At 42.9% G+C, this 144,179-nt stretch overlaps 2 protein-coding genes across 6 annotated transcripts in view; one reads left to right on the top strand and one right to left on the bottom strand.

Annotated features, from left to right (window-relative positions):
* CDK1 (cyclin dependent kinase 1) overlaps positions 1-2,456 on the top strand; it is a 21,706-nt gene extending 19,250 nt beyond the window's left edge. For both annotated transcript variants that reach the window (XM_038744024.1, XM_038744023.1), the window contains exon 8: positions 2,333-2,456. In XM_038744024.1, the coding sequence (XP_038599952.1) occupies positions 2,333-2,449 (117 nt within the window). In that variant the 3' untranslated portion in view covers positions 2,450-2,456. The remainder of the gene's footprint in view (positions 1-2,332) is intronic.
* A 40,764-nt stretch (positions 2,457-43,220) lies between these two features.
* On the bottom strand, positions 43,221-138,164 carry RHOBTB1 (Rho related BTB domain containing 1). 4 transcript variants are annotated; one of them, XM_038744027.1, is made up of 11 exons: positions 138,072-138,164; positions 134,763-134,862; positions 83,020-83,221; positions 82,552-82,655; positions 64,622-64,807; positions 61,630-62,570; positions 60,914-61,032; positions 53,289-53,439; positions 48,995-49,083; positions 46,674-46,779; positions 43,221-45,357 (listed from the first exon to the last, which is right to left on the bottom strand). In XM_038744027.1, the coding sequence occupies exons 3-11, from the start codon at positions 83,209-83,211 to the stop codon at positions 45,188-45,190; spliced, it is 2,058 nt and encodes a 685-aa protein (XP_038599955.1). In that variant the 5' UTR covers positions 83,212-83,221; positions 134,763-134,862; positions 138,072-138,164; the 3' UTR covers positions 43,221-45,187. The 4 variants fall into 4 exon arrangements, with proteins under 4 accessions (XP_038599955.1, XP_038599956.1, XP_038599958.1 ...); XM_038744028.1 differs by lacking the exon at positions 134,763-134,862; XM_038744030.1 differs by lacking the exons at positions 134,763-134,862; positions 138,072-138,164 and adding an exon at positions 95,115-95,192.
* Positions 138,165-144,179: the final 6,015 nt, after the last annotated feature.

Genomic DNA, 144,179 nt, shown 5'->3' with positions numbered 1-144,179 from the left:
CTTGCCCAAGGTCACACAACAGAGAAGTGGCAGAGCTGGGATTAGAACCCAGGTCCTTCTGACTCCCAGGGCTGTGCTCTATCCACTAGGCCATGCTGTGTCACTTATTTTCTATTGTTTTCTTTACAAATGTGAAGACCTTACGATGACTGCCATTTCAGCTTATACAGATGCCTATTGATGGCCATTACTTCCTATTCATTTTATAATAAAAAACAACAACCAAATACATCAAAACTGAAATTTTCTTGAAACCTGGGCAAAACAGAAGCAAATATGTTGATCTTTGCAAGCTTCTTGAGGGCAGACATCTGCATCTATCAACTGAATTGTACCCTCCCGAGTGCTCAGTACAGTGCTCTTCACACACTAAGCACTCAGTAAATACCTATGATTGAAGTTCTAATAAAAGCAAAATCTAATTTGAACAATATGTGTAATCTTTATATTATTTCATTGTCATATTGAGCACTTACTGTGTGCAAAGCACTGTACTAAATGCTTGATACCAAAATGGGTGTCCACCTCTTGTTTAAGGTTCAAGTTGCCAGGTGATAGTAAGTGGGGGAGTCAGCAGAAAGGGTACCTTAGTTTCCCTGCACCATGCCATCCTACAAACACTGTCAGAATGGGCTGATCTGGGGTAAGAGTTAGATGGAACTTGAAAATAAGGGAATCTCAGATGAGACTTGGTTTATAGTGCAATATGGTTCTGCACAGGAATATTTAATACTTTTTAGAGGTTGCTTCAATCAGATAAACAGCATTAGGTAGGAACACCCTACTACTATACACTGTGGCTCATTAGCATCAAAGGGAACAAAATCACAACTGTTTACAGTTCACTCTGGTTTCCTTGAAATGGTTTGAAATTGGTCCCCTATATGATGCCAATGAAGATCAGATAGCGTAGGTTAACTTTTTCTTTTTCTGCAACCTTCTTGAATTTCACCTGATATGGCAGAAGTTGTGCTACTTCTATTGCTTTCAAACCATCTTTGCTTGAGCTCCCGTCTTCTGGTGAAACAGTGGTTGATGCAACTCTTTGACACTTCAGAGGGCTTGCAGGAGCATAGCTTCGGTTTAGGACTGCTTGTATAAGGATACTTTTTTCTAATTAATTTTTCTTTAAACAGTCTGACATCTATCAATAGAATTTACTTCGTGCCTGTTGTGCAGATCGCTGAAGTTGGGCTAGTACAATAGAGTTAATAGACCATCCCCAACTTTGAGGTTTTGGTCTAGCAGGGGAGGTAGACTCTAAACTAATTTACAGGTTGGAGGAAGAAGAGAAATGGATATGTGAGTGCTTAAGTAATTGATCAATCACATTTATAGAGTTTAGTGTTTCATAATACAGTTTGCTGTGAGTCCGTAGTTGATGATGATGGTAGTCAGTGCAGAAGTGTTGAGGTAGTAAGGAGATTTGATAAATAGACTGAATATGGCCTAGTGGATAGAGCACACACCTGGGAGTCAGAAGGACCCGGGTTCTATTTCCGGCTCCACCACTTGTCTGCTGTGTGACCTTGGGCAAGTCACTTTACTTCTCTTTGCCTCAGTTATCTCATCTGTAAAATGGGGTTTAAGAATGTGAGCCTCAAGTGGGACATGGATTGTGTCCAACCTGATTAGCTTGCATCTACCCCAGCACTTAGAACAGTGCCTGTCCCAAAGTAAGCCCTTAACAAATATGATTAAAAAAAAAATGAGAGTTTAATGAGAGGTTGGAGTCACCACATTGCCTTCTTCCTTGAAGGGGCAAGTCCTCTGCTAGGACCTTGCCTTCCCCGTCTCCTTCCTTTTCTTTTTCCCACAATAATTAGAATAAAAAGTTGGCAGCCCATGGGTCAGTGAAAATAATGACCCATTGCTAGAAGTCTAGCATAGCATGGGAATGAAGGGTTTAGGGTCCAGGAAGAGGTAAATAGGAGGAGCATTTAAAATTCTGATGAAACCAGATTGTGTTCTAGTTTACATTTTCTAGTTTTGATCTCCAAGCAAAATAAAATGCTATGACAAAACGAAGGCCCCTGCCCCTAGTAGTTTTTTTGTTGTTCTTGTTGCTATAGAGCACTTTTAGTGAGGGGAGAGAATGAGACATTAAATTTCTTCAAATACAAATTTAGGGCATTTGGTGTTAGAGCATAAATGATTAGCCATTTCTCTTTCCAAAGATTAAACTAACTTAATGATGGTTTGATAGAAATAAATTTGACACTTGACAGGTATAAACATGCGATTGGATAGGTGTGTAAAATTTCATGGTGCATTTCTTAATTTTATTGCTAGATTTTGTGAGTAACCACAAATTTCCTTTTTTCTCTTCCAGAAAATGTTAGTTTATGATCCTGCAAAGCGAATTACTGGCAAAATGGCATTGAATCATCCGTACTTTAACGATTTGGACAAATTTAACCTTCCATCCAGTCAAATAAAGAAGTTCTAGCGCTCTCCCACAATGTTTAAGTATGTTTATCAAGAATGAACAGTCACATTTTACTATTAACTCTGTTGTGTGTTTTTTTGTATATGTCTCTTCTCTGTTGTAAAATGGAATCTGTACTTTGTCTTCTGATTTCAAATGTGTCCTTTAACATGTAAATATAATAGATTTAAATACAATGACGTTGTATATGTAGAACTCACTATTACTGCTGTTTTTGTTTCTTTAAAAAAATACTTTAAATCCAGTTTTCTAAATGTTTAACTTTAAAATCCAGCATTGATGTGCAGGGTGAAGGGAAAACTGAGCCAATTTATGTAATCAACACTCTTCTGGAATCTTGCATATTTGAGCTGTTACAAATTAAGGGCTGCAAATCAAATTCAACTTTCATGTCATTAATTTCTTTATAACCCACTAGTGGGTATTATGTGTTTGGAAGTTTATTGCCACTTCCTGCAACAGTGTCAGATTTAAAATATTACTTTCTGAATCATTAACCGTAGCAGGTGGAAGGGGGCCCATGGAAGAACTTATTAATGTTACTGCAAAAATAAAAATGTATAAGTTCCAATTGTGGGTTGAGATTGTATTTGAGTACTTAAATACCACTAAAAAAAGTGTGCAAAAGAGCAAAAAGATTGTCAGCAACTGTAACCCAAAACATCCGCAATATTGCTGCCCAACTGGACTTTTCCATTGCCTATCTGGCAGCTTTCGTTATAAAATAATTAATATTGATAATGGTATTTAAGCACTTACTCTGTCAAGCACTGTTCTAAGCACTGGGACAGATACAAGATAATCAGGTCCCACATGGGACTCACAGTCTAAGTTGGAGAGAGAACGGATATTGAATTTCCATTTTGCAAATGTGGGAACTGAGGCACAGAGAAATGAAGTGACTTGCCCAAGGTCACACAGCAGACTAGTGGTAGAACTTGGATTAGAATGCAAATCCTCTGACTCTCAGGTCTGTGCTCTGTCCACTAGGTTATGCCAAAGATAAAAACGCCTTTGTCAAATACATTAATAATACAAAAGTGAGGATGTGTTTAAGTTCTCAGATTGCATTTTAGCATAATTTTGGTGCCTTTTAATGGAACAGCATGGCCTATACTGTGAGCCCCATGTGAGTCATGGGCTATGTCCAACCTGATTAGTTTCTATCTACCCCAGCACTTAGTACAGTGCCTGGCATGTAGTAAGTCCTTAACATATATAATTTTAAAAAATGTAGCAAGTATGATTGGTTTTCAGAAACCCTGCCTGGTGCAGAAGTTTGATCAGTTCCTGTCCTTTTTGCCCCAAGACCGGAGAGGGCTAGTAGCAACAGAGAGCCAGGATGCTACTTGGCTATCTCTGGCCCTCTGAAGGACACCTCCCAACTTTGTCAACTGTTCAGGCCTAGGGTGACTTCAAACGTAGCCTTGGGGCTCAGTGGAGGCCCATGAAGAGAGAACTGTGTTTTGTTTTTTGTTTGTTTTTTTTACTTTTTGGTAGTAAAGTGGTATTTAATGGATGCAGCGTGCTGTACCAAGTGCCTAGGAGATTACAATTTAATAGGTTTAGAAGATTCCTGCCCATAAGCAGCTCACAGTCTAGAAGGATGAGGCCATAGTGGTTACCTCGACTTGTGTTTTCTATTTATCTGTTCATTGTCAAATAGTTCATTGCCTCTCTAGCGAAAATTGGTGGCAAGATTGTTATCTTGCCGGTAAAAATATTTGGTATTGGCTGGTATGTAAAACTGTTTTTTGTTTTTTGTTTTTTCAGTCAGCCCAGAATGCTGTGGTGATTCCATAAAATAGTTCATTATTGTCTACATGTTTACTGTCTACAGCCCATTAACAAACAGTACTTCTCAATTGTTTCAGTACTTAAATAGTGCTTGACACATATTAAGCTCTTAACAAATACTAATTATTATTAATAATTGTTTCATGCTCTAGATGGTGCTGTTATACTCTCCCAAGTGCTTGGTGCAGTACTCTGTCCACAGTAAGCACTCAATGGGATTGATCAATTCATTACTATTATTTATTGAGCACCTTTGAGAGTGCAGAGTGCTTAGGGGAGAGTACAGTAGAGTCGGTAAATGTGGTAATGATAAATACTGCAATTATTATTAAGTGCTTACTATCTGGCAGGTAGTTTACTAAGCACTGGGGTGGATACAAATAAAGCGAGTTGGACAAAGTCCCTGTCCCACTCGAGGCTCACAGGTTCAATCCTATTTTAACATGAGGTAACTGAGGCACAAGGAAAGTGAAGTGACTTGCCCAAGGTCACACAGCAGACACATGGCAGAGCCGGGACTAAAACTCATAAACTTCTGACTCCCAAGTCTGTGCTCTATCCACTGTGCCATGCTCAAGGATCATACAAAGAAGTTATGTTGCCTGAAAAGCGGCTAACATGGAATATGTCGACTAGGACAGGTCTTGCTTTATTTTACTGGTGTGGAGAAAAAGGTCAGATGAATTCCCCTGAACTCATAATAATAATAATAGTAGTGTTTTAAACACTTACTATTGGCCAGGCACTGTTCTAAGTGCTAGGGTAGTTACAAGATAATGAGGTTAGACACAGTCCCTTTCACACATAGGTCTCACAGTCTTAATCCCCATTTTACAGATGAGGGAACTGAGGCACAGAGAAGTGAAGTGGCTTGCCCAAGGTCACACAGCAGACAGTAGCAGAGTCAATATTAGAACCCAGGTCCTTCTGAGTCCCAAGTCAATGTTCTGTCCCCTCAGAGACACTGCTTCTCTTGATTTGATTCAACCATCCATTCCTTAGGGATTCTGCTGAACTTTAAATGGGAAGGGAACATATCTACCAACTTTGTTGTGTACTTTCCCAAAGGCTTAGTAAACTGTTCTGTACACAGTAAGCATTCAGTAAATACCATTGATTGATTGATTGATACAAATCGCAATAGAGGGTCACTACAGGGTTTTGAGGCTTGGACTGGTTTGAGTTCCTTATGTCATTAGTGTTTCACAGATTATATTTGCAGTCTTCATTCACTAGAGGCTTGAAATTAAGTTTCTTTATGGTTTTGGTGCTGCTGGGTTTTTTTTTTGTGGTTTTTTTTTTTTTTTTAATCAGTACTTGTTAAGCACTTATGTGTCCCAAACACTGTTCTAAGCGGTGAAGTAGATACAAGTTCATCAGGTTGAACACAGTCCCTGTCCCACATGGGGCTGTCTTAATCCCCATTTTACAGATGAGGTAACTGAGGCACAGAGAAGTTTTGACTTGCCCAAGGTAACACAGCAAGCAAAGGGCAGAGCTGAGATTAGAACCCAATTCATTCATTCAGTTGTATTTATTGAGTGCTTACTGTGTGCAGAGCACTGTACTAACTGCTTGGAAAGTACAGTTCAACAACAAATAGAGGCAGTCCCTGCCCACAGTGGCCTAACAGTCTAGAAGTGGGGAGACAGGCATCAGAACAAACAGGCATCAATATAAATAAATAGAATTATAAATATGTGCACATATACACAAGTACTGTACATGGGGCTCACAGTCTCAATACCCATTTGACAGATGAAGTAACTGAGGCCCAGAGAAGTTATGACCTGCCCAAGGTCACACAGACAAGCAGCAAGGTCGGGATTAGAACTCACATCCTCTGACTCCCAAGCCCATGCTCTTTCCAGTAGGCCACGCTACTTTGTTCCTGGGGCAGGCAGTTCTTCTGACTCCCAGGGCTGTGCTCTTTCCATTAGGCCATGCTGCTTATTCAATATAATTATTGTATTACTGGTGCAGGATTGTAGATTTATCATATTAGGGTTAGTTGTCCTCTGCAACTAGTGTGGCTCTAGTGATCTTCCAAGTCTTGTGGGTATAATGATAAAATCCACGAGCTGCAGTTAGTTTAGACTTCAAGTGCATTATATAAAATTGTTTCAAATCATGCCTTATTTGTGCTACACATGAACAAAAACACAAGTTTAGTTTTTTCCCAGGATTTAATTAGATAACGGCTATCAGGATTTTGCATTCTGGGGTATTATATATGCATGGATAAGGATGCTGATATTAAAAGCCCTTTATATTTGCAAAGTGCTTTCTAATTTTTATCGATAACCACCATTTTTTGCAGATGAAAAGTTTCAGTACTAAAATCATTATTATACTGTAAACCTTCGAGAATAACTACCCTGTGATATTTTCCATTGAAACTGAGAAAAGAGCAACATATCCAATATATTATTTATCTCAGTATTCAGGTGCTTTGAGGGCACGGGAAAATTGATCTGCATATAAGAATCAATCTTTACAATGTTATTATCACATCTCTAAATGGAAATTAGATGCTGTGCACCATTCAGATGAAGTTACAGGATTGTGGTTAATTGTAAACAAGTGTGTTAAAAATCCCGTGGCTGGACCATCCTGTTTTTATCGTCCCTTCTTTGAGACCACGAGCCTTATATAGGCAGTTGTTCAACATTAAGCCCAAGAAGTGCAAGTTGCTGTGTTCGTTGTCATCTTAACAATTGATACGGAAACACTTGTATATGTTTTATTCTTTCCTATGAATTATTTTTTTAAAGCATTGGCTTCTTCAAAAATAAACTTTCATCAGGAAGGGTCTTTTATGGGATTTGTTTTGCGCTTACTATGGGCTGGGCACTGTACTAAGTGCTGGGGTAGATATGAGATAATCAGGTTGTATATAGTCCCGGGTCCCCATTTTACAGATAAGGTAACTGAGGCACAGAGATGTTAAGGTCACACAACAGACAAGTGGTGGAGCTGGGATTAGAACCTAGGTCCTCTTGATTCCCATGCCTTATTCTATCTACTATGCCATAATATGTTTGATTGATTTTTATGTCATTCATTAAATCCATCAATGGTGTATAAAAAAAGGCTCAGGTGGCTCTATTAATAAACCTGGAGAAACACATGATTCTTTAGAATTTATTAATAGAAGAGTAATATTTAGGCTACATAATTTCCCTACACTGTAGCAATACTTGTTCTGCATTTTTAAGAAGCTTCCAAGCGTGAACATGGCTTGCAGCTGAATTCTATTTTTAAAGTAAACTGACAACAACAGTTCAGAAAGTTTCATACAAAGAATCAATGTGAAACAAGGTAGAGCCCTCAGCACATAGATGATCAATCACATTTTTTGATGATGAGGATGATAATGATGTCAGTCTGGAGATGCAAGTGTTACAGAGAAATGGGTCTTTTTTAAATCAAACCTTGTGTGTTTGTTTTGGCATTTGTTAAGCATTTACATTGTACAGGGAACTGTACTAAGTGTAGTGGGAAAAGGTACTAGGATATTGATTTAGAGATGGTTCCTGATTCTCAACAGTTAGAATTATTATTGTATTTAAGTGCTTATTGTGTACCAAGCACTGTTCTAGGACCTGGTGTAGATACAAGTTAATCAGGTCAGGCACAGTCCCTGTCCCACACGGGTTGATAGTCAAGACCCATTCTATACGCTCTGCTCCTCTAACACCAGTCAACTCTGTACCTCAATTTCATCCATCTCATCACCGACCCCCTTGCCCGTTATCTCTCGTGGTCCTGGAACTCACTCTCCCACTTTTTTTTTTTAAGATGTAATTAGTTAAGTGCTTAGTATGTGCCAGGAAATGTACTAAGCATGGCATAGTGGATAGAACACGGGCCTGAGAGTCAGAAGGACCTGGGTTCTAATTTTAACTTCACCACTTGTCTGCTGCGTACCTTGGGCATGTCATTTCATTTCTTTGTGCCTCAGCTTTGTCATCTGGAAAGTGGGGATTGAGATTGTGAGCCCCACATAGGACAGGAACTGTGTCCAACCCGATTTCCTTGTAAACTACCCAGTGCTTATTACAGTGCCTGGCACACAGTAAGTACTAGACAAATACCATTATTGTTATTATAATTATATACAAGCTAATTTGGTTGACCTGTCCCACATAGGGAGAATACAATATAACAGACACATTCCCTGCCCAAAATGAGCTTACAGTCTACTGTCCCAAGAAATTAGCACAGTGCTTAGCACAGAGTAAGCACTCAAATACCACTTATTGATCAATTGGTATAGCATTCTTGGAAAAACAACAGTGCTTTTTATGTGGGCACATTGGAAGAGACTGTTTAGGCAGCATGCTACTTCTCTGGGGTCAGGATTATGAAGTGGAAGAAAATAATAATAATGGTATTTGTTAAGCACTTACTATATGCCAGGCACTGTACTAAGCACTGGGGAGGATACAAGCAAATTGAGCTGAACAAAGTCCCTGTCCCACATGGGGCTCACAGTCTGGGGCTCACAGTCTCAATCCCCATTTTACAGATGAGGTAACTGAGGCACAGAGAAGTGAAGTGACTTGTCCAAGGTCACAAAGCAGACAAGTGTTGGAGAACTGGGATTAGAACCTAAGACCTTCTGACTCCCATACCTGTGCTCTTTCCACTAGGCCACACTCTTCTCTTGAATGGCTGGAAAGGCTTACTCACTGACCCCATTCATTCATTCATTCAATCGTATTTATTGAGCACTTACTGTTTGCACAGCACTGCACTAAGCGCTTGGAAAGTACAATTCAGCAACAGGTAGAGACAATCCCTACCCAACAACAGTCTCACAGTCTAGAAGAGGGGAGACACAACAAAACAACATGTAGACGCGCATCAATAGAAAAATATGGAACGCTTCACAAATTTATGTGTCATTCATATCAGCATTCCCTCCTCCTCCCTAATCAATCAATGGTATTTACTGAGTGCTTACTGTGTGTAGAGTGTGGTACTATGCGCTTGGAAGAATACAGTAGAGTGGGTAATCACAATCGATTCCTGCCCTCAAGGAGTTCGCAGCTTTGGCCTTAATGTAGGGGTAGGGAGAGGTTAGATGGTCATGGCATGGTTTTACAATCAATGCAGGAAACTAGTGGGTGGCCCATCTCTTCACATGACACTACAGTCAGGCAGAGAGCTGGAAATCACCTGCAAACAGATGAACTTTTTGTTTTTATAGTATTTGTTAAGCACTTTGTGCCAGGAACCATACTAAACGCTTGGCTAGAAAGATGCTAATCTGGCTGGACACAGTTCATTCATTCCCCACATGGGGCTCACAGTCTTAATCTCCATTTTAGATATGAGGTAACTGGGGCACAGAGAAGTGAAGTGGCTTGCCAAGGGTACACAGCAGACAAGTGGCGGAGCTGGAATTAGAACCCAGGTCCTTCTCGCTCCCACTTTATTTCCTATCCACTAGTCCACACTGCTTCCTGGGAAACCCTCAGGATCTGGGGAGAACTGGAGAAGGAGGAAGAAAATTTGAAATGTCCTAGTCCTGGATACACAGGGAGATGGTAGGCAATCCAATCAAGGGGATCCAGAAATAAAAAATTAAGAAACAGTACAACTTGTTTTGCCTGCTGTGGGACCTACCAGCATTGCGATGCTAGCCATCAGAGGGAGAACAATTCTCAAGACATCCTCCAAATTACAATCAAATGGTTGCTCTCCGACACTCTATTGTCTTAGTTCCATTCTGAAACACCCTCAATCTACAAGTGCCATAAAAATGCCTTAGGCAACTAATAATCAGGGTATTTAATAATTATGGTGTTTGTTAAGTGCTTACACTATACTAAGTGCTGGGGTGAATACAAGCAAATTGGGTTGGACACTGTTCCTGTCCCACGTGGGGCTCACAGTCTCAATCCCCATTTTAGAGATGAGGTAACTGAGGAAAGGAGAAGTGAAGTGACCCGCTTCAGGCCACACAGCAGGCAAGTGGTGGAGGCGGGATTAGAACCCATGATCTTCTGGCTCCCAGGCCTGTGTTCTATCCACTTCGCCATTCTGATTCCCACATCTAAGGGGTACCAAATTTTAGTCCCTATTACATATTTGTTACATTAGTATCTAGACTGAAAGCTCGCTGCAGTCGGGGAATGTGTTTATGGTTATATTGTACTCTCCCAAGTGCTTAGTACAGTTCTTTGCACACGGGAAATGCCCTTCTTTCCTTCTACAGCCCAGCCCGCACCCTCCGCTCCTCTGCCACTAACCTCACTGTGCCTCGTTCTCGCCTGTCCCTCGACCCCTGGCCCACATCCTCCCCCTGGTCTAGACATACATCCGCCAAGCTAGCTCTCTTCCTCCCTTCAAAGCCCTACTGAGAGCTCACCTCCTCTAGGAGGCTTTCCCAGACTGAGCCACCTCCTTCCTCTCCCCCTCCTCCCCCTCCCCATCCCCCCCGCCCTACCTCCTTCCCCTCCTCACAGCACCTGTATATATGTTTGTACATATTTATTGCTCTATTTATTTTACTTGTACATATTTACTATTCTATTTATTTTATTTTGTGAATATGTTTTGTTGTCTGTCTCCCCCTTCTAGACTGTGAGCCCGCTGTTGGTTAGGGACCGTCTCCATATGTTGCCAACTTGTACTTCCCAAGCGCTTAGTACAGTGCTCTGCACACAGTAAGCGCTCAATAAATACGATTGAATGAATGAATGCAGTGTTCATTAATGATTGTAGAGGAAAAAGGGGATGAGATGCTTTGTTTCCTTTATCCTTTCCTCAAGGTAAATCTCCCTTTTGGAATCTAAGCCAGCAGAGAACAGGGACTGGATGTACAATAATTGAATATGCCTCATGGCAGCAAATGAAAAGATTACTCAGGGGACTAACTCTGGACTTTCTGAGCAGATGTTTATTTAAACACAAGTAACAACTCCTTTTCCTCTTCCTGTTATCTCCAATTACATGAGGCAACGTTTTCACCAGAAGAAGAGATTTTAAAAACAGCCTTCGAGGGGCACGTAAACAATAGCTATATTTGGCTAACAGCTGCTTGTTGGAAAATGAGATGTCAGCAAAGCAGGTTGTTTATAGAAACCCAATTATTCAGCCACCTTTGAACTTAGATCATGGTACATTAGGCATTGGGTTATTTGCACTGAAGTGATCAGACAGGTTTTAAGTGTTATAGGTTGACCACCTTGTGCCAGGTGGATTAAATTGGATTTTTATGGGGTAATTTCAAGATGCCTGGGGCTAGAATGTGGTATTGCCCCTTGGCTCCTGTCAGTGTTCTTCCACATATCATGGATGGAAGCAGAACAAAATGAACTTTAAGGATCGAAAATGAAGGTTGTGGATACATTTTCGTGCTCCAGAAAGATAAGACACAGCATAGCCAAGTAGAGAGAGCACAGGCCTGGGAGTCAGAAGACCTGGGTTCTAATCCTGGCCCCACCACTTGTCTGCTCTGTGACCTCAGACAAGTCACTTCACTTCTCTGGGCCTCGTTACCGCATATCTAAAATGGGGATTAAGACTGTGAGCCCCATGTGGGACGTGGACTGTGTCCAACCTGATGAGCTTGCATTTACCCCAGTGTTTAGTGTGGTGCCTGGCACATAATAAGCACTTAACAAATACCTTAAAAAAAGAAAGATGCCAAATTGAGGTGCAGGAAAAATGAAAGCATCATTATTTTCACCAGTATCTGGGGGCCATGATACTGGGGGCTCCTATTAGAATCAAATAATGTGGATCCTAAAGACAATAAAAGTTCATCTTCATTACCAACCAAGTACCCAGAAAAATGCCCTGTACTTAGGGATAAGGCCGGGAGTCATGTGGAAACGGGTATGGAATACTACAGGGCTTGTACTGGTGAGGTCTGGAATGTATTCTTCAATCCTTTCCCTTGTTTATCCTTCACTGGACGAGACAACTATTATAGAATTTATTCCATTACTGATTTTACTTCTGACTCCTGACTCTTCTTTTGCTGTCTCAGCAGTAATTCAAAGAACGATAGTGTGTTTCTACACAGTGAGCTGTTGGGACAGTTAGTGGTTTCAGGAGATTCTCCTCAGGCTGACACCAGATTTGATGAAACCCAAACCATCCTGCTTCAACCAGTACAACGACACATCTAATAATAATAATTAATAATAATAATAATGGCATTTGTTAAGCGCTTACTATGTGCAAAGCACTGTTCTAAGCATATAGCTTCTAGCAAGGTGTTTTAAGAAATGTTGCAGTGATTGGCTGTAGTGGTGGCTATTCAGCAAGCTTAAAAGATGAACCTTTCTAAAGTTATTTGTAAAGTGCTCATATGTGCCAGGCATTGTACTAAGCACTGGGGTAGATGCAAGACAGGCTGGACACAATCCATGTCCCACATAGGGCTCACAGTCAATCCCCATTTTACAAATGAGGTAACTGGGGCACAGAGAAGTGAAGTGACTTGCCCAAGGTCACACAGCAGACCAGTGGCCGAGCCGGGATTAGAACCCAGGCCCTTCTGACTGCCAGGCCTGTGCTCTATCTATCCACGTTGCTTCTCTAACGTCTCAAATGCTTATGGCTCTTACTTAAACCCCAAACTGGGTTAGGTCAGATGGACCATTGGAGAAAGGGTGGAGTGGGGAGAGTGGGAGATTCATTCATTCATTCAATCAATTGTATTTATTGAGCGCTTACTGTGTGCAGAGCACTGTACTGAGCACTTGGGAAGTACAAGTCAGCAACATATAGAGATGGAGAGCTCACCTCCTCCAGGAGGCCTTCCCAGAGTGAGCCCCCTTTTTTCTCTCCTACCTTCCCCATCCCTTCTGCCCTACCTCCTTACCCCTCCCCACAGCCCTTGTATATATTTGTACATATTTATTACTCTATTTTACTTGTACATATTTACTACTCTGTTAATGATGTGCATATAGCTATAATTCTATTTGTGTGTGGCTCAGTGGAAAAGAGCACGGGCTTTGGAGTCAGAGGTCATGGGCTCAAATCCCTGCTCTGCCAATTGTCAGCTGTGTGACTTTGGGCAAGTCATTTAACTTCTCTGGGCCTCAGTTACCTCATCTGTAAAATGGGGATTGACGGTGAGCTCCCCGTGGGATAACCTGATCACCTTGCAACCTCCCCAGTGCTTAGAACAGTGTTTTGCACATAGTAAGCGCTTAATAAAATGCCATCATTAAGATTATTATTTGACATCTGTCTACTCATTTTGTTTTGTTGTCTGTCTCCCCCTTCTAGACTGTGAGCCCATTGTTGGGTCAGGGCTGGGTCAGAAAGATTTAGGAGAGGGAGGGAGGTTGGAGATTCTGGGTCTGCTTCCCATCTCCACCGAGAGGCCTTCCCTGATTAATTCCCCCTTTCCTCTACTCCGTCTGTCTTCCGGGTGGCCTATGTACTTGGATCTGTACCCTTTAAGCCTTTGCTATTCACCCCACCCTCAGCACCCCCAGCACTTGCGTATGGATCCATAATCTATTTTAATGTCCGTCTCCCCCTCTCGACTGTAAGCTACTGGTGGGCAGGACACATATCTGTCATTCATTCAATCGTATTTATTGAGCGCTTACTGTGTGCAGAGCACTGTACTAAGCACTTGAGAAGTACAAGTTGGCAACATATAGAGACAGTCCCTACCCAACAACGGGCTCACAGTCTAGAAGGGGGAGACAGACAACAAAACATGTAGACGGTGTAAAAATCGTCAGGACAAATAGAATTATAGCTGTATGCACATCATTAACAAAATAAATAGAATAGTAAATATGTACAAGTAAAATAAATAGAGTAATAAATCTGTACAAACATATATGCAGGTGCTGTGGGGAGGGGAAGGAGGTAGGGCGGGGGGATGGGGAGAAGGAGAGGAAAAAGGGGGCTCAGTCTGGGAAGGCCTCCTGGAGGAGGTGAGCTGTCAGTAGGGCTTTTAAGGGAGGAAGAGATCTAGCTTGGCAGTTGTGTGGAGTGAGGGCATTCCAGGCCAGGGGAAGGACGTGGGCTGGGGGGATCGACAGCAGGACAGACGAGAACGAGGCACAGTGAGGAGGTTAGCAGCAGAGGAGTGGAGAGTGCGGGCTGGGCTGCAGAAGGAGAGAAGGGAGGTGAGGTAGGAGGGGGCAAGGTGATGGAAAGCCTTGAAGCCGAGTGAGGAGTTTTTGCTTGATTCAATAAATATGATTGAATGAATGAATATCTATCAATTCTTTTCTACTCTCCCAATTGCTTAGTACAATGGTCTGCACATAGTAAGTGTTCAAGAAGCACCACTGATTGATCGAGGTGCTAGACAGGATGGGCCGGCATGCTAGTCTCTGTGGCCCGAGAATTATACGCGGAATACCAGTCAGTTCTTAAAATAATAACGGTGTTCATTTTAATTAGGACATTTATTTAACATTTACTCTATTCTAAGATTTGGGAATAGATATACAGTTAGGAGTGGGCCAGTCAATTTGTAAAATAATAATGGCATTCATTATAATTAGGACATTTATTAAACATTTACTATATTTCTAGGATCCTGGCCCCACATGGAGATCACAATCACAGAGAAGCAGCATGGCCGAATGAATAGAGCACAGGTTTGGAAGTTCTGGGTTCCAGTGCTTAGAGCAGTGCTCTGCACATAGTAAGCGCTTAATAAATACCATCATTATAATCCCAGCTCTGCACTTGTCCGCTGTGTGACACTGGGCAGGTAATGTAGAAGCAGCATGGCATAGTGGATAGATCATTGCCCTGGGGGTCAGCACGTCACGGGTTCTAATCCTGAATCCGCCACTTGTCTGCTGTGTGACTTTGGACAAGTCCCTTCATTTCTCTGGGCCTCAGTGACCTCATCTCTAAAATGGGGATTGAGACTGTGCGCCCATATGGGACAGGGACTGTGTCTAACCCGATTTGCCTTTAACCACCCCAGCACTTAGTACAGTGTCTGGCACATAGTAAGTGCTTAACAAACACTATTATTATTCTTTGTGCCTCAGTTCCCTCATCTGTAAAATGGGGATTAAAACTGTGAGCCCCCCCTGGGACAGTCTGATCATTTTATAAACTCCCCAGTGCTTAGAACAGTGCTTTGCACATAGTAAGTGCTTAATAAATACCATTATTATTATTATTATTATTATTATTATTATTATTCGCTGTGCTTTTACCTTGGTCTCACGCTCATCAGTAAGGCACTCGAAAGGAGTTTAACCGGGGTCTATTTTATTTTTCGGACCATTGCCGGGCTAAGGGCCTAATGGACCACGCACTGAGATCACTGACTGAGGGCTGGCCATGTCTAGCTCTCTGACCCCCGGTGTCCGTTAGCTGTTTTTTGAGCCAGGGCAAATGTTGAAGTGTTCCAGGGCCCTCGGTTTAAGGCTTGGTAAGGTAGGCATGACCTCTTACCCTCTCAGTGGCTGAAATATGGCCCATTAAAAAATGGATGCCTGGCCACTGGGATCATAGGAATTGAACTCTGCACTGGTCTCTGGTATCCAACCTAGCCCTGGAAACTCGTGGAGAAGTGGGACATCTTGGTTAAGCCACTACAGAGACTTTCCAAAACTAACCCAGCTCTGCCATTTGTCTGCTGTGTGACCTTGGGCAAGTCACTTTGTTTCTCTGTGCCTCAGTTACCTCATTTATAAAATGGGGGTTGAGACTGTGAGCCCCACATGGGACAAGGACTGTGTCTAACCCTATTTGCTTGTATCCACCCCAGTGTTTAGTACAGTGCCTGGCATATGGTAAGCGCTTAAGAAAACCAGAATTATTATTGTTAATATTATTGCTAAGGCTGGGTTAGAAAGAAGCTTATCAGGGTGGACACAGTTCATGCCTCTATGGGGATCACAGTCTTAGTCCCCATTTTATATATGAGGTAACTGAGGCAGAGAGAAGTGAAGTGGCTTGCCATGAGCACACAGCAGACAAGTGGCGGAGCCGCGATTAGAACCCAGGTCCTTCTGACTCCCAGCCCTGTGTTCTATCCACTAGGATATGCTGCTTCTCACCCAATCCCCCACTGGGGTATAATTTGCCAAAGTGACAGTTCCTGATGTTGAAAGTAACTTAAAACTTAAGAAGGACTGGCTATTTCACTTTCTCAAAAGTTTGTTAGATATTAGGTGCTTTCTATTTGCTAAGTGCTAGTCCATATAAAGTTATTAGATCAGGCGCAGTCCCTGTCCCACAATGGGGCTCCGAATCTATCACCCCATTTTACAGATGAGTAAACTGAGACAAAAGAGTCACTTGTCCAACATCACACAGCGGGCCTGTCCCGGTCCCAGGCCTGGGCTCCTTCCATTAGGTCACTCTGTCTCCCCAGCCAACTGATGGCTAATTCAGTCTTAGGTCACTTACTTATAAGCTTCCCGCTATATGGATGATCATGAATTTGCCAAGGGAGCGGAAGCCCAATCAATTGATCAATCAATGGCATTTATTGAGGGTTTACTGTGCGCAGAGCAGTCAATCATATTTATTCAGCGCTTACTGTGTGCTCTGAACTTGGGAGAGTACAGTAGAACAATATAACAGACACATTCCCTGCCCACAACAAATACTAATAAGCGCTTGGGAAAGTACAATATAACCAAGTTGGTAGACATGTTTCCTGTCCACAAGGAGAAGTTTTTCAGAATGTGTGTCCCCTGACTGAATCTCTGCATCCTGAGGGTGACCTGGGCTGAGAAATATTCAGTATTTAAGTAAAGATTGTCAAATTATTAGTAAATGGGACACTTTGAGAGCCAGCAAAGGAGACTTTGTCCCCGATGGGAACTACAAGAGCCTTGTGTCTCCTGAGTCCTAAACTCTGATCGCTCTTGATAAAAGAAAACCAACAACAACCCAACCCTCACCGACAAGTACACATGCACAGACAATCCCCTAACTCTTAAAGAGATTAGAGAATTATTGTCTTAGCTTTCTAAATCCGGCATCCCATCCAAGTATAGCTTTCTTAATTATCAAGACAGGTTCAGTGTGGTCCCTTAACTAAGAAAGCCTCCCTTAGCTGTTACAGAACAAGGCACAAACAGTCCCCTTAATAATAGGGAGACTTTTATTTGAATCTTTTCTGGGAAGAGAAGGCATAGGTGTATCAGCAAAGTATCCATTTGCGTGCAAGAGAAGCCACAGTGATAAAGGAGGCTGTTTTCCCTGGACCTTCAATTACATAACACACACATGACTTGGAACTTTTTTCTACAGAGCTCCTTATTGTGAGCTCCTTCTGGCAGAATTTCAGGGACCGGCTGACCACCCAATCATTTCCCAACATGCCAATGGCAGAGAAGTACTATTGGACAGGGTGTTTTCATCGAGGCTGTGATTTGCAACCCAGTTTTGAACAGCTTGATGAGACTCTGTTTTCCCTCTCATTTTTGACCACTCTGTTCACGAAGAGATAGGGGGCCATGGTGACATTGCCCTCAAAATAGACCAGGTTGGTAGAAACTGGCTCTGGGCCAGGGCAGGTGAATTAACCACCCTATTCTCAGTTGGCGGACATCCAAGGATGTTGGAAGGACAAATGAGTTAGGGCTTCTGCCTAATGGATGCCTAATGGGAAATGGTTACTGTTTCAATCCAGTGGATGCTATCTTGAGTTGGCCTTAAATCGAATGAGGAAATTAGGGGGATTCCAACTATTTCATTTCATGGAAAAAGTACTTCTCTTCCCTAGCCTCCATTTGCTACTGGTGTCATTTGTGGCTTAGTGGACAGAGCACGGGCCTGGGAGTCTAGAAGGACTTGGGTTCTAATCCCGGCTCTGCCACATGTCAGCTGTGTGACCTTGAGAAAGTCACTTCTCTGGGCCTCAGTTACCTCATCTGTAAAATGGGGATTAAAAGTGAGAGCCCCATGTGGGACAGGGACTGTGTCCAACCTGATTGACGTGTATGCATGGCACATAGTAAGTGATTAACTTACTTACTAACAACACTAAAGCCCGGGCTTTGGAGTCAGTGGTCGTGGGTTCAAATCCCGGCTCTGCCAATTGTCAGCTGTGTGACCTTGGGCAAGTCACTTCACTTCTCTGGGCCTCAGTTCCCTCATCTGTAAAATGGGGGTTGACTGTGAGCCCCCCGTGGGACAACCTGATCACCTTGTATCCCCCCAGCGCTTAGAACAGTGCTTTGCATATAGTAAGTGCTTAATAAATACCATCATTATTATTATTATTATTAACAAGCTCCGTAGTTATTACTATTTCTTGGAATTGGAAGTCACAGACTGCATGGATATAAAGACTAGACATGAGCCCGTTGTTGGGTAGGGACTGTCTCTATATGTTGCTGAATTGTACTTTCCAGGCACTTAGTATAGTGCTCTGCATACAGTAAGCGCTCAATAAATACAATTGAATGAATAAATGAACAAAAAGGCCATTCTTGAAACAAAGCTAACCTGGCCCCGAAGTTTCTTCCTTCCCCATTGTACTAAAGTACATATTTTTATACTCTATTATTACTGCTTCCCCCTAACTGTAATGTAGCTTTGTGTCTGGATCTCCTACTAGATTGTAATCATTCATTCAATTGCATTTATCGAGTGCTTACTATGTGCACAGCACTGTACTAAACACTTGGGAGAGTACAATATAACAATAAACAGACACGACACGTGCCCTGTAAGGTCCTTGAGGGCAGGGATCATGGACACTAACTCTATTGTCATCTTTCATGCACTTGGTACATTGCTCTGACCGAATAAGCACTCAGTAAGTACTACTGACTGATTGATTAATTAGTACACAAGCCACAGATTTATCAACTCACATGCAGTGATAGACAACACGTAACTCCCAAGGGATTACAGGAGTAGGCTTAATCCGGGAAGTCTTCCTGGAGAAGGTGAGATCACTATTTCACAGCAGTACTACTTCTACCTCAAACAATTGTTGATTATTTACCTTCTAATCCAGTTGCTTTTTAAAAACTTTAGAGTTGGAGAGGTGACTGGTTGAGTTTAAAATGATTGATTAGTTTTCACTTCAGAGACCATGTGTCTCTGTTTCCTTAAATGTTGGGAAAGTGCTGTCTATGTTATGTAAAGACGGTGGTTTCAGTGGAGAGAAAAATGAAATAGTTCAAATTATGTTCAATATTTCCTTTCTAATCATAAATCTTGTTTATAATTTCAGTGGGGCTGTTTAATTTTCCTAAAGCCAAACAACAGTAAAGCCCAAAGCTATTTTGACTAAACTGATAAATAAAAAGACATAAAGTAAACTCTGGAATTCTTGTGGGATCAAAAACCATATACTTTAAGGCTTTTTTTTTTTAGTTCTGTTTTGTTTCTTGGTTATTGTCCCAGATTTCTGTCCTTCCTGTGCTACCTGTAGCTGGCCACCAGATGTCACTATGGTATCTTCAATACTAAGGATCCCCTGGATGTCTGGAGGGGGAAAAAAACCATAATTCCTTGGTTCTGTGCAAAACAGAATGGTATTTTTTTCTGGCAGACAGCCAGGCTAATATAAAAACTAACAAATCTTCTATGAATTGGAAAGCTTTTCAAGAAACATCTGCACAATTAAACTGTTAACTCCAAAGAGGCCCGAGCTTGCATTTACATACTGTTTAACTTGGAAGCAAGAAGACATTTCGGTTCACTTGCAAAATGATTCCAAGCTAGAGAAAATACTTAAGAACTCAAAATTCACTACCAGGATGATGGCGTAAGGTGAGGTGACTATGTGATCGGATTCAGCTGCAGGATTTAGACTCCCTATCCCAGACCCACCTACCAGCTGCAACTCAGAAGGTGTGGTGAATTTGGGAGTTTAATAACTCTGCCTTCGGGATTGTCGCTATCATGGTCTCTTTTGGGCACTGCAGCCAAAGTATCAACACAAAAGCTACCAGGCCATAATCCCCAGGAGACCTCGTTGTGGGCAGGGGATGTGTCTGTTTATTGTTATATTGTAATTATTAATATCAACACTATTAATTAGTATTATTATATCATTAATATTAATAATAATAATAATGGTCTTTTGTTAAGTGCTTACTATATGCTAAGCACTGTTCAAAGCGCTGGGGGAGATACAAGGTAATTGGATTGACCCACGTGGGGCTCACAGTCTTAAGCCTCATTTTACATATGAGGTAACTGAGGCACAGAGAAGTCAAGTGACTTCCCCAAAGTCACACAGTTGATTAGTGGTGGAGCTGGGATTAGAACCCATGATCTTCAACTCCCAAGCCCATGCTGTTTCCACTAAGCCATGCTGCTTCTCTAATAATAATGCTGGTATTTGGTAAGTGCTTACTATCTGCCAAGCACTGTTCTAAGCGCTGGGGTAGATACAAGGTAATTAGGTTGTCCCACAAGGAGCTCACAGTCTTAATCCCCATTTTATAGATGAGGTAACTGAGGCACGGAGAAGTTAAGCGACTTGCCCAAAGTCACACAGCTGAAAAGTGGCAGAGCTGGGATTAGACCCCATGACCTCTGACTCCCAAGCCCTTGCTGTTTCCGTTAAGCCACACCACTTTGAACAGTACTGTGCACACGGTAAACACTCAATAAATACGATTAAATGAATGAACCGGCAGTGAGGAAGTGAATGGATAGGGCAGGATGGCCAACAACCAAGATTGGCCCCTGAGTAAAGTCACCACTGATGGAACTCCAAAATATTGGACCTAGAAGCACAAGTGATGTCACAAGCATCCAGAAGGACACAGCTTACTGTGATGATGTCAGATGGGCTGTTTGGTGGAATGTTAATAATAGTGCTATTTATTAAGGGCTTACTATGAGCCAAACACTGTGCTAAATGGTGGGGTAAATATAAGTTAATCAGGTTGGACACCCCAGGGCCTCTCATTTGAAGTAGGCGGGAGAACAGTTATTGAATCATGATTTTGCAGATGAGGAAACTGAGGCAAAGAGTTCAGTGACTTGCCCAAGGTGACACAGCAGGCAAGTGGCAGAGCTGGGATTAGAACTCAGTTCCTCTAGCTCCTATCCCACACTCTCTCCACTGTGCCCACTGCTTATCAAGTCAGCTGATTTCCGCTTCTCAGGTAGAAGTATAGCAATTTTGCTTGAACCTAGCCAGGGCTCTGGAGCTAGAAAGGGGTCACAAAATGACTAGAAGTGAACTTTCTTAGCTTAAGTGAAACAGAAGGAGGGGCCTACATCGTATGTTTTTATACCCCCATGGTATCCTTGTCTACATGGGTCTCAGGAATGAATTCTTGACCTGGCTTTGCCACTATCCTGCTTAGTGACTTCAGGCACATCACAAGACCACTCTGAACTCTAGTTTTCTTCTCTTTAAAATGGCTAGAGTACTTCTTGTCTCTTCCTACTACACAGGACTGATTGATTTGAAAGTGTTTTGGAAAAATTAAAGCATTATATGAATTTAAGGAATTAGTGATCAGACATAATTGGCTTTAACTACCTAGAAAACTAATAGCTAATAAAAATAGAGGGCAAGTAATCCTAGGAGGTTCTGTTTCCATTTTTCAATTTCTTAGCAGTCAGCAAATCAGAATCCATGAATATCGAGACTAGGGAAATGGACCAGAGTCACTGATCCAATCTCTCTTGTGGTGATTTTTTAAAACATCCACTTGACTTTGAGAAGTTGATTGCACCATTACACATTCCCAGCTGACTTTTCTCCCATTAGCCATAACTCTGGCTCTCTTAGAAGTGATTTTGTTTCTATGGTATTTGTTAAGTACTTGCTATTGGTTCAATCATATTTATTAAGCACTTACTGTGTGCAGAGCACTGTACTAAGCGCTTGGAAAGTACAATTCAGGAATAGAGACAATCCCTGCCCACAGTGGATTTACAGTCTCAGGCACTGTATTAAGCGCTGAGGTAGGTTCAGGAAAATCAGATTGGACAAAGTCCGTGTCCCACATGGTGCTTGCAGTCTTAATCACCATTTTAGAGATGAGGTAACTGAGGCACAGAGAAGTTAAATGACTTGCCCAAGGTCATACAGCAGACAAGTGGGGGAGCCACTATTTGAACTTAGGTCCTCTGACTTCCAGGTCTGTGCTCTTTCTACTAGGCCGCACTGCTTTTCATTTAAAATTATCATTTAATTCTCATTTAGGGGATTTAAAAATCTCAGAAGCTTAATTTAAATGGAGATTCAGTGCCTTCTTATTTGTGGGGAAACAATGTTGGAGGTGAAGAAAAGAATAAAAGAAGAGAAAACATCAATGCCAATGGTGTCATTTTAGCCAGATGGAGAACAAAGTCACCGACTGTAGCTAACAATAAAATAAAGATGAAAAAATGTCTCCTCTTTAATGCTTTCAGCCCACTCTTCCCCTGCTGTGAGTTACCCTGAGGAGTGTGAATGGGAAATGGATGGAAAGCCTAGTTTATGGCAGGGGATGGTGGCACCCGGGCCTGGAATCTCACGTTCATAAATTCAGAGGTTTTTCCTTTCTGAGTTCTCAAAAGAGATGTGGCTCAAGCACTATTTTTACAATCTGGAAAAATCCCATCCACTTTATCAAGCGTTCAGCCCCCTCCAAGGCAGGAAGGGCTAGGTAACCACCTATAGAGACTGCTCTCAACACCAGGCTGAATCCCCACCTAAGAGCCTGGAGCCAAGCACTGGGAACCCTCCCAAACAAGCCCATGCTTGTGAGTGCAAGATGAACGGAGTTTATTCAATGTTAATGTTGTCACGGGTTGCACAGGCCAGAAACAGCATGGCTTAGTGGAAAGAGCACAGGCCTGGGAGTCAAGGGACCTAGGTTCTAATCCTGGCTCTACCACTTGTCAGCTGTGTGACCTTGGGCAAGTCACTTCACTTCTTTGGGCCTCAGTTCCCTCATCTATAAAATGGGGATTAAGAGTGTGAGCCCCAGGTGGGAGAGGGACTGTGTTCAACCTGATTAACTTGTATCTACCCCAGTGCTTAGAACATTGCTTGGCACATAGTAAGCATTTAAAAAGTACCATAACTATTATTATTGTTATTAATATTAATTATTTGAAACAGCATGGCCTAGAAGTCAGAGAACCTGGGTTATAATCCTGGCTTTGCCACTTGTCTACTGTATGATCTTGGGCAATTTGCTTAATGTCTCGGTACCCTTAACAAATACCACAATTATTTTCAATCCTCCAGACAAACTCAGAACAGGTAGTGCAGTTCCCCAGTAAAATACCCAGATGAGGAGATTCTAGTTCTTTATAAATCCAGATAAATTTAGAAGTTCAGAGAAACATTGTGGCCAAGTGGAAAGACCACAGACCTGGGAGTGGAGAGATCTGGATTCTAATTCTACTTTGCACTTGCTTACTGAAGGAACCTGGGCAAGCCACCTAACTTATCTGTGCCTTCGTTTCCTCATCTGAACCAGAGGGGATGCCTGTTTGCCCTTCCCTTTGGACTGTAAGCCTCATATGACACATGGACCATGTCAGATATGATTACCTTGTTTCTAGCCCAGTGCGTAGCCCTTAGAAGGCGCTCTATATAAGCTCGTTGTGGGCAGGGAATGTATCCATTATACTGTACTCTTCCAAGAGCTTATTACACTGCTCTGCACACAGTAAGCACTCAATAAATACAATTGACTGACTGACATAATCATCATCATCACCATTTTCCCCAACAGTGCAAGAAGTTTTGAGTACTGACCTCAGTGGTAGCAGGAGCCCTCTGTCACAGAGTGAGGTCCCGAGCCAATCATTCATCTCTGAATCAGGAGCAGGTCTACTCCCATAGGTTCTGGTTTGAGGTCACTGTTAAAGAGAACTTTCCAGAGGTGTTGCTATTCCTGAGTCTGTAATGACAACTGTTTTTTTGTGCTAGGGCTACAGGTGAGCCTAAAGCTCTTGCCTGTGCTGGCATTTCAGATGGACCATCTAGCTAGCCCTAGTTCACTTGGGGTGAAATGTATTTTCCAACTTATCTTCCCTTCAACCTCTCTCTACAGGCTAATCCTCTGGGGTAGGAGACTCCTCCCTGAACTTGCCCATTTATGTCACTTCATGGTAATCAGATGGCTCTGACTTCCTTACCCAGAAGGCCTAGTTAAGAGAGGGTATGAAAATTAGAGGCTTATCTGGAACAATCAGATAGATAGTAGCAAGGTTTGGTCCCAGAATGGCAATAAAACCTACTGGGCAAGAACTAGTTCATTCATTCATTCAATTGTATTTATTGAGTGCTTATTGTGTGCACAGCACTGTACTAAGCGTTAGGGAAGTATGTCGGCAACATATAGAGACGGTCCCTGCCCACTAGTTGCTGGGGAGAGTACAATATAATAGAGTTGTTAGGCACATTTGTTGCTCACAATGAGTTCACAGTATAGAAGGAGAGACAGACACAAGTGTGTGAAAATAAATAAATAGATAAATAAATAGATAAATAAATAGATAAATAAATAGATAAATAAATTAATTAATTAAAAAATAATTCTGTATATGTACATAAGTTCTCTGGGGCTGAGGGAAAGCTGAATGAATAATGCAAATCCAAGTGCAAGGGAGATGCAGAAGGGAGTCGGGGAAGAGGAAATGCAGCAAGCAAAAACTCCTCATTCTCGACTTCAAGGCTCTCCACCACCTCGCGCCCTCCTACCTCACCTCCCTTCTCTCCTTCTACAGCCCAGCCCGCACCCTCCACTATTCTGCCACTAACCTCCTCACTGTACCTCGTTCTCGCCTATCCCGCCATCGACCCCCGGCCCATGTCCTTTCCCTGGCCTGGAATGCCCTCCCTCTGCACATCTGCCAAGCTAGCTCTCTTCCTCCCTTCAAAGCCCTACTGAGAGCTCACCTCCTCCAGGAGACCTTCCCAGACTGAGCCCCCTTTTTCCTCTCCTCCTCCCTATCCCCCCTGACCTGCCCCCTTCCCCTCCCCACAGCACCTGTACATTTGTACAGATTTATTACTCTATTTTACTTGTACATATTTACTATTCTATTTATTTTGTTAATGATGTGCACATAGCTTTAATTCTATTTGTTCTGACGATTTTGACACCTGTCTCCATGTTTTGTTTTGTTGTCTGTCTCCCCCTTCTAGACTGTGAGCCTGTTATTGGGTAGGGACCGTCTCTATATGTTGCCAACTTGTACTTCCCAAGCGCTTAGTACAGTGCTCTGCACACAGTAAGCACTCAATAAATATGATTGAATGAATGAATGAATGAGAGCCTAGTCAGGGAAGGCTTCTTGGAGGAAATGTGCCTTCAATAAGGCTTTGAAGCGGGGGAGAGTGATCATCTGTCGGATATGAAGAGAGAGGGAGCTTGAGGCCAGAGGCAGGATGTGGGCCAGAGTTTGGTGGCAAGATAGACGAGATGGCGGTAAAGTGAATAGGTCGGCATTAGTGAATAGGGGGAGTGGTAGTGAAACATTGGGAGGTAAGTTAGGAGGGGGCAAGGTGACTGAGTGCTTTAAAGCCAATGGTAAGGAGTTTCTGTTTGATGTGGAGGTAGATGGGCAACCACTGGTGGCTCTTGAGGTTCTTTTGGATTTTTCTTTAGAAAAATAATCTGGGAGGGGTAGGATAAGCACTTGCATTAACAAGTGCTGCTCTCGGAAGGATCCTCTCCTCAGAGCGCCAGAGAGGCCCGCCATAGACGCCCGAGACTCCATTCCCGAGAGGCCCGCCCGCCCGCCATCACACCGCGTGGACCCCACTGCTCCCGGAAGGCTCTTCTCCTCCGAGCGCCGCCATAGATGCCCCCTGCTTCCACCCCCACCCACTTAAGCGACCTTCCTTATAGTGCCCCCCAACCCCCCTTCCCGGTCCAGTACTGACTGACTCCACCCCGGGAAAAGGGCCCTTGTTATCACCAAGTTACATTAACGACAACCTCATTCGCACCTACTCAGCCTTCCTGTCCCGCCATCGACCCCCGGCCCACGTCCTCCCACGGGCCTGGAATGCCCTCCCTCTGCCCATCCGCCAAGCTAGCTCTCTTCCTCCCTTCAAGGCCCTACTGAGAGCTCATCTCCTCCAGAAGGCCTTCCCAAACTGAGCCCCTTCCTTCCTCTCCCCCTCGTCCCCCTCTCCATCCCCCGCATCTTACCTCCTTCCCTTCCCCACAGCACCTGTATATATGTATATATGTTTGTACATATTTATTACCCTATTTATTTATATATTTTACTTGTACCTATCTATTCTATTTATTTTATTTTGTTAGTCTGTTTGGTTTTGTTCTCTGTCTCCCCCTTCTAGACTGTGAGCCCACTGTTGGGTAGGGACTGTCTCTATATGTTGCCAGCTTGTACTTCCCAAGCGCTTAGTACAGTGCTCTGCACACAGTAAGCGTTCAATAAATACGATTGATTGATTAACATGGTAATAATAATGATGGCATTTATTAAGCACTTACTATATGCAAAGCACTGTTCTAAGCGCCGGGGAGTTTACAAGTTGATCAGGTTTTCACAGTCTTCATCCCCATTTTACAGATGAGGTCACTGAGGCACAGAGAAGTTATAATAATAATAATAATGGTGGCATTTATTAAGCGCTTACTATGTGCAAAGCACTGTTCTAAGCACTAGGGAAATTACAAGGTGATCAGGTTGTCCCACGAGGGGCTCACAGTCTTCATCCCCATTTTACAGATGAGGTAACTGAGGCCCAGAGAAGTTAAGTGACCTACCCAAAGTCACACAGCTGACAAGTGACGGAGCCAGGATTTGAACCCATGACCTCTGACTCCAAATCCCGTGCTCTTTCCACTGAGCCACGCTGCTTCTCATGGTAGCAGTTTGGATGGAAACTGCTACCTTCTCTCCTGTGCACAAGCCTCAGAGCACTGCTGGCAGAAGTCCAGATATCAGGCCAACCTTGTCCACCTCAAATTAATTCTTCCCTGCTCTAACTCCGCCCTCCCCTCTGCCTTTATTTCTCCATTCTTATTGAATCCCATGCCCATTGCCCTCACCAGTTGTTTCGGACATTCAACTCCCTCCTCAAAACCTGTCCCCTTGCCTAGAAGGTAGAAACATGGTAGCAGTTTGGATGGAGAAGATAGGGCAGATTTTAGTAATATTGTGAAGGTTAACCTGAAAGGTTTTGTTGACAGATTGATAAGATGCTTTGATAAAGTGTGAAGGAATGGGGTCAGATAAGCAGATGGAGGGGGTAGATTTTGAGAGAAGGCAGGAGCTTTCTTGAGATACTGCTGGGGAAAATGAGAGAGTTGAAGAAGGGCCAGGGCCAGGAGGAGGGATTGGGGAGGAGCAGGGGAGATTTTAGGAAGATCACATCTGAGAGTTTGAATTTTCTCAATAAAGTACATGGCCAGGCATTGGGGGCAAGATATGGAAGAGGCAAGGGGACAGGGTTTGAGGAGGGAGTTAAATGTCTGAAACAACTGGTGAGGGCAATGGGCATGGGATTCAATAAAAATGGAGAAATAAAGGCAGAGGGGTGGGCAGAGTTAGAGCAGGGAAGAATGAATTTGAGGTGGACAAGGTTGGCCTGATATCTGGACTTCTGCCCGCAGTGTTCTGAAGCTTGTGCACAGGAGAGAAGGATAGGGGATAGGGGAGCGAGTGAGTTGAGCACTTATTGAGTATTCAGTGCATAGCACTCTACTAAACTCTACCTGGGAAAATACAATAGTAGCCGAAGAAATAGGTCTTTGTCCTTGAAGAGTTTCCATTCCATCTGGGGAGATAGGTACTCATCAAATGCAGATACACAATAAGTAAGAGAACATGGCAAAAAATCATAAAAACAAAAGGAAATAATTAAAGAGATTTTTCTCAATGTTTTCTTTTTCCCTTCCACATGCTTAAAAATAAAATCTCCTTTTTGGTCTGTGGTTAAAATTGTGCTTCTGATGGTTTAACTTTCTTGAATCCACCAAAGTCCTTCCTTACTGGATTCAGAAGAGCCCAAATCAAAATAATCTTGCCAAAATATTTTTCCTTTAGCTAAATCCAAAATTACCACTAATAAATGTGTTTGCCTATTCACATCCCTCAAAAATAAAAGAAATATGTCTCAACTGAAAGATGCATATAAAAGGCACATTAATCATAATTATGACATTTATTGAGCTCATGTGCTAAGGTCCTGGGGCAGATACAAGATAATCAGAGTAAACATCTTCCTCATTACTTACAAAAATGTTCATGTATCCCCTATCCTAAAAAAACTTCCCTTAACCCTACAGCTCTTTCCAGTTCTCCCTCCTTCCATTCCTCTGCAAACTCCTTGAGCAAGTTGTCTACACCTGCTGCCTCCCCTTCCTATCCTCCAATTCTCTCCTTGATGCCCTCCAATATGGCTTCCATCCCCTTCACTCCCTGGAAACTGCCCTCTCAAAGATCACCAATGATCTCCTTGCCAAATCCAATGGCCTCTACTCCATCCTACTCCTCCTTGATCTCTTAGCTGCCTTCGACACTGTAGATCACTCCCTTCTCCTGGAAACTTTACCTAACCTTGACTTCACTGACACTGTCCTCTCCTAGTTCTCCTACCTCTCTGGACACTGTCTAAGTTTTTTTCATGAGCTCATCTTCTGCTTTTCACCTCCAACTGTAGAAGTCTCAGTTGTAGAAGTCTTCATCTCCAGCCCTCATCTCACTCTGTAACTGCAATTTCATATTTCCTCCTGCCTTCAAGTCATCATTACTTGGATTTCCCACCAACAACTCAAACTTAACACATTCAAAACAGAACTTCTCATATTCCCATCCAAACCCTGTCCTCCCTCTGACTTTCCCATCACTGTAGACAGAACCACCATCCTCCCTGTCTAAAAAGCTTATACCGTTGGACTTACCCTTGACTCATCTCTTTCATTCGACCCACAGATTCAATCTATCACCAATCCTGTTAGTTTAACCTTCACAACATCACTAAAATCCACCCTTTCCTCTCCATCCAAACTGTTACCATGTTAATCCAAAAACTTATCCTATCTTGCCTTGATTACTGCATCAGCCTCCCTGCTGACCTTCCTGACTCCTGTCTCTCCCCACTCCAGTCCAAACTTCAGTTTTCTGCTCAAATCATTTTTCTAGAAAAATGTTCTGTCCATGCTTCCCCACTCCTCAAGAAACTCCAGGGTTTGCCCATCCACCTCCACATCAAACAGAAACTCCTTACTATTGGCTTTAAGATACTCAATCCCCTTTTCCCTGTCTGTCTTGCTTCAGTGATTTCCTAATACAATCCAGCACACTCTCTTAGCTCCCCTAATGCCAACCCACTCACTATACCTCTATCTCGTGTATCTTGACCACAACTTGCCTCTTGCTTGGATCACCCTTCCTCTTCATATCAATCAAATTTATTGAGTACTTACTGTGTGTGCAGGTCACTGTAGTTAAACCCTTGGGAGAGTACAATATAACAGAGTTGATATACATGTTCCTGCCCACGAGTTTGCAGTCTAGATAGATCACCACTCCTCCTACCTTCTAAGTCTAATTAAAATCACACCTCCTCCAAGAAGCTTCTCCAGATTAGCCCTCATTACCCTTGCACCTGGATTTTGTCTCTATTTGTTACTGAATTGTACTTTCCAAGTGCATAGTACAGTGCTCTGCACACAGTAAGCGCTCAATAAATACAATTGAATGAATGAATTTGTATCCTTTACTCATCCCACCCTCAGTCCCACAACACTTTGTATATCTTTAATTTAATGACTGTCTCCCTTTCTAAACTGTAAACTAGAGGGCATGATTCATCTCTTCTTTTATAAATAAGGGAACTGAGGTATAGAAAGTTCTAGTGACCTTTCCAAGGTCACATAACAGGCCAGTGACAGAGTTTGGACTAGAACCCAGCATTTTGACTCTCAGTCTCATGGTCTGTCTGATCAATTAATGAATGAATCAATCATATGTATTGACTAAGCTCTTACTATATACAGAGCATTGCACTAACCACTTGAGAAAGAGTACAGTAGAATGGAAAGGGTGATTTTAGCAATGTTGTGAAGGTAGAACCAACAGGATTTGGTGACAGATTGAATATGTGGGTTGAATGAGAAAGAGGAGTCGAGGATAATGCTAAAGTTACAGCCTTGTGAGACAGAGAGGATGGTGATGCTGTCTACAGTGCCGGAAAAGTTAGGGGGAGGACAGGGTTTGGGTGGGAAGAGGAGGAGTTCTCTTTTTTAGATATGTTATATTTGAGGTGTTGGCCAGACATCTAAGTAGAGATGTCCTGAAAGCAGGACACTCATTCCTTCCAAAAGACTATTCTATTCATCCTCTGTACAACAGTACTTTGTGTCTGACTGGAAAATATTATCCCTCCTGTCTGGATGTTTTGTTGAAACCAGGTCACATTGTCTTAGAGGGGAGATCTCAAAGTGCAGCTATTTCACCTCTATTTTTTTTTGGGGGGGGGGGGTTGTCGTGTTTGTTTAGTGTTTACTATTGCCAGGTACTGTATTAAATGTTGGAGTATATACTAATTACTCATGTTGGACACAGCCCATATCACACATGGGGTTCATAGTCATAATCCCCATTTTACAGATGAGGTAACTGAGGCACGGAGTTAAGTGATCTGCCAAAGATCACACTGCAAATGGCAGGGGCAGGATTAGAACTCAGGTCTTTCTAACTTCCGGGACTGTGATCTTTCCACTAGACCACAGTGCTTCTCAGCTTGGCCTAATTCACCTGAAATCAGTTCTCTTTGCCCATATGTTGTCATGAGCCCCGCCTGGGGATCACTCTCCCTACAATATCAGGAGCTCGACCTACGAGCCCTTCACCAGGGATTTGACTCCTTTATTAATTCGGGAGCTCAAATGACATGTCAAAAAAGTAAAACCAAACACCACTATTACAGAGGAAAGTTTTATTTTACTAAAACAGGGGTTAGGTGCATACACACACACACACACACACACACACACACACACACACACACACACACACACACACACACACACACACACACACACACACACCCCCCCCCCCCCCCCCCCCCCCCCCCGCCAACACCTATATAGTTACCAATCCAACTGATTTGGCCCAAGTCCTGGTGAAGATGATAGATTCAAGGAGTCGGACTGCCCGCAGCTTGCCATTGTTCTGGTTTTCCCCAAGTCTTGGTGAAGACAATCCCACTTTGGAGGAGTTTCAAGGAGTCAGACTGCCTGCAGCTCGTCATCATCCTGGTTTATGTCTTAGGTGCTGGGCAGCCATAGGTGTCTTAGTGCATGGCTTAGGTGGTTCCACACCAAGCAAACCAGGCAAAGAGAGCCAGTTCTTTCCCCCTTTTATCCATTGTTCTTGGGGGGGAATGCAGCCAGGTGGGCATCTCAGGGTTGCCTGCTGTCTTCTGCTCCTTAGCTCGTCACTGCATAAGCCCGAGAGGAAGGCGACCACTCCCTGCCCAATTCCCCGGCAGGCATAGTCCCATCCAGCAGTTCTTTTCCTGCCCAGCAGAGCAATTTAGCCTCCCCTTAAGCCCTCAGCAAAACAATTCAGTTCCTCTCCTCAAAACTCCTCAGAGAGTTAATACAGTTTCTCCTCTAAACTGTCCTTTGTCCTGGTTGCTCCCGGAGTCAAATAATACAAGATGGAGTTGTCCTTTGCCCTTGTTGCTCCCAGGGTCAAATAATACAAGATGGAGTCACTCTCACTCACCACAACTTTCTCTTTCCTGAAGTTCTTACACTTTGACTGGTCATACGGGTCACATTGTCAGGATAGATAAATGGGGGTTGGGCAGAGATGAGGGAGAAAACTCATTGGAAATTAGAATACTCTCTCTCTCCTTATATCTGCTTTTATCAGGTTATGATATTGTCCTTTCCTTTAAAAAAAAAAACCATTTGTCTCATCCAGTCGTCTCCTCTCCAGGAGCATTACTTAAACTGGTTCTCTGCCATGATGGCAGGAAGTAGGAAATATTGCACTTCCTGCACTGAACCTTGTGAAAGTCAAAAGGAAACAAAATTAGTGACCAGAGTTCCTGGGTCCCTTGGCAAATAACCACCCAAGACGGCTTTCCAGGGATGGATATTGGAGTCATTTGAAAAGGAGATTTACCAGCAGCTGAATAATCAAAGCCTGCATGAAGAGGAATTGTTGTGACTAGTGGGCAAAGCCCAGATTCTTAGAAGCTGTATTTCTTCCACATACTGAAAAACATGGTTGAATTCCAGGAATTTGGAGTGAATTCCAAAGTAGGGCAGGAAGTGTTTGCCCCCTCTGCATTATCGTGGAGAGAGAAAAGGGAAGGGAAGAGATGTGAATGGTCTTGCCAAAAGGGCCATTAAGTTGGAATGGGATACAGTGTTGTGTTTTCCAGTTCAGTGCCCTGTAACCTAGTTATGGGAAACAGATTTGCAGCTGAAAAGTATTCCTGGAGTGATTTCAGCTGCATGCAGTTCCCCTATAGTCTGTCGGCCTTCAGCGACTGCCAGGGGTGTCTGTATGAGGGTATGACATCTCCTAGCTTTCCACACTGTTATTGGGAGAGAGACAGAGGGAAATGAGGAGGGAGAAATGAGGTCAGTTGTGGAACACTTCAATCAGCCAACCACCCTGAGTGATGGTGCATGGTATTCAAAGCATTGAGAGGCTTGAAAGAAGTCAAAGGCTCCTTCTCTCAAGGAGCTTATGCTCTATTGGGAAAATAAACAAAGCCAATTAAAGTAAGTAAAATGTGAGCCCTACTGAGCTTCACAGAGACATTCCTAAGGATTGGCAGGGTTGTTGGATTATTACTATTATTACTTTATTAACAACATAATAATAACAATTGTGGTATTTGTTAACTGCTTACCTGTGCCAGGCACTGTTCTAGGCGCTGGGGAAGATCCAAGCTAATTGAATTGGACACAATCTAATATGGTATTTAAGTACCTACTATATGCCAAGCTCTGTACTAAGTGCTGAGGTAAATCCGAGATAATCAGATTGGAAACAGTCTCTGTCCCACATAGGGCTCATAGTCTAGGTAGGAGGGAGTAGGATTTAATTCCCATTTTACAGATGAGGAAATAGATGCAGATAAATTAAGCTACTTGCTCAAGGTCACCCAGCAGGAATGTGTCTGTTTATTGTTGCACTGCATTCTCCCAAGTGCTTAGAACAGTGCTCTCCACACAGAAAGTGTTCAATATATACAATTTAATGGAGTATGACAATGACTGAATGAACTAGTAAAGCTTAGATTAGAACCCGGGTCCTCCGACTCCCAGGCCCCGTCCTGGCTGCTTCACTGGAGTAGTTTATTTACGCTATTTTATTTGATCACCATCATGCTCTAAGTTAGGAGTTCGGAACCTACGACTCGGGAGTTCCATACAGCTCTCCTTAAAAATTCAATTTCGGGCTCTTAAGCACAGGGGCCCACCCACAGACTTGGTACTGTGAGGGAGACACCATGAGTGTCACCCCACCTCAAAAAACCAAGAAAGAAGCTGGACATGAAGTAGCTGGGCTGTCGTGGCCAGCTGGAAAGGGGCTGAGGCGGAGACCACATGACTCTAGGCTGTAAGCTTGTCATGGGCAGGGGACATGCCTACCAACTCTGTTGTATTTTCCTCTCGCCAGCACTTAGTAGAGTGCTCTGTATACAGTAAATACACATTAGATATCACTGATTGAGCTGTGCTTCACCGAAAGGCACAGGGAGCATTGGTCTCTGGCTAGGCCATCTCCACCATGGGTGCCCATCCAAGCAGTAGTGGTGCTGAGGTAAAGCTCCCAAACTGGGCAGGGAAGGAAACAGCTACCGTCTCCCTTGCCTGCGGGGGCCAAGAGCAGCCCCCATGCTGGGCTCCCAGGAGCCAAGGCCACTGAGAGCAGCAGCAGGAGGGCTAAGCGTCAGGCACGGGAGGATCGGGGCAAGGGAGAGTTCTGGCAAGAATGTGATGGACTAGGGCCAGGAGTAGCCCAGCTAAGCACAGCATTGGTGTCAGCAGCTGTGGCAAAGGAGGAGAAGGAGTAAGAAACCAAGAAGATATCAATGTGAGGTCACTTCTCTTTCTCTCCCTCCCCTTGTTTCTTACCCCCTCTAGACTGTAAGCTCCTTGTGGGAGGGGAATGTGTCTATATTGTTGTGTTTAACTCTCCCAAGTGTCCTGCCCACAGTAAGTGCTCAATAAATATGATTGATTGATTGGTTGATTGCCCTTGTCTCCCCCACTCATTGACAAGGAAAGACAAATGCTGCTATTGCCAAAGCTCCCCGTTTGCTCCTTGCTCAGCTTCTTCTGTTGGTGCTAAAGTAGGCTCAGAATTGATCCTGTGGACTGGGTGGGAGCTGGAACAGGGACAGAGACAGGACCAGGGCCTGGAATGCAACCTCTACTTCTTTCCTTCTTCCCCCTGCCTTTTGGAGCTAGAGGTGGGGGTGGGCAGTCAGGGGAAATATGGGCAAGAGCAGGTGGAAGCGCAGGAACAAGTTTCAGCAGAAGTACTTCCCAAACCTGCTGGAGCATCTGCTGATGCTGATCATCTGCTGACTTGGTGGGTGGTGGGGAGGGGCTGGGGGAGTCCCTTCCTGCAGGTTGATGTGAGGGGATTGCCACTCCCTCTCTGGGTGAATTCATTCAATTTGATTCATTCAATCATATTTACTGAGCGCTTACTGTGTGCAGAATACTAAACTAAGTCCTTGGGACAGTACAAGTAGAGAAGCAGCATGGCTCAGTGGAAAGAGCATGTGCTTTGGAGTCAGAGGTCATGGGTTCAAATCCCAGCTCTGCCAATTGTCAACTGTGTGACTTTGGGCAAGTCACAACTTCTCTGTGCCTCAGAGAAGTTAACATTGTGAGCCCCACGTGGGACAACCTGATCACCTTGTATCCCCCAGCACTTAGAACAGTGCTTTGCACATAGTAAGCACTTAACAAATACCATTATTATTACAACAATAAACAGACATATTCCCTGCCCACAACGAGTTTATAGTCTAGATTGGGGTGAGGATTCTGGGTCTAGGTCCCAGGGTCTCCCAGGATCACTCCAGTCACCAATGTGAGTGAGCAGGATTGTGGCCTTCCAGGTTTCATTCACACCCTCACCTCCCCCAATCAGCAGATGTCCCACGATACACTCCAGGGGAAGACGGCATCTTTGGTGGAATTCACGTTGCTGACTCCCTCCTCACACCCTCTCCCTTTTCCCCCACCCTTTTCCTTCCCTCTTCTGTCTTCCCTCTTTACCGTTCTCCCCTTCCTCTTCTCTCCTGTCTCCTTAGTCAGCCTTTTTCCTTCCTTCATTAGTCAATGATGACTCTTTTCACACCAACTGATCTGAGGTTTCATTTGCTTTGACTCCTCTGCCTAGAAAGGTTGCAAAGAGGGAGGCATGGGGAAATTAGTTTTGAGAGAAAAAAAGGGGACCAGTACATAGAATCTTGTACAACTCGAATAAATGCTATAGCCAAAAGGGAACCCAGAGTGCTTTGCAGATGAACAATTGACTCTCTGGATTTGAATTTGATTCTTCTTGAATCAAACGTTCTTCTCTGGGTCTATTACATTTCCCTTCACTGAACTTGGAGGAAGGAATGGATGGGTCTATACGTGTTCTGGATTGATCTATTACAGCAAACTCAGTAAAAAGAGTAATCTGTTTTTAACAGGCCAAATCCTTCCAACAGCTTCTCTGGTTCACAGAGGGATCACCCTAGGTCCTTCGGACAACAGGAATGACCTCATCTGACAAGTCATATCAAGTATTTAGACACTTGGATGTCTAGATTCTGCCCTCCAACACTATCCCCACTGTTAGAATATGTCTATGAGGTGGGCAGAGTGTTCTGCACACAATAAGCAGTCAATAAATATGATTGATTGATTGACTCTTGGCATCTGTCTCCCTGACTGAATATGGTAAGGGGTTAAGCTGCAGACCATTTCCAGATGGGACTTACTGAAGCAGTGCCAAGGGGCAGATTGGCACCATGAAAACACTGAAACCATTTCCAGAATTTCAGCATTTTCTGATTCTTTTGTGTTAGTCTTAGCTAGGGATCAGATTTTTTTGAATTTTTGTTTAATGGTATTTGTTAAGCACTTACTATGTGCCAGGCACTGTGCCAAGCACTGAGGTAGACACAAGTTAATCAGGCTGGGCACAGTCCCTGTCCCACATAGGGCTCACAACCTTAGTCCTCATTTTACAGGTGAAGTATCTGAGGTGCAGAGAAGTTACTTGACCGAGGTCACAAAGATGACAAGCAGTGCAATTCATCATCATCATCATCATCAATCGTATTTATTAAGCGCTTACTATGTGCAGAGCACTGTACTAAGCGCTTGGGAAGTACAAATTGGCAACACATAGAGACAGTCCCTACCCAACAGTGGGCTCACAGTCCAAAAGGGGGAGACAGAGAACAAAACCAAACATACTAACAAAATAAAACAAATAGAATAGCTATGTACAAGTAAAATAAATAAATAGAGTAAAAAATATGCACAAACATATATACATATATACAGGTGCTGTGGGGAAAGGGAAGGAGGTAAGATGGGGGGATGGAGAGGGGGATGAGGGGGAGAGGAAGGAAGGGGCTCAGTCTGGGAAGGCCTCCTGTTTCGCTAGACATAAACTAAACTCAGAGAAAGACTAATTTGGGTAAAGGGCACAAAAAGGGAAATAAAGAATTGGCCAGCTTTTCATCTGGGGCTATAAATGAGCACCTACTGTTGTCTCTCAAGTTGACTGTGCAATTGGAATTAGAATTCAGGTCTTCTGACTCCCAGGCCTGTGCTCTTTCTACTAGGTCACTCTGCTTCTCAACAAGCCAGGATGCTTCTTTTCTGCTTCCATAATGTCCTGGATTCCACATGTCTACCCTACTCTGAGTTTAAATTTTACTTTCAAAGAGCTAGGTTCTCTCACTTGGCTTATAACAGTTTTTCTAAAATATTTAATTATATTCATTAAGAACTTACCATGTGTTAGTCACTGTTCTACACGTTGGGATAGAGACCAGCTAATCAGATTGGACACAGTCCAGTTTAATCGTCCCACATGGGGCTTACAGTCTTAATTCCCATTTTGCAGATGGGGTAAATGAGGCATAGAGAAGTGAAGTGACTTATCCAAGGTCACCAAGCCGCCAAGTGGCAGAGTCAGGATTAGAACCCAAGTCCTCTGACTCCCCGGCCCATGCTCTTTCAACTAGGACATACTGGAGCTCTAAGAAGAAGGGGATAAAGGGCTTCTAGGAGGTGGAACCAATATCCAAGAATGGGTGAAGGAAGAAAAAGGCAGGAATGGGAGGCAAAGAGACAGGCACTCACAGGCAGACCCAAGGGAAGCGTGACTGCCCTGCACAGACAGAAACCCCCACACACTGCCGCACTCAGGCACATAGCCATACACAATTACATACACAGAAGCAGCATGGCTCAGTGGGAAGAGCACGGGCTTTGGAGTCAGAGGTCATGGGTTCAAATCCCAGCTCCGTCAATTGTCAGCTGTGTGACTTTGGGCAAGTCACTTAACTTCTCTGTGCCTCAGTTACCTCATCTGTAAAATGGGGAGTTAGCCTGTGAGCCCCTTGAGGGACAACCTGATCACCTTGTAACCTCCCCAGTGCTTAGAACAGTGCTTTGCACATAGTAAACACTTAAATGCTATTTTTATTATTATTACAGGACCTGTTGTCCCACACCAAGAGTAGACACTGACACCCTCAGAGACACAAAGAGATACAAACCCTCATCTACTGGCACGCTTACCCAAATACCCACCCACCCACAGCCGTCCAGACAAGTTCACTTGGTCTGAAGTCCAGCAGAAGCCATTGAGGCCCTCCACCCCTGTGATCCCCGTAGCCAACCTTCCTCTGGGACAGACAGAGTCAATTTGCTGGAATTACAGTAGCTGCTACTTGAAATAACCATATGAATTACATAATTTTTTAAATTGTGGTATTTGTTAAGCACTTACTATGTGCCAACCACTGTTCTAAGCTCTGGAGCAGATACAAAGTAATCAGGTTGTCCCACATGGGGCTCACAGTCTTAATCCCCATTTTACAGATGAGGTAACTGAGGCATAGAGAAGTTTAGTGGCTTGCTCAAGGTCATGGTGGAATCAGAATTTGAACCCATGTCCTCTGACTCCCAAGCCTGTGCTCTTTCCACTAAGCCACACTGCTTCTCATTTTATATATTAATGTCCGTCTTCCCCTCTGGATTGCAAACTCCCTGTGGGCAGGGAACTTGACTACAAACTCTTTTATACTGTACTCTCCCAAGCGCTTTGCACACCTTACTCACTAAACACTCAATACCATTGATGATAATGCTGATCTCCTTGTGCTGCTGCTGCATTGCTCCCAGTGGGTTTCTGTAACTTTTAACACAATTGCTGCCATCATGGCCATTCTTGCCAGCTTTCTAAAATATGCCAGGGCCAGCAGGCAAAATTAATGACTGCCTAGTCAAAGGTGGGTTATAAGCTCACATTAATATTAACAATCCCATACATAGGAATTCCCATATGAAACGCAAGTATTCTAACATCTAACTAGTTTCTAATCAAGGCTCTTACAAAAGTGTTTGTACATCTTATAAAATCATCTGACAGATCTAGAGGCCTGGATTCTGGAAACAACTAAAAAACACTTTGGCTGCCCAGAAAAGTTGATCATCATCTCAAGATGGTATCAGTGGTGGCATCAAACTGTGGGTACCTTGTTGTTGCTTTCGCCACCACCAGTGGCGAAAACAAGGGCTGAATTCCAGGTCCATTCCAGCTCAACCTAATCTTTTTGGGATTCTGGTGCCAACCGATCAATCAATTGTATTTATTGAGCGCTTACTACTTACAGGGAACTGCCCTTATGATTCCAAGCCTCTGGGATACATTTTCAATTTTACAGCCTGAGAGCATCATCGGAGTCCTTGAAACACTCTTACAGAAGGTCCTTGTACACTGATGTCTGTAATCCGGAAGTATGTGCTTATGAACTGCTTCTCATAATCAGCTCCAAACTTTGAATTAAAAGCTGTAAGAAAACAGAGGCTATGTAGCAGCCCACAACCATACATACAACCAAAGCTACATCTGTACATCACAGGTGCTGAGGACAACAAAGACATAAATACTGTGGGTGGCTATTGAGTTAATGTAACTACAAGTGTTGTGGATAATTCAGCAGAGACGTCTTGAAGAGATGGGACTTTGGCAAAGTCAGTCTGGCCATCGGAAATGGAATATCATGGACAGGGAATGTGTCGGCTAATTCTGTTGTACTCTCCCACAAGCTTAGTAGAATGCTAGGCACATAGGAAGTGCTCGATAAATACCATTGATTGATTAAAGCAGAGGATTCAGAATGATCATGACACCAACTGGGCATTAAGGGGAACATACACAACTCAGCAAGGGGAAAATCTCTAATAATAATTGTGGTATTAAACGCTATGTCAAGCACTTTTCCCTAAGATAATCACGTCAGACACAGTCCCTGTCCTGCACAGGCCTCACAACCTAAGTAATTTTATAAAGAGATCAATCAGTTTTATCTGTTGAGAGCTTACTGAGTGCAGAACATGTGCTTAGTGCTTGGAAGAGTACAAAATAAAGTTCTGATTTGAAGGATTCTCTCCCTGAGAGGTAGTTCTGAGTTCTGGGCTTTGACACTGGCACAAAACCTGCCATGCTCTCTCTCCCTTCCAGGAAAAGATCTATCTTGTGAGTCAAGCTGCCCCCATTTCCTATTGAGCAAACATCAGTTAAGCCCAGACTTGATTGCGAATTTGTGGCTGGCCAAGGAGTAGAATGACGTGCGGGGTGACCTTCACCTTTACCCTGTCTCTGCTTGTTTGCAGTTAGAATGCTCCAGGGACAACAAGAATCATGCAGGGGAGCCCCAGGGGGTTAAGGCTTTTCTCAATTGTTCTGGGAATTGTGTGGGAACCCAGATCCTGGTCAGAGTTGGTATTCGGTCCGTGGAAGCAGCACCTTGTTTGAAAACACCTAGGGTGAGCCTAATTCATACCATTTCCATAGAGAAATAAAATGCTTAGACTGATGAAGTCTCAGCAAAGACTGAGGATGGAGTTGTGCAGTCAGCCCTGAAACAATGTAATCCCTGTTCAAACAATTATTGCTTTGCACATAGTAAGCGCTTAATAAATGCCATTATTAATTATTCCTCAAGAGGAAATGAGGATTGTTTTTCAGTGAGGTGAAGGACAACCCACCAACAATTTAAATCTTCTCTCCTGAGGAACTGACAATCTGATCCTCCTCCCTCTGACTTAGCCTGTGAGCCCCATATGGGGTAGGGACTGTGTCCAATCTGATTAACTTGTATTTCATTCATTCACTGATACTTATTGAGCACTTACTATGTGCTAAGCACTGTACTAAACGCTTGGGAGAGTACAATATAACAAAAGACACATTCCTGCCCACAACAAACTCTGTCTTGTAACTACCCCAGCAGTCTGTACAGTGCCTGACATAACTGAGAATTGAGAAGCAGCGTGGCTCAATGGAAAGAGCATGGGCTTGGGAGTCAGAGGTCATGGGTTCTAATCCCGGCTCCGCCTTATCGGCTGTGTAACTTTGGGCAAGTCACTTCACTTCTCTGTGCCTCAGTTACCTCATCTGTAAAATGGGGATTAAGACTGTGAGCCCCACGTGGGACTACCTGTTCACCTTGTATCCCCTCAGCGCTTAGAACAGTGCTTTGCACATAGTAAGCGCTTAACAAATACCATCATTATTATAACAAATACCAAAAAAAAAAACCCAACATAAAAACAGTGTAACACCAGACTAGTCTTTCCAAGAATGTATATTTTTATTACCTGAAGTCTAGTTGGAAATTCAAGAAAGTCTTGCAACCTAAAATAAATGGAAGCATTAATAAATTCAACAATCTCATAAATTCATGCTTTGGAAAAATACATACATGGCTCCCAATACTAATTTAACTCCCTTGGCCATGCTGAATAACTTTATTTTTTAAACACAAACTTACAGTCTTCACACAGTATCTTGCTCTTTCTCAATTGCATGAAACCTCCCCCCAAAACCTACATAACATTTCAAAAAATTATAAGCTTGACCAGCCCACATAATTTAGCAGAAAAGGCAAATGATTTCAAAACAGAAGAAAATCTTTCTGCCATCTCACAAATTCGAAATTGGGATAGGTGTTCTACGTAAATGATGTCCAATTCCCAAATCCAGAGAGCTCTAGCTGGGCCACAAGCTTCGAGCAAAGTTTTAACTGGACTTCAGTGGACATGATCCAAGAAACCCAGCCTGAAATGGCAGCCTTGCAATTCCATCAAGAATAACCCTTTCCCAAAATAAACCATAAAAACTTCTAGAGTAGGCACATACATACACAGAGCTCTAGTTTACAAAAGAGAATCTAGGGAAGTCAATTTAGGCTGAGAGATATAGTGAAGGTGGAAGAGGCTTCTAGGCAAAACTCTTCAAAATCTGGAGGTGGGTGCCTTTTAAAAGCTACTTGGTAGTGGTAGGTTAGCTCTTTTAACATTAAATACCATCAATTGATTGGTTGCCTCCATCCACTTAACTCTGCCAAGCCTGGTTGTTGTCTTTGGTAGTTGATTGATTGAGCAACCACAATTTCACCTCACCCTTACCTGGTTTTCACTGCATTCCTAAAGAAAACCAGCCCAAGGTGAGAATACAAACATACCAATGGTTGTGTCCATTTTCCCATCACCATCATAGTAAATGTGTGGGAGGTCCAGTCTTGTTTAATCAATCACTGAGTGCTTACTATGTGCACAGCACTATACTAAGCACTTGGGAGAGTACACCTATTAGGAGACTCGATCCCTGTCCATAACAAGCTTACAGTCTAGAGCACTGTTTAACTCCCTTTATGCTGCTAGAGGTTAGAGGTCACAAGGCGCCCTGAAGCTGGTGCCAGAATATTATTCTGAACCACCAAGAAGCAGTCTCAATCTAAAAAAGAGACACACTGGAAGCCCTTAGGTGAGTTATTCAGGGCTGCACAAATCATTTCTCATCGCTTAGTACAGTGCTCTGCACACAGTAGGTGCTCAATAAATACGATTGAATCAATGAATGAGTGAATCAGAGTAAATTCCTACCCGGAGACAGATAGGTTTGGGGGCCAGCACTCCACTCACGGGGATAATGGCACTGGAGAATCTTAATCCTCATCCAGGCAGAAGGGTATAGCATTGGATGTCATGGTTTTACTAAACACAACCTTCTTCCGATGCTTTTCTTGTGTGCATTATCCACCTCCCACAAGCTGTTTCCCAATCAATAAATTGGTATTTTTTTTAATGGTATTTGTTAAGTGCCAGGCACTGTACAAGATATAAGATAATTCAGGTTGGACACTGTCCATGTTGCACATGGAGCTCACAGGTTGAACCCCCCGTTTACAGATGAGGTAACTGAGGCACAGAAATTAAAGGTCACACAGGAGACAAGTGGCGGAGCCAAGATTAGAACTCAGGTACTTCTGACTCCCAGGCAAACAGGCTGGATAAAGTTCCTGCCCCACACAGGGCTCACAGTCAATCCCCGTTTTACAGATGAGGTAACCGAGGCTCCCGGTCACACAGCAGGTAAGTGGTAGAGCCATGATTAGAACCCAGGTTCTTTGACTCCATGAGAGCTTACTGTGTGTGGAGCACTGTACTGAGTGCTTAGGAGAGTACAATCCAAAAGAGCTGGTAGACATGACCCCTGTCCTTTTCTGCCTGATAGGGTTGACTGGAGAAACAGAAACTGGATACAGATGGCTCCGTCTCTGCTTGTCACAGCATCTAATAGAAAATCAACAACATGAAAACAGCAGCAACAATCCCATCCCAATGCTTTCCTCTTCTGCCAGAGTGATTTAACTGTCAACGCAGCCTTGCGATCACAGCATAAACTGGTATTATCTGAGACCACTTGGCCCGAAATCAGCCATTACAGCCAAGGCAAAAACCACTAAGATAACAGAGGTGGTGTGAGGTAAATGGTTTTAAAAGCAAGCCCAAAGTCGTGACATGTTATAAACAGTTTTATTGGCTTTCTGTGAAATAAAAAACATAAAATAAACCACCTAGATTAAAGGCCATAGACAGCATTAACCAAATGAACCAGCCACTTGGCTATAGTAGCTGAAAACAAATACAAGTGGATATTATTGCATATACCCCAGGTTCTTTTATATATCCATTACATTTTGGCAAGATTACAGTCAAACAGCTTTGGTTGTACAAAACCTACTAGCACTACTTGTTGAAAACATGATCAGCTAATATTTTATGATTGGATAGTTGTGAATTCTTTCCTAGCTTTGTCTTTTATTCTCTTGCTTTCCCACTTTTATTCCCCGTCTGTGATTGATGACGCTACTGATCGAGAATTAATGCGGATACCCTTGCAGGTTGTCATTCTTTTATAGCCCTCCTTTATCACAGAATTGGAAGAAATACTGTAGGCACTAGAGTGTGCCCTCTGGATCTCTTCCCTCGTCCCCTCCAGAAGGGGTGATCCTCATCGCTCCAATGCCGAGGCTCCTGCCACCCTCTCTTCACCCGGGGGTGCCTGCTGCCATCTACAACCCCGAGGTCAAGACCACTGGAAGCCTCTTGTGCACCTGGGGACCGGGTTTGATCGTGCCTCCTCGTGGCCGACCACAGGGCAAAAGGAGGAAAGACATCAAGACCTTGGTGGGTCCGAAGCTAAAACCAGGAGCTACGGCCCACTCACACCCCATACCTTTGTCTCGGTTTCTTCCTCTGGAGGCCGCCAAGCTGACCCGCCCACCAGTCCGTTGTCCCAATTTATTGATGAAAATCCAGCCAGGCACTAGGCCCATGGCGATGAACCAAACACCGCCGAGCTCGGCCGGGGCTCCCGCCTCTCATGGCCTCCAGTTTTGATGCTTTCATGGGCTCCGCCTGCTTTCGGAGAAAAGGCCGAGTAACCTGCTTCATCCTCTGCTGCGGGTTGCCGAGTTCTGTCTGGGAAGAGGCCAGGGACGAGTCAGGATGAAGGAGAGGAGAGACGCAGGAGAAAATTGAGGAAGACTTGCTGGCCTGGGAGACCATGATGGATGAATGCAGCACAACCCTGCCCATTCAAGTCAGTGGAAAATTTGCATGCAAATGCATGAGAAGGAACAATAAGAAACCCGAACTCTCAGACAGTAACCAAATAATAACAATGGAATTGTTTTTGTTTTGGGTTTTTTTCCTGTATTCAGGTCCATCACTGAGTTGCCCTGATAATGCTGGGAGTTAATAAGCCCTTCTAATGATTATAAAGATTATCCTCTAGAATCTAGACATTTTCAACAGAATATTTGGTATCACTATATTTTACATGGCACCCATAACCATATAATTACAAGCACTTACATGGCAAATATTGGAAATACACGTTCTTGTAGATGACTTGGTAATTATACCAATGTTATTCAAAAGAACAAAGATTAAACATTCTCTAACTTGCAGTTTGGGTGACTTCATTATAACTCTTCAGAACACAGAAACAACCATCTAATTATGTAATGATGTCTCAGTATTTATGCATGGACGTGGGCAGATAGTAACAGTTTAATTACAGGGCTTCTCATGGTTAATTTGTGGCCTGTAAAATAAAGTAATACATAGTATTTTCATTTCAACAAAATACACAAAACGATATAAAAATATTTTCCAATTTGGAATTTGAAACACGAATACTGGATTTTTTTGTATAAAAAGAAAGGTAATAATGGCCTAAGTTTATTAAGCTTCCTAACCAAAAATATACATATTACAAGTACTTTAAGGAATGCAGCAAGCATCAGCTTTACTTTTCCAGGCTCATTTGAGGTGAGCTTGTGCTTTGATCCTAACAGAGATAAATGCACACCTGTAGAGGGAAAAGCCAGTGCCTGAAACCTGAACTACATCTTCTCCCTAGCAACCCGACTAGTTTTACAATAGGGGTTTCAGGTTGGTGCACGTTTTGACTCTCGTCTCAGGCAACTGCTGCAGAAGAATTCCAGAAGCACCATTTCCGCCGCGAATGATGTTTATTCAGTGCAAGGTCTTCTTTTTCTCGCTCCTTCTTCACCCGCTGATAGTGATCTTCTTCCTTTAAGTACCACACGGGGGGCCAACGGTGCCTCTCAAAATATTCCTGATTGTCTGAGAAGGAAAAAAATGAGCCGGTATGAAGAGGAGAAAAGAAGGGGTAGAATTTGCTCTACGTAAATTACCCTACACGGCGCCTCGTACAGAGCCCTGCTAACATCTCATTTTTTTCCAGGAGGCATTAGCTTTCTAACTTCCCTTTCTACTCCCTGATAATGCTGTCCCCTTAACAGTCATGAATTTATCTGATTATTTATTCATTTGTGTCTACTAGTGACACCTATGCTCTCTCTCAAATGGTCTAACAGAAAGAATCCGGGCCTGGGAGTCACAGGCCCTGGGTTCTAATCCTAGCTCTGCTATGTGATCTTGAGAAGTCATTTAACTTCTCTGTGCTTCAGTTACCTCATCTATAAAATCAGAATTAAGACTGTGAGCCCCATGTAGGCCATGGACTATATCTACCTTGTATCTACGCCAGTCCTTAGTTCAGAACCTAGCAATTATTAAGAATTTACATGTCATTAAAAAAAAAAACCACACACAACACCAAAGAAAAAAGAATATTTGCCAGTTTAAGTTAACCATTTCTTTCTTTCAGACTATATACCCCTCAAAGTCAAAGACTGTGTCTTTCCATTTTTTTTTTTTCTGGAGGGGAGAAGAGGAAATGAGGACTTAGTGAAGGCCTCTTGGAGGAGATGTGCCTTCAAGGTGGCTTTGAAGGTGGGGAGAGTAACTGTCTGCCTGATGTAATGATAATAATTATATTATTTGTTAAGTACTTACTACGTACCAGGCACTGAACTAAGCGCTGGTGTGGATACAAGCAATTCAGGTTGGACACAGTCCCTGTTCCACAGAGGGCTCACGGCCTTATTTCCCAGTTTACAGATGAGGAAACTGAGGCACAGAGAAGTTAAGTGACTTGCCCAAAGTCACACAGCAGACAAGTGGTGGAGCTGGGATTAGAACCCACAGCCTTCTGACTCCCAGGCTTGCGCTCTATCCACTACACCATGCTATATGAAGTGGAAGGGCCATCCAGGCCAGAGGCAGGACCTGGGCGAGAGGTCTGTGGTGAGACAGAAGAGGTCAAGATACACTGAGTAGGTTGGTACTAGAGGAGCAAAGTGTGTGGGCCAATGACAGAATATGGGTAGACTCTATCTACTACTTCCTCTAGGTTCCAGTGGGCAAGGAGCACAGTCAAAGGGATGGAGAAGGTTACTTAGGTCAGAGCTGTGTTGCTTGCATCAACCTCTGGACCCGAACATTTATCTGGTATGGTGGCTCCCTGCTCCTCTCAGCTACTGCTGCAGTGTCACTCATGCCCACCACTGCCCGGGGTCCTTCAAGGTTGGCCTTACCTGAAGATTTAGATTTGATTTCCTTGCGGAACTTGGAACAAACACTGTTGTAGTTGGTGCAGATGTAGTGTAAACACCAAGCTGCCAACTGATGGGCGTTGTGAAACTGCAAGGAAAAAATGAAAAAAGGAAAAATCCCAGTTAGGTTTTATCAAGGGGCTCCCCCCAAAAAGGAGAACTTCATTCAGAGAAAAGCCTTCCTTCACTCGCAGCTAATTTCGGTCTCTCCTCATGAGCCCCAGGATTAGGATTTGGGAAGATTCTAGATTGAGACACCAGAGCAGGATGTGTCTACTTAGAGGGCCATCTTGGTCACACCTAAAGGGTTAAAAAAAACTAGGAGATGACAGCAGATGCTTCTAATGGGACTGACCCCAGCTTTAGTTACAGTCAGCCTCTGGAAACCATCTCTTGAAGCCACCTCAGAATTTAGAATAATTGCCAGTCTCTAAGGAATACTCAGGTATGAACCCCGAGTTGGGTTTAGTTGCTTGGGTAGAGCTGTATCAAGAAATTTGCACTTAATAATAACAATAAAATAAATAATTATGGCATTTGTTAAGTGGTTACTATGTGTCAAATACTATTGTTCTAAATGCTAGGGTACATACAAGTTAATCAGGTCAGACAGTATCTGTCTCATGTGGGGCTCACCGTTTAAGTATGAGGGAGAACAGGTATTTAACCCCTATTTCACAGATGAGGAAACTGAGGCACAGAGACATTAGGCGACTTGTTCCAGGACACACAGCTGACACACGGTGGAGCTAGGATTAGAACCCTAGGTCCAGTGACTCCCAGCCCCATGCTTTTTTCCACTAGATGAAGCTGCTTCTCTTGTACAGCATTTGTGTGATTGAAAGCTGCCCAATATTATAGGAGAACAAACGTAACCTCTTAGATGGTAATAAAAAGGGAGAGTTATCAGGAACTCGCCTGGTTTCTAAAAAAACTCTTTAAAAATAACCCATAATTCTACTGCATCCAATGTCACTGTGTTCAGATTTCCCAACAGTTCTGCATGAAAATTAAGTAGAGAAATATAAGTGTTGTCCTTGAATAGTTACTGTCAAGGTTTGTACAAACTAGCAGGGCAAGGAGAAGGGCAGGTGGACAATATGGGGTTTTCCCAGCAAATATCCCAAAACACAGAAGCTGACAAAAGTTTACCAGTCTGCCCTCCCCACAAGAGCCCAGAGGAAGAAAATACCATTTTATTGCTTTCTTGGCAAAGACCACTACTCATCCTCAGCCACTGGCCACAGGGAAGGCTGAACTAACACGGGTGACACTGTCTGTCCTTCTCAGATGGGCACTGGAATTTCAAGCTTCAGATGCTGCCCTTCTGCCACCCACCCATGGAAAAGCTTTCATTTTCCTTCTTCCACTTCAGACCAAGCCCTTCTCCATCTCACACTTGAAGCAGCTTCTAATTGTACACCTATTGAAATGGTCTTTGCTTTCTCCTGCAGGACCTGGCCACCACTGCCTCTCTGTGAGAGGAGACATCCTTCAATCAATCATATTTATTGAGCACTTACTGTGTCCAGGGCTCCATACTAAGTGCTTGGGGGAGTACAACACAACAATATAAACAGACACAATCCCTGTGTGCAACAAGCTCACCTTGTGGGAGTCAGAAGGACCTGGGTTCTAACGCCAGCTCTGCCACTTGTCTGCTGTGTGACCTTGAGCAAGTTATTTCACTTCCCTGTGCCTCCTTTACCTCATCTATAAAACTGGGATTAAGACTTTGTGACCCAGGTGGGACATGGACTGTGTTCAACCTGATTAGCTTGGACCTACACCATCACTTAGTTCAGTGCCTGGTATACAGTAGGTGCTTAACAACCATAAAAAACAGACAAACAAAAAAACCACAATTGTGTGGAAAAGGGAGAGTGGGTAGTAGGTGGAAGAGGGCAACTGGACAGACCTCACGGCTTTGTCTCATGAAACCCAGCTACGTTCAAACCTGAAACGCTCTGATCTCTTTGGCAGACCCAGTAGGCTGATGGGAAAAAAACTGTGATGTCTTTAGTTCGCTGATGCAGGAGCAGATGGCTTTAACAACACTGAAGTCTGTTGTGTGACCTTGGGCAAGTCACTTAACCTCTCTAGGTCTCAGTTACGTCATCTGTAAAATGGGGATTAAGACTGTGAGCCCCATGGGGGACGAGGTCTGCGTCCAGCCTGATTAACTTGTATCTACCCCAGCGATTAGTACAATGCTTGGCACATAGTAAGTACTTAAATATTATTATTACGGTAATAAATATTTTCAAAAAAGGTAAAAGATGAAAAATAAAATAGCTGCAAACCTGGGCTAATTCCAAGTAAGAGAGCACTTCCCCATCTATTCCAATTCCACTCATTGATGCTTTTGTCAGCTCCTGCACAGTGTGCTGCTCTGTTGAGGTAGAAAGAAAAAATTCAGTTAAAACTTGGGTTCAGTCAATCAATGGTATTTATTGAGAGATTTCTGTATAAAGAGTACTGTACTAAATCCTTGGGAGAATAACATACAACAGAGTTGGTAGACACATTTCCTGTCCACAGTGAGCTTACAGTCTAGAGGGGGAAACAGATGTTGGTATAAATAACTTAATATATCATTTATGTACATAAGTGCTGAAGGACTAGGGTGATGCCAGGTCACCGGGGCATCTCAGGAAATCTTGAGCTAACATCCCCCGGCCCCATCTAGGCCTTGAGGCAAGTGGTATACATTCCTTTTCCCTCTCCCCAATTGCTGCTCAATTGAGGAAATAAAGCAGCGTGGTCTAGTGGATAAATAATAATAATAATAATAATAATGATGGTATTTGTTAAGCACTTATTACATGCCAAGCACTGTTTTAAGCGCTAAGGTAGACACAAGGTTATCAGGTTGTTCCACGTGGGGCTCACAGTCTTAATCCCCATTTTATAAAGTAACTGAGGTGCAGAGAAGCAAAGTGACTTGCCCAAAGTCACACAGCTGACAGGTGATGGAGCCGATATTAGAACCCATGACCTCTGACTTCCAAGCCTGTGCTCCTTCCACTAAGCCTTGCTACTTCTCACAAGCCTGAGTCAGAAAGACCTGGGTTCCAATCCCAGCTCTGCCAAATATCTGCTGTGTAACTTGGGCAAGCCACTTCACTTCTCTGTGCCTCAGTGACCTCATCTGGAAAATGGGGATTAAGACTGTGCACCCCATATGGGACAGGGACTGCATCCAATCTGAAAACCTTCTATCCCAGTGCTTACAATAGTGCTTGGTACATAGTAAGTGCTTAACAAAGATCATTATTATTAAATAAGCCTAGAAATAAACCCCATGGCAGATGTATCCAGTGGTCTGTATTTGGCACACAAAAGTATGAAGTGTTGAGACAAGCCCACGGCACCCATGTACTGTCAGGACTTTGTTTCGATTTATGGTTTTTGTTGTATAAGGCTTGTGCCTCCTGCACACAGATGGCTCATAATGAGCCCAAATCAGCCACCTACCATAGAAACTACTGATAAAATTTGTCTCCTATTACTGTTCATCAACCCAGGAACAATACAGGAATGTAATAAATATGCTTGGTAAATCTATATCTTTCCCAAATATTGCAAACCCTGGTTAAACAAATACTGCTCCTCTTGCACTGGAGAAATGAAAGATGAAAGCGAGCTCTAGATGAACACCCAATTTCACATTATAGCTAAAGCTTGGTCATCGACCCCTGAGATATTTCAAATGGAATTTTAGCCTCGGGAAGTTGCCCTGCTTGATTCTTCCTCTTCCTCCCTGCCTTCCATCACTCCTTGGAGTGCTAATCCATTCCCATGACTTCAATTTACCACCTCAATGCAGATGACTCCCAAATCTTTCCTTCTCTGCAATCTTCCATTTCTTTCTTCCTGCAGGACATGATAGTGATGCTGCCAGAACCTCTACCTCAATATGTCTAACACTTCCCTCTCAAATCCTCTCCTCCTAACTTTCCCACTACAGTTGACACCATCACTAAGCCCCCGCATCTCTCAAACCCATAACCATGGCATTATCCTCGACTTGGCATTCTTTCAGGCAATCATCAAATCCTGTCATTTCAGTCACAACACCTCCATAATATGCCCTTTCTTCTCCATCCAAACTGCTACCATGCTGGTCCAATGTCATATTCTTCCTTATCGATCGCACTGGCCTCCTCACTTAAACTCCCTGCCTCCATTCTCTACAGTCCATACTTCACTCTGCTGGCCGGATCATTTTTCTAAAACGTCATTCTGTACATGTCTCCTGCATCTCATAAGTCTCCAAAGATTGCCTCTTACTCTCAAGCAAAAACTCCTAACCATTAGCTTTAAAGTATTCAATTAGTTCCCTTCCTTCTACCTACCCACTCTCTTACTCCCATTCCACCCCAGCTCGCAATTTTCATTCCTCTCAAGCTAACTTACAAACTTTAACTCATTCTTGCCTCCTGTTGCTGACCGCCTGCTCACATCTTCCCTTTTCTACAGAACTTTTGTTAATGGAGTTTGTTAAGTGCTTAATGTGTGCCAGGCGCTGTTCTAAGTGCTGGGGTTAGAGATAAGCTAATCAGTTTGGACACAGTTCATGGTCCACATGGGACTCACAGTCTTAATCCTCACTTTACAGATGAGGTAACTGAGGCACAGAGAATGGAAGTGACTTCATTCATTCATTCAATCGTATTGAGTGCTTACTGTGTGCAGAGCACTGTACTAAGCACTTGACTTGCCCAAGGTCACCCAGTACATAAGTGGCTGGACTGGGATTTAGAACCCAAGTCCTCTAACTTCCAGGCCTAGGCCATACTGCTGCTCCCTTCTTCCTGGAGTTCCCTCCCACATTTAACAGACCACTGTTCTCCAAAGTTCTTCTGAAATCTCATCCCCTCCATGAGGCCTTCCCTGACTAATTTCATATCTCCCACTTTATATCCCCTAACTGCCATTTCAGCACTTTCGTGCCACATAAGAACTTAAGTCCTCAAAGACCCCTGTAGGACTTATGTATATTTTTAAATATTCTATCACTTCCTCCTACAGGTAATTTACTTTACCATCTACCTTAGAGAAGCAGTGTGGCTCAGTGGAAAGAGCCCGGGCTTTGGAGTCAAAGGTCATGGGTTCAAATCCCGGCTCTGCCGCTTGTCAGCTGTGTGACTTTGGGCAAGTCACTTAACTTCTCTGCCTCAGTTACCTCATCTGTAAAATGGGGATTAAGATTGTGAGCCCCACATGGGACAACCTAATCACCTTGTATCCTCCCCAGCGCTTAGAACAGTGCTTTGCACATAGTAAGTGCTTAACAAATACCAAAATTATTATTATTATTATTACCTTCCCCACTAAATTCTAAGCTCCTCTGAGGGAAGGGAACATCTTGTATTCTTCCAAGAGAGTACACCAAGTACAGTGCTGGGCACACAGCAAGTGCACAATGAATTGACCAACTGACCGAAAAGAGCTGAGGGGAAAATTTGGGAAAAGCAGGACAACATAAAATAAAAAGAAATAAAACTGCCCCCTTGAAACTCATCTTATCCCTCTTCCGGACTTCACACCTACAGCAGTGTTGCATATATGGTGGGAGAGCATTCTTGCCTGATAGCAAAATTCTCTCAGAACTTCCTCAGCAACAGGAACAAATAGAGCATTTGCACTTCACATACTCTAGGCTGTCCAGGAAGACCAAGGAAGGAGTCTTGAAGAGATAGAGGATTGTAATATTAGCTAATCACATGAGCCCCACAGTTTCAGGGCTTTGACAGCAGCTCAGCTGAGAATCTCATTCTGAAAGGATACTGAAAGGATTGATGCAATCAGTCATGCATCAATCAGTCAAGCAGTCACATGAGGCTAAACTTACAGCATTAGCATTTTCTTGTAGCCTTTTTAACTAAATAGAAATTCACAATGATAAGGTCAATCTCTTGGTAAAATGTGTATCCTCAAAGTAGATTAACAGAGAATTAGTGCATTAAGCACATCTCTGGATGGCAGCACTCAAATTCTGTGATGTGCATTCCACCAAGGACCGTGTTAAGCCACTGAGTCTAAAAATGGAAGAGCAAGCAAGCTTCCAGGACTTGGAAAGGCTGTCTTGGTCACGTGTGCCCTCACACTCGGATTGGAACCCTTAATTCACCTCTCCCTCAGCCCCACAGCACTTTTATACACACCCATAATTTATTTATTTGTATTACTGTCTGTTTCCTCCTCTAGACTGAAAGCTTATTGTGGACAGGGGACATACCTGCCAAGTAGCTTGCTGTGGGCAGGTAACGTGTCTGTTTATAGTTAGAGTGTATGCTCACAAGTGCTTAGTATAGTGCTTTGCACACGTAAGCGCTCAAAAAATTCCAACAATGAATTCCATTATAATGTATTCCTAAGCACTCAGTACAGTGCTCTACAAACAGTAAATGTTCAAGAAACATGATTGGCTAAAATACAATTGATTGGTTAGGCAAGTATGTTCTCGTGAGAGAAAGGAGCAAAATTTTTGTGCTGCCAAGTTCAGGGGTCAAATAATTTTTTGCGTTTAACCACTGTAATAAACTCCGCAGCAGTGGAGGTGACAAAGCCACAGACACCAGCTGCTCTTACCTGCCAGGGCTACCAAATGGGGAAGGCAGAATCGGTTTGCTAAAGCAATCAACTCAAGCATATCCAGGTCCAGTTTGGGTGACAGTTGTTTGGTGTAGAGGTAATCCAGAACAGCCTGCATTGACACTTTGTAAACGTTGGGGAGGACCACCTGAAAAGACATTTTCAAAACTGAGCAGAGACATGGAGGTGAGGAACATTCCAACCCAAGTTGCTCCTGCCTCCAGATGTCCTGCCCATACGGTCCTGCCCATATGGTACAATCCTGGCCAAACTCAAGGAGCTGAGGTTGCCCATCCGGTTGCAGAAAAGGAGATGAGTTAGCTTCGTTGGGTCTTGGTGGGGAGAACGCCCTTCCTCCACCTACTGCCTCTGTTGGGGAGAGAATCACTCTTGGGAAGGTGGTGGTTTCTGTGGGCACCGAAACTGCAATTCCATTTTCCGTCTAGAGCAGAATCATCAGGAGAAATGCCCTGCTGCCCCTACCCATGGCCATCATCGCTGTTCCTGGCCAGCCCCCAAGGTCCCTTGAAAATTTAATAATGATAATAATAACAACAACAACTGTGTATTTGTTAAGCACTTACTTTGTGCCAGCTGCTGTACTTAGCGCTGAGAGAGTTACGAGATGATCGGGTTGGACACAGCCCCTGTCCCATGTAGGGCTCACAGTCATTCCACAATTTTATAGATGAAGAAACTGGGGCACAGAGAAGTTGTTACTTGCCCTAGGTCACATAGCAGACAAGTGGCAGAGCCTGGATGAGAACCCAGGTCCTCTGACTCCTAAGTCCGTGCTCTTTCCACTGGGCCATGCTGCTTCTCCATCCTCCAACCTCCAAATATTCCAACCTCCCCTCTAGTGCCCTTCTCTAGGGAGCACTTAGCCTCCCGCTTACACTATGGAACTGCACAACATTCAAGTCTCCCCACCATGGGTGACAGAACCAGGCTCCCATCTCTGGCTATATTTCTTTTCTTGTAAAAAGGGCCCCAGAGTCCTAGACATCTTAAAATAATAACAACAAAAAACCAACCACTTTTTGTTTGTGGAAAATGAAACCGAATAGTGGCTTCCCATCCCAACTTTAACTTTAAATTATTAGGTGACTTTCGGACTCATCAATTTTCACCGTAACACCAAAGGAGGTTTATTTTGTAGTTGGCTGGATTAAAATTCATTACATCAACAAAATGGAAGATTAGGACACCATTTCAATGAAGAATCTGCATACATTATTAAGAACTGGATCAAAATTTCTAAGGGGATAATGGCATTAATTTTTAAGTCTCTCGGCCTCCAATTCATACAAAAGCACATAGAAGTTTCCATGGTGTGGGCAGACAAGTTGGTATCCTTGGGCATTGGTGAATTATAAACTATTTATTTAAAATTATGTCTGTCTTCCCTTCTAGACAGGATGGTCTTTATGGGCAGGGATCATGTTCGCCAACTCTGCTGTACTCTCCCAAGTGCCATCCCAAGCACTTAGTAAAGGGCTCTACACATACTAAGGGCACTGTTGTCCAGTGGAAAGAGCACAGGCCTGGGAGTCAGAAGACCTGGGTTCTAATCCTACCCCAGCCAATTGTCTGCTTGAGGCCTTAGGCAAATTACTTTGGTCAGTTCCCTCATCTGTAAAATGGGGATTCAATAACTACTGTCTCTCCCACACAGTAATAAAAATAATAATAATGTCATATGTTAACTGCTTACTATGGGCCAGGCACTGTACTAAGTGCTGGGGAAGATACAAGTAACTGGGATGCACACAGTTCTTGTCCCATGCTGGGCTCATATTCTTAATCCCCATTTTATGGATGAGGTGACTGAGGCAAAGAGAAGTGAAGTGACTTGCCCAAGGTCACAGCAGACAAGTGGCAGAGTCGGGATTAGAACCCAGGTCCTTCTGATTCCCTGACTCGTGCTCTATTCACTAGGCCGTGCTGCTTCCGCTGTGACTGAGTCCCATGTGAGACCTGATTATCTTACATGTACCAGAACAGTTAAGCAGCGTGGCTCAGTGGGAGTCAGAGGTCGTGGGTTCGAATCCCGACTCTGCCACTTGTCAGCTGTGTGACTTTAGGAAAGTCACTTCACTTCTCTGGGCCTCAGTTCCCTCATCTGTAAAGCGGGGATAGAGACTGTGAGCCCTCCCATGGGACAACCTGATCACCTTGTAACCTCCCCGGCACTTAGAACAGTGCTTTGCACATAGTAAGCACTTAATAAATGCCATCATCATCACTATTATTATTATTACAATGCTTGGCACACAGTAAACTCTTGACAAAAAACATAATTATAATAATTATTATTATTATCTAAAGCCAGTACCAGGGCAAAAGGCATCACAACTCCTGGTGAATTCTGTTGATTTACATTTACGAGAGTGCAACTTACTGACTTGACTTTCCAGTCTTAGCAAAGAAGTTGCCCTGAAATTCATGCAATGCTTTGGGAAAGCAGCTGACAACTGATCACTGGAACAACAGTTTTCCCTGCTATTTCAATCAGTGGTATTTATTGGGCACTTACTTTGTGTACAGCACTGTCCTAAGCAGTCAGAGAGTACAATACAACAGATCTGGTATACACGATCCCCGGCCACAAGTAACTTACGGTCTACAGGGGAACTGAAATGAAACCAACAAAATGCTCACAATGCTCAGTGTGGAAAACTGAACTGTAATCGGTTATGGCCGATCCTGAGAGCAGCAAACCGCATTCTCTTCAATTAAGGATTTGGGGAATTAGTTTGGCTAATGGGCATGTTATTGATTCAGGTCACTTCACGGGCATGGCAGCCATAAAACAAAGTAACATTGGGAAGAATTTTTTCCAACACATCACATCATCTTCAGACTAGGTTAATGCATTTTCTGTTATGAGTTTTTCCTGAAGGAAGTTAATAAGAGATGCTAAAATTGCATTAAAGAAAACATGGTCTAGATCAAAAGAAAAGATTTTCGGCAGCACGTGATGACAGATACCAGCACGTGGCTTTACCCTGGGCTCGCACCGCACCTGATGTGTGCTGACGTCTATAGTGACCCAAGGACCTGTGGTTTGATCGTTGTTTCACACAAATATATTATCTTTATTAAGTTACATTTTCAACCTCAATCACCATCAGCCTGCCATTCCCTTGAAAATAGTGTTAGGTACACTTGGCAGCTACTGCAAATGAGAAATAAATTGAAGTGGCTTCAAAACGTGCACACTCTTTCTCTGATTGATTTTTTTTTTAAGGTTACTGTTGGGATCCCAAACTTTATAATTAACTTTACAGCTTCAGAGCGACTCAACTTTTTTTCTTTTAGTGAGTCCGGCACAAGTATGAATTAAGAGTTTTACAATTATATTCTGCTTATTGGATGTTACATCAAGTCAGAACAATGAACTAAACCTAACACTGTCCTACATGGTGCTGAGGTTTGTTCTGCATTTTACATATTTCACTTTGGTAGGTTTAAAATATTAATTTCCAAGATCAGCTAAGTCTATTAAGTTTATAATTAGAGAGGGTCTCGGAGAGAATGAGAAGGTATTCTGATTTCGTCGTATTGCTTACTACAATCTGGGTATGTATTTTTAATGAACCACTTGCTGAGTGCCTCTGGGGAGGAAATTATGCTTACTGCTTCATTAAAAGTAATGAGAAAAATATAAGTAAAATACAGTATCTTCTGGAATATTAAATATAAGAACCAGAGTTAAAATAACCACAATGTGCAAGTTTTCTCTTTGATGTGCAAATAACTTGTATTCAAGTGCGGGAAAGAATAGGCCTATAATTGTCCTGCCGAAACCTAACCCAAGCCAGGAAATTCAGAGTTATAATGGGATCTTGGAAGACTGACAGATTCAAAGTGGGATCATGTCCTCATCCCCAAAATAGCCGCTTTACCTTTAACACACTTGCCTGCTATGGAGGTGATTTCTTGGGAGTTGACAAAGAGAGCTGTTCTAGAATTAACTTTCAATGACTGGGATCTCGCATCTTCCCAAATTGCTACGGACAAAGTTAACAGGACTTCCACAGAAGAATGATACAGGGTTCACCTATGGGTAACTGAAGCTCTGTTTTTGGTCCAGGGAAAACATTATTACCATGGGAATCAGGAGATCTGAGTCCTGGACATAGTCCTAGCTAACTTGGGCGAAGACAGTCCCCACACTGCGCACTTCTGGACTGTAAACTCGTTGTGGCAGGGAACAGATCAGAGAACCAACGTGGCCTAGTGGATAGAGCACAAGCCTGAAAGTCAGAGGACCTGGTTTTAATCTTGGCTCTGCCACTTGTCTGCTGTGTGATCCTGGGAAAGTCATTTAACTTCTTAACTCAGTTACCTCATCTGTAAAATGGGGATTAAGACTGTGAGCCCCAAATTGGACATGGACTCTGTCCAATCTGATTAGCTTTTACCTACCTCAGCACTTAGTACAGTGTCTGATACATAATAAGCACTTAACAAATGCGATTAAAAAAATAACTGCTGTACTGTATACTTTCCCAAGTGCTTAGTACACTGCTCTGCACACAGTAAGTGCTCAATAAATACCACTGATTGATTGCTGCACCCCTGCCTTACTTGTTGCAATCTATGCTCCAGTAAGAACATGACTGGCAGAGACAAGAGTGCAGGTGGCTCTGTGCAAGCCATTTTACAATAATCAGTTCCTCAAAGCAGGTTTTCAGTCCTGACTTCTGGAGACTAAGGAGCAATTCTATCCCCCGTGACCAGAGGCTCTATCATACCAGTACTGGGGAACCTCAAGCCTTTCCTATTTAATGAGTTTACCCAGAGGACCTTCATGCAAATAATTACATTTTCCTTGATTCATCATTAAGAATTATGGCATTTGTTAAGTGCTTACTGTGTGTCAAGCGCTGTACTAGGTGCTGGGCTAATTTACAAGATAATCAGTTCCCACAAGGGACAATATGTAAACTGAATCCCCATTCTGCAGATGAGAAAACTGCGACACAGAAAAGTGACTTACCCACGGTTACCCAACAAGTGACGGAGCTAGAATTAGAATCCAGGTCCTCTGATTCTCAGTCCCATGCTCTTTACACTACACCACATAACTTCTCCTATAGTTCTTTACTAAGGCTTTTCCTCCAGGAACTAAATGACCACAGATCACCTGTTTGGCCACTTAGTAAATAAGCACTAGGATCTGCATTGCCAAGATCCGCCCTTTCCACTCCATCCGAACCGCTACCCTGCTCGTTCAAGCTCTCATCCTATCCCGTCTGGACTACTGCATCAGCCTTCTCTCTGATCTCCCATCCTCATGTCTCTCCCCACTTCAATCCATACTTCATGCTGCTGCCCGGATTGTCTTTGTCCAGAAATTCTCTGGGCATGTTACTCCCCTCCTCAAAAATCTCCAGTGGCTACCAATCAATCTGCGCATCAGGCAGAAACTCCTCACCCTCGGCTTCAAGGCTCCCCATCACCTTACCCCCTCCTACCTCACCTCCCTTCTCTCCTTCTACAGCCCAGCCCGCACCCTCCGCTCCTCTGCCGCTAATCTCCTCACCGTGCCTCATTCTTGCCTGTCCCGCCGTCAACCCCCGGCCCACGTCATCCCCCTGGCCTGGAATGCCCTCCCTCCCAACATCCGCCAAGCTAGCTCTCTTAATCCCTTCAAGGCCCTACTGATAGCTCACCTCCTCCAGGAGGCCTTCCCAGACCCCCTCCTTCCTCTCCCCCTCGTCCCCCCGTCTTACCTCCTTCCCTTCTCCACGGCACCTGTATATATGTTTGTACATATTTATTACTCTATTTATTTATTTATTTATTTTACTTGTACATATCTATTCAATTTATTTTATTTTGTTAATATGTTTGGTTTTGTTCTCTGTCTCCCCCTTCTAGACTGTGAGCCCACTGTTGGGTAGGGACTGTCTCTATATGTTGCCACCTTGTACTTCCCAAGCGCTTAGTACAGTGCTCTGCACACAGTAAGTGCTCAATAAATACGATTGATTGATTGATTGATCTGCAGTTCTAGTGATTTCCAACTTCCCTGCTTGGTGGAGGCAGAGTTCTGTAAACACATACCAAAAAATTACATTCACTACCCACGCGACACTTTGGATTTTGGCACTTCTGCTATGAATTTTAATTTTCTTCGAGGGAATGTGAGGGATTAACATTTGTTAAGTCAGCTTTCAGTGTCTTCATTTCTACAGTCAACCTTGATCATCTTCTCTTTGTTTAGTTACTAGGTCTTACCTTTGAATAAAAGGCAATTAAGTCCAGGAAGGAGTGTTAGGCCCAAACTCTAGTGGGTTGGCCATATTAAGGGAAGATTTAAACTTTTTATTCTCAACTCTCTTTTCGGGTACACCAATCATAGGTCCAACAACTCCACCAAAACAAATCCTGCACACAGCCAAATATGCAATATCATTGAATGGTATTTATTGAGCACTTACTCTGTGAGCTCTGTACTAAACTCTTAGGAGAGTAATACAATGGAGTTGACAGACACAATCCAGCCCCCGGAGAGCTTACAGTCTAGTAGGGGAGGCATTCGATAAAATCAATTACAGATAGGGGACAGGGCAAAGTATAAGAAGGTGTGTATATCTATATATATGTATATATATATATATACACACACACATATATATATATGTGTATATATATATATATACATATATATGTGCTGTGGGGCTGGGGGAGGGCTATCAAAGTGCTTAAAGATCCTTAAAGGTGGCAGTGGTACTCCAGGGCTTCTGCTGCTGGAGCAGTGGGTTAATAATAATAAAAATAATAATAATAATAATGGTATTTGTTAAGTGCTTACTATGTGCCAAGCACTGTTCAGAGTGCTGGGATAGATACAAGGTGATGAGGTTGTCCTATGTTGGGCTCACAGTCTTTATCCCCATTTTACAGATGAGGTAACTGAGGCACAGACAAGATAAGTGACTTGCACTGGGATCAGGTCACTGCTTCCCCTCATGGACTGTGTCCAATCTGATTAGCTTGTATCTGCCTTCCTTGCCTGCCTCTGTGCCTCGCTCCATCTCCACCCCTTCTCCTGTTCTTCACAGAGTTAATGTGGCTCTGAAAAGCTACCATAAAAGACAACAATCACTGCTTTTTTTTTAAATCAATGGAAATCAGTGAGAACGAGAAACCAAAATCAGCGAGAAGCCACATGGCCTAGTGGAACAAGCACGGGCCTAGGGATCGGAGGATTAAGCTTCTACTCCCAGCTCCGCTACTTGTCTGCTGTGTGATCTTGGGAAGTCACTTAACTCCTCTGGCCCTCAGTTCCCTCATCTGCAAAACGGGGATTTAATATCCGTTCTTCTTCCAACTTAGACTATGAACCTCCGAGTATCTCATCACCCCAGCGCTTAGTATAGGGCTTGGCACATAGTAGTCATTAAATACCACAATTATTATCATTGCTGTTATTAATATTATTATTCATGGGAAGCCGGTCAATACCTGGAGATAGGCGGCCCATGACAACTGCTTAGATTGCAATCAGCTCCACTGCTGTGAAACCCCACTCGTAACCAATCTCAACTGCCTGATGAATTTCCAACAGTGTTTCAAAAAGTCAAGGATGTATTAAAATGTTCAGTTACCTCACTGTTAGAGCTCTCGACAAATGATCCTCCAAACATAGCAGACATCCATTCGCAGCTACAGATCAGTAGTGGTTTGTGGGCATTTATGACCCCATCATCCAATTCAAATGTCACATCTGCCATAGGATTAAAGAAACAGAATTGTGTCAGGCTGACCAGAGACAGAGACATCTCGACGCATCAACATTTCCCAGTTTGCTACACCTCCGCCCCACAGGTCCATATGCTTCCTTGACCTCCAATCCCCACCCATCCCATCCTGCCCTGCTGCTGAAGCTCAAAGGCAGAGGAAACAAGGCTTAAGTGCAGCAATACGGTCAGTGTTCCACCACAAACAAAAATTCCCATCTACCCCACCTAAGCTAAAAAATCCTGGAAAGGGGCAAAGGAATTGATTTCATCTTTTGTGGAACATCGCCTGAATGACTGTCAGACAGATCTGTCCAATATTCCTAGGCTTTGTTATCTTCCAGTTTATGCAACGGCTGTAAATTAAGTTGGGAAGTTTGGGCTGGGGTGTATGTATGGTCGCGGGTAAACTGTAGACTTTAAATAGTTACAGTGAGAACATATTTTCTGTGGGGGGGTGGGTAGGGAGGAAATCAAACACTTACCTCTGAGAGTACCAATGATTTCATTTAATATCAAAGATCACTGAACACAAGGCACTTGCTACCCATCGTAAGCTCTCTCCTGGGTACTGACTTACTCACCAGAAAAGGTCCCCTTGCAAAGGCACTCTTTTATTCGGTTGGCTTTCCGGACGTGAAATGCTTTAGTAATCTCCTGATTCATGAAGGCTTCTTTGTTCATAATGTTCTCCACCATCATCCTTAAATCAAATACCTCCAAGATCTCTGCAATTTGAGCCAACCGCATCATATCTTTTTCATTTTCATCCAGTTGTCCCGTGTAGAGAAACCGGAGGACGGTTTTAAAAGGACCCCATTGAACAGACGAGTCCATCCTCACAACCGTCACCGGACCCACTCTATTGGAAATGGGGTTAACTCGAATCTCCTTGTGCATGCTCAGAAACCCTTTACTCCAGCTCGACAAAGCTCTTGTGGCTTTCCCCTCAGGCTCTGGCAATGTACCATCACTCCTGGAGGGCCGAAGACAGTCAGTGGACTCACTACTTTCGTCATCCGGGTCGAGACTCAAAGTCCTCATCAGAAAATCCCCAGCAGGCTTTTCTTTCTTGTACGGAACTTCCACCGGACTTTGAGATTCTTCGCATTCCATGAGAAAAAGATCATAAAATTTTGAAGAGGAGGTAGCTAAGTAAATCTTATGTGCAAATATGTGCTCCTCATCCTGAAGGACAAACATGATGTCAGCACACAAAGGATTGTCCAACAGATAGGCGGCTTCGTTCATATTGGTGGTGGGGCACTCTGGGATTTTAATGACAGGTGGGGGTGCCTTGGGAGGGAGGAACGGAGCTTGAAGTAAAGGTTTCTGGACTTTCTTCAAATGGGATTTCCAGAACTGCAGGTGTCGCCGGGAAATCAGGGCTGCTCGAATCGCATTGTCGAACACATCCTTAATTCCAAACTGGTCAAATACACTGGTTTCGTAGTATGGGATCCCAAGTTCCTTGGCCACCTCCCGGCCCCGTTCTGGTGGTAAAATATCTCCTCTTTTTATAGGTCTGAAAACAGGCACAGAATAGTCGATAAAGGTCATAACTAGCCGCATTCTAAAAACGAATAGCAACCAGAGCACATCCAAGCACCCTGTTCTTTTTCCATTTACAATTCTAATCCAAGTTCACAAACATTAAAGTAACAGATGTCTTATTTCAGAGAGCTAATAGGGCTTTTGAAAATTTGCCAAGGCCATCCTGAGCATTTCAAAAAATAACAAATTGTGGCATCTCAAAATGTTTTCAAAAGTGTAGAGGATCCTGCATATAAATGGGACAATTCAAAAGAAAGAGAAATTAATTGCACCAAATAGGCAAGAGAATCCTTTGTTTCCCAGCACACATTTGCTTGACTCTGAGCAGAGCTGAAGGCTTTCATTCCCTGAAACATTAAAAAATAAACCCAAAACCAACATAATAATAATAATAATAATAATAATAATAATGATAATAATTAAAATCCACCAATGTGCTTCACCTTCTGCAGAATCAAAAGTGGTTGTAGTTGGGATGAGCTATAGAGCCCACATAAGGAAGAGAGAAATGGTGATTCTGAACATCATTGAGGCCAGTTCTCCCAAGTTTCTTCCTTGCAATAAGCTAAGCACTTTGAGAAGAAGCATTTTTCAGATCACTTGTGGACTATTTAGTCAAAGACACTGTGTATACCCTGTATGTCCATTATAATACTGCACTTAAGTGGGTCCCTAGAGATTGGAAAGAGTTCAGGCCTCGCTCCACTAAGCCCTCTTTTCTCCAACTTCCTCTCCCTTCTGCATTACCTATGCATCTGGATAGGTGCCCTCTGGGCATATGGCATTCACCTCCCTGTTAGCCCCACTTATGTACATTCACTTATGTACATATCCATATCCAGGGGAAGCAGTATGGCACACTGGATAGAGCACAGGCCTGGGAGTCAGAAGGTCATGGGTTCTAATCTGCCACTTGTCTGCTGAGTGACCTTGGGCAAGTCACTTCACTTCTCCGTGCCTCAGTGACCTCATCTGTAAAATGGGGTTTAAGACTGTGAGCCCCATGTGAGATACGGACTGTAACCAACGTGATTAGGTTGTATCTACCCCAGCACTTAGAACAGTGCTTGACACATAGTAAGCAGCTGCTTCAGGGGAAGCAGCGTGGCTCAGTGGAAAGAGTGTGGGCTTGGGAGTCAGAGGTCATGGGTTTGAATCCTGGATCCACCACTTAGCTGCGTGACCTTGGGCAAGCCACTTCCCTTCCCTGTGCCTGTTACCTCCTCTGTAAAATGGGGACTAAGACTGTGAGCCCCAAGTGGGGCAACCTGATCACCTTGTATCCCCCCAGAGCTTAGAACAGTGTTTTGGGGGAAGCAGCGTGGCTCAGTAGAAAGAGCACGGGTTTTGGAGTCAGAGTTCATGGGTTCGAATCCCGGCTCCGCCAATTGCCAGCTGTGTGACTTTGGGCAAGTCACTTCACTTCTCTGTGCCTCAGTTACCTCATCTGTAAAATGGGGATTAAGATTGTGAGCCCCCCGTGGGACAACCTGATCACCTTGTAACCTCCCCAGCACTTAGAACAGTGCTTTGCACATAGTAAGTGCTTAATAAATGCCATCATCATTATTATTATTATTAAGCACTTAACAAATACCATTATTATTATCACTCTCCCACATGCTTAGTACAGTGTTCAAGGAAGACCACTGACTGATACTGATTGATACTTGTTCCAAAACTGACTGTTGGCCTTGGGAGACCTAGGATTAATAGTTGTCTGGATTGGTATTAGGGTAGGAGAAGATAAATGATTGATAGGCATTAGATAAAAAGGGTTACAGAGAGAGGGTAACTGAAGGGCAGAGGCCAGACTGGTAGTGCCTGATAGCAAAATATGGGTAGGATTTACATCCAAAGAATGGGAAAAGATCTAACTAGAAAGTTGTTCTTGAGTGTGTCTTCAGTGCACTGCATGGAGCTCTCCATTACCTAGGAGAAACTTGAGTTTTCCCTCAAAACACCTAAAGTGGATGGCAAAGGACGTACAGAATTTGTTGAGTCCATTTATATTCCATTTACCTTGCTAAAGGGCGCCTGGCTCTATTAACAGCTTCGAGATCAGCGTAACGGAGATCTAGCTGGCAGCCAACTAGAATGACAGGTGTTCGTGGGCAGAAGTGCTTGATTTCTTGATACCACATGGATTTCACATGTTTTAGAGAATTGGGATTAGCAATTGAGAAACAGAGGACCACTACATCAGACCTAGAAGGAAATCACAAAAGTAACCCAAATTATTTTTCTTTCCCAAAGTAGAGGACTTGCAGTAATATTATCATATTGTCAAAACTAACCAATGTGAGGCCACTTATCCCAATAGTGAGACATTTTAAAAGAAATGGGCTCATATGTGGATGGTAGAGTAGAACTTATAACCATGGAAACATCAGCCTCTTCACAATCCACCACCCCATCATCATTCAGGAATTTCACTCCTACACTGCAGTACCGGGTAGTGTACTGAAAGGCCCTTGGTAATTAAGTTATCCAACAACATATGGAGGTTACCTATACTTCTGAATCAGCCATAACATCACTGTATATAAACTATTTAAATTCATGATAAACAACAATACCGCAAAGACCTCAAACAGTTTAAAAGTAAATGTGATGGTTTTAAAAAATCCCTAGGATGAAAAATACCTTTCAACATTTATGTCAAAGTAATCACCTACTGTGTTTCCTGGTCCTGGAAGATAAAACACATAGGACTATTTTCACCTGACATTGAAATGGCAGAGAGACTGTGAAGAGCTATTTGATTTTTCTGCATTTGCACGAAAGAAAATCGTATTTAGAGCAACTGATTAGGCTGGCAAGGAGAAAGACCTCTAGGAGCTGGCTCTCTCAAATCCAGCATCACAAAAAGACTTTCATGCCTTAATGGGAAAAATCACAGTTCATATTATTTTGCTATATGATTCCTTTCACTTCCACAGATATTCCTCCTCTACTTAATGACACACTGTTCTTTGTGTTAAGGGCCTGGAATTTATGGAAAATTCTTACAGTTTATGGTTCCTCAAATGATAGCTATGAAAATTATCATTTGAACAGTATTTGCAAATCCCCCTTAGGAAAAGGAAGATGCTGAATAGTGACTTTAAGAAGAATCGAGACAGGAAAAAATGAGGACAGTGCTTTTTCCCCCAAAAGCTATCTCTAAAGAGTCATCAACAGAATATTCCAGCAGCTAAAATCAGCAATACACTGACCATCTCAGTTTTACTGAACTTGATCAGTAAATTTACTTGATCATCAATTCATTGTCTTAATTTATCTAATGAGAACAGCCAGGATTTTGAATCAAAACACTTTCCTTTAAAACCACTAATGAGATAGCTGCATAATCGTACTTCTTTCTCCATGTCAATGGGGATGCTCAGACTTCCATAACAAGCAAGGCTTGCAATTTCTAAAAATAATCACATGTAAGAAAATGCTGGGTGTTTACACAAAATGAATAATCATATTTGGCTTCTCAAATAAAAACAAAATTACCCATACCAAACCTTGAACAAGGAGGGAAAAATATTTCCAGCATAAGAAAAAAGGTACAAGGAACATGGAATGTAAGAATTAACTTTCAGGGTGTCGGCTTAAAATAAAGTGGAAAGTGCAGCCTGTTTACATTAGAACCTAGATACCCAAAATCTTGTAATATTCAAGGTTCAGGATCAGAACAAACAGTAGCAAAACCCAAAACATGTACAAGTATTGAAAGCAGGGTAATATTTTTCAGCTATGCAGCTGTTCTTTCAACCTGATACCGAATGACCACAACGTCCTTACTAATTGGCACAATGCTGGGCTGCCTCTCCCTGTCTCAGTGTAAAGAAACTAAACACTCTCTACACTGGCTATTTCCTTATTAATGGAGTTCACAATTACCTCAGATAATTGAAGCAGGGCTACAGTCATGGCTACATTCAATAACAGATTTTTGCCCAGAGTCAAATGAAATTTTGGGATGGGGGCCTAGACTGGCAAAGCTTTAGGAGGGTGACAGAGAGAAAGGATGAAAAGAAAAGAAAAAAACCCACAACTTACCCAGCATCTACCCAAAGTGTTCATTCCTCTAATTAAAACTATCAATGTCAAGTACAAGCGCATGGCTATTCCCAGGACAAAAAACCAAAACATTCTGCTAGCTCAAGTCACACCACTGCCCTCAAGCTCAACATCGATCCTCTTATCAAAGTTTACAATGCAGCATGTTCAGATTTGAAATCAGTGCTGGCTTGGTTGCCAAGGTAACCATGATAGCATTCATGCCATTAAACAGATATTAGTAACTGTCCGGATGACCTGTAAACAAGTATGGACAGGACCTTGGGGGTGGAAAAAAATTGAATTCTGGGACAAGGGCAACACAAAGCTAGAAACTGTGTCCTCAGAGTTTGATTTTGGGCAAAAAAAAAAAACTCAGTGTAAGAATTACAGCCCGGCAGGCGGAGAAGTGTTTCATAACATTTCGCCAAACCCTATCTAAATAACTGGCATTTCAAAGGCCAGAAAGAGGAGAGTGCAGTTTGGGAGAACAAACACTTCTTAACTTGGGTCCGATCTCTCCGTAACTTGGGACTGGCACAGTCTGATCACATTCTAGCTGCGGGGCTATGATCTGGTACTTAATTCTATAAGCAGCAACATTTCAGACCCTACTTGAACCTTCTGACCTGTTTAAATCTGGTGCAAGCTCTTCAGGCTACACAGCCTCTATTTGTCTCATCCCCCATTGTAGGCCTGTCAGGAAACCTTATATTCCTATAGGTGGAAGGACGGATGGAATATCAAGCCACGGGCAAAGGGATCTGTCTATCAAGTTTGAGTCGAAGACATCTTGTAAAACCAGCACTATTATCCCCCACCTATATAAGCAAGCCACTATTTTGGGAACACACTTCGCTCCTTCTGAATTTTGAGCCAATTGTCCCGATCTGTAGTTGGAGACAGCACTGGCTCCTGTGGCTATTAATAGTTCAGCTTTAGGCAAGAGTCCAAGGAACCAGTGATATTCAATAACTTTTTATCAAAACACACATTCCCGTGTGGAGTCTTTGCTCAGTGTCTGACACCAGGCTGCATTTAAAAACCCGTCCTATGTGGAAGAAAACAGAAAAAAGCATCTAAAGTTTTCTCTTTATAATAGCCTCACTGCCTTTTCACTCTGAAGAGGTTGGTTAAAAATAATAATAATAATGATAATAATAAAGGTGGAAAAGGCAATGTTAACAACTCATTTTTAGGGCCAGAACAGTGTAAGGATGACCATCTGCAGGGCGGGGTGGGTTTTTCGGAGGGGGGGTGGTGCAACATTTGGGCACAAACAGCTCTGCAAGGGTGCAAAGAAAAGGTGCATGAAGGCAGGGTCAAATCACGTACAAATCTGGGCTTGGATTATTTTATTTTGGGATTAAAGTGATTTTTCTGTTGGGCAGAAAAAGGCCCATGTGCTCTATAATACTGACTACCTGAACATCAAAACCTGTGACTACATGTGGGCAGGGAACGTGTCCATTTATTATTGTACTGTACTCTCCCAAGTGATTAGTACAGTGCTTTGCACATAGTAAGCGCTCAATAAATACAATTGAATTGTAGTGAACAATGACTGGCCGTCTCATGGGACACAAGTGTTTTCTGAGAGGATTTTAAGAATGGTTTGTTTCAGAGCCACACTTGCACAGCACCAGGTTCAAGCTAACAGCCAAGGCTAATATTTTTGGAGCCATGGCCTATTATTCCACCTAAAAGTCTAACCGATGAAGACTTCTGATGTCAATGCCCTTGCCTAAATGACAAACTAAAAGACCAGGCTTTCCCATCCATACCCTAACCCTGTCCTTCTTACTCCCTGCTGTCTGGGAGTAACAAAGGCTCCATAGAATTGATAATGCTACTGTATACGGGGAAAAAGCAGGATTACAAGGAAGATGTTCTTTTCACAACCTCATTATAAATCATGCCTGCCAGGTACTGTTGACTAACAAAGCAATTGCTGAATAGAAACTGTTTCTGGAAAGGGGAAAACAGTTTCTTTAAGGGGATGAAATAAAGCTTCTTTTCCCTCTTGGACTTGGCAGCGGAAAAACTGATCTAAATGACAAATCTTCAGCAGATAAGACGAAATAAGTAGAAGCATTCCTGGGCAAAAACTATTAAATGGGGAAGCTTCCTGGATAATAAAGAGCTTTGTTCAAGGACATATCTCAAAGATAAAAACAAAAAAAAAAAGAGAGAAAAAAGGCTTATATAGCCATATCCTGTTATTTTTTCCCCAGGAGGTGGTGGGATGGGTTAATTAAAGAAAAAGATAATCCCAAAAAGTTATAAGCCATAAAACAACCTCATTTGTATCACTCTTTCATTATAGGTTAAATCAAAACTATATCTTCATTTTCTGACATCTTACAATGAGAAAACAGGTCAAAATGAAATACTGGGTAAGATCAGGACTGACCTTTAAATCTGAGAGAATATACGGTGCACTGAAAATTCACAAAACTGGATTCACCCACTCTTCCAGGGCTGAACTGGACTTTGAACAGTGACCACCACAAGAAAAAGTCATCTCTCTAAATTCCACAGTGGATGTGGACAGCTGGATAAAGCATCCAAGTCCAGAGATGCTTTTCACCTGACACAGGAAATCCGAGGTCGTGCTTGAAATATTTGTTTGAAATGAGTTGTCAGGTGTCAGATGTGGGTCCTGGGAAACTGACTTGTCTTAACTCTTTGTCATCAGTCATACTTCCTAGTCAGGCACAGCCTTGTCTTCCCTACACCTCCCCTACCAGCATCAACAGATCCTCTCATCTGATCATGAAGTAGGGATACATATTCGCTGCCCACTAATCCCTGAATTTCAACCCCGGCTACAAAGTGGGTAAGGGACTGTTGTGCAGCAACCAACTGGCTAGAGCTGGATGACTTTGTTTGAAAGAACCCACCCCTTAGCCTGGTCCATTGTTCACCCAAAAAATGTAACTGCTGAGGTAAACTGGCAATGTGCGGCCTAACTCCTGCTTGGATGTTTCTCTTTTGCTAATTACTTTCCCTTTGATTCCTTGGGTCTTTTGTCCCAAAAGTCCCTCTCATCCATCCCCTATCTCCGGTTTCTATCTTAGAGAGCAGCTCTCCCACTGCCTGAGGATGGACCTTGAATTGTCTAAGACTGCAAGCTCCCTGAGGAGAGCCCCAGTGCTCAGTACAGTGCTCTGCATGCGGTAGGAGCTCAATAAACACCACTGATTAGGTGACTCACTGATTAGCTCACTGTGTACAGGAAAAGTGTCTGTTGTACTCTCCCAAGCACTTAGTATAGTGCTTTGCACACAGGGCTCAATAAATACGATTGAATGAATGAATGAGCAGGTTTAGTGGAAAGAGCCCGGGCCTGGGAGTCAGAAGATCATGAGTTCTAATCCCAGCCCCACCACTTGTCTGCTGCGTGACCTTGGGCAAGTCACTTCACTTCTCTGTGCCTCAATTACCTCATCTGGAAAATGGGGATTAACAATGTGAGCCCCATGTGGGAAAGGGACAGTGTCCAACCCAATTTGCTTGTATCCACCCCAGAGCTTAGTACAGTGCCTGGCAGATAATAAGTGGTTAAGAAATGCCATAATTATTATCATTATTATCATTATAGCGGCACCCCAGGACCAGCCACTGTTATCTGATGAGACCCCAGTTTCTTGAAGTCTGGGTTTCCAGTTTCCCTGCTGGTATTACAAATGTCCTAGCTTCTGCTATTTCAGGAAGGTCCCAGTCCCTGGCCACCATCTTGGGGAGCCATGGTTTCGACACTAGGACTTTCCCTCCCCTGCTTCCCACTCCCTAACTCACCCCCCGACCACCAAACTAAGCACGCTTACACGGAAACAATTTTAAACTGTTCACATCGACAACACAACCTTTCATGCATGGAGTCCGACAGCGTTGTGCAAACAGACAAAAATCAAAACAGCACACACAGCCTGGAGCAAGGCAGAGAAGAAATGTATTTCATGGGGAGTCAGAGTTTTTTAGTAAGGGAGCAGCCGGTGTCATATGAAATGGGAGGGAATTGGTCAGTGAAGGTCAACATAGCCAAGTGACCTGGAGATGAATGACTGTGGTTCACGCTCACAACGGATGGGCAGGCCTGCGAGGTTGGTGGCAGGGAGGGGGAAGAGAAAGAAGGCGCCTGGCATGGGGAGGGGCTGCAAGATGTGATCCAGGAAGCCAGGGCCAGGGCCAGAGCCAGTCCATGCAGTGTGCCCTGGGTGGGAGCAGGAGAAATCAACGGGATACTTTACCAATAGCAGTGAAGCTTCTTAAGGGCAGGTGTTATGTGGGGGAACTGTCAAAACACCCTGAAATATATCCAGAGTTTGGAGCAATTAGCAAGTGGAACTAATCTTCCAAGGCCTGCAACTGCACTTTTAGTAGGAAGCAATATTCTAAACGGAGAAATTGGTTATTTTCCAAGACACGTGATTAAAACACAGCACTTTCCTGAATAAATAAAAAAGAGGCATTATCCAATTTCAGAACCACAGTGCCAAACATTGTCCAGAGGAGCATCTCTGAGCTGTTTTCCAGATGAAATGTCTACTCTGCTAATGTAATTGCCAGCCTCGTGGGAGCAGCAGCTCTATAACAGAGGCTGTTGGAAAGAAAGTTGGTCAGGCTTATGTCCGAATACATTTCCCATTATTTAAATGTGCTTCATTAGCCACACCACCTATTCATCAGTAATTCACACAATTTGCCCCAGCATTCATAAGGGTAAGATGTACTCAAAGTACAAAGGAATGCCTAACCCGGACAAAACGCCAAAGCTAGGATATCCAGCCACAAACTGGATATTCTACTTCCCTTTCAGAAGTGCAGAAACTTTTTAGGTCACATTCTATGGGCAGAGAAAAAAGCTGAACTGATAGAAATATCTACTGCTGCACTTGGATAGGAACATCACTGCAAAATACATAGCTGCATCTTTAATTCGATTTTGCTATCTTGAATGGAAATCTTGTTTTGACAAAAGGTAATGGAATTAAAGGACCGTTTGTTTCCTATTAGCCTTCATTTTGGAAATAGAGAGCCTGCATTTTCTAATTGCTGGCTTCATGCTACTGCTCAATTTCAGGTTAAGTAGTCTCCCAGTTTTTACTTTTGGCTCCAAAGAATAACACCCAGTTGGTCAAATTATATGCTTTTGGTTCTTTGTTTAGAGAAAAATCACTATATTTTCCAGTTCCAGTGATGAAAATCCAAATGACCTACACAATAACATAGTTTATCAGTACCAGTAACTAGGAACGTGATATATTACTAGATTTAGAAATCAAGCACTGACAGATACACAAGAGGAAGAGGGAAGGTTTTGATGCCGTTCAGTATTATCTGCTGAATATAAATGCATATACACACTACTTTTATCCACACTAGAAATCTGTCTGTATAAGAAATCTAATGTGAGTCATCACCACATGCTGGTCTCTATCTTCACGACACAGCATGGGCACTATTCTAATGATTGAATGAATGAATGAAAGGTCACTTTGGCCATAAATAGGCTCCATAAGTAAAATTCTTGTGCCACTTTGCAGTGCGCTACAGCCCTGCCCACCAACTTATTTGCTGCCCCCAATGGCCCAGCAGGAACAAGAAAGTGTGAGTCCTATTGTGCAGAGTTCAAATCTTCAGGCAACGTCTCAAGACAGAGGCTCATTCATTATTTTCAAAGGGAGACTCCATCATCATCATCACCATCAACATTGTTGTTTCCCTTGGACTAAATCTACATCAAATACCCTCATCATCAACCACTGGCCTATTTCCTGGACAGAAGCAACTTGGGTATTTAAAACTCCAGAGAATTAGGGGACTGATATTGGTAAAAATGCCAATTATTTGCACTTTTTAAAAATGGTATTTGTTAAACACTATCAGCCAGGAATTACACTCAGAGCTGGGATAGATACAAGCTAATCAAGCTGGACATAGTCCATGTCCCACTTGGGGTCCACAGTTAATCCCCATTTTTCAGATGAGGTAACTGAGGCACAGGGAAGTTAAGTGATTTGCCCAAGGTCACACGGCAGACAAGTGATGGAGCTGGCATTAGAACCCAGGTCCTCAACTCCCAGGCCCATGTTCTTTCCACTACACTGGCTAAAGTAGTGCAATTCCAATCAAATTGTTCATTGTTTAGAACAGATAACAGATTATGAGGTTTTTTTAAATTAGAGATACATATGCCAGACACAACCACATACTACTAGAGCCCCAAATTTTCAAATAGGAGCTCACGCTTTTGAAGGAAATTAGAACTGCAGTTACACAATCCATTCCCTTGTAGAACTCTGTCTACCTTTTTCAAAGGGGACAAGGGAGGCTAACTATTAATAATAACATTAAGCCCCTATTGTATGCTAACTGCTGGGATAGATACAAGACAATCAGATTGGATACACTCCCTGCACCAAGTGGAGTTCATTATCCCCATTTTACAGATGAGGAAATTGAAGGACAGAGCTGTTAGGTTAGTTACCCAGTTACATAGCAGGCCAGAGACAGATCTCGGACTAGAATCCGGGTCTCTACACTCCCAGACGTGTGCTCTTTCCACTAGACCAGTGGTCATTTTAAGTCTACGTAAAAGTTTATTCCCTGTCCTCCAACCCAAAGACCCTCACAAAAACTGAGAGGTAGCCAATGCTTTGGTGCATTCCATAGCTGCGTAAACTGCCAGTGATTTGGGATGCAAGCGGAGGCCACTTTTAGGAAGTGAGAACCTGCTTTTTGAATTTGCTGTTATTTCCCTTCATGACCTGTTTATTTCCTTTGAGGGAAAACTATAAAAATGCATCATAAAGAGTAATCTGGACTCTATAATTTGCCCAAAACTTTCTTCAATTTGTTTATTTTATAAGGCCATTTCCCATTCCTCATCTCCCTTCCATTACTGAAATGATGTAAGCCTGGAGCAGTGAGCTGGAGAGACTATAGGAGTTGTTGTTATTTAAAATTCAGAAGAGATGAATGAGGGAGGGAAGGAGGAATTTGGGGGAGGAGGAGGGGAAACAAGTGAAGAGGAGGAGTAATTTACTGGTAATCTTCAGAAATTTACAGGATATGACACTCGGGATGACACCTGGGACAGAACAAGCAACACTTGCCTGAACTGCAGGCAAAATATAAGGAAGAACCTCATGATCTTATGGAATAACAGGACCATGTTGGCCAGCCAAAGATTTGTGATGTCTTTCTAGGAGAGTTAAGAGAATACTGTTTCCTTTGTGGGACTGTCTTGGGCTATTTCTTACTTAGCAGCAACCTTCCAATGCCACAAGTCTATCTTCATGCAGTTCCTGAGTCCATGCACAAGCCATTAGGTTGGTGAAAATCTGCACAATGATTTTACAGAAAAACACAAGCCTTGCCCTATTGGATCAGACCATGAGTCTGTTTAGCCCCAGTGGCTAGCTATGACAATGGCTTCAAAGGATATCCACCCTCACAGCTGGGGATGTACCAAATGACTTCCCTGTAACACATTACAGATCTTTTGTCCCCGTGCCTACTTAACCCATCTCAAACCTCTGTTATTCCCTGACAATCCCAACCTTTCCACATAATGAGGAGCAGTGTGGTCTAGTGGACAGAGCACAGGCCTGGGAGTCACAAGACCTGAGTTCTAAATCTGACGCTGCCACTTGCCTGCTGTGTGACCTTGGGCAAGTCACAACTTCTTTCTCTATGCTTCAGTTCTCCCATTTGTAAAATGGGGATTCAATACCTGCTCTCCCTCCAGTTAGACTGTGAGCTTATATGGGACAGGGACTGGGTCTGACTTGTATCCACCCCAAAGCTTAGAACAATGCTTGACAAATAGTAAGCACTTAAAAACACAATAATAATAATGATGATAGACTGTGAGCTCATTGTGGGCAAGGAATGTGTCTGTTGCTGTTGTACTGTACTCTCCCAAGTGTTTAGTACAGTGCTTTGCACACAGTAAGCACTCAATAAATACGATTGAATAGTAATCATAAGAACAAAAAGACCCATTACGAACTTTCCTGTTGAAATGTCTTCTTTTTTGAAAATGGTATTTGTTAAGTGCTTACTATGTGCTAGGCACTGTACTAAACACTGGGGTAGATACAAGATACTCAAGTTGGACACAATCCCTAACCGATTCACATTCTTAGTCCTCATTTTACAGATGAGGTAACTGAGAAGACTCAAGTTTACAGCGAGGAAGAAGGCAATGGTAAACCACTTCCATATTTTTACCAAGAAAACTCTATGGATACATTACCAAAATAATTGCAGATGGAGGTGGGGCATTATGAGAGAGATGTGCCTATTGGAGTCACTATGGGTGGGAAACAATTTGACAGCATAAGACAAGACAACTGAGAAGTTAAGTGACTTGCCCAAAGTCACACAGCAGAGACGTGGCAGAGCCAGGATTAGAACTCAGATCCTCTTGACTCCCAGGCCCGTGCTCTTCCTACTAGACCACCCTGCTTCTCATTAAGCCATGCTACTTCTTTTCTGCTTCTACAATGATCTGGAATTCCACATGTTTACCACTCTCTGAGTGAAGAATTTACTTTCAAAGTCCTCGGATCTCTGCTTGGCTTTGCATTGCTGCTTGCCACATATGAGATCAGCAATCCTCAACTGGGCGAGGCCACACACCCCTAAAGACAGTGTTCAGAGGTTTCTGTGCCATTCGGAGGGTGACTCTGTCTTCAGGTGCCAGAGGGTTGCCAGGAAATACTGGAACATCCCCAGGATATGCAGGATTTTGGTTCCTTTCATTGTTTTAAAATTCTTTGACGCCCGTGCCCAAGACTAACCTACTGTTTACAAAGTAAAAAGTAAAAAGTCATCCTACAGAACCGAATATGAGCCAAAAGCTCCAGAATTTATTAGAGTGGGGAAAACCCTCCAAGGCATACATACCTCCAAACAATTTAAGATTTAAAAAAAAATTCCCAAAGAGCTCTTCATTGAAGTATTTCTGGAGATAATGTGTCTCAAAAAATATTGTTTTTGACAATATGGCCCACTTTGGAGATGGCAACAGGTACTTTTGCCTTCAGTGCAAACATAGACAACCCCTTATCAGCTTGTCTGATCACTGAACAGAGCTGGGAGAAAGGAAGCACAGCCCTGTCACCACTTTCCCCCTATGAACAGGCCCTTCTCTGGATTAGTTTGGTCTACTCTTTTGGCTCCACAGTAATATTACTCAAGCAGCGAGGCACACTCAAAAAAGAATCTTTGTGATCAGATAACTCTTAGAAATCAGGCCTTCAGGTTACTTCACATCATGCAGATTTTATGTTTTCTGCAAGGAACTCCTGTACTTTGAAAAAACCCATAGGGTTCGGTCAATGTGGCAGACTAAAAATTATTGGTTATTCTCAGTCAAACCCAATAGAAAATCATCCCCTCAACTGACATTCATTCCTCAGATAAAAATATGTGTATATACACAAACACACATATGTATGTGTGTGTACCCACTTTGCCAAAGAAGGATATTTTGTGATCTTGCCTTTTTAACCTTCTGCATCTCCTTTGGTTTCTGAGAAAGTGAGAAAGAGAGAGAGAGAGAGAGAGACGAAGAGAGAAAGAGCAAGAGAGCGAGAGCGTGTGTGTGTGTGTGTGTGTGTGTGTGTGTGTGTTTGTCTCAGGTCCCTGTTTTCGACTTCAACCTTTGCTATTCGAAAACTCTCCTTGGGGCAGGAGACTGTAAACATGGCGATTGTGTTCCAAGTTCTTGTCTATGAACTAGCAAGAGTTAATTTTGTTACTAAAGCATGTTCCAGACATACTTGTGATTACAGAAAAAACATTCCATAGCTTAAAAATGGATGTATGTATAATGCACTCATTTATAACTAGTTCCATAGAAAGTTCAGTAATACAGGAAAAAAAACAAGCTAAAGTGAATTGCAGATTATAATGAAATATTCCATTGGACAGGAACAGTAATTATGATTTGCACAAACATCACCTAGTAAACAAAATACATTGTTAGAATGCTGTAGTCAAAAAATATAACTTTAAAAGTTCAAGCAAGGAATAGGATGGCTACTAGTTGGCTAGAATAAACTTCTTATTATTGAGTTTATTATTTTAACCAAGGCAAAATGACTATTCTTTGAAAGGGACTGGAATGCAGTTCTGACTAATATTTCTGTCCAGAAGCATGGATAGGTTCTGTGACAGAATGTGCGAAGCAGGGTATAGTGGAAAGAGTCCGGGCTGGGAATCAGAAGACCTGGGTTCTAATCTCTACTCTGCCACACGTCTGCTGCGTGACCATGGGCAAGTCACTCAACTTCTCTGTGCCTCAGTTATCTCATATGTAAAACTGGCATTACGACCGTAAGCCCCACCTGGGACATTGTATCTAACCTGATTAGCCTGTATGTAACCCACCACTTAGTACAGTGCCTGGTACACAAGTAAGCAGTTAACAAGTAACATTGGAAAAAAATGAAGAGGAAAGGAAAACAAGAAGTAACCACACTTACTAAATGGATTCTAAAATAAACCAACATAAAAAGACACAGATCCTCTTGAAAGCATTTGGATGTCTTAGAAAATTCAAGTTGGCTTAAAATAATCCTCACTTGATCATACACAGGAGCAGGTGATGGACAGTATGCCACCTTTAATACTGGGGTGAGGTGCTTTGCAACTGCACAAGTCAGACAAGTCTGGTTCCTTGATTCTACCCCAGCACTTAATACAGTGTTTGGAATATGGTAAGTGCTTAGCACATACCACCATTATTATTAAAAAGGAGAAGATCTGAAATTTTATGCAAAATTCATCAATTCAACTGATTTTGATTTTAGCACAATTTCAATAGTGCAATAAAAACGTAGCTCCACTGACAACCCTGAACAAACATTTCAGGACTCTGGTCTGTGGGCTCAGGATAGGTATACAAATGACACCATCTGAGGAAAGGTGTCCTGAAATTTTTAGGTTACACCACACATGCCAGACATAGCATTTGATAAACCACCTTTTATCACTGCATGGGCATCTTTTAATTAAGCTTTTAGAAGTAGCAGACCTGAATCTTTATTCTTGTGAAAACATTCTCTTTGCAACTACTGCTCAAACACTGCATATGGATGTCTGATTTTAACCATAATTTCTTCATTTGCTTCAGGAAATGAAGCATAAAATAGAAAAATGTCATTGACTAAAAAGAACAAAAGACGGGAACATCAGGAAAGGAAGTGAAGGCGGCTTGGTGGAAATAGCACAGGATGGGGAATCTGGATGCCCATTTGTCTACTCTAACCCTGGGCATATCACTTAACCGCTCTGGGCCTCAGTTTCCTCATCTGTTAAATGGGCATAAGATAGAGGGTTCATTCAATCGTATTTATTGAGTTTTCTGTGTGCAGAGCACTGTACTAAGCGCTTGGAAAGTACAATTCAGCAATAAAGACAGACAATCCCTGCCCACACCAGGTTTACAGTCTAGAAGTTAGCCCATGGTGTGGTACAGGGATTGTGTCCAAGGTTATAAGGTTATAATCTTATTTCTACTTCAGCAGTGAGCAAATAGGTGCATTATATGCATTAAATGCCATATTTATAATTATTATGCACATTCACAGAAGAAGGAAAATTATTTCCACACTGCAAGAAGAATCCTAGGTGTGGCAAGGCAGAAACAGAAAGGCATCACATTTTAGTGTCCTGCAACTCCTGAGTGTGCTTTTATATGAGGGTCTTTTATTATTATTATTGTTAGTCCCTGTACATAAGCATTTTCAGGAATGAATTAATTTCTTTAAATCCCTGGATTATATCATTTAGTCAACTGCTGCACCAGTATGACTGGCTAGAATAAGTTAACAACTTTAAACCACCTAATGAGCTCTAAAGTAATATATGAGGTATCTCACAGCATATAGTGTTTTGCTTCTAAGTAGGTCACACTTGGCTGAGAAAAAAAAAATCTTAACTTTCTGGCATCTAAGGGATTGATCTCTCCAGCTGATGATGAACACATTTGGAATTAATGTGTGGAGGAATTTTCCTTTTAGCTACTGGAGTATAAAAGCCATGGGTAACCTATTTAAAAAGAGACTAACTAAATCAAGGTGACAGAGAAAAGTAGCTTGAATATCTTAAGGCACTCAGATTTCTGGGCCAATACCCTTTTTGGTGTTTCATTTTCACAATCTCTGCTTTCTTAAACAGAAAAGAAAAAAAGGACTGTGCTTTGCTTAGTAGTTTGGAAAACAGTTTATGGAGGATTTTGGAGATTCCTGAAAGAGAATTATCACCAAAATAAAAATAACATTTTTAGAAGCTACAGAGCCCAAGGTCAAGAGTGTTTGACTCCATTAATGTCACCATTAAAATACAGGGACAGCAGATGGGAAGCCAAAGCAGGGCTGCCTAGCACGACAATAATTTAAAACATTCCAGGGGAATGCAAATGTTGGTGTTAGCCAGAAAGCCGGAAAGGAAGACAAGACAACGTAAAAACTTGAGAACACTGCTCTGTCTTTCCCACCCGCAGTATAAATTCTCTTTTGCAGAGACCTAAAGGCTTTTGGCTTGAAGTGTTTTAGGCAAGATTTTATTAAAGGGAACAATGACAGGGTGCCACGGTGCACTGCCCTACTGAGAGCTGGAAGTTGTTGCTTGACTGCTATTTCTATCTGGGAGGGGAGTGAGGCAGAAGAAGTGGGAGAAGGAAAAGGTCACAGTGTTCCTGAGATTTGACCCCTGAAACTCTAGGGGAACTGAAACCAACCTGGATCCGAGCCCCCTCTCAGAGAAGCAGTGTGGTCCAGTGGAAAGAGCCCGGACTTGGGAGTCAGATGACCTGGGTTCTAATCCTGACTCTGCCACTTACTTGCTATGTGACCTCAGGCAAGTTACTTCTTGGTGGCTCAGTTTCCTAATCTATAAAATGAGGATTCAATACCTGTCCTCCTATAGACTGTGAACTTGTCCCTGTGGGAATAACTTGTATCTACCCCAGTGGCTGGCATATAGTTAATGGTTAACAAATGAAATGATAATAATAACGATGATTATCATTATTAAGTGAGGGGAGAGAGATGGTGTTATTGATCTGTAGGCCTGGGTGACTAGATGGTCCTAGCTGAAACTGCCTTCCAGACTCCCAGAACTACATTAGAACCAAGGAGGTCTGGAACTGAAGTTTCCACAAAGGTTCTGCCTCAGAATTCTTGAACCTAGGGGATCTCCTCCCAGCACCTGGGAGAGTTTTCAGTACTCTACCAGTCTCAGCTATGGGAGTGAGAGTCAAGCAAAGCCCTATCCATTCCATTCCTAGCTTGGGCAGTGCCTGGCGAGTGGAAGGCAATCTGTTACAAGTCAAAACTCACCCATGCTGGGTAGCAGCGGCATGAGAGAGAGTCGAGGGTGGAGACTCGAGTTTACTGAGCAGAAGGTGGCAATGGTAAACCACTTCCATATTTTTACCAAGAAAACTATATGGATACACTACCAGAACAACTAAAGAAAGGAGAGTGGGGTGTTCTGGGAGAGATGTGTCCACGGTGCCGCTATGGGTTGGAAACGAGTCAACCGCGTAAGACAAGATAAGGGGGAACTCCTCAGCTCCGACGGGATCTCTGGATTTACTGCCTATAGACATAGAAGCCTTCCCCCTCCCCCAGACACACAGATCATCTCTGAATCAACGCCAGTCCAAATGGAGAGGTTCAGGAAAAACAAAAATCTCCCAATCGCAGGATAAAGCCCAAGATGATGGTTGTGGAGGATGCAGTGCTAAACCCCTCCACAACATCAGTAAGACCACCTTTTATTCTCCATTCAAACTGCTAGTTTTGCTGATCCAAGAACTTATCCTACCCCGCCTTGACTACTATAGCCTCCTCGCTGATCTCCCCACACCAGTCCATATTTCACTCTGCTGCCATGATAAAAAAAAGGGAGTTCGAATCATATTCATTCATTCATTCAATTGTATTTATTGAGCGCTTACTGTGTGCAGAGCACTGTACTAAGCACTTGGGAAGTATAAGTTGGCAAGATATAGAGACAGTCCCTACCCAACAACGGGCTCACAGTCTAGAACGGGGAGACAGACAACAAAACAAAACATGTGGATAGGTGTCAAATTGTCAGAACAAATAGAATTAAAGCTAAATGCACATCATTAACAAAATAGAATAGTAAATATGTACAAGTAAAATAGAGTAATAAATCTGTACAAACATATATACAGGTGCTGTGCGGAGGGAAAGGAGGTAGGGCGGGGGGGCTGGGGAGGAGGAGAGGAAAAAGGGGGCTCAGTCTGGGAAGGCCTCTTGGAGGAGGTGAGCTCTCAGTAGGGCTTTGAAGGGAGGAAGAGAGCTAGCTTGGTGGATGTGTGGAGGGAGGCAGACACGTTCCCTGCACATAACAGGCTTACAGTCCAGAGACAGTTTAAGTCTACATCATCCTTCAATCAGTGGTATTTATTGAGTGTTTACAGTGTGTATGGCCCTAAACTAGGCAAGTGAGAGAGTACAGAAGCTCACTATCTACCAACTCTGTTACAATTACATTTTCCCAAATGCTTAGTACAGTGCTCGGAACACAGTAAGCATTCAATAAATACCACGGATAAAAAAAACCCATTGGTTGATAATTAGATTGGACACAATCCTTACCATCTGAGGTGCAGTGGAAGTAGCTTGGTGTTAGAGGAATAAAGTGTGCAAGCTCAGTTGAAGTAGGACTGGAGTGACGAGAAGTAGGAGGGAGAGAGATGATGGACTGCCTGAGAAGCAGATGCTGGAGGAGATACAACCTAATCAAGTTGTACAGACCCTGTCCCACATGGCGCTCACAATCTTAATCCCTACTTTACATCCCTAGGAGAAGTAGCGTGGCTCAGTGGAAAGAGCATGGGCTTTGGAGTCAAAGGTCATGGGTTCAAATCCCAGCTCCTCCAATTGTCAGCTGTGTGACTTTGGGCAAGTCACTTCACTTCTCTGTGCCTGTTCCCTCATCTGTAAAATGGGAATTAAGACCGTGAGCCCCCCGCGGCACAACTCTCCTCAAAAACCTCCGATGGTTGCGTATACATCTCAGAAAACAGAAACACCTTAATACTGGCTTTAAAGCACTCAATCACCCTTCCCCTTTCACTGATTTCCTAAAACAACTCAGCCTGCTCACTTCGCTTCTCTAACACCAACCTACTCACTGTAACTTGATCTTGTCTATCTTGCCACTGACTCCTTGCCCATATCCTGCCTCTGGCATGGAACTCCCTCCTGCTTCATATCCGAGAGGACACCATTCTCACTACCTTCATATCCCTACTAAAATCACATTTCCAAGAAGTCTTACTTGACTAAGCCCTCATTTCCCCTACTCCCTATCCTTTCTGCTTCACCCTTGCATTTGGGTGTATACCCTTTATTCATCCCAACCTCAGTCCCTCAGCACATATTTGGATATCTGAAATATATATTAAATTTCTGTCTCCCCTCTCTACCCCCTAAGCTCCTTGTGGGCAGGGAACATGTCTACCAACTCTGTTATATTGTACTTTCCCAAGCACACAGCTCAGTGCACTGCACACAGTAAGCACTCAATGATTGACTGATCAAGTCCACCGTACATTCTGAGGCCCCAAGATGCAGGTTTTCCACAAGTTCCTTTAAAACGCCCTAATGCAGTTCATACATCTGCTAATTCTGTTGCATTATACTCTCTCCAGCGTTTAGGACACTGTTCTGCACATATTAAGCACTCAATAAAAAAGATTGATTAGTATCTTATAACACAGTTCTGCTGCATCATTTGTTGACAGTTGATTTGAGGATGTGTTGGGGGAGTGAAATAATCCTTTAGGTTCTGGATGGCAACACCTCGAGTGGAATTGGATCGGCCTAGAATTAGCTTACCTGCCATATGCAAAACGTCTGTCTTTGTGGTGATCCCCAAAAGTATCCCACAGTCGGAGAGAAACACTTACTTCATCCACCACATCTCGAGATCGTTCCAAGACCTGAAACCGAATGAAAGTAGAGCAACACAGGACATTAGAGCAGCAGGATTAATTCCACTCATATCACTACTGGTATAATTTGCAGCCATCTGGTAAAGGCACATTAGATGCTTTTTTTTTGTTTGCTCATTTTCTATTCCCCTGTGAAGGTGGGGGATGTTTTAAGAAGAATAAATATTGCATTTCTGAGAGCAGTTGAACAAAATGAATTGATGAGTGCGAGATTTCCAAGATGAGCTCGATTGGGGTTTTGCTTTCTTTCCTAAGTCTCCAACAAGGTTAATGTTATTCTGACCACCCCAGCAAGCCTACTCTGATCAGACTGGCAGTGTGCATTGTGCAATTTAAGAAATGGACATCTTACCTCTTGGCAGACACGGTACTGATCAATTGCCCATACCGTCGGTACATGAGTGGCCAGGAGCTGATACTGGGTCAGGGTTGTATTGCATGCTCTGGCACAGATCAGGCGAGTTTTCCCTACAGCGTTGTCTCCAACCACTACACATTTGATGGTTTCGACGTTGGGCCTTTCGTAATCCATGTCAGTGTCCATTTATCAAAAACTGCAGAAAGAGAATCTTGTTAGAATGTCTCTCAAAAATCCCTCTCATGTCTGAGGGTGACCAAAGTCTTGACTCGCCAGGTCCTCCCTTTCCCCCTTTCTTTTGCAGTGCTCAAAGTCACAAATGAGAAGTTTAACCATTACTGAAAGTCAGGAGAGGCTCCTTCTTATACCCCTTATAAGGGCCAAAACACAAAATTGTTGTTCTGACCCTGAGTAGTTTATTCTATTATTTTCTCTTTGGTTTTCTGCAAACATAAACCTGTGTGCTAGAGCTCAGTCTGGGTAGAACCAGGGCTGCTAGTACAAGTTTGAATCTCTTGAACTGCTTTTCACATTGATGATCAGCTGGTTTAACCTTTGGCATTGTAGCATCCACTGGCCCTGCCAGCTGCCTGTTGCATTTTTGATCTTCAAGACAATCTAGTATCAACTTAGGTAAAATGTTCTCAATACACTCTACAGTGTCACGGAGCAGTCTACACACTTACTGCAGAAGAAAAGCCACAGTGCCCATAAATAGGAACTTTTACCCACTAAAAGTAGGTCTTGGAAAATTGTTTGGTTTCTTTTAAGAGGCGGACCTTTCCTATATAGCAGAAATATTTTAGTTTTGCCCACAAAACTATTCCATAAATTGGAGAAGGATGATGTTTTAATGGGTAGGAGCCAAATGAGTTAAAGCCACTCTCCAAACGGAGTGAGTTGTTTACGTTTCTATGTCTCTATCCTATAAGTTAGGATAGAGGTCTGGGAGCCAGAAGGACCTGGGTTCTACTCCCAGCTCTGTCACTTGTCTGCTATGTGGCCTAGGACAAGTCACTTAACTTCTCTGGGCCTCAGTTACCTCACCTATAAAATGGGAATTAACACTGTGAACCCCATGTGGGACATGGACCGTGTCCAACCTGAATAGCTTGTATGTATCCCAGCGCTTCGTACAGTGCACGGCGCTTAGTAAACGCTTAACACATACCTTGAAAAAAGAGCTTTGGATTGGGGGTATACTGAGTGGAATACTACCAGAGCCTGACCTTGGCCCAAAACAATTGATCAATTTGGTGAGTGACTGACAAGACTGAACAGAGTGCATGTTCACTAATGTAGTTGGCACAAGGCCAGGGAGGGTGACTGGCCCTTAAAAACATACACGAAAACATAAAATGACAGTGAATAGCTGGAAAAGTGGGTCAACAGCAATGAGGGTCAAGTTCAATTTGATGAGTACATGAAAGTCTGTTAGTGAGGAAAAGAAAACCACAAAAATGCATTGTGGGATTCAACTGACCATCCAGAATAATAATTGTATTTACTTCTCATATGTGAATTTTCTACTTAAATAATGAAGATTGTACCTGCTAAGCGCTTACTCTGTGTGAAGCGCTGTACTAAGAGCTGGTGTAAATAGAAGACAATACACTGGTATTAGTCTCTGTCCCCATGGGATTCCCAGCCTGGCAGGAGGTAGAACAGATATTTAATCCCCATTTTAGAGATGAGAAAACTGATGCACAGAGAAGTTAACACCCCAGACAAGTGGCAGAGCTGGGGTTAGAGCCCAGATCCTTTAACTTCCAGGCTCAGACCCTTTCCATTAGGCCAAACTGGAGTCTACGGACAGAGGTAATAACAACAGGTTATTTAGGGTAAAACCCTAAAATTCATATCCTGAATGGGAGACTCAACCTGAAGGAGCCATCTAGATTAGACATTAGGAAAAATTATCCAACTACACGAGTTGCCAAGGGAGACATGGAATATCCTCATCTCATTATTTCAAAGGAACAGTGAAGCAGTTACTTGTCTGTGGTTGACTGGTTGCCGCTTAGCCTCGAGACAGAGTGGGGACGGAGAAGATCACCTCTGGAGATCTTTCCAGCCAGGTGATTTTATTTGCGTCACTTTTTAAAAATCAATTTTTCCCAGAGGAAAGTCAATGCCAGACAGGCTGAGTTTGGAACTAAATTGCTCTTAGAGAACAAGTGTCTTTCTAAGGACCTCACACTCTTTACCTTGCATTCTCCCCAAAGAGCAATGCTGAGGGAGAAAAAATAAAATTATAAGACTTTGTTTCTTTAATCTCTAGCAATCTTCTCTGAAATGACATTTGCTGCAGATAGCATTATGATGCACACCAGAAAGAAAAGAGAAGTTGAGGGCAGTAAACATTAATCCCCAAAGTCATTTCTTTTAAGCCATAAACCTTACAGGGAAGTTTTAATTTTAAAAAGACTGAACTACTCTTATTTTGGGGAAGATTTTAGAGTAACTGCAGTGACATTTAAAGAACTTGAGAAATTTCCAGTGTTATGTTTGGCCAGTTTGGGGTAATTTCGTTTTCCCATTATGAGACATTTGCCTGCCACTTGATAAGTGGTACTTGATAAATGGTGGTATCAAGTGGTACTTGATAAGTGCTACTTGATAAAAATGACCTCGCTAATTACAAAGCCGCCATCTCTTCCTCATGCAATCTTTGGAGGCCTAAATTAATGACTTATAAAAGGACTGTGAGCCCGCTGCTGGGAAGGACCATCTCCATATGATGTTGACTTGTACTTCCCAAGTGCTTAGTACAGCGCTCTGCACACAGTAAGCGCTCAATAAATACAACTGAATGAATGAATGAGTTGTTGATATCCCTGAATGTGACATGACCACTGGATTCTGCTTTATCTGCCACTCAAGTTGTTCCAACCTAAACAAGGTAGGGACTCTCCCGTAGACATCCTCTCTGCCATACCCACTGATTTCAGTTCAGGGGCCAATCCAATTCAGTTCCAGAGCAGAGTTCAGTGGACATGGGGCCCAGGCCAAGATTCAGCACCATGAGCGCTAGAGACTAATTCACTTGGGGGGACCTGTAGACCAGGCATTAATGTAGTAGCATTTCACCATTCTACAAAGTAGCATTTAAAATGTGAGCAGATAATTAGAAAATAAATAAAAAAGTTTAACCACCCGTTGCCTCTTGCCAACCTTTATCCAAACTGGAAGGGAGGAGGATTTGACAGATTTTAAGGGCTGGTGTAATGAGTCCTTACAAGTCCTCAAGTCCTAACCCTGAACCAGGTATTTTTGCTCTCTAGCAATTTAGCCTTATATCTAGCCAAACTGATCTTATTACCTGTGTGTCCATGTACACCCACACCAATCAACTCTTTGTGTGCTTCACTCATATATGCACTCACTCTCTTAGGTTGGGGAGATGTCTTCTATAGTGGTTTACATTTTACACCACCGATCTTCATTAGGCAAGAAGCTAGAGGCCTTGATATTCTACTCATGTGCTAAAGGTATCTGGGCTAGCGTATGAACTTACCTAGCTTCAGAAGCTCGCTGGACATGGGTAGGCAGCCTACTCTGAAGCAAGACCTTCTCAGACAGTATCCTCTGAAAACCTTTCAATCCCTCAATCTGCTACAGAGCTTTGTTTTCTCCACCACATGAGGACAACTTGAGGAAAGCAGGAGTTTCAGAGGTTCAGGCCCCTGGTGTGTTTAAGTCAGAGATGAAGAATAGCTTGAGCAGCCTTTTTCTAAGCAAGTGAAAGAACCTGGTGCACTATCACTTGCATTCCTCAGACTCTGTGAGGGAGAGAAGAGGCAGGTATCATCGTTTAACTGATTCCTTTGGTTTCAGCTATAAGTCAACAATATTTATGGGCAGAAGGATCAGTAAAGTTTACAAACAAAACACAAATGAGACCTTTGAACTCTGGAAGGAAGATCATTCTACAGTGCTCTCTGAAGAGCAGAAGGGAATGGAAGGCAGTCTTAAGAAATGTCAGTAGACTAGGTGATATTGCACAAGGATAGTCACTTGAGGAAAAGTGACCTTTAGATGCAGCTGTGATCAAACATGCACATTTGGATTTTTCCTCACAGAGCATTTTGGCAAGCAGGGGGATAAGTACAAGAGGAGGAGGGGACCTTAAGTAGTTAGTTTTTTATGGGGAGAGGGGGAGGAATTTAATCTTTGCTCACTTCCCCAGATGCCCCTTACTCTGCTGTTAATGGTAAACCATGCTGCTGTAAAGGTAAGCTCCACTGTTTCTGGACTGGCTTTGAATCTGAAATATGAAATTACACCTTTGAAACTGATTAGGTTGTCTTCCTCAAATGCACCAGTCTTACTGGTTCCAGATTTCTTGAGCGAATGAAAGTTATAAATGGGAATAACACTCAATCTGAGAATCTGAAATCTACGCAGTGTCTCCCAACTAACAGAGAAGAACAAACCTTGTAAATACTGACATCGCAAGACAGACGACATGGATTCTGGGTTCTCTCCCCAATACTTTCAGCTCCTCCCCTGGCTGCCAGTATGGGGGAAATAAAACCTTTCCATTGACTTTGGGCGAAACTTGGAAAGGAAGATCAGAACTTTCCAAGAGGTGAGATGAGAGATTTAGAGATCAAAAGTATACACTGCTCATATTACTGACTGCTTCTCCGGTCACCTTTGAGATCCCTTCTCCTCCGGTTTCTCCCTTCATCTCCATTCCCAGCCCCACCAAGATAGTCTTTCAATTGTGGAAAACTCAGGTATTGCTGCTGTTCTTGGATCCTTCCACTTACCTCATAATGGTAATATTATTAATAATACTGACAACACAGGCCCGCCCGACCTCTTTCCAGTCATCTTAAGCCAAGATATTTCAAATCGAATTAGGCAAAACAAGATACAATGCCCAACCCAGGAAACCACCACAAATAGTCCTGCTTCCAAAAGGCATTATTCACCGAACACAACCTCATAATATTATGCAATTACTACAAAAGAATGGATGCCTAGGCAATTGCCTCACAGAAGGCTAACGGGAAAAATTCCAGAGTAAGAGAGAGAGAAGAGGAGGGTTGCAGGTCTCACCTACCTCTCAAGACGATGTCTTAAGACTGTCTCCAGCTCCCATTCTACTGCACCCAAAACACAACCTTTGTGTTGAGGACTTACTTTGAGCAAACAGATCCCTGACACTGAAGTCTCTGAAGACAAGTGGCAGGATTTGACTATAGATTTAGTGTACTTAGAGTTACAACAGAATCTATGGGTCTTGGTTTCTGGTTTTTGTTCTAGTCCGGCCACATGGAAAACGAAGATAAGGAAATATTTCCCTTCTAGAAGTCTATAATGAAGCTTGGTGAATACCTGCCAAGCGTAGGCCTTGGCAGGCAGCTGGGAAACCAACACTCAGCCCCATTTAAGGTATGCATGCAAAAGTGCCTCTGAGGGAGTGAGTTCACATCTACCAAATTGGTAGAGGGTGTGAGGGAGGGATTAGATAGCTTTAAGAAACAAATGTTTGAAGAATCATTACTTTATATCCACTTCTCTGACCACTGCAAAAGCCCCAGGATCCTGGCAAAACCAAGGCAAATACAAAACCAAGAGCCAAAACTAAAAAGGCCAATTTTCAATGTGAGAACTTTCTCCAAACTGATCTGTCCTTTACGGTCGCAATCATTGGTATTCCCAGAGCTAGAATACAAACTCTCCCAGTGCCTCATGCTACTGGTAGAAAATAAGGCACCCTGGGTAGAGCAAAGACTTTCATGCTGTATAGCTGGCACTGCTATACAGACAATGGTATTTACTGAGTGCTTACTGTGTGCAGAACACTGTACTAAGTGCTTGGGAGAATACAACAGAGTTGGTAGACATGTTCACTGCCCACAATGAGCTTACAATCTGTTGTAATATACTAAGCAGCCACCTGATTTCCTTAAGGAGGCAATGCTCCTTTGAAAGTACCTTCCTGAGGGAGGCTCTATAGAATTGACTCTTTTTGTATCTATTAATGACATTAAAACTTCTCTGCACAAGCAGCACAGCCTAGTGAAAAGCACACTTGTCTGGGAATCAGAGGACCTTGGTTCCCCATTCCAAACTTGTCTGCCGTGTGACCTTGGGCAAGTCATACAACTTCTCTGTGCTTCAGTTTCCCCATCTGTAAAATGGACATTCAATACCATTCTCCCTCCCTAGTAGACTGAATCCCATGTACGACAGGGACTGTGTTCAATCTGATGAAATTGTGTAACTACCCCAGAGCTCAGAGCTTGGTAAATAGTAAGCTCTTAAATACTAATTATTATTGTTATGGTATCATGCTTGGCACTGCCCAGGAGCAATCGATTCTTGTGTACACACCCTGAAATTGAGGAGGAAGCACAGTACTTCTACTTTCATGATGCTGATAGTATAACATGGATTCAGAAAAGGACAGCTGTGTCAGGTACTGCGGGGAGGAAGAGGAAAGTAGATTTTTCGAACAATTATTTCCTCTCTAGACTGTAAACTCCTCGTGGGCAGGGAATGGCCAACCAATTCTGTTGTAGCGTACTTTCCCAAACCCTTAGTTCATAGCTCAGCACACAGTAAGCCCTCAATACACACCTCTGTTTGGAATAACTATTTAAAAATGCAGATACTTCAGGCCCCTCACATTTAGGAATCAGGAAGAGGAGATAATGAAAAGCCACAACATCCACCACCTCAGTTCATTCACTCATATTTATTGAGTGCTTTCTGTGTCTAGAGCACTGTACTAACACTTGGGTGAGTACAATACAACAATAAACAGACACATTCTCTGCCCACAATGAGCTTACAGTCTAGCATCAAAACAAGGATCTAAGACAAAGGAATCTGTTTACATCATCAGAAGAGGAATTTCCTTTGAGAAAGTGCTCCCAGGTGTTCCCGCACACTATCAAGAAAGAATTTGTTCATCATGCAGGTCTCCTGGATGGGCCGGGAACTGAAGGGAGGAGTTTGAGAAGTATTTGAGAATAGGGATTTATAGAATGTACAAGCTTTTTGAGTTGATGAAGCGCACTGAGCCAAACAGACTGGCAGCAAGGCTCCGAATCTCAGACAGGGCGAGGCAGCTGATGGGAAGAGTGTCAGAAAACATTTTTCAGAGACACAAATTGAGCCAGAGCAGCTACCAGAGGGTGAAAGGGGAAACTGTAAAATGTTTACTCGCTTAACATCAATGTTCCAGTCAGTAACAAAGTGGGAAGAAGTTAAGGAGGAACTGAAGCCTGTTAGAGAAAATGAAGAAAAAGAACTTAACCCTCTGCTACCACAACCTTTTGAAAATGTTTTACCTGTAGCACGGCAATACGAAGGTCTGACCTGTGGGAGAACAGTCTCTTAAGACAAGAAGACCAGCTGGCAGAGAAGCCCATCTGGATGGGCTTCAAGTGGTGTGGCTCTGCAGTCAGTGGAAAATTGGTGGGTCGGGTGGGGGGGGGGGGGGTGGAGTCACATGGCACACCAACAGGAAGCTAAAACCGAAAATGGCCAAGAGGAGGTATGGGCAGCCGCAGCAGGAGAAAGACAGACCAAAGCAGCATGGCCTAGTGGAAAGAGCATGGGCCTGGGAGTCACAAGGACCTGGGTTCTTGTCCCGGCTCTGCTACTTGCAGACTGTAAACTGAAAGGGTGAGAGGGAGGAGGAATTATGAAAACTGGATCATGTTCCTTCCATATATTTATGTCCTCAATCAACTGAAAGTATTTACTGAGTGCTTACTCTGGGCACACTGTACTAACCAAGCTCTTGGGAGGATTAGAGTTGGTAGGCATAATACTTGCCCTTATCGTCTAGTCCAGGAGATGAGCACTAAAATAAATTTCAGGTAGGGGATGCAAGAGAGTTTAAAGATAGGTATGTGAGCGCAATCAGTGGTGAGGCTTGAATATTCAAGTGCTTAGGAGATGCAGCATGGTCTAGTGGATAGAGCACAGGCTTGGGAATCAGAAGAATTTGGGTTCTAAATCCTGGCTCCATCACTTGTCTGCTGTGTGACACTGGGAAAGTTGTTTCACATCTGCTGACTGATTCTCTGTGCCTCAGTTACCTCATTTGTAAAACGGGGTATAAGACAGTGAACCCCATGTGGAACATGAACTGTTCCAACCTGATGGGCATGGAATGTGTTTGCTAATTCTGCTGTATTGTACTCTCCCAACTGCTTTGAACTGCACTCTGCACATAGTAAGTGCTCAATACCACTGATTAACTTGATTGATTAGTTACCCCAGCACTTAGTACAGTACCTGGCACATAGTAAGTGCTTAACAAATACCATAAAAAAATGAAGAAGTGCTGAAGGGGCACTTATGGGGGAAACTAGTTGTGGAGATGAGAGTAATCAGGGCAGGGCCCCTGGAAGAGATGTGATTTCAGAAGGGCACTGAAGAAGGAGAAAGCAGTAATCTGTCAGATGAACCTTCTCAACCAGAAACCACTGAAGAATATTACATCACGCATTATATCCTTGGAAATCTGAGAGAAGTTAATCAATCAGTTGATCAATGACACTTATTCAGTGCTAATTGTGTGCTTAACATTGAACTAAGCATTTGGGAGAGTACAACAGAATTGATAGACAAGTTCCCTGCCCACCAAGAGCTGACAGTATAGAGGGGGAGAAAGTCCTATGGTTTTATCCAAAGATGCCACTGCTGTAATGGTTGGTCGGCCAGGAATTGGATGTTTTTCCAAAATCCCCACATCAAACTGCACGTGGTTTACAGTTAAGGTCCCAAGAGGGTTGCCTTCTGAATGTATGGCTCACCCCAAAGTCATCGTGAATTGAATACATGAAGAAAAGTGCTTCACTTATGGGAGAGAATCCACTCAAAGGGGGCCTGGTTTCATCTAAATTAAGCCAAAAAAAAAAAAAACCCAAAACAAAAAACCTTTGAGCCTGCTTATATGACCACATGAAGCTGGAAATAAAACCTGAAAAAGTGGTCTTGCCAAATTTTAGCTGGAATATACTTATGCAATTTATTTACATACACAAACACACACACACACATACACACTCTCTCTCTCTCTCTCTCTCTCTCTCTCTCTCTCTCTCTCTCTCTCTTTCTCTCTCACTTTGGAGCCATCGGGGCTTTGACAAAACTACCCTCAAAAACCTGTGTTCTTTCCTGAAAGAGTTTGTTATTAATCAATGCAGTTTAAATTTCATTACAACAAACTTAGAATTTAAGCACCAAGCACAACTCACTGGTTTACAATGCTGGAATTTGTTACCTTTGGAAGAGTATGAAGTCCACTTACCCCACTTCATTACCTCCCCCCCAGCCCTCTGCACCCCTAATGGAGACCTTACTCTCCCCTGTCCCATTTTGTTAGATGAGATACCTAGCTGATAGATTCTTTAAGGTTTTATTTTTTACCCCCATTCCTCCCTCTCCAAATGGGGGGATCACCCATGAGACTGATCTATGAATCCATTCAAAAGTAGCACAGAATCATTTTCTGATACATGACCAAGATGTAAAGCTAAAGAATAGGAAGGTCATTATCAAATGAGAAAGTTATTAATAAAAGAAAGTAATGGTGATATGTGAGCATTTTTATTACATCCTATGGCTTAGCAATCCAGCAGAGTTAACTTGATACACCTTCTAAAATAGGAGAGCTACATAATTTTATTGCTACTACAGGGAGAGACTGATGATTACTAATTGGTCTTACTCCCAGGAGAATGCAACCACCAAAGGGACACATTTAAATTTGATAAATCCATCCTTATTCTGACAGGCTACTTAGGTAGAGCCAAAAAGTAGAGTAATGCTAACAATGACCTTTAGGATGCTGTTTTGGATGAGCCTGTTATGAAATGATCACCCAGGCTGAGATGCAATCATCATCAGTGGGCATCTGTTTGAATGAAGGCAACAGACCAGGTTTGCAGAAGCAAAGAATCAGACACCCCAGCTCACCTGGACCAATCTCCACAAACAAGAAGGATTCTAGATAAACCCCACTTGGCCCAGAGAGCACAGAGGGAATTCCTGAAATTTCAGATGCAATTTTCCTTCCACATGATAAGGCTCTTCCTTTCATTAAGTGACAGTGTTTAAGATGAGTCTATTTTATGGCCAAATGTATTTTGAAAAGGATGACTCATATTTCAATCGTGAATATCTTTCTCTGTGTATCAGCATTTAGAAGAGTCCTTGACACCTAGTAAGTGCTTAATATATTAATAATAATAATTTATCTACGCTTCCAAGAATGACTACCAGAAAATGGAATTTGCCAACGAGAAGATATATACCAATGAACGCTAATTTTACAGAGTGTCACTGCTGAATGTCGACTGTTTTGATGACAACAGCATTTTCTGATCAATGATTGATGTTTCTTCATGTTGTCAGTATTGGTACACATAATAAATGGGAAATTAATGATTTAAAGACCTATCTTAAAGACTGGAAGGGGCTATTCACAGCTGTGCAATATTTCCTGGGGATATTTCCAAGTTTCTGGCACAAATTTTCTTACTTCAAAATCTCTATCAATGAAAGCTTTCATAACAAGGTTTGGGAAGACTAGACCAAAAATTCCATATTCTTTCGTTATGGACACGAGAACTTTCTCCCTATCCCTCTGGGCTCAGAGCACTATGTAGGCACTGTTTATACTAAAAAGAACTTGTGTTTATTTTCTAGTAGCCAATAACTCCCATAGGCCTTGAGAAAAGTTCTTGTAAGATATAAAAACAGGTCGTTATTTCTAACAAGTGTTTGTAAACATATGCACCAATGCAACTTAGATAAGATACAAGCCTACCCTAAGCAAAGATATCCACTGACCTTTTAAGGTCTCCAGGAACTCCTGAAATGTGGAAAAGCTTTGCTAATGACCACTGACACCTTCAAGAGCCAAAGCACTGTTTTTTTACAGTTAAGAGAGGATAACTTCAGGGGTAGGACAGAGTTCAGCTTTCAGGGCAGTTAGAGATAGGCCATTCAGCAAGGTTTCAAGCTGTGTGTTTGGCCCTGGCCCAGCTTTGAATCTGTGATTAGCACAATGCCGAGGAAGGCGAATTCTCTGGCCCTGCATCCCAGAGCTTACTGGGATTGTATATATAAAGCTTGGTGTATTTTTTCAAGCAGATGTGTAGAGTCAGCTCTGCAGGCACAGCTTGTGTTCTCACTAGTAAAGCCAAGTCAAAACCTCTTAGCTTGGCCCTATCTTCTAGGTTTCTGGCTTGCCCGTGTCTAAATATTGACATTTCCCTACACGGAGACGTTCGATGCTGGGAGGGAATCTAGTCAGTCGTTCGAACGGGACAACCTATTGAAATATTTAAACATTCCCCCCTTCCACTTGGCTTGCAAGCCAGTCCTCCCTCTTATCCCCTTAACCTCCGGGCCCCTTCTCTCCTCTGTCCCCTGAAAGAGTCCTGCAAGCAGATAGATACCAAGTATGTGCTCTGCAAGCCCCTAGGTGCGCCCAGCTGTTGCCATGGCAACCCACAACAAACTTTGTAGATGCCAAAGGGCGGCGGCAGGGGCTTGGGGTTTGGGAGGTGTGGAGAACTTCCAACTCTGGGCTGATTATTAAACCACCACATGGGTGCCAAGTGCACAACGGCTTGTTTATACTGCATCACTCATTTGTCTCCTCCTCTTGCCACGCACCGCACCCTTAAGGGGAGAGCCCTAGCTGGAAAGTTGGACTGTTCTACAGAAAACCCACCTGACAGTCCTCTTATTCAATAGACGGCAACAAGCCTGCTCCTGAATCCCTGCCTTCCACCTCTCCAGCTTTCTAGGAAGTTCCCAGGCTTCCCCTTAAAAAAGCCCTTTCCTGGTTTGGAAAAAGCCCCACCAGAACTCAGATATTAGTAAGGACAACAGTTACCCGCTGACAGGCTTGTTTCAAGACTTCCTGTTCGTCAAAGCCTCTTGGATGCCACTAAGCCTCAGGATGCCGTTAATCTTTAGCCAGTTGGGGCGGGGGGTGCTGAGCCCACATATGGCCCAAGCCAGACTAGGGGAGAAGAAGGGGAGGAAAGGGTAGTGCTGCTCAGAAGTTCAGGACAACAGTGCACTCACAACACAGAACCTACCCGGGACTGGTGCACGCTCTCTCTCTTTCTTTCTCTCCGCCTTCACAGGGGTTGGGGAAGAGGGGGGCGTTCTCAACTCAGCAGCAGCCACCAGGTCACGGGTGAGCAAGGGGCGAGCAGGTCTAGCAGCCGGCACAACTTTGCACAAAGGCAGCATGGCACACTCCCTCCCGGTCCCTCCCTCAGCGTTGCTGCTGCACTCGGTCCGGATCCGGAGGGGGTTCGTCACCTCCCCCCTTTCACACCCGGGAGGGTGAATCGGGAGGAGCGAAGAGCAAAGCTCCTCGATCTGGGGCGGCGACAGCGGCAGCCGCGGCTGGCCCTGTGACGTGAGCAGCCTTCGGTGCTATTTATATACACGCGATTGGATTTCATTCATGAAAACAGGGCCTGGTGCCCGTGCTCTCTGGACACGAGGTGGGGTTGGACAGAGATGGCCGGACCGCTCCAGGCCGCGGAGCCTGCGGCTGTAGCTCGACACACGGGCAGGCACAGGGCAATTGAAGAGAGCCTCTGGTCCTTCTCGGTTGCAGCTAATGCTGCTGACAGGCAGTTCCGGTTTCTTCTCTCTCCCTCTCCGCCCCCTGCTCCCCCAATTCACTCCTATGCATGGGTCAGCCCTTTGTCCCAGACCAGGGAAAAAAAAAAATCGAGCCACTGACCAGAGTGTCAGCCTGGGTCTTTTCCTGAGTGGCTCTGACCCTAAGAAGGAGACACCAGCTTTCTTTATCAAAGTCCTCAGAGATAATGACCAAGGACAGCATTGAGGTACCCAGTCATTCCAGGGCTAGTGCGTATTTGTCAAGCTCAAGTATTTCTGTACTATCTTTTTGTGGCCGGGAGGGGAAAGAACCAAAAAAATCACTGTCACATGTTTGATGCTCATGGAGATTTTCCTCTTTAGAATTCAGGAGCCATAAAAAGGGGGGGCCACAGCCAAGACCTATAAAGCTCATTGTGAGCAGAGAACGCGTCTAACCATTCTATTGTACTGAATTCTCCCAAGTGCTTAGTACAATGTTCCGTACACACTACATGCTCAACAAATACCACTGATGAGGATGATGTACAGATTCTTTCCATTAGAGTCTTATGTTACTGGGGTACTAGTTACTTCCCCAAAGCAGCAACTTACAGCTTGAGAGAGGTATTGCCATTTTCAAAGGTAGCCAGATGACACCTAGAGGGTGATTTCATCCTGGATAGCTGGGGCTCACAATCCCCTTATGGGAAACATTGAATAACTTTCTAGGTATGTGCCATCTAATCAATAGTATTTAAAAATGGGTAGTGTGTGAGATCCATTGTCACGTGAGCTTGCTATGCCCCTAGCAAAGTTTGACTTCAGAAAGCCAAACCTTTTCCAGGAAGATTTCAGAGGGGGCATTTCCCCAGAATTCTAAAACTTCACCTCTCTGGCATTGTTTTTGGACAACACTTTCACCTCACCTAGAAAACTGTTAAGATTGGATTTCTGCCTCTGGGTTAGAGAAGCAGCATGCCCAAGTGGATAGAGCACAGGTCTGTGGGGCAGAAGGACCCGTGTTCTACCACTACAAGCTCTGCCACTTGCTGCTCTGTGACCTTCGGCAAGTCATTTAACTTCTTGGTGGCTCAGTTACCTCATCTGTAAAATGGGATTAAGACTGTGAGTCTTATGTGGGACAAGGACTGGGTCCAACCTGATTACCTTGTATCTAACCCAGACATAGTAAGCACTTACAAATGGCATCAAAAAAAAAAAAAAAGAACATCTGCTTTTGTGCACAGTCTTGAAATGTTCCTGAAATCTCTGTCCTTTACCATGGTACTTCCCCATTTCCTATATAATAGAAAAATCACCACGTGTCAGTTCACTTGGAAAAATGACAAAAGACCTGCTTGCCATCAGTAGCTAAATGAGCCAGGATAAGCATGATATGAAATGTAATCTCTTGTGCTTCAAGATATAAACTGACATTTCATTCATTCATTTGTATTTATTGAGTGCTTACTGTGTGCAGAGCACTGTACTAAGCACTTGGGAAGTACAAGTTGGCAACATATAGAGACAGTCCCTACCCAACAGCGGGTTCACAGTCTAGAAGGGGGAGACAGACAACAAAACAAAACATATTAACAAAATAAAATAGAATAAATATGTACAAGTAAAATAAATAAAAAGTAATAAATATGTACAAACACATATAGATATATACAAATATATAGGCGCTGGGGGGAGGGGAAGGAGGTAAGGTTGGGGGGATGGGGAGGAGGAGGAGGGGGAGAGGAAGGAGGGGGCTCAGTCTGGGAAGGCCTCCTGGAGGAGGTGAGCTCTTAGTAGGGCTTTGAAGGGAGGAAGAGAGCTAGCTTGGCCGATGTGCAGAGGGAGGACATTCCAGGCCAGGGGGAGGACGTGGGCCAGGGGTCAACAGCGGGACAAGCGAGAACAAGGCACAGTAAGGAGGTTAGCGGCCGAGGAGTGGAGGGTGCGGGCTGGGCTATAGAAGGAAAGAAGGGAGGTGAGGTAGGAGGGGGCGAGGTGATGGAGAGCCTTGAATCAGAGAGTGAGGAGTTTTTGCCTGATGCGTAGGTTGATTGGTAGCCACTGGAGATTTTTGAGGAGGGGAGTAACATGCCCAGAGCGTTTCTGCACAAAGATGATCCAGGCAGCAGCGTGAAGTATACATTGAAGTGGGGAGAGACAGGAGGATGGGAGATCAGAGAGGAAGCTGATGCAGTAATACAGTTGGGATAGGATGAGAGCTTGAAAAAGCAGGGTAGCAGTCTGGATGGACAGGAAAGGGCGGATCTTGGCGATGTTGCGGAGGTGAGACCGGCAGGTTTTGGTGACGGATTGGATGTGAGGGGTGAACGAGAGAGCAGAGTCGAGGACGACACCAAGGTTGCAGGCTTGTGAGACGGGAAGGATGGTAGTGCCGTCAACAGTGATGGGAAAGTCAGGGAGAGGGCAGGGTTTGGGAGAGAAGATAAGGAGCTCAGTCTTGGACATATTGAGTTTTAGATGGCGGGCATACATCCAGTTGGAGATGTCTTGAAGGCAGGAGGAGACACAAACCTGAAGGGAGGGAGGGAGGGAGGGGCAGAGATGTAGATTTGGGTGTCATCAGCATAGAGATGATAGTTAAAGCCATGGGAGCGAATGAGTTCACCAAGGGAGTGGGTATAGATAGAGAACAGAAGGGGACCAAGAACCTACCCTTGAGGAATCCCTACAGTAAGGGGATGGGAGGAGGGGGAAGAGCCCGCAAAGGAGACTGAGAATGAACGGCCAGAGAGACAAGAGGAGAACCAGGAGAGGACTTGGGGAGCAGGGCAAAGTCTCCCTTCACTCTGGGAGCATCCGTAGGATGAAACAAAGTGCGGCAAGTAAGAAACACAGCTCCTCAACTTCAACATCCAGCATATAGCACATATCTGTCATTTATTTACTTAATGTATGCCTCCCCCTCTAGACTGTAAGCTCACTGTGGGCTGGGAATGTCTGTTCACTGTTATACTGTGCTCTCCCAAGAGCTTAGTTCAGCACTTTGCACACAGTAAGAGCTCAATAAACATGACTGAATGAACACAAGGAAAGGAGAGCCTGAAATAAATATACGTGGTTGTTTTTTTTTTTTGCCATGGCCCTTTGATTAAACATTTTCTTGAAGGGATCATGTGTAGCTTCTAACAAACGAAGTGTAAAACTGAAATTTGGTCATAAATCAGAGTAAGATGAGTTTTCTCCTTTCCATCTGCAATCCCAACACTTTCTCTCCCCGCTCAAGGTCTCCTGTGACACCCACCATGCTCCCAGGCATTCTAACAACAAAGCAAGCATGGCAGGTTAGCTGTGTGGAAGAGAAGGGACATATGATCTCCTTTAGTTCTTCAACCATGAAAGAAGCAGCTAATGAAGAGGGACAGAAAAAGAGCCAGGCAATCATGATGATTATGAAGGATGAACTGATAAATAGAAGGGGCAAGCGAGAGAGCAGTGGGTAGGGAACATGTCTGTTATATCGTTTTATCATATTTCCCCAAGTGCTTAGTACAGTGCTCTGCACACAGTTAAGCGCTCAATAAATACAAGTGACTGACTGACTACCTGGAAAGAGAAAAGGCCTGGGAGTCAGAGGACCTAGGTTCTAAACCCAGTTCTACTACTTTCCTACTATGACACACCTGGGCAAATCACTTCACTTCTCTGTGCCTCAACTTCCTCATATGTAAAATGCAGATTCAACACACATTCTTTCTTTTACAGAGACCAGGACTGGGCCTGGCCTGATTATCTTGTGTCTACCCCAACTCTTAATACAATGCTTATCACATAGAAAGCACTTAAACACTCAGTTATTATTATTATTAATAATAATTACAGCGCAAGTGGAGAAAGTATTCTAGCCATTCTTCAGTGACACAAACGATATACTTTGGGAAAGAAAAAAATATCGCAGTCTGCGTAGTGTCAAGCTGATTTAAATATTGTGGGGTGTCAAGATAAACTAAACATTTTGGCTTTACAAAACGTTTAATCCATTATTTATGTAGCAAATCTCTTTCAACGCTGCTGAGAAAAGCACTGCAGTAACTGCTGCCTTCCCTCTCACCACTGAGGATCACTGCTCAGTGGTGACATAAAAAGCTGCTCCTGCGCTCTCTCGGACCCCTCCATTCCCACTAAGAAAGGGATAGGCTGTAAGCTTGTTGTGGGCATGGAATGTGTCTGTTTATTGTTATTTTGTATTCTCCCAAGCATTTACTACAGTGCTGTGCACACAGTAAGTGCCTAATAAACACATTTGAATCTGCCACCTTCCCCCTGCCACTTTGGGCCCCTGATCCCAAAATTCTCCATACGCAGCAGGCTGGAGATACTAGCTGATTCCTGTGCTCTCTCGCACTCCTCCAACCCCGCCAAGAAAAGCATCACAGTATCCGCCATCTTCCCTCCCACCACCACGAGTCCCTGCTGCCAGAATGCTCTGGGCCTGGCAAGCTAGAGATAAAAGCTGCTCCTGTACTCTCTCAGACTCCTCCATCCCCTCCAAGAAGAAGAGCACCAAGGTAACCACCACCTTCCCTCCTGCCACCGCGGGTCCCCACTCCCAGAATGCTCTGTGTGCAGCAGGCTGGAGATAAAAGTTACTTCTGCGCTCTCAAGCCCCTCTATCCCCGCCAAGAAAAGCACCATGGTATCTGCCGCTTTCCCTCCTGTTACTGCGGGTCCCACTCCTAGCTCGCTTCCCCACAGTCTCCGACTCCTTCATCAGTGCCAAGACTTTCAGCACATTTTCTATTTTTGTTGTATTTTATTAATAATAATAATAATGATAATAATGATGATGATGATATTTGTTAAGCACTTACTATATGCCAAGCACTATTCTAAGTGCTGGGGTAGATACAAGATTATCATGTTGTCCCATGTGGTGCTTAGTTTTAATTCCCATTTTATAGATAACTGAGGCACAGAAAAGTTAAGTGACTTGCCCAAAGTCACACAGCTGACAAGTGGCAGAGCTGAGATTAGAACCCATGACCTCTGACTTACAAGACCATACTCTTTCCACTAAGCCACGCTTGTTTCATCACTCCTGTTGTAACTGTTTCCAATCTCTTTTCCCCACTTAAACCTTCAGATAATGAACCCCGAGGCATAGGGGCTGTGTTTTAATTCCCACCTGTATATTTTTGCCTAGTGCTTTGTACAGTGATCTGCACACTCTCTATACAGTGCAACAAGATGGGAAAAAACAGTGAGATTCCCCCTCAAGACTGTAAGCTCCTTGTAGGCAGAGGACATGTTTACCAACTCTGTTATAGTGTACTCCCCCAAGAACTTGGAATAGTCCCCGGGACACAGTAAATGCTCAATAAATACCACTAATTGACTGCTTACGAGTGGTTATCCTACGCACATGACAAGCCCACATGACAAGCAAAGACAAGCCCACATCTACAGTTCTTCTGTACTGCCTTGAATAAATGTTTTAATACATATTTGCTACTGCTAAAGCAGATGGGAATGACCTAGAAAAACTAACCACTCCACACTGAGTGGAGGCCCAGGTCATATCTCAATTAAGAAGTGAGGGAAAACCTGGGTATCTCCAACCACACATAATCAAAGTACAAAAATCAGGCACCACTTAGCAGCATTAACTCCTCACTCAGGTGTTAAACTTTATATCTTCAAGAAAATATTTTTGAAAAGTATGCCCATCTTGTTTAGAGAAGGATGAAATTTTCCAACCAGGTGGGAAACAATGAGATAAATCCCAATGTACCACAAGATATAACTGTGATGTGTTTTTTTTGAGAAAGTGGATTTATAGTCAAATGCAACTTATTCAATTCCATTCCAGAATTAGTCCCAACTCTGTGATCAGGACCTACACTTATCTCAGTCTCTGCCCACAAAAGATTTACACAACAATTAGTCCGTGAGAGTTATTCGTATGGCGACTATCACTTTCGTAACTCATACCAAGCCTGCTGGTATCAGAATGAAGGAAAAAGGGAAGGGGTCTGTTCTTTTGCTGTTTACCAATGACTGCATTAGTACTATGCAAAAAGCTGTACTGACATCTCTTCCATTTTGCTAATAAGCACTAAGTGAAAAATCCAATTAAGTGCTGCCTCCAAAGAAAGTAATTTATGTGGCAACTAGAACCCTGTCTTGATATTGTCAGCAAAAGTAATCAAATTGTGTCTTTACGTAAATAACCCAATAAACTCTGACATCGAAGAACATAGGCATGGTCTTTGCTAGCTGTAAATAAGCTGCTCACACGAATAAGACATTCCCTTTGGAGTTCTGAATTAAATAAGAGGTGCATTTGCAATGAAATGCAGTACATCAAAGTGAACCCACTTTTTTCCTAGAGCCCCATTACACCTACGTGTCAGACAGTTACTATTTCTTTATGTAGATTTAATGTATGAAACAGCAATGCTTTCCCATTGAACTACCCCTGATGCAAAATGCAAGGCTTACAAGGTGAGTTCTTACTGAGTCTCAGATTCAATCTCCTTTTTTAATGGTATTTGTTAAATCCTTACTATGTACCAGGCAACTGTTTTAAACTCTGGGAAAGATACATGGTAATCAGGCTGGGCACAGTCCGGGTCCCACATGGGGGTCACAGTCTTAATCCCTATTTTAGAGATGAGGGAACTGAGGCACAAAGAAGTGAAGTGACTTGCCCAAGGTCACACAGTAGACAAGTGATGGAGCTAGAATTAGAACCCAGGTCCTTCTGACTCCCAGGCCTATGTTCTACCCACTAGACCACGATACTTCCTTTGGAGCACTTACTATATCCAAGGCACTGTTCCAAGCACTGGGGTAGAGAGAGCTAATCAATTTGGATACAGTCCATGTCCCACATTGAACCCAGTCTTAATCCCCCTTATTCCCATCAAAATTGCTTTTTCCTATCCTCTCCACTTGCTCCTCACTTAACAGACATAGAATGGAGAGACTGGGGAAGAATGAAACAGATTGTACTTATTTCTATTTAAGCTTAGTACAATCAGGTAATATTCAGTGAATATAGCACAAATGAATCAATGCATCATGTTACACATATGTAACACATAAAATTTTGAAATTATATTTCCCACAGAGCTTTGAGGCAGTTATCTTTGCTCACTCATTCACAACTGTATTTATCAAGCACTTACTGTGTGCAGAGTACTGTACTAAGCATTTGGGAAAGTACAAATCAACAAAAAAAACCCAGTAACATTCCCAGCCCACAATGAACTCACAGTCTCGAGTCGGGGAGACAGGCATTAATTCAAATAAATAAAATTACAGATACGTACGTAATTGCTTTGGGGCTGAGAGGGTGGAGGAGCAAGTCAGGGCGATGCAGAAGGGAGTGAGAGATGAGGAAAAGTGGGGCTTAGTCTGGGAAGGCCTCTTGGAGGGGATGGGCATTCAATAAGGCTTTGATGAGGGAGGAAGTAATTGTCTGTAGCATTAGAGGAGGGAGGGTGTTCCAGGCTAGTGGCAGGATGTGGGCTAGGGGTCAATGGCGAGGCAGACGAGACTGAGGCACAGTGAGAAGGTTAGCACTAGAGGAGCGAAGTGTGTGGGCTGGGTTGTAGGACAGAAGCGAAGTGAGGTTGAAGGGGGAAAGGTGATGGAGTGCTTCAAAGCTAATGCTGAGGAGTTTTTGCTTGATACAGAGGTGAATGGGCAACCACTGGAGTTTTTTGAGGAGGGGGTTGAAATGTCCTGAATTTTTTTGTTTGTTTGCTTTCATAAAGATGATTCGGGCAGCAGAGTGAAGTATGGACTGGAGTGGGGAGAGACAGGAGGCTAAGATGTCAGCAAGGAGGCAGAGGCAATTCATTCATTCATTCAATCGTATTTATTGTGCGCTTACTGTGTGCAGAGCACTGTGCTAAGCGCTTGGGAAGTATAAGCAATAATACAGGTGGGATAGGATGACTGACTGTATTAATGTGGTAACAGTATGGATAGAGAGGAAAGGGTGGATTCTCCACACTATGCCTTGGAAGGCTAATTCTTTTGTATTGTACTCTCCCAAGCACTTAGAACAGTGCTGTGTGCATAGTAAGCATTAATAAGTACGACTGATTGATTGATTAAGGTGGGCAGGGGAAGAGGGGAAATAATATCCTTATTTCACAAATCGGAGAAAAGACATAGAAAAGTTAAGCACTTGAACAAAGTACACTGGTAGTGGGAGAACCTGAATGAGGATCATGTCCGCCAGATTCTTAGCCTAATGTTTTTTCCAGTAGACTCTGCTGCCTCATCTCAATAGTTTGTTTCACCTTCCAATGCTACACATTTTGACTCTTTCCTGAAGCTTTGGTATTAGAACACTGTTTTGCACATAGTAAGCGCTTAACAAATATTATTATTCACAAACAGTCAATCCCTGTTCGACATTAAGCAAAGCTCAAAAATAGTTTCTTCAAACTGTTCCAATTGCTTATAAATTGCTGGTGGTCTAGTTTCTCTTCTCTTGGAGCTACAAATTTAGAGCTGTCCACTTAGAAATAATAGCATTAAATAATAATAATAATTATTAATAAATGTGGTATTTGTTAAGCACTATGTGCCAGGCACTGTACTAAGCGCTGGAACGGATACTAGCAATTGGATCAGACACAGTCCCTTGCCCCACGTGGGGATCACAATCTCAATTCCCATTTTACAGATGAAGTAAAACCTATGATCAATCTTTATGAAAAGAAATCCAACTTTATACCTTGACATGAAACCTTGGAAAGGAAAAATGACTAAAATAAACAGTAAAATATATTTCCCACTACTAAAGATTCAGTCCTCATTAGATCAGTCAACCTATCTAGTGTTTACTGTGTGCAGAGCACTGCTAAGTGCTTGGGAAAAGACAATAAAACAGAGTTGGTGGACAGGATCCCTGCCCACAAGGAGCTCACAGAGAAGGAGACCGATAATAAAATAAATTACAGTTAGGGGAAATGACAGAGTGTAAGGACATATCCACAAGTGCTGTGGGGCTGAGGGTAATTATGGTATTTGTTAAGTACTTGCTGTGTGCCTAGCTCTGGGGTGGATATAGGCAAGTCAGGTTGGACACAGTCCCTTGTCCCATGTGGGGCTCAGAGTCTCAACCTCCATTTTACAGATGAGATAACTGAGGTACAGAGAAGTTACTTCATTCATTCATTTGTATTTATTGAGCGCTTACTGGGCGCAGAGCACTGTACTAAGCATTTGGAAAGTACAATTCGGCAACAGACAGAGACAACCCCGGCTCAAAAACATGCTCACAGTCTAGAAGGGGGGGGACAGACAACAAAAGAAAACAAGTAGACATGCATCAATACCATTAAAATAGATAAACAGAATTATAGATATATACACATCATTAATAAAATAGAGTAAGGGACTTGCCCAAGGTCACACAGCAGACAAGTGGGGGATTCGGGATTAGAACCCATGACCTTCTAACTCCCAGGCCCATGCTCTATCCACTACACCATCCTGCTTCTCTAACTTACTATGTGCAGAGCACTGTACTAAACACTGGGAGAGCATACACAGGTGGGAATTAACACAGACCATGTCCCTCGAAGGACTCACAATTAAAGAACAAAAATTCAATTATATGATGTCAACAGGCTCCAAAGAGCATGGGGTTGTATATCAGGAGGGCATGGGTTCTAATCCCAACCCCATGATTTATCTGCTGTGACCTTGGGCAAGTCACTTCACTTTTCTGTGCTCAGTTGCCTCTTCTGTAAAATGGGAATTAAGACTGTGAGCCCCATGTGGGCCTGGGACTGTGCCCCACTTGATTTGCTTGTATTCACCCTACCTCTTAGTTCAACACCTGGCACATAGTAAGCATTTGACAAATGCCCCAATTATTATCATAAAACAAACCTTTGCAATTTGTAAATCCTGGTCTTTGGTCCCATCTCCATAAACTATTCTCTTTATTCTCAAACATGCCTGACGAGGATATTTTCCCACATAGGACAAGTGGGTTTCAGTTGTGAAGCAGGAGGTGAATAATTTGTTCATCAACAGCCATTCTAGAAAGACCATACCATAAATCACAAATATAGAATCAATTTATGATCCTTCATAAATACTAAAAAGCTTTTGACAGCTATTAAAACTGCCAGATTTCTTAAGTAAATTAAAACTGCATTTAAAAGGGAAATTTCATGGTAAATAAAGACCTTATAAAATTCCCAAAGTTCTCCCTTAGGATCCATTCAAACTTTTAGGACCTTTCTCAAAGTTCATCATCATTTTCTATTTCTCACCCAGGAATTTTTTTCCTATTCATTTTTCTACTGGCAGGAAAAAGTATTGAAAAGAGCAGATTGCCCATCCTCCTATGCTAATAATTCTAGGCTTTATGGGACAGAGGAGTTGGAAAGAGAATGCTTTCTGTACAGGGTCCATCTCTCTCAAATGGATGGCCCCGAACCAAGAAAGCCCCAGAATTATTTTGCGGAGATGGTCCAAGACCTTAACTTGAAGTAGTCTAACCAGATGGAATAACACTATGAGGATGGTGCTTCCTCCTACCCAATTACCGAGGCTGTTTATGGATTTTAATTCATTACAATTTTGCAAAGCCTGTAATTTTTTAACCGCCCCCAAAAGAAGACTCTAATTTTGGTAAATGAAAGAAGGATAAACACCAGTCCAATCAAGGTGGGATACATCCATGTTAGAAAAATATTTGTTAGCTTGGAAGTATTGTCAATAAGAATTTTAAAATGCTACTGTATCGACAAGTACTGAAACTGCAATCCAAGGAACTCCTTTTTTTGGTGCTTTAGAGACTGACTCATCTTTCTTATACACTGTTGTGATAGACGATCTATTTTGTAATACTAGAATGGCTACTTAAAACTTTTTTTAAAAAATGACTTTTTGGTGAAGTAGAGACTTTATCCTGAGCATATACAAGTATTATTGAAAATTGTCAATTCATATTCAAGTTTAAGATCCATGTCTGGCTGTGAACAATTTCCAGATTCTAAAGTTTGATTGTTGTTCATTATTTTGGCAAAACACAAACTTGTCTACAGGGGTTAAAGATATCTGTTTTCCCCTCCACAAAAGGAGCCTAACAGATTTCCAAGCTGAATGGCTTTAAGTTGGTATCACAGATTTTACTCTATCTCCTTACTGACTGAAATAAGTACAAGAGGAGGCTTCGTACAGAAGGCAAGCTATCAGCCTAGTTTTTTTGTTGTTGTTTTTGTTCTTGTTTTTGTTAAGCACTTACTATGTGTCAAACACTGTTCTAAGTGCTAGAGTAGGAACAAGTTATTTAGGTCAGACACAGTCCTTGTCCAATATGGGCCTCACAGTCTATGAAGGAGGAGAAAAATACATTTCATCTCCGTTTTACTGCTGATGAAACACGCAGAGAAGTTAAGTGACTTGCCCAAGGTCACACAACAAGCAATTGTCAGAGCTGGTATGAACCCAGGTCTTCTGACTCCCATGCCCATGCTCTATAATAATAATAATAATAATAATAATGGCATTTATTAAGCGCTTACTATGTGCAATGCACTGTTCTAAGCGCTGGGGCGGTTACAAGGTGATCAGGTTGTCCCATGGGGGGCTCACAGTCTTCATCCCCATTTTACAGATGAGGGAACTGAGGCCCAGAGAAGTTAAGTGACTTGCCCAAAGTCACACAGCTGACAATTTGCGGAGCCGGGATTTGAACCCATGACCTCTGACTCCAAAGCCCGGGCTCTTTCCGCTGAGCCACGCTGCTTCTCTATCCTCTAAGGCATGCTGCTTCTCTAGTGTTCAGTAAAACAATTGCTAGCAAGGACGATGACACAAATATTTATAAGATGTAAATGATCATTTCACTTTTGGCTTAATTTTTAGAAACAACCTTGGAATTACAGTCTGTTAAGAAACCTATGACATTGCCATCTCTATTTACTAAGAGTCAAATGTGACGGAATGGTTGACAAACTATGACCTGGATGAAACACTGGTCTTAGGTGAAATGGGAATCACACCCAACATGAGTTTTGAGCTGCTGCTGCCCTCTAGAGTGTACCCAAGGAGTGACTCACCCTTCAGATTTTTGTACCAGAAAATTTTAGTGCTGATTTTTTGGACACATGTAAGAGTATAAAGTTGGAAAGCAGTTGTACTAACAGTTGCAGCTGAGGGTCCTGAAATGGCATATACTCCACCCTTCTTCGTAGTGGAATATTCCAAAAATTGCTCTTTAAAATAAATAAATCTACTGAGAAGGAAAAGTGCTTGGTAACAAAGTTCATATTACTCCCTTTCAGTAACAAACATAATTCTGATCTAAGTTTTTTCTGCTGCAATTTAAACCTGCTTCTTGTATCCTGTCCTCAGTGGAAATAAGACGAATGGTAAGCACTTAAATACCTCAATTATTAGCTATTCCTAACAAATACCCTTATGCAAACTTGCAGCAAGGACCACTTCAATCTCTCTTTCCAGGCTAAATACACCCAGCTCCTTCATTCTTCAGAGGACTTATTAAGCAATATGGCTCAGTGGAAAGAGCATGGGCTTTGGAGTCAGAGGTCATGGGTTCAAATCCTGGCTCTGCCAATTGTCAGCTGTGTGACTTTGGGCAAGTCACTTAACTTTTTTTTCTGTGCCTCAGTTACCTCATCTGTAAAATGGGGATTAAGACTGTGAGCCACCCGTGGGACAACCTGATCACCTTGTAACCTCCCCACCGCTTAGAACAGTGCTTTGCACATAGTAAGCACTTAATAAATGCCATCATTATTGTTTTACCTTATCATATTCATTAGTCTCATCTAGACTCTCCAAATTTTCCAGATTTTGCTTCAATTGTGAACCCCTAAACTACAACTGCCAAGGTCAGAAGCAGCATGGCCTAGAGGAAAGAACATGGACCTGGGAGTCAAAGGACCGGAGTTCCCGGATCCACCACTTGTCTGCTGTGTGACCTTGGGCAAGACTCTAAGGGCTTGTTAAGGGCTTACTATATGCCAGGCACTGAAATAAAAGCTGTGGTGGATACAAGCAAATCAGTTTGGACACAGTCCCTGTCCCGCAAAGGGCTGATAGACTTAATCCCCATTTTCCAGATGAGGTAACTGAGGTACAGAGAAGTGAAGTGACTTACCCTCACCTCTCCATCACCTCACCCCCTTTCTCTCCTTCTACAGCCCAGCCCGCAACCTCCACTCCTCTGCCGCTAACCTCCTCACTGTGCCTCGTTCTCGCCTGTCCCACCATCGACCCCTGGCCCATGTCCTCCCCGTGGCCTGGAATGCCCTCCCTCCACACATCCACCAAGCTAGCTCTCTTCCTCCCTTCAAAGCCCTACTGAGAGCTCACCTCCGCCAGGAGGCCTTCCCAGACTGAGCCCCCTTTTTCCTCTCCCCCTTCCCATTCCCCCATCCTACCTCCTTCCCCTCCCCACAACATCTGTATATATGTTTGTACAGATTTATTACTCTATTTTACTTGTACATATTTACTATTCTATTTACTTTGTCAGTGTTGTGCATCTAGCTTTACTTCTATTTATTCTGATGACTTGACACCTGACCACATGTTTTGTTTTGTTGTCTGTCTCCCCCTTCTAGACTGTGAGCCCGTTGTTGGGTAGGGACTGTCTCTATATGTTGCCAACTTGTAATAATAATAATGGAATTTATTAAGCACTTACTGTGTGCAGAGCACTGTTCTAAGTGCTGGGGAGGTTGTAAGGTGATGAGGTTGTCCCACAGGGGGCTCACAGTCTTCATCCCCATTTTAAAGATGAGGTAACTGAGGCACAGAGAAGTTAAGTGACTTGCCCAAAGTCATACAGCTGACAATTGGCAGAGTCAGGACTTGAACCCATGACCTCTGACTCCAAAGCCTGGGCTCTTTCAACTGAGCCATGCTGCTTCTCACTTCCCAAGAGCTTAGTACAATGCTCTGCTCACAGTAAGCGCTCAATAAATACGATTGAATGAATGAATGAATTTACCCAAGGCCACACAGCAAACAAGTGGCAGAGCAGGGATTAGAACCCATGACCTTTTGACTCCCAGGACCATGCTGCTTCCCAACTCTACTGTATTGTAATGGCTGTCCATCCACCTCTTCAATAAACACAATCTCCTTAGAGTCAGCTTTAAGGCACTCAATCAGTTCTCCCCCCACCTTATCCTGCTGATCTATTATAACTCCATCTGTATGCTTCTCTACTGCCAACCTATTCTCTGTACCTCCATCCGGCCACTGACCTCTTGGCCACATCCTCCCTATGACCTGTAACCTCCTCCTCCTTCACATCTTTGCCTCATTCATTCATTCGTATTTATTGAGCGCTGACTGTGTGCAGAGCACTGTACTAAGTGCTTGGAATGTACAATTCAGCGCTTCCTAAACCGTGGTTGTCCCTCAAGGTTCAGTTCTGGGCCCCCCTTCTATTCTCTAATCTACACCCATTACCTTGGAGAGCTCATTCACAGCCATGGCTCCAACTACCACCTCTATGAGGATGATACCCAAATCTACATCTCCAGCCCTGATCTCTCTCCCTCTCTGCATTCTCACATTTCCTCCTGCTTTTAAGAAATCTCTAACTTAGATGTCCTTCTATCACTTCACGCTTAATATGGCTAAAACTGAACTTCTTATCTTCCCACCCAAATCCTGTCCTCCAGCTCACTTTCCCATCACTGCTAATAATAATAATAGTAATAGTAGTAGTTAAGCTCTTACTATGTGCCAAGCACTGTTCTAAGCACTGGGGTAGATACAAGGTAATCAGGTTGTCCCTGATGATAACATGGGGCTCACAGTTCCTAATCCCCATTTTACAGATGAGGTATCAGACACAGAGAAGTGGAGTGACTTGCCTAAGGTCACACAGAAGACAAGTGGAGGAGCAGGAATTAGAACCCACATCCTAAGACTCCAAAGCCTGGGCTCTTGCCACTAAGCCACGCAGCTTCTACAGATGAGGAAACAGACACCAAGAAGTTAAGTGACTTGCTCAAGGCAAGAAGCCTTCCCTAAGCCCTCCTCTCCTTTCAGTTAGTGCTTAGAACAGTGCTTGGCACATAGTAAGCGCTTAATAAATACATTATTATTATTATTCATTCAATCGTATTTATTGAACTAAATAAATAAATTATTACTAAATTATTACTGTGTGCAAAGCACTGTAATAGGCACTTGGAAAGTACCCACTCCCTTTTGCATCACCCTGACTTGCCCTCTTCATTCATCATCCCACCCATCCCAACAGCACTTTTGTATATATCTATAATTTATTTATTCATTTATGTATTTCTTTAGCACTTACTATGTGGCAGGTACTGTACTAAACACTAGGGTAGAGACAAGGTAATCATGGCGCACGTGGGGCTCATAGTTTAAGCAGGAAGGAGAACAGGTATCAAATCCCCATTTTGTAGATGAGGGAACTGGGGAACAGAAAAATTAAGTGACTTGCCCAAGATCACACAGCAAGTAAGTCACAGAGCTGAGATTAGGACTCAAGTCCTCTGACTCCCAAGCCCACAGTTATACCAATAGGCCGTGATGCTTCTCCTTAGCTAAGAATACTTAGCCAGTAGTGGTAGATTAAGTAGCAGACTGAAGGACAACTTAATCCAAACATTGCTAATCTTCAAGAACAACTCTGTCAAATAGAATTTGCTCTAAGGCAGCTTGAAGCAATCACATCTGAAAAGGAACGCCCAACAATGTGTCAATAACTGACCTATTTCAATTAAAAACAATTGTGAAGAGGATGGCAAAATGCATTTCTATGTTCGTTCAAGCCTGTGAATTCCTTTTTTAAAATTGTAGGAAGTCAAATCTCTATACAAACCTAAGCCATTCATGCACAGGAATACATGAAACCATTTTATGTGAGTAATGACACCATATTATAACTTTATGATGTTTTCCTCCTCTTGTAATGAGTTGCTAATCACAAATTCTAAGTTTAAAAGTAACAATACATGACTGCTTTCAGACAGAGAAATGCAGGCTTGTTCATCCCTGAGCACTGGACATATTCATCTGCAAATTACTCTCACTGTTTTAGGGCAGATTTGATTCTGGTGTCGATAAAAATTGGATGCTAGGCACTTCTGCAGAAATCTACTAACACGTACCCAAGAGAGATTTTCCTCAATATACTGAATACTGACCCAATGGCAAAGGATTTCATGGACAGGAGTTGGATGCAAAAGAATGTTGTCCCTGAAGAACAATGCAGTATCGGACCATGGTGAGTCACCTTTGTAACAAAACAGACTCAGAGAAAGTTCAGGGCTAAACAACCAAGACCTTCTCACTCACAACATCCTCAAAAGTGTTATTCATCAACAAAAGAACTCTGCTCTGACAACTAGGACACAATTGTAATCTCTCTGGTAAGTTTCCCAAGGCTACTCCACAACAATATGACTGCACAAGTCAGAATTCCAGGGATCTTGACTGCTCCTCTTCTCAACCCTATCCAGGACTGTACTGTAGTTGTGAGTAGTAAATCCAGTAATAATCTATGCTTCAATAGCAGGCTTGAGAGTACGACAAAAGATCCAGAAGCTTGTATGAGACCATGCCTCAGAATTCTCCGGAGTATTCTTCCAGCTCAAAAGGATACAGGAAAGTCTTTGAAACTTTCAGCTTTCAACGTGATAAATGATTGAGCTCTAGAGAAACATAAAAGACACACACAAGATGATCTGCTTCTCAGAGATACAGGGAGGAGTAATAGTATCTGTATCTACTGAGTGCAATGCACTGTACTAAGCACCTGAGAAAATATAACTTAGAAGTTCAAGATACGGTACAGTGTTAGAGCCACACTAAAAGCTTAAACTAGATAGCCTATGGACTACCCTGCATCAGGGAAATTCTGAATACCCTATGGCCTACTTGGTAGAGCAAAGGCCTGGGAGTCAGAAGGATCTGGGTTCTAACCTGAGCTCTGCCATTTGTCGGCCGTGTGACCTTGGGCAAGTCACTAACTTCTCTGTGGCTCAGTTACCTCATCTGTAAAATGGGGATTCAGACTGGCACGCAAATTCATGAAGTGTTCCATATTTTTATTTCACGCTGCTGCCCGGATCATCTTTGTGCAGAAATGCTCTGGGCATGTTACTCCCCTCCTCAAAAATCTCCAGTGGCTACCAGTCAACTACGCATCAAGCAAAAACTCCTCACTCTCGGCTTCAAGGCTCTCCATCACCTCGCCCCCTCCTACCTCACCTCCCTTCTCTCCTTCTACAGCCCAGCCCGCACCCTCTGCTCCTCTGCCGCTAACCTCCTCACTGTGCCTCGATCTCGCCTGTCCCGCCGTCAACCCCCGGCCCACGTCCTCCCCCGGCCCAGAATGCCCTCCCTCCACATATTCGCCAAGCTAGCTCTCTTCCTCCCTTCAAAGCCCTACTGAGAGCTTACCTCCTCCAGGAGGCCTTCCCAGAGTGAACCCCGTTTTTCCTCTTCTCCCCATTCTCCCCGCCCTACCTCCTTCCCCTCCCCACAGCACCTGTATATATGTTTGTACAGATTTATTACTCTATTTTATTGTACATATTTACTATTCTTTTTATTTTGTTAATGATGTGCACCTAGCTTTACTTCTATTTATTCTGATGCTTGACACCTGTCCACATATTTTGTTTTGTTGTCTGTCTCCCCCTTCTAGCCTGTGAGCCCACTGCTGGGTAGGGACTTTATATGTTGCCAACTTGTACTGCCCAAGTGCTTAGTACAGTGCTCTGCACACAGTAAGTGCTCAATAAATGACTGAATGAATGAATGTGGGACATGGATGGTGTCCAACCTGTAGCTTGTATCTACACCTAGGCTTAGTACAGTGTCTGGCACATGGTAAGCACTTAAATACCATTTAAAGAGAAAAAAACTCTTACCACCGAAATGTAACTCATGTGTTCACAGCTACCTCTACAGGATCTAACCAAAGGTGTACGGATAGGCAAAGAAGTGGAAAATGAAATCAAGAAGGCCAGTGAAGACTATACTAGTGCCTAACTAGAACTGCATAACCGAGCAGCTTTTCAGTGGCTCCTATGAGCCCTACTCAACATCAAATGGCAGAGAAGAATAACAAAACACAAAGTCTTGGAACACAGTTAACCTGCTGCAAGACAGTCAACAACTCAATTCCTCTGGGAGGAACATGAGAGGAAATCAGACAATAGGAGGACACTCAGGCAGTTGCTGTGGGCACAACTAAAATGGGATAGTGGGGAAAAAAATGTTTTAAACATCATAGTGAAGCAAGAGACCTGGGTTCTAATCCCAGCTCGGCCACTTGCCTGCTATGTGACTTTAGGCAGCGTGGCTCAGTGGAAAAATTGCGGGCTTGGGAGTCAGAGGTCATGGGTTCTAATCCCGCCTCCGCCACTTGTCGCTGTGTGACTTTGGGCAAGTCACTTCACTTCTCTGGGCCTCAGTTACCTCATCTGTAAAATGGGGATTAAGACTGTGAGCCCCACGTGGGACAACTTGATCACCTTGTATCCCCCCAGTGTTTAGAACAGTGCTTGGCACATAGCAAGTGCTTAACAAATGCCATCATTATTATTTTTAGGCAGGTAATTGAGTTTTCTGCATGTCATCATCATCATCAATCGTATTTATTGAGCGCTTACTATGTGCAGAGCACTGTACTAAGCACTTGGGAAGTACAAGTTGGCAACACATAGAGACAGTCCCTACCCAACAGTGGGCTCACAGTCTAAAAGGGGGAGACAGAGAACAAAACCAAACATACTAGCAAAATAAAATAAATATAATAGATATGTACAAGTAAAATAGAGTAACAAATATGTACAAACATATATACATATATACAGGTGCTGCAGGGAAGGGAAGGAGGTAGGTGGGGGGGGGATGGAGAGGAGCACGAGGGGGAGAGAAGGAAGGGGCTCAGTCTGGGAAGGCCTCCTGGAGTAGGTGAGCTCTCAGTAGGGCCTCAGTGTCCTCACCTGTAAAATGGTGTTCTCCTTCATGCTTACACTGGGAGTGAGTCCTATGTGGGACAGGGATTGTGTTGGATATAATTATATTCTACTACTCCAGCACAGTGTTTAAACATCACAATTATTACTTAAAAAATCTTGAACACTTCAGCAGCAACTCGTTGAGAGAGAACTGCAGCAGGTGGACCAGCTTGACATAGAGCAATCATGAACAATGATGTTCTTCTTTTGCAGAGGCTTTGAGGAGATTGGTTTTGGTATTCCTCTCAGTCTCACAGAGGCAGGCACTGCAGATAATAAACTTATCAATGCAAGAGGGCAATCTGTGTGTGTACAGAGCATGGAATCACTTGGTAACTACAGCCACATCTGCATGCTTGGATACACCTGAGGACCAGAACAGTCATCTTCAAACACAAATGAGAGCTATGTATGTAAATGTGCCTAATGCACCAAATGCAGATTTTAGTTAAAAAGATTATCTAGTTCAGCCCTCTAGACTTCACCACTTAAGCAATATACTCTGTACTTAAAACATCTCCAGAATGGGACATCACAGTAATGCTTACACTGGATCTGCAGCGTATTAAGAGTAGTGAACTGCAGGATTTCTTTTGAAAAAGGAATTGCCTAAAAACCATGGAGACTTTTTAGAACTATCACCTTCTGGTAATTCAAAAGAACACCCAACACACCCGAGATCATCTTGCTATTAAGATTGAGACTGGGTACTTCCAAAGCTGGTTTTACAACTCAAAGGGAATGTGAAGGATTTGGAAAGAGTTCTGAAGAGAATAACAGAGGACTGGAAAGACTGATCAGTGAGGTAAAGGAATTAAACTCCTTAAATTAATTCTGGAGAAGAGGGAGATATACGAGTGGGTATTTGGGGGTGTATGTGAAGGATTTTATTTCCAGACCAGCTGTTCTCATCTCCAGAAAGGAACGAAGAGTAGGAACTGGAAGTTTTAGATTAGCTGTTAAGAAGGATTTCCTGACAGAGAGGTTTTAGCACCAGAATAGATTCCTGTGGGAAAACTGTGCAATCTCCATCCCTGGAGATATTTAAATCAAGGTTCAGATTTGGTCCCCGTCTATTCTCCATTTGCACTCAGTCCCTTGGAGGACTCAATAGCTGAGCACAGGTTTGGGAGTCAGAGGTCATGGGCTCTAATCCCAGCTCCTCCACCTGTCAGCTGTGTGACTTTGGGCAAGTCACTTAATTTCTCTGTGTCTTAGTTACCTCATCTTGCAAAATGGGGATTAAAACTGTGACCCCCATGTGGGACAACCTGATTACCCACTGTTGGGTAGGGACCGTCTCCATATGTTACCAACTTGTACTTCCCAAGCGCTTAGTACAGTGCTCTGCACACAGTAAGTGCTCAATAAATACTATTGAATGAATGAATTACCTTGTCTCTCCTCTCTCCCAGCCCTTAGAACAATGCCTGGCCCATAGCAAGCACTTAACAAATACCATTATTATTATTACCACCTCTAGCTACATCTCCAGCCCTGATTTCTCTTCCTCTCTACAGTCTCACATTTCCTCCTACTTTCAAGACAGCTCTACTCGGATGTGCTGCCAACACCTCACACTTAACATGTTCAAAACAGAACTCCCTATCTTCCCACCAAAACTCTATCCTCCCCAACTTTCCCATCACTGTAGACAGCACCACTGTATCACCATCCTTCCTGTTTCAAGTCCATAAGCCTGGCATTATCTTTGACTACTCTCTCTCTCTCACCCAACCCATGTATTCAATCTATCAAAGCATTTCTAAAATCCACCCTTTCCTCTCCATCCAAACTCCTACCACGTTAATCCGAGCACTTATACTATCCTGCCTTGATTCCTATAACAGTATCCTTGCTGACCTCTAGACCATAAGCTCATTACAGGCAGGGAACCTGTCTACCAACTGTTATACTGTACTCTCCCAAACTCTGTTTTCTTCTGAGCTACAGTGCTCTGCACACAGTTGAGTGCTCAATAAATATGATTTATTGACTAGAGATTTCTCTGTCTGAAAGGCTATAGGTGTAATCTTCCCTAAAGGCACAGAGAAGGTTCAAGTTACTTCGGAGTATCTTTTGGCCTCATGATTTTACTCTGTGCTCATGTATCAAAATCATGCCTTGGAGACTTAATGACAGAGTCAGCAGATACCTGACATCTGATCCTTGACTTCAAAATGGAAATAACAATCTGTGCACTAGTACACTCATATACTGCTTAGAAACTCTTCCCAAGTAGATCTTAAGAGTTGCTTCAAAACATTTTTAAGTCTCAGGTGAGTGAGTACTTGGAAACAATTAAATTCATATATCACTTAGATCTAGTATATTGGAGTTAGGTTTCAGTAACTCCTGAAACTCCTGAACTCCTTCAGTATCCTGGAAAAGTGAGTTAAGTCATTTCACATACAGATAAAAATGCTCTTAGGTTTTTAAAGTATTGATTTTCCTTATGGCACTGCCATTTAGCTTTTATTTTTTCCATTTACATTTTTCCTTAGCTTCTGCTACATGCTTGACTGATAGCTATAAATAGTGAACCAAATTCAGAGAAACAAACCACCCAGTATTGCTTCTCCTCTTTATTAGCTTAAAAAGCAGATACTACTGACCCTCAAAATTTTAGGGGAAAAATAACCTCGGGAATCATTCTAATTCAAAGGGAAATTCACCCTACTCAATTTCAGGCTCAATTTATATCTGAAATAGTTCAAGCCAAATGTCTCCACTCCCAAATGTGGAATAGACATTTAACCTACTAGACCTACCCCTGGTCTGTTCATTATAGCTATTAAGCATGAACCCAATCTTCTGAGGCAGAAGGGAATCCTAAGAACCAACAGGACAAACTCTATCCCTGACTAGAAAGTTACTACCCTAAGCTTACAGTGGGGGGGAGTCCGATAATTGGGGTGACCACATCCTGCCTCCCAACCCTGGGACTGAGGAGTCCTACCCCACGCAGAAGCTGCAGTTGGAAATGTTTTGGCATTTTCTCACCAAAGACCACAAGTGGAGTTGTGAGGGGCCCAAGTAACTACTTCTTCCAAGCAATGCTCGATTTACCCGTTTCACCATTGATACCTTTGAATAGTTGAATTAACCTGTTTATACTATTGGTTAGATTATGCTCTTGTTGCTAAGCTTCTATTTTCTCCCCCAGGTAAATAGTAAATGCTTAATAATGGTTAAAAATGGTAACCTTTTTTTATAGGTTTCTCCATTTAGAACCTCTGCTTCTTTGGCCATAAGATGGCTAAGGAACAGCCACCAACTATCACTCATGGCATCGCTAGTAATAATAATAATAATAACAATAATGATGTAATTTTAAGCACTTACTATGTGCCAGGCACTATACAAAGTTCTGTGGTATATACAAGGTAATTGGGTTGCATACACCGTGCTCAGCACTTAGAACAGTGTTTGGCACATAGTAAGTGCTTAACAAATACCATTATTATTATTATACAGTCCATGTCCTACATGGGTCTCACAGTCTTAATCCCCATTTTGCAGATGAGATAACTGAGACACAGAGAAGCTAACTGACTTGCCCAAGGTCTCAAAGCAGACAAGTGGTGGATCCAGGATTAGAATTTGGGTCCTCTGACTCCCAAGCCCGTGCTGTTTCCACTAGGTCACCCTGCTTCTAGGCAACGTTGAAGGTCTCTTGTCTCTGCCAGTAATGCTTCCATTTGGGCAAGGAATGCAGTGACACATAGGTGGGAAGGGGAAACTGGTAAATAATTTTCATGGACACCACATTTAATACTATGAAATTCCAGTAGTAATAACGATGGCATTTGTTAAGCACTTACTATGTGCAAAGCACTGTTCTAAGTGCTGGGGAGGATACAATAATAATAATAAAGCCCTTACTATGTGCAAAGCATTGTTCTAAGCGCCGGGGAAGTTACAAGGTGATCAGGTTGTCCCATGGTGGCTCACAGTTTTAATCCCCATTTTACAGATGAGGTAACTGAGGCACAGAGAAGTGACTTGCCCAAAGTCACACAGCTGACAGTTGGCAGAGCCGGGATTTGAACCCATGACCTCTGACTCCAAAGCCCGTGCTCTTTCCACTGAGCCACGCTGCTTCTCACGCTGGATGAGGTTAATCCTAGAAAGGCTTTACATCATGTGAAAGGACTCAGGACTCAGACAGGTGCTTGGCCATGGCTCTTCATGCCTATCAGTGACAAAGGGATTTGAGCCCCACTAGTTGCAAATATTACCCAAAAGGTTTCTGTACCTTCATTTTTGAAAAAATAGTACTTGCTAAGCACTTACTTTGTGCCAAGCAATGTACTAGGTGCTGTAGTAGATATAAAATAATGAGATGGACACAGTCCCTGTCCGACATGGGGCTCACAGTCTTATCTCCATTTTATCAATGAAGTAACGGAGGCACAGGAGTTAAGTGACATGCCAAGGTCACACAACAGATAAATGGCAGAGCTGGAATTAGAGCCCAGGTCCTTCTGACTCCCAGACTTGTGCTCTACTCACTAGGCCATGTTGCTTCTCCTACCTTCTGGAAGGAACAAGGGCAAAGTAATTTTATTCAGAATCAGAGGTGGAAAGAATCTCAATATTTTATTAGGTCAAGTCGTCTACTTCCAAGTAGGTGAACAATAATAATAATAGCAATAATAGTAATGATGGTATTTGTTAAGTGCTTCTCTGTGCCAAGCACTGTACTAAGGATTGGGGTATATACAAGATAATCAGGCTGGATACTGGCCCTTTTTCTCATGGGATTCACAGTCTTTGTAGAAAGGAGAACATTTATATATAATCCCAATTTTACAGATGAGGAAACAAGCACGGAGAAGTTACGCGACCTGCCCAAGGTCACACAATGGAATTGGAATTAGAATATTTTCATTATCTAGATTAGATGGATTATCTTTCTTTTTATCACCTTTATCCAATGATTCAGCATATACAGCTTCACTTCCATAGTCAAGCAATTCCTCCTGTTTGAACTCTCTCACTGCAATTTAAGTCTGTTTTCTTTTGTTTGGTCATCTGCTGATATGAAAGCAGCTTACTCAGCATCTTACTCATAAAAAGTCCAAGTCTTTTCTTGTCTATGTTAAACCACCACAGTTCCTTTTCATTTTTTGCCCACAGAATCCCACTTTCATCTCTGTTCTTCTCTGGGCCATGTTCAACTTCTACACATCCTTTGTAAAACTCAAGGACCAAAACTAGAAAATACTCTAATACGACTCTGATTAATGCAGACTACAGTCAGGGTGAACAGTCTCTCAAAAATTTTCCCTTAAGTGTGACCTTTCAGTGTTTTGCTTACAAAGAAGTTGATAATTACATAGAAAATGGTATAACTGAAAGAGGAACTATGTAAGTGTGCATCAGACTGAATTATAGGAAACAAAAATTAGCGTACTGGGGAGGTGGTCTGTGAAATGAACCCAATCCAACATTATCAATAAAGAATAACCCCCTCCAATGGTAATCTGAAGGTTTGGCAGGAAAAGAAGATACCTCATCTTTAAAATGGGGATTAAGACCATGAGTCCCTTGTGGGACGTGGACTTTGTCCACACTGATTAGCTTGTATCTATCCCAGTGCTTAGTACCGTGCCTGGCAGATACTAAGGATTTAACAAATACCATTAAAAAAAGGAAGAAATTCACAGCCATGAGTTCCACTGCCAAAGCCTCTGTGAATTTGATTTCATTAGAGCACATTCAATTTTCCTTCAGGGATATATATGTAAGGATCCCAGTTCTTAAGGGAGAAGAACAGGCCCAATTCTTGAGGGAGAAGAACAGGTCCCCATATTTAAAAGCATGTGAGATGGATGAACCAACAGTAGTCATCGTATATGGGGAAGAAAAATGCATTAAAATTCTCTGGACTTCTCAGTAAATTAAACCATGTGAGTGTTCTTAGGAGATGACAAACAGGTTTCACTTGAATGGTGAGAGTACATTAATAATAATAATGATGGTATTTGTTAAGCACTATGTGCGAAGCACTGTTCTAAGTGCTGGGGGGAGGGAATACAAGGTGATCAGGATGTCCCACATGGGGCTCTCGGCCTTAATCCCCATTTTACAGATGAGGGAACTGAGGCCCAGAAGTGAAGTTACTTGCCCAAAGTCACACAGCTGACAAGCAGCGGAGCCGGCATTAGAACCCACAACCTCTGACTCCCAAGCCCAGGCTCTTGCCACTGAGCCACGCTGCTTCTCTAAGCGTAAGATGGAAGGATTTGGGGGTGGGATTTTTCTCTACTAGGTAGTTTCATATGATTTCTCTAGAGTTGTTGGCTGGATTCCTTCATAATATCACAGATGGGTGAAATTCAGCTTTTTAGCATTTGTCCATCTTTATGAATACTTTCAATGTTTTATAAGTACAGTGTGTGGTATGTGCTCATTATCCTACTTCATATTGTGTTGGTGCAGGAAGTAAACTCTCTGCTTGTACTTTCCCAACTGCTTAGTACAGTGCTCTGCTTACAGTAAGTGCTCAATAAATATGACTGATTGATTTGGGGGTGTTATTTCATACGCTGTCTTTCCACTAATTTTTTTTTAATCAGCTACAAATATGATTATGGTACTTATGGTATCATGACACTGCTCTAAGCACTGCAGCAGACACAAGTTAACCAGTCCCTGCCCAACATGCTGCTAATAGTCAAAGTAGGAGGGTGAATAGGTACTTAATCCCCATTCTGCAGTTCAGGAAACTGAGGCACTAAGAAGTCAAATGACTTGCCCAAGTAGGCAAGTGGTGGAGCCGGAATTAGGTATCCAGATCCTCTGACCCCCAGGCCCGGACCTTTTCCAGCTCTTTCTTCCTTCAACTGTAAAAATTTGAAATTAACATTTTTAAATGAGGAAGTATTGATTACTAAAACCTACAAAAGGGAGAGGATGCAGAGTCTACTAGATGCAAGTCTTAGAAACTTGAAGTTCTGACTTACCATTTTAAGAACAGAAGGGGGGACGTGGTCTAATGGAAATTAATTGCTCACTCAATGGTATTTACTGAGTGCTTACTGTGTGGAGCACAGTACTAGGTATTTGAGAGAGAATAACCAAATTGACAGACACATTCCCTGCCTACAAACAGCTTAGAGTCTAGAGGTCTGAGGAAAGAGCATAGGGCTGGGAGCTAGGAGGCCTGGGTTTGAATCCCAGCTCCAATGGCCTATTGTGTGACTTCGGGCAGGTCACAACCTCCCTGGGGTTCGGTTTCCTGAGATGTAAAATGGGGATGAGAGATAGTTGAACATGAACTATGCCTAATCTCAAATCTTGTTCATATCCCAGCACTGAGAACATTCATTCATTCATATTTACTGAGCACTTACTGTATGCAGAGCACTGTACTGAGCGCTTGGGAGAATACAACAAACAGACACATTCCCTGTCCACAAAGAGCTTACAGTCTAGAGGGGAGACTGACATTAATATAAAACTACAGACATATATACACATAAGTGCTGTGGGGCTGGGAGAGTGGATGAATAAAGGGAGCATGTCAGGGTGACAGGAATGGGAGAAGAGGAAGGGAAGGCCTCTTGGAGGAGATGTGCCTTCAATAAGGCTTTGAAGAATATGACAAGCACTTAATAAACACCATAATAATGAATATTACTGACCTACCCCATTTCTTATTTTCATTCATACCCAACAGTAGGAAGGAAAGAGGGTGAAGTCAATGCAGCTAGGTGAGGAAGTGCTTGGCAAGCATTTAAGATACTTGGATGGAAAGGGAAAGAACTGCAGAGTGGAAAACTAAAATGCACTGATAATGGCTTCGCTACCATGGATTTACTTTTGCCCACAAATGCATTCTTCTTCTAATGGGCTCATCACAACAGGTCACACCAACTCAGCAAGAACAGGGCTAACATGAATAATTCCCTCTGGACTGTAAGCTCATTGTGGGCTGGGAATGTTTCTACCAACTCTGTGATAATGTATTCTCACAAGTGCAACACGGCATAGTGAATGGAGCATGGGCCTGGGAGTTAATGATATGGAATCTAATCCCGGCTCCACAACTTGTCTGTGTGACCTTGAGCAAGTCACTTCACTCATCTGCCCCTCAGTTACCTCATCTGTAAAATGGGAATTAAGACTGTGAGCCCCATGTGGGACATGGACTGTGTCCAACCTGAATACCTTGTATCTTCCCCAGAACTTAGTACACTGCCTAGCACATAAGTGCTTAACAAATACCATAAAAAAGCACTTAGTACAGTGCTCTACGATCAGTAAGTACTCAATACAACTGATTGATAATTCTCCATTCTCTGACTCCTCCCTTACTCTATGTACTTTCAAAGTATTTATTTTCTTTTTTTCCTTGTTCAGTGTAAAACATTATTAGAGAATCAGCGTGGCTCAATGGAAAGAGCACGGGCTTGAGGGTCAGAGGCCATGGGTTCAAATCCCATCTCTGCCAATTGTCAGCTGTGTGACTCTGGGCAAGTCACAACTTCTCTGTGCCTCAGTTACCTCATCTGTAAAATGGGGATGAAGACTGTGAGCCCCACGTAGGACAATCTGATCACCTTGTACCTCCCCAGTGCTTAGAACAGTGCTTTGCACATAGTAAGTGCTTAACAAATGCATTATTATTATTTTTATTCATTCAATCATATTTATTGAGTGCTTACTGTGTGCAAAGCACATTAGCAGCATGGCCTAATGGAATGAGTACAAACCTGGGTGTCAGAGGACCTGGGTTCAAATCCCAGCTTTGCCAAGTGCTTGCTGTGTGACCTTGGGCAAATCATTATGCTTCTCTGCCTCAGTTCTCTTGTTCTCTCTCCTACTTAGGCTGTGAACCTTAGGTGGGACAGGGACCGTGTCCAACTTAATTTGTATCTACTCCAGCACTTAGAATAGTATTTAAACACATGGTAAGTGCTTTACATATTCCATAAATGAAAAAAAAAAGACTTCTCTGGTGTTGACAGAAGAGGGGAAGACTCATTTGGGAGTCACAATTGTAAATTTACTGGGTCTGTAAAAAACTCAGACTCACTGTTGCATTAAATACAGTGTATTTATCATACTACAAAAGCATTTTAGTATCAAATCTCACACTGAATTATGAATACACTGCATGATGAGGTTCATGTAGACCTAAATTAATCATTTACCAGAAAACCAATATGTACTGGAAAGAAATAGATCACTTATTAAAGGATTTCTCATCTTTAAAAATACTGATGTACTTCTGTCAGGAAAAATGAATTAAATAATTGTCAAAGACCGTAAAATATGAAGCACGGAACACATTTAAAGTATTTGTACTAATTCTGATATATCATCCTCTAGAATAAATATATTTTTCTCCCACTGAAATAAACTTATGAACGAAGTCTGTTAAAAAAACACACAACATGCCTTCAAACACTTAAAACACTCTCCAAAAGACTGGTTAAATCAGTAACTGTTCAGATTGTTTGCAGTGACATTTACTTGACCTGTTATTGCTAAGTAGTACTTTGGAGGTTCTCTCAATTTTCTCTCTCCCTATAAAATGCCTTGGGCCTCTCACCTGGACAGCCACTATGCTTTGTGACAAGTGAACTGGCATTGGAAGCATCGTTTGGGTCTGGGATAAACAACAGATGCAAAAAATAAAAAATAAAAAAACATCTGAAACAAATACCTACTCTTTTTTTATTCTGAAACAGTTCAGTTTATGATTTAATGAATAACTTGGGCTTATTTGGTTACTGATTTTTTTCTCTTGGGGACGTAGGGATGGACTCATTCTTCTGAGAATTAAAAAAAGAAATAAACACCTCAAACAATAAGTTGCTTTTCAAGATATTATCAGAAGAATCTAATTATAAGAGACTGTTCTCTGCTCAGTTTTATATATTTTGAATCACAACCCTCCCTTAATCTCTCCATGACAAAATGCTTGGAAAGCCCTCTATTTGTTCCCATTCACAGAGGTGATTAATGCTGAAGTGTCTTCTTTTCCACCCTTTCATGACAAATTGTTGGTTGCAAAACTTTGAAATCTTGTCAACTCTGCCCTTCATATAATGAAGCTTTAATAAACAGTGACTCACTTTTAACTCCTGGAGCTTTCCCCATATCATCACCCAAAGGTTTACATGTATCAGCAAAGAAAATGCTGGTTTAAGGCTTCAGAATTTATTCCATGCAAAAAGACCCCCCCCCCCCCCCGCCACCTCATCCGGATAACACTAAACTTTCCTCAACTCAGTTCTATAGGGGGCTTGTTGTGCTTCCATTTTGTGTACTTTTTTTATGGCATTTAAGCTCTTACTATGTGCCAGGCACTGTACTAAGCACTGGGGTAGACACAAGGTTGTAAGGTTGGAGCAACAGGATTTACAAATTACAAAGGCACCAAGTCCATTAAGGGAGAGAGGTCATCAACTCAGAACGGGGGCTGTGGGGGCAAAAATCACTACCTTCATCCCATCCTGTTTGAGCTGCTCACCTCACCCATCTCCGGATGGGATGTCTCACCTGCCCTAACTCTAGGCTGTGAATGGGAGGTCCCAGAACCTTATCCGAACCCCTGGAAACAAACTCTCTGCCAAACCCTGACTGCCATCTGTGTGTGTATCCTCATGGCACTCTGTGTTACTACATGTCTGCCTTCCCTGGACCTGTGAGCCCGCTGTTGGGTAGGGACCATCTCTATATGTTGCCAACTTGTACTTCCCAAGTGCTTAGTACAGTGCTCTGCACACAGTAAGCGCTCAATAAATACGATTGAATGAATGGGTGCGTATGCCTGAAGGTCCACCTCCCTGCGTGCACACGCGCGTGTGTGTATGTCTGTGTGTGTGTGTCTCTCTCTCTCTCTCTTTGCCAGCCCACCTCTCTGGCCATACATAGATGTGTGGGGTTCACTTTCCTGGCCATGTGTAATGGGGGTGAGGAGGACGTGGAAGACAGTGATCCACCTCCCTGAGAGGGAGAGGGAGTGTGTGTCTGTGTGTTGACCTCCCTGACTGGGCATGTGTTCACCTCTCTGGGCCAAGACTGATTTGTCCCTCACATAATAACAACAATAATAATAATGATGGCATTTATTAAGTGCTTACTATGTGCAAAGCACTGTTCTAAGCGCTGGGGAGGTTACAAGGTGATCAGGTTATCCCACGGGGGCTCAGTCTTAATCCCCATTTTACAGATGAGGTAACTGGGGCACAGAGAAGTTCAGTGACTTGCCCAAAGTCACACAGCTGACATTTGACAGAGCTGGGATTTGAACCCATGACCTCTGACTCCAAAGCCCATTCTCTTTCCACTGAGCTATGCTGCTTCTCACATCACCACCCCCTGAACCCCGCACTCAGTCCCCTTGAGAGTCCTACTTCAAGTTTGCTCTTTGTTGAAAACAATAAGCTTGCCCTTGACCTACACCAAAGTTGTCCCTGTCATGTCCTTCCCACTCTAACCACCTCATTCTACTCCAGGAAAGGGGATGCCAAGCCAATTGGACTAAAATTCTGGCCTGCCACCAGGAAAAGATAACAAGAAGGGTCCTGACATGGCAGAAACCACAACGAAGTGCAAACCTTCTCAAAATGTTGGGAAAAAGAAAGTAAAACTGTCAAGAAAATATTGGAGATGGTAAAAATGAGACATGAAAGGAAAATAGCCAAAAAAGGAAACCGAAGTAAAGTTGTTGCCTTCCACACTGGAAAACCCTAGAATGAAGCAGTGCTCTTCAGGGGTGACCCTGAAATAGCAGGGCTTCAATTCAATTTCAGTAATTCTTTTCTCCCCAAGAAATCCACACGGAAGGAGTTTTCCCAGGCTTCAGAAACCAGTCCAGTATCCTACGACCTGTCAGTCAGATTAATAATCAGTTAATAGTATTTATTAAATCCCTGTGTGCAGCACACTGTACACCTCAAACCTAATGTCAAAACAAAACACATCTTCCCACCCAAACACTGTCCTCTCCCTGACTTTCCCATCACTGTAGAAAGCACCACCATCCTTTCTGTCTCACAAGCCCATAACCTTGGCATTATTTTTGCCTTGTCTCTCTCATGCAATCCACATAGCCAATCTGCAACCAAATCCTGCCAGTTCTATCTTAACAATATGGCCAACATCTGCCCTTTCTTATCCATTCACACTGCTAACATGTTTATCCTATCCTGACTTTGACTACTGTGTCAGCCCCCTTGCTGACCTCCTTGCCTTCTGTCTCTCCCTACTCAGTTGTAGTTCACTCTCCTTCCTGGGTCATTTTACTTAAAACAAAAAATCAGCCCATGCTTCCCCTCTCCTCAAAAACCTACAGTGGTTGCCCATTCACTGCCACATCAAACAGAACCTTCTTACCATCAGCTTTAAAGCACTCAATCACCTAACCTCCCTGATTTCTTACTGCAACCCAGCATGCTCAAATAACAACCTACTCACTGTACCTCAATCTCATCCATCAGCTGTCAACCCTTTGTCCACATTCTGCCCCTGGCCTAGATCACCTTCTGCCTTCATATCTGACAGACTATCATTCTCCCCACTTTCAAAGCCTTATTGAATGCACATCTCCTCCAAGACACCTTCCCAACTCATCACTCATTTCCTCTACTCCCACTCCCTTCTAAATCACCCTTGAACACTGATTTGCACCCTTTACTTGACCAACCCATTCTTTCATTCAATCGTATTTATTGAGCACTTACTGTGTGCAGAGCACTGTACTAAGTGCTTGGGAAGTAAAAGCTAGCAATATATAGAGACGGTCCCTACCCAAGAACAGGCTCACAGTCTAGAAGGGGGAGACGGACAACAAAACAAAACATGTGGACAGGTGTCATCAGAACATATAGAATTAAAGCTAAATGCACTTCATTAACAAAATAAATAGAATAGTAAATAGAATAGTAAATATGTACATTTGCAAATATGTACATGTACACCCATGGCTCCACAGCACTTAGGTACATCCCTGTAACTTATTTTCATGATGGTCTCCCCAACTACTGTAAACAGGATGTTAATTCTGTTACATCATACTTCCCCAAGTGCCTGGTAGAGTGCTCTGCAAACAGTAAGCATTCATCAATAAGCATTCATTAATGCTTATTCATTAATGCTTATTACTCATTCCCAGACTGAGCCCCCTTTTTCCTCTCCTCCCCATCCCCCGTCCTACCTCCTTCCCCTCCTCACAGAACTTGTATATATATTTGTACAGATTTACTACTCTATTTTACTTGTACACATTTACTATTCGATTTATTTTGTTAATGATGTGCACGTAACTTTAATTCTATTTGTTCTGGCGATTTTGACACCCGTCTACATGCTTTGTTTGGTTGTCTGTCTCCCCATTCTAGAATGTGAGCCTGTTGTTGTGTAGGGACCGCCTCTATATGTTGCCGACTTGTACTTTCCAAGTGCTTAGTACAGTGCTCTGCACACAGGAAGTGCTCAATATGATTGAATGAATTAAATATAACTGATTGATCAAGCATAGGCCCCTGGAAGAGTACACTAGAATCAGTAAAATGATCCCTGCCTTGCCTATGGAGAGTTCCACAAAACCAAATAGCCTCAAAGTCCCCAGGAAATTTAATCTAGCCCTCCTCCTTTCCCTAGGGATTGATAAGGAAAGGGCCCTTGGTTTAGGGTAATTTCAGTACTGCACTGCCTGGATATGGGGAGATGGATTAACTAACTTCTTGAATTTATTTTCCTGACATAGAATTTCTCAAGGGTTGGAAATTGGAAAATTCAGCAGCAACAAACAATGAACACATCAGACTGAAAGCTTCTGGTAGGCAAGGAACGTGTTTACCCATTCTGTTTGTACTCTTCCAAGCGCTTAGTAAAGAGCTTTCATGAGTGCTCAACAAACATCACTGATTAATCTGCTTGGAGAAGTGGAATTTTGGACTAACTTCAGAGGACCAAGATTTAGATGCTTGACTAAGGAAAACAAGACAACTAATGAAAATAAAATATATGATGATTACTATTTTTTAATGGCATTTGTTAAGCGCTTACTATATGTGAGGCACTATACTAAGTGCTGGGATAGATACCATTAGGCAGGTATTGTCTCTTTATTGCTAAATTGTACTTTCCAAGTGCTTAGTACAGTGCTCTTCACACAGTAAGCACTCAATAAATACGACAATGAATGAATGATAATCAGGTTGGACATAGTCCTTGTCCCACATAGGGCTCACAATTCCCATTCCCATTTAACGGATGAGAAAACAGGCACAGAGAAATTGACTGGCAAACTTGCCCAAGGTCACCCAGCAGACCAGCAGCAGAGCTGGGATGAGAACTCATGTTCTCTGATTCACAGGTCTGTGCTCTTTCCACTAGACCACACTGCTTCTCTTCTTATTCAAATGACCTGACAGTATCAATGGGCTGTGCAAAAGCCTTCCAAGAGCCATGCTGGACACTCTACCTCTTGAAACATTTGAAACTGCTTTGGAAATAGTCAGATGTACCCAATAGTTCTTTCAGAAACAGAAGAAGCAGCATGACCTAGTGAGAAGTAGTGTGGCCTAATTGATGGAGCCTGGGCCTGAGAGCTGATACGATCTGGGTTCTAATCCTGCCTCTGCCACTTGTCTGCTGAGTGACCTTGGACAAGTCATTTAATTTCTCAGCGACCTCATCTGTAAAATGGGAATTAAGACTGTAAGCCCCATGTGGGATATGGACTGTGTCCAAATTTATTAGTTTGTATCTATCCCAGCGCCTGGCACATTCATTCAATCATATTTATTGAGCGCTTACTGTGTGCAGAGCACTGTACTAAGCGCTTGGGAAGTACAAGTTGGCAACATACAGAGATGGTCCCTACCCAACAGTGGGCTCACAGTCTAGAAGGGGGAGACAGAGAACAAAACAAAACATGTTACTTATTAACAAAATACAATAAATAGAATATGAGCAAATAGAGTAATAAATACGTACAAACATATATACATATATATAGGTGCTGTGGGGAGGGGAAGGAGGTAAGGCGGGCACATAGTAAGCGCTTAAGTACCACTGAAGAAAAAAACAAAATACAAACAACAAAAAAACCCCATTATTCTGCCCCTTTCCTGGGGAAGCATCCACTGCTACAATGCTGTAGCGAAGTGGAATGAGGATTACCACTTCCACTTGAAATAGTTTAGAAATATTGGTTTATTTAACCAAAACCAGGTGATATTACAATAGAACTCTGACATAGCTTTGAAGATGTATGAGATTCTGTATAAAAAACTGCTAAGAAAACAATCAGTTAGTACATGGCCCGGTGTTGGTTGATCTTAATCTTTGTCTCGTTTACAAGTCACATTTCAATGCTTGCTCTTCAGTTAATTCTTCTAAGACCTTTTGTTGTTGGAACAATGGTGGTTTTTCCACAGCCTACCAAATCAGGTTATCCTACTTCTATTTTCTAAATGAAGCCAACAAAAATTCATGAGTTTTGTCATTAATATCTATCTGCTAGACTGCTTGGTCTATTCCTAATGCTAGTATAGTCAGTGAGAGGAACAGCAAGTATAGATGAAGAAGGCAAAATTCTGGGGGCTCTGAGCCTTGAAGTTCCAAGCCATGCTACCGTGCTTTCTTTCACACAGTTCTGAGATGTCTCTAGCTTGGAAGCTTTTGTGAACAAGGGATGTGTCTGCCATCTCTTTGGTATTGTACTCTCCCAAATGGTTAGTACACTCTTCAGTACATAGTAAGTACTCAATAAATGTCAGATTGATGCTATTAAAGTGCTCAGATCTTGATAAATAAGCAAATTCTCCCCTACTACACTAAAAAGTGTGAGGAAAATACTTTTAAAACATTAGAAATATGCAATAATAGGATTATGTTCGACATGCAGAGTTTATATACCATTGAAGATGGTTCTAAATGATAAATTAAAATGGATCACAAGACCTACTAATGGATATTCAGACTTTAAGAGGTGATTTATGTTAGCCCAAATCCTGAATTTGTGAGAAAATATGACTGTTCAAAATTCCAGGGCCTAAAAAAAATTGCTTTAAAACGGTCCGGGTACTGGTTGTTTTTATTCCCTAGATCAATTCTATTTTAAAATTGAAACACTGGAATCCAATGATAAGAATGAAGAATGCTGGAGTGCTTGTTATCCTCAGGGTTCTTGAATCTGGATGTCTTAATCTTACCCAATTAGTATGCTATTATGGGAGATTACTACCTTAAGAATCAATATTATATTAAACACTTATGTTTTATTCTGTATTAAAAATTAATACAAATGGTAATACAAGTGCTCTAAATTTGCTCTCTCCAAATGAGGAAAAATGGGGTTCCTTAGTATCATTTTCTTCACAGTCAGTATTGCCCTATCTGCTTGAAAGCCAATGGTTACTGTGTCTTTCATAGATCACTGCTAAAATACATCTGTAGAATTGGCTACAATGATGTTTCTTTTCTAACAAAGTGCACGATGAGTTGATTTGCCTTCTGGACCATTATGCTCTATAGTTTTATGTCCCCAATAAAAAGATAATAGGCACATATTCCAATTCAGAAGCAGAAATATGGACAGAAAATCCACCATTTTCCTGGCCTGAGGCATTTTCTTCTCTTCTCCACACCTTCTGGTTGCTTTTAAGTACTTCCTTGGTTCAGATCCCCAGTTGCCAAAGGTAATTTGAGTTTAGTCCTTCCTGGAACAGGGGGCATATCAGAAGGGAGCTTTAAATTCTCTTCCTGTGATACTGACTTTCTATGTTTTCTTCTCAATATTTTATTACTTTAATGTGGTGTTCTTTTTCCCCCAATGCTTTACAAATAATAATAATAATAATAATAATAATGGCATTTGTTAAGCGCTTACTATGTGCAAAGCACTGTTCTAAGCGCTGGGGGGATACAAGGTGATCAGGTTGTCCCGCATGGGGCTCACAGTCATCATTCCCATTTTACAGATGAGGTAACTGAGGCTCCAAGAAGTTAAGTGACTTGCCCAGGGTCACACAGCAGACATGTGGCGGAGCTGGGATACGAACCCATGACCTCTGACTCCAAAACCTGTGCTCTTTCCACTGAGCCACGCTGCTTCAAACATTTCATTTTAATTGATTTTTGTGTACTTCATGTTAAAAAGATTTCAACAATGGTGTTTATAGTCTTGTTCTGGGGAAAAGCTTTGTATGTTACTCCTATTATCCTTTTAAAAGAAGAAAAATAGAAGAACTCTTCCCCAAGATTTTTAGTTCTCCTGGTTGATTCCGTAAATCTAAAATTAATCAATAAATGGTATATATTGAGCACCTAATGTAGCTCTTTGTCAGCAGGGACTATGCCTGCTACTCTGTTATATTGAACTCTTCCAAATGCTTAGTACAATGCTTTGCACACAGTAAGCGCTCAAAAATTACGATCGATTACTGTGTACAGGGCAGTCTCCATTCTCCAAGCCCACTAATTTCTTGATTCCAATCTCCTCCATTTCTCTAGCCTCAGTTAGAGTTTCCATATAGAATGTGGTCAAAATCCCCTTTTGGCCATCTACCAGGGATTTATCTATAAGGCAATAGGGCATGGGGAAGAGGAACACCTTTTGTGAACAGTAAGCCATCTTCTCTGAATCAATAAGAATGGCATTAAGTTTGCTCCCACATTAAGGCCAATCGGAAAAGATACTGAGAAAACGTGGTAGCAACACTTGGAATTTCTTGATCTGAAGATTTAGGAATTATTGTCACTAGATAAATGCTTTTCTACAAATGAATTAAAAATTAAAAATGTAAAATTGAAGCTCCCATGCAAACTCTATGCTTCCCCCTTCCTACCCACACACAGATGACTTTCAGCATCTTCTGTTCCTTTTTTTATGGTTTTTAAATGGCATTTGCTAAGTGCCTATTATGTGCCAGGCACTGTACTACATTTTGGGGTAGATACAATTTAATCATGTCCCACATGGGGGTCAGAGATTTAATCCCCATTTTAGAGATGAAGAAATGAGGCACAGAGAAGTGATTTGACCAAGGTTACAGAGCAGACAGGTGGCAGAAGCGGGATTAGAACCTCTGATCTCCAGGCCTGTGCTTCTTCCACCAGGTCATGCTGCTTCTCCTGTTGTAGGGGCCCAGGGTGATGGAATGTGAAGAACCACAAGATACAGGAGTACAGTAGACACTGACAGCAGCCAAAAATATCAGACTGAATATCACATTTTTAATTCAAATATCCAGCATGATGGAATGACAACATAGGCCATTTTCTGAAGCACCCTGGGTTTGCCAAAACCTTGAATATTTCTCTGAGCAGAACCCTGCATCTCTCCCATTGCTCCAGGTCTTTTCCATTCCCCCCCCAGATCCCCGTGAACACAGGTGCTGCTTCCAGGTCATGGGACTATCAGGAGCCACAGCACAAAAAAAGAAAAAAAAATCAGATATATGGGCATCCATTATCTACTCTGAGATACACCATCTGAACACTGAATGACTCTATATAGGAGATATGTGATTGGGGTTCTGAGATGGCATAATTTGTGGGGGAAAGGGGAGAAGTGAGGAAAGAGAGACCCAAATCTTATAAACATGTGATATCAACTAACATTAACTGATACAGAATTCCTATTGAACCCATATTTGTTCATGAGTGTGCCAAACAATAATCTTTTTGTTTGAATACAGTCTTTTCTTTTACAACATTGGAGTTGTGTTTTCAAAGAACCCCATGTTTTGGGAACATTTTATTATAGAAGCCACTGACAATAGGAATGACTGGGCTTGGGGGGAGAAAGGGGAGATGGCTGAAAGTATGACCTGATGGATATTTTTTGATACAAATTCCTATATTAATGTTCTGTCCATCCTTAAAAAGTTTTGCAACCCTGACACTAGTTACTTTATTATGCTAAATACTGTAAATTTAAGAAAGACAATGTACTGTACAGAGCAGGATAGAAAGGCTGAGGAAAATGCTGGAAAGCAAAGCAGCATGGCATAGTGGAAAGAACACAGGGCTGGGAATCAGGGGACCTGGACTCTAAGCCCACCTCTTCCATTTGCCTGCTGTGTGACCTTGGGTAATTCATTGTACCTCAGTTTCCTAATCTGTAAAATGGGATGAAATACTCTTTCTCCCTCCCCCTTACACTATGAGCCCTATATGGGACAAGGTCTGTGTTCAATCTGCATCTACCAAGCATTCAGCTTAGCGCTTGGCACATAAGAGCTTCAGTAAGACATTATAGGAGCATTACACACAGTAATTGCTCGTGAGACATCACTGACTGATTACCCTTTGAATCATGTCACGTGCCTAATAATTTCACACTGATTCCTCTCACAACAATGTGTGGATCACAGTCTACACAGAACTCAGGTTGAGGCAAGAACATTCCCTAGAATGTTCACTGGATTATTTCCACTGTGTAATGAAAGCGTGTACTACAGCAAAATGTCCTTACTTGTTTGCATTTGTCATAAGGATGGCTCTGGTACCTCATTTTGAGGAGGCTCTTTTCTCCCCTACCAGTTTTTATACTACTATATATCTCCTTAGACATTTTTCTAAAAATTTCTAAGTATGTGACTTTGATACCAAGTAACACTTTTCCCTCCTTGTCTTAGTAAATGTCATAACTCCATTATGTAATACCCTTAAAACCACAAAACACCCAGACCCTTGGATGTAAACATTCTATATTTTTTCTTGTAGATACTTAATATATAACTTAATTTTTCTTCATCAGTGTTCATGGCAATGCAGCCAGGCACTGGAAAAGGGAATTTTTTAAAACACACTCAGGATGCATGGAGAGAGAAAGTAAATCGAATGATGCATTCATTCTTGATTCTGTCTGCTGATTAACAGACTGCATTACAATAATTTAGAGATTCTGACCCTGCTGGTGTCTGGAGAATTATCCTGTGATTTGCACTCACACTTTAGATTTTATTTATGTTTCAAAGAAGAATAAGCTAGATGTTAAATGCTTAATAATAAATAGCTAGGCTATTATTAGAACTGATTTCTGCCCAGTCAATATAAAAGATTGTTTAAAACTGGCTTTTCTGGTGAAACTGGTCATAAAAAGTCAAAAATCAATATAGTGAGAAACAACTTCTAAAACTACAATCAGCCTCTACTTACCACTCCAATGGGAAAAATAAGCTTCATTTCCATTTTAACAGCTTGTGCAAAACCACTTAGTAAGATGAGGTCTCTCATGAGTTTCTTTACTGTAGTTACTCTGAGGAAAGAAATGCCTACATTTAACTTTTTTCCCCCCTATCAAGAATAAAATTGAGCACTAACTGTCTAATATCAACTGTAATTCTGGGAAAAAAGAACTAGATGAAATGCTAATGCAACCAAAACAGACTGCACCCTATGAAGCATAACTAGTGTTCCACATGATCAGACAGTGTCAGACTCTCTTCTCTTGGAGGTTTAATAAAATATCACAAGTTAGCAAAGGAGAGGAAGGGAGGATGGCTGACCTATTAACTGAAGAGCTACTCAAAATACACATGCAAACTTTATCCCACCATTTGCAAGTCATCTTTGATTTCCACCTGTCCGAGTCAATGGATAGCACCTCCGACATCTGAACTTCCACTGCTTCAAGTTTACGACATTGGGTCTGACTGGCCAGTATCAGGCTCATAAGGCAAGAATAACTTCATTCCCTCGTTTCTGCTCTCCCTCTCCATGCAGAGCTCCTTGAATACCCATCCCATATGAAAGATGGGCACACAGTAGAGAAAACAAGCACAATGCAGTGGGGCTTTAATCTAAATTAAACAAATGATCTCCTCAGTACAGGTGTGTGGAATTTTGAGGTTGTTCATTTCAAATAGTTTATGCTGTGTTATTAAACATAACTAGGTTAGCCTAGTCAAGATTCAGCTGATTTTTTCTGGCGTTCCCATCTTCAAAAAAAATCCCCATCCCACTCCATCTGGCCACCTTCATCATCACTGGTATTTTTTGAGCGCTGTGTGCACAGCACTGTACTAAGCACTTGGGAGAGTACGATACAACAAAGTAGATTAACAACAGAGATCGTACACAATTGTTCTCTACCTGCAGCGATCTCCCTCCCCATCACCATCCCTAGATCTTTCTAAGCATTTTCAAACCTGTAAACACTAAAAATAGCATATGTGATGTCTGAGGAGGCCCACAGATTGTGGGACCAAGAAGGCAGCACTCACTTATTGAGGGTCACCAATCAGAACTAGTCTGCTCCCTCTCCTTTGAAAATGAGGAAAGGATCCCTCCCCTCCAGATAGAGACCATGATGGATAGGGAAGGCAGCTTGGTCTAGTGAAAAGAGCACAGGCCTGGCAATCAGAGGACCTGGGTTCTAATCCCAGCTCCACCACTTTTTTTAAAATGGTATTCAAGCACTTATGTGCCACTTGTCTGCTGAGAGACCTCAGGGAAGTCACTAACTTCTCAGTGCCTCAGTTGCCTCATCCGTTAAATGGAGATTAAGACTGTGAGCCCCATGTGGGACATGGGCTGCATCCAACCTGATCATAATTAATTAACCCCAGCACTTAGTACAAAGCCTGGCACACAGTAAGCACAGCACTGTTTAATGAATACCATTTTTTTAAAAAAAGTAGCTCAGAACTCCTTTTGATCCTTCACCCTCTATTTTTGTCTCTTTCCTGTCTCTCTCAATCTTTCTCACTGGCTCACTTTGCCCACTTTCTTTTTATTTATTGTTATCTTCAACTTCTCTCCTGGAAAAGGCCTATTCAGAGTCACTAACCTAGTATCTGCCCTTCCTGCTGCATTCTGAAGTTTTCTGGAAGGTACCAGACAATACATATCACACAGGAACCTTATGTAGACTATGAAAGACTCGTAGTCAGCATGGCCTTTCCGGGCCCTGTCATGGATTTCCTGGAGTGGGGCAGGTTGTTTCAGAAAGGCTGGTGTGTCCACTGTCAAAAAATCCATTTGGGCTCACACCAGGGAGGCCTCAAGTGGGCCCCCCGCATAGCCTGGATATGACTTTGGCACTTTACAGGACAAGTCTGCCCAATTCATTCATTCATTCACTGGTATTTACTGAGCGCTTACTGTGTGCACAGCACTATACTAAGCACTTGGAAAGTACAAGTTGGCAACACATAAAGACAATCCCTACCCAACAACAGGTTCACAGCCCAGTGATAAGTGCACAGTCAGTGCCAGAGTCTCAAGCAGAGTGTAGTAAGCGCTGCCTCAGCCAGGGGTAGAGCAGCTGTCAGCAAACCATAGCTGCTTGCTGCCTGTCCTAACTTTCAGATGCCTAGTGTCTTCCTTGTAGGGCCAGGCTAAGCCAAAATACCCAATATAGTTGGATAAAATGCTCAAATGTCTGCCAGGAAAGTCCAACATTGGCTTAAAGGGGGGGATTCTAAGGTTCAACAACTTGGGTGGGGTTGACCAGGATTTCAGATCTGGAGTTTACAGAACTGAAAATAAGGGCATAAACATCACAACGTATTTTCCATTCTCTTCTAAATTCAATAATAATAATAATAATGGCATTTATTAAGCGCTTACTATGTGCAATGCACTGTTCTAAGCACTGGGGAGGTTACAAGGTGATCAGGTTGTCCCACGGGGGGCTCACAGTCTTCATTCCCATTTGACAGATGAGGTAACTGAGGCCCAGAGAAGTGAAGTGACTTGCCCAAAGTTATACAGCTGACAAGTGGCGGAGCTGGAATTTGAACCCATGACCTCTGACCCCAAAGCCCGGGCTCTTTCCACTGAGCCACGCTGCTTCCCTAAAGGCCCTAAAGTGTTAAATCCAATTTTAATAATTGAGAAAAGTGTTAGTGTATAAATGTAATGATGAATCTGAAGCCTGTAATTATGACAATACAGCATTCCTACAAAGAATCCTGGCAGAATTTTATCTGACAAAAGGAAAGAAACAATTTAAGAACAAATGAAGCTGCCAACAGGACCCATTTATAGTCCTTCAGAGAGTGCCACGAATCCACATAATGTTCTAAAGAAACTGGTTATTGTATTGGCATGCTGAAAGCCAAAGGCAGAGCGATCCCTAATGGCTAAGAAACCTGAACAGAATAGCGAAACTCACTTAGAAAAGCTCATTTCGAGGGAAACACTGAACCCCTAATATATTTTATTAGAGGTCACTCATAGGTGGCAGCTTTTCATTTTGACGGTGGTGATGATGAAGTCTTCCATTGAGAATGAAGGTCCTAAAATTTTAGGGCAGAGAATCTGCACAAACGGATTGATGAAAGCAGAGTGGTTTGTGTAACCCCACCAGCACTCTGTTGCTCATGCTAGTTATGTTCCTCCTGGGGTGTGGGGGCGGTCATTTGTAGGCCAAAGCTTTCACTTGAATTGTGGACACAGATTGAGGCCGGAAGCCTAGGGGTGGGAACTGGGAAAGGACAGTTTAACAAGCCAGAAACTCACCATTTTGGGTCTTTTCAGTCGTGATTGGAAACTTGGGTCTTCTCCAGCACGCTTTCCTGGACTGCCAATATTATCTCCTGGATGAGGGCAATATACCTGGAAGGAAGGAGATTTCTGCTAACCCAATGAAACATAGACAAGAAACACTCAAGTCAGCTGAGCCTGTATATACAGCACATTGGCATCACAAGACCTAAATCTCCCTAGGGCACTGGATAATAATAATATTTGTTAAGCTTGTATTATGTGCCAGGCACTGTACTAAGCACTGGGATGGATACAGGCAATCAAGTTGGACTCAGTCCCTGTCCCATGTGGGGCTCACAGTCTCAATCCCCATTTTACAGATGAGTTACCTAGGACACAGAGAAGTGAGGTGACTTGTCCAGGGTCACAGAGCAGACAAGCAGAGGAGCTGGGATTAGAACTCATGACCTTCTGACTCCCAGGCCCATGCTCTATCCACTACATCATGCTGCTTCTCTGGATGGTTTTTCTTCATCAGACACTGAGCATTTCATTTATTCCCCCCAAAACAGGAGATATTGGTTTCAAAACTACAATACAATGCACAGTATCAAAATTACAGGATGAGGATTCTTTTTTTGGCTCATATGTGGCCCCAGGATTGCCAATTGACAGACTAAAGGGACAGGCTTGTTGAGAGAATGTGTCAAAGTCCAGTCTGCTGAGAAAACAGCAGCTCCCTGACCTAAGCCACTAAGATCACAAGAGCAGGACTGAGGGTGGGAGGGTGTGAAATCTACGAGAATATTTGGATAATCAAAAGAGGGATGTCTGGGACATAAAAGAGAACTAGAGGTAGCTAGAGAATCAGCATGGCCTAACAGAAAGGGAATGGCCCTGGGAGTCAGAGGACCTGAGTTCTCATTCCAGCTCTTCCACTTGCCTGCTGTGACCTCAGGCACGTCATAACTTCTCTGAGCCTCAGTCACCTCAACTGTAAAATGGGGATTAAATCCTCCTCCCTATGACTTCGACTCTGATAGTACCATGTGGGACAGGGACAGGGTCTAACTTGATTATCTTGTACAGTGCTTAACAAGTGGGGAAAAAAGGATCAAATTCATGATAGCAAATGACCCCTTTCCAAGAATGCAACATGAAACAATGAAAGACTATCCTATTATGTCCTCCTTTTGGTCTGAACTTCCACCGTTTTGCATCCTACCCTTCACCGCTCTCCCCATCTTCAAAGCCTTTTTTAAAAATCACATCTCTTCCAAGAGGTCTTCCCTATGCCCTCATTTTCCCTCCTACCTATAAGCTCGGACCAGGATCCCTTAAACACTTGATATTCGCTCCACCCTAAGCCCCATAGCACTTAAGAACAGTATTCTTACACTGTGCCATTGCCATTTTCTGTAGTTTATCTGCTTCTTCCTACAGACTTAAGCTCCTTGTGGGCAGAGATCAGCACAGCGCTCTGCATAAAGTAAGCACTCAGATACCATTGATTGATTAATTGACTGACAATGAAGAAACCACAGTTTCTGGCAAATAACTGTCATGAAATTGAACATAAATTGTAGATGCTCCCTTTTTGGAAAAGAACAAACTGTAGCAATAACTAGGAATTTATTAAAAACACACAACAAGAAAAGATCAGACCTTCTTCTTCAAATGCCATCGAGTCGTTTCCGACCACAGCGACTGCATGGACCCACCCTCTTCAGAACATCCCATCTTCTGTCATAAGGTCATTCTGGTAAGCACGACCTTATAGAGTTTTCTTTGTAAAGATATGGAGCTGGTTTACCATTGCCCACCTCCATGCAGTAAAAACTTGAGTCACTGCCGTTGACTTTGCTCAACGATTTGCTCACTTGATCATCCACCTTTGACTCTTTCCCATGCCACTGCTACCCAGCAAAGGTGAATCGATTTTGACAGATGTGGTAATTCTAACAGTTACAATTAGGATCAGTACAGGACTGGGGAGCAATGATTTTTCACACAGTGAACTCTTGGGTATATCAATCAATCAATCGTATATCATCAGTAACAGCACTGATCGAGAACTTACTTTGTGCAAAGCACTATATTAAGGACTGAAGAAATTCCAAAAAAAAAATCAATGTTATTTAATAATTGCTTACCGCGTGCAGAGCTCTGCACTATGCACTTGTAAAAGTACAATACAACGGAGTTGGGAGACATGCTCCCTGTCTACAAGGAGTATACCATCTACAGGGAGAGACAGACTTCAAAATAAATTTACAGCTAAGAGAAGCAGCAGAAGCCCCAGCTGTGGGGCTGGGATTGGGGTGAATATACAAGTGTTTAAGGGGAAAGACTCAAGTGCAGAAGGGAGGGGACGCAGGGGAAATGACGGCTCACGGAAGACCTATAAGTAAAAATTTTACAGCGGCACACGGAAACAGACTTGACCACACAATTAGATAAGAGGCAGCAAGTGCTTAAATAACAGGAACAAAGATATAAGTGTGAGCTAGTTGAGAAAAAAAACATGATCTGGGGCAAGAGCCAGGTGGGAGAGAATACCTGGGGGAAGGTTTCAATCAATTGTAATTTATTGAGCATTGACTGTGTGCAGAGGACTGTATTAATAATCACACTTCGAGCCATTTTGCTCCTCTAATGCTAAACTCCTTACTATGTCTCGATCTTGTGTGTCACCGCCGATCCCTGGCCCACATCCTGCCTCTGGGTCTGGAACGCCCTCCCTCCTCAAATCCAACAGACAATTACTCTCCCCTGCCTCTGGGTCTGGAACGCCCTCCCTCCTCAAATCCAACAGACAATTACTTTCCCCTGCCTCAAAGCCTTATTGAAGGCACATCTCCTCCAAGAAGCCTTCTCTGACTAAGCCCTCCCTTCCGCATTGCCCCGACTTGCTGCCTTTATTCATCCCTCCTCCCAGCCCCACAGCACTTATGTATATATATGTAATTTATTTGTTTATATTAATGTGTCTTCCCCTCTAGACTGTAAGCTAGTTGTGGGCAGGTAATGTGTCTATTATGTTGTACTCTCCCAAGCACTTAGTACCGTGCTCTGCCCACAGTCAGCACTCAATACAACTGAACGAATGAATACTAATAAGTGCTTGGACGAGTACAATATAACAGATTTGGTAGACACATTCCCTGCCCACAACGAGCTTACAGTCTATAGGATGAGTTTATAATCTAGAGGACTGGTTTCACAGTTTTTCGAAGATATTTGAAGGGAAAGGATGTGATCTGGCAAGGCAGAGTAGAAAGAGCATTCCTGGTGGGGGAATAATAATAATGATGGCATTTAAGTGCCTACTACGTGTCAGGCACTGTTCTAAGCGCTGATGTGGGTGATGGCTCAGAGGTAGGGGAACTCTATGTGCTTTCCTGAGGCCAGTAGAAGACAAGAGAAACTAGGATTGAGGGAGCAAGCTGGTGAGACACCTGCAGTAGATAGCCAAGGCTTTCCCCAACTAGGCCCTCATTTCCACTTCTCAATCAATCGCATTTATTGAGCGCTTACTGTGTACAGAGCACTGTACTAAGTGCTTGGGAAGTACAAGTTGGCAACACATAGAGATGGTCCCTACCCAACAGTGGGCTCACAGTCTAGAAGGGGGAGACAGAGAATAAAACAAAACATATTAACAAAATAAAATAGAATAGATATGTACAAGTAAAATAAATAGAGTAATAAATATGTACAAATATATACATATATACAGGTGCAGTGGGGAAGGGAAGGAGGTAAGAGGGGGGATGGAGAGGGGGAGGAGGGGGGAGAGGAAGGAGGGGGAGAGGAAGGAGGGGGAGAGGAAGGAGGGGGAGAGGAAGGAGGGGGAGAGGAAGGAGGGGGAGAGGAAGGAGGGGGAGAGGAAGGAGGGGGAGAGGAAGGAGGGGGAGAGGAAGGAGGGGGAGAGGAAGGAGGGGGAGAGGAAGGAGGGGGAGAGGAAGGAGGGGGAGAGGAAGGAGGGGGAGAGGAAGGAGGGGGAGAGGAAGGAGGGGGAGAGGAAGGAGGGGGAGAGGAAGGAGGGGGCTCAGTCTGGGAAGGCCTCCTAGAGGAGGTGAGCTCTCAGTAGGGCCTTGAAGGGAGGAAGAGAGCTAGCTTGGCGGATGTGGGGAGGGAGGGCATTCCAGGCCAGGGGGATGACGTGGGCCGGGGGTCGACGGCGGGACAGCCGAGAACAAGGCACGGTGAGGAGATTAGCGGCAGAGGAGCGAAGGGTGTGGTCTGGGCTCTAGAAGGAGTGAAGGGAGGTGAGGTAAGAGGGGGCAAAGTGATGGAGAGCCTTGAAGCCGAGGATGAGGAGTTTCTGCCTGATGTGTATGTTGATTGGTAGCCACTGGAGATTTCTGAGGAGGGTAGTAACATGCCCAGAGCATTTCTGGACAAAGACAATCCGGGCAGCGGCGTAAAGGATGGATTGAAGTGGGGAGAGACAAGAGGATGAGTGATCGGAGAGGAGGCTGATACAGTAGTCCAGACGGGACAGGATGGGAGCTTGAACGAGCAGGGTAGCGGTTTGGATGGAGAGGAAAGGGCGGATCTTGGCAATGTTGCGGAGCTGAGACCGGCAGGTTTTGGTGATGGCTTGGATGTGAGGGGTGAACAAGAGAGTGGAGTCGAGGATGACACCAAGGTTGCGGGCTTGTGCGACGGGAAGGATGGTAGTGCCGTCAACAGTGATAGGAAAGTCAGGGAGAGGGCAGGGTTTGGGAGGGAAGACAAAGAGTTCAGTCTTGGACATGTTGAGTTTTAGGTGGCGGGCAGACAACCAGATGGAGGTGTCCTGAAGGCAGGAGGAGATGCGAGCCTGGAGGGAGGGGGAGAGAGCAGGGGCAGAGATGTAGATTTGGGTGTCATCAGCGTAGAGATGATAATTGAAGACGTGGGAGCGAATGAGGTCACCAAGGGAGTGAGTGTAGATCCCTTCTGCACTGCCCTTTCACTTGGATCTGTGCACTATTTCACTCCGTCAGCCCCACGGCACTTACGTACACATCTGTACTTTATTTTAATGTCTGCCTAACCCTCCAGACTGTAAGTTCCTTGTGGGCAGGGAATCTGTCTACCAACTCTGCTATACTGTATTCTTCCAATACAATATATAATACAGTCCTCTGCACACAGTAAGTGCTCAATAAAGACCACTGATTGATTTGTTGCTACAAACTGCAACACGGAGTATGAGACTGGCTTTTTAGAAAAAAAATGATTCTTGCTCTCACTTTTCAAGTAGACTGGGTGGGGGGAGGGGGGGAGGGAGCTGGAGGCAGGAAGACCAACAAGGAGACTGTTCTGTTATTCCAGTCAAAAGATGATAAGTGCTGAGTGTTGTTGTGGTGGGAATGGGAGGGACTGGATTTGTGATAATATTGCTAAGGACTTGGGAACAGAAAGACTACCGAGGATATGTGCATGGCTAGAGCCAAGGATGACTTCAAGGTTATATTTGGGTAGGGAAGTGGTGCCTGTTGACAGTGAAGGGAAAAACAGGGTAAGCTGACAGCCTAGTATGGAAGAATAGTTCAGTTTTTGATATGCTAAGTCTGAAATGTAACATCTAAATGGAGAGATCTCAGAAAAAGGAGGATATGCAAGATGACAGTTCACGGTTTGAAGTAGAGATTTGGTAGTTGAAGAGATAGTTTCAACCCTGTGAGGTGGTGAGCTTCTAAAGACAGTGAGCAGACTGGGAAGATCAAAGAGTCCAAAATTGCACCTTGTGGGACACAAGTTGAAGAGGAAGAAGCGCTGACACATGCACAATGGTACTGAAGTCTCTCAACAAATACAAGAAATCCCTGAGAATCATTCTATTTCCCTGCTCCTCTGCTAGACTGTAAGCTCTTCCAAGAGAGGGATCATACTGGGGCACTTACCCAAGTGTTTAGCACAACGCTTTGTAAACACTCAATAAATACCACAGATTGAGTGATTAACCACGGAGAACATAAAAAAGTTGTTTTTTTATTTTGGATGCCTTAAAGGAGCAATAAGATGAACCCTAAATACTTGAAAACTAAACACTGCATGTAATACAGTATTGGGGATTTTTTTTTTTTAGTCACAAGCCACGAAGGGAAAAGTCTCACAGAATCAAACATAAATGAGTTTTACACACAC

This window comes from Tachyglossus aculeatus, chromosome 3 (genome assembly GCF_015852505.1).
Source record: "Tachyglossus aculeatus isolate mTacAcu1 chromosome 3, mTacAcu1.pri, whole genome shotgun sequence".
NCBI lineage: Eukaryota > Metazoa > Chordata > Mammalia > Monotremata > Tachyglossidae > Tachyglossus > Tachyglossus aculeatus.
The sequence above is the reverse complement of the archived record's forward strand: the minus strand, read 5'-3'. Positions and strand labels throughout refer to the sequence as shown.

Excerpts from the sequence above, each read along its gene's own strand:
- RHOBTB1 (XM_038744027.1), bottom strand. The coding sequence starts at position 83,211 with ATGGACACTGACATGGATTACGAAAGGCCCAACGTCGAAACCATCAAA. Across the intron at positions 82,656-83,019 it reads AGTACCGTGTCTGCCAAGAG|GTCTTGGAACGATCTCGAGA; the intron begins GTAAGATGTCCA and ends ATTCGGTTTCAG. Across the intron at positions 45,358-46,673 it reads AATCAAATCTAAATCTTCAG|ACAATCAGGAATATTTTGAG; the intron begins GTAAGGCCAACC and ends TTTCCTTCTCAG.